The following is a 144,179-nucleotide window of genomic DNA, read 5'->3' as shown; positions in this document are numbered from 1 at the left end:
AAGTCCTGACCCCAACTGAAAGCAGTATTTTGGAAAAAGGACTTGGTTTTGTCCCTACTCCTACCCCAGACAGCTTTCAGGAGATGATCGAAATCAGACAACTCTTCAGAAAGATACGCTTGCGGGCTTTCTTTGATGACAAACCCGAACCAAAGAGCCAAGACACTGGACTACGGAAACCCTCCACCTTCACTCCAGCGGATGGGATGGTCCCCCCAGAGGTCCTGACGTTTGAGCGAGCAGTTCTTGCCAGCCTTAAAAACAAACCTCATATCAACCAATTCCATAACCCGACTAATGCGGAGAGACAAGCCTTCATCGCATTGGGAAATGACAATACCATCGTCATAAAACAGGCGGATAAAGTGGGAGCAACGGTGATCCAAGACTACGACGACTATGATCTAGAATGCTGACGACAGCTGTCCAACAGCACCCATTACAAACCTCTCACCGCGGACCCAACCAAACCCCTGACTACTACCATTATGAGTCTGGGGATTGAGGGTGAGACAAACGAATGGATAACCAAGAAGGAAGCCGATTTCCTCATTACCACTGAACCAGCAACACCCTATTTCTACACACTACCGAAAACCCACAAGGGGGTCACCCCGGTCCCGGGCAGGCCCATTGTCTCCGGAATAGGGTCTCTACTGGAACCACTTTTTCAATTTTGTGACGTGTTTCTACAACCTGTAGTTAAGAAAATCCCATCCTTTCTCCAGGACACCAGAGATGTCCTCTGCCTGATTAACGACGTGGATGGTAGGGAAGATGTCGACCTTCTACTGACATTGGATGTGGAAGCCCTATATACAAACATCCCCCAACAGGCAACTTTAGAGGCAGTTGAGTCCGCTTTGAGGTCGGAAGAATGGGCATCCCCCACCCCGATCTCTTTTATCATGGCATTGGCCAACATAGCCCTAACGGAGAATTTTTTTAAATATGAGTCACAGCTATACCACCAGATCCGTGGCACTTCAATGGGATCAACCTTCGCACCGAGCCTGGCATGCATATACATGGCCACTTTTGAGAAATACTTCATCTATTCACCCGACAACAACCCGGTTCTCGAACACCTTACCCTATGGCGACGCTATATTGACGATATTTTGATCTTTTGGAAAGGTGACCGGGCCAGTTGCGAGGCATTCTATACATGGACTAATCTCCAGAACCCATTCCTAAAGTTCACGGGTACCATATCTGAACACTCATTGCCCTTCCTGGATCTGACAATCATGCTGGGGCCCACAGAGATCACCACCACTCTCTACAGAAAAGAGACCAACAGAAATAGCCTCCTGCTCTACAATAGCCATCACACCAGGGCACTGAGGGAAAATCTGCTGTTCGGTCAATTTCTGAGGATCTGCAGAAATTGTACCTCGGTAACGGACTAAAACGGGAGGCAACCACCCTTCAACATAAACTCCAGGATAGGGGCTACCCTACGAGACTCCTGAAACAATCAGTGAAGAGAGCACTTAACAACAACAGAGAATCTCTACTGGAAACACACACGAAGGATACAAAGGATGTCATTACCTGTGTAACTTCCTACACAAAAAACTCTACATTCATCAAAAAAACAGTGAACACTCATTGGGGGATCCTTAATTCGGCTGGATTAGATATCCCACGCCCACGCTTTGCTTTTAAAAGAACAACGAACCTTAAGGACACACTCATCCACACTCGACCAAAGAAGACGAGCACACTCCCTCAGAACACTCTGTGGGGGTTACCACCAGTTGTAGGTCATTTTCGCTGTGGTAATTGTGTCGTCTGTCCCCAGTCTACACAAGGAAAAGACATTATACTGTCGGACACTATCACATGGCACCTTAACAAGCACACAAATTGCAATAGTAGCAAATGCATTTACATGTTGACCTGCCCCAGCGCTTTAAAGTACATTGGAATGACGATGCGCACTGTCAAAGTGCGCATTATGGAACACAATAGCAACATCCGCTGCGCTAAGACACATACACATATGTATGAACACAGTAAACAACATGGCCATGCTGCCGAAAGCATGCAATGGGTGGTTTTGGAATGGCACCCTTCCATCAGTCAGCAAGCACTACATAGAATCGAACAGAGATGGGTACATTGTTTACAATTAGACACCCGTGGACTAATGATTCTGTCCCCTGGAATTTGTTAACCAGATAACTCGAGTAACTGTCGCCTAAATCTGAGGGCAGTGTTGAGCGCATTACAGCATCGGGAGCCTAGTAGACATGATGAGGCCTTCTGTCTCTGTCAGTCCTGAGAACGTAACCCCTTTCCAACATGGCGCGCCCTTTTGGCGCTAATGCACATATACTCACTCTCTCTTGCCTATTCCACACACATTAGGCTGCGTCGCCTAGCGACGTCTCCTGGGACACGCCCCCCTAGGACAGGCTCGAGGGTCGGTGCCTTTCGTACTTCATGGCTGCAGTACATTTGGGGGCAGGGTTGAGCGCATTACAGCATCAGGAGCCTAGTAGACATGATGGGGTCTTCTGTCTCTGTCATTCCTGAGAACAGAACCCCTATCCAACATGGCGCGCCCTTATAGCGCTACTTCACATAGACTCTCTCTCTTGCCTATTCTCCACACACAGCAGGTGCCCGTCCTAAACGGGCACCTGCAGGTTGGTGGGACGAGACTTCAAACGGGTTGTTGGTCGGATCCAGACCTCCATCTGCCCCTTCACTGGGTTAACTAACCCGCCTTTTCCTCGCTCCACCTTGCAGGTAATCACCTAGAAGCACAGGTCCCACAAGAACAGTCTGCGGGGATTTTTCCCAGGGTTTTAGGGTAAGATCCTAGTTCTAAACATTCTACACTTGGGATTCTAACCCTTACCCCTTTTTCGGCTTTTATGGCCCCTCACTTTCGCAATACTAACTAACTGAGCTTGTCATATAAATAAGATGTAGACTATCAGTCCCAGTTAGCTACAGGATGTTGATACACCTGTTTTTATAACAATGCGATGGGCATCTTCAGTCTCTCTCTCACGTTCACATCACATGACCCCGCTGGGCGATAACCTACGCTCGGTTGATGTGTCTAGACTTTATATGGTGTTGTCATGCAACAACTAGCAAGTACTCTTCTGTATATAACACTTTCTTTTTACTCCTCTAGGTCTGATTTCCACGCAGGACCAACGGCCTGCTCTGGTTACTGACCCATCAGGTTGTATATTGCATACACTGTAGCCCACTCTGGGCCTCTTATAAGTTTATGAGCACAATTAGGTCCTGAAGAATTGCCTATAGGGCATGAAACATGTTGACCACAGGCGAGGGTTGAACGTGGCCAAACTACATTGACTTTGCGTCTCGGTACCCCTCCCTTCACTCTTTTAATAAGGCAGTTAGCCACGTGAATAAAGTTGTCTTATAGGACTAAACTAACCTTTTTTAAACACACTTTTCCACGCTCACTACTTCACCTTCCTAGACCCTCATACGCACTCAATAACGGCAAGGAACAAAAGAACTCCATAAAAGTGTAGCACTTTGTGCTACCCGTCAGGCATTGCAGCGCCGGCTTGACGCCGGAGCAGGAAGCCGTTGATGAGGCAAGACAACCATTGTGCGGGATGAAAACAAGTCATCCAGCTAATTAGTTGTGTGAGGCTTCCTAGTTCCGATAAGGGACCCCCTCGGTTCCCTGACTATTGATTACACATTCATCCGTAGAGAGAGAGACTACCTTGCCACACTAACATTACCTCTTGGGGAACTTTGTACATCACTTGGTTATATACAGCCCACTTGTGACCATCAGTTTAAATGAACTTGATTCATTCATAAATTCTATCAAAACACAATTATAAGAATAATTTGACATTTTATTGCAAATCTCTTAAACATACAAAATGTATCCTACAACCAGTCTATGAGGCAAGGAGCTAAGACGGCTGGATTCAATAATAAGTTAAACTATATATATCTTGGATTCTGTCATTTAAGTGAAAGATATAATGATGAGTGCACCGTTAAACACAAATTTCAACTACATGTCAATAAGTCATTTAGAATGTATTATTTTTTTGAAAATGTCTTTATTGGGATTTTGTATTCAGATCAAAAAGGATTCAGGTATCAAAGAATATTAAAAACCATGTGTAACAATCAACAAGTACATTGGTCTTGTGCGACATCATAATATCCCATAACCGTTTACAATACAGTAGAGTTCTCAGTCCTCCACAATATCGATGCCAAAATAGAATTTGGTCTCTATAGACAAAGTACATTACAACATACACATATATGGTGTACTTCATGTTCTTAATGGGCATACATTTGTAACAGTTGCTGGACTTGCAGGCGAAAGGCAGCATTCTATACAACAGTAGTAGGGCCATCTCAGGCATCAATGCTGTATATGAGATTTCAGAAAGTAGAGTGTATGGGGAAGTTCCAAATCCGTTAAATTAGGAGGTAGCCATCAGGAGTATCTGGTCCCCATATATATCCCTGGGTCTCGAGCTAGGGGTAACAATTCCGCGAAGGTAGTGAGCTGGTCTTTAAAATATATTAAGTAATGCAACCAGTAGTTACATTTCAGAGCTCTTTCTCTTCCCCACCTGCAAGCAATCCCCCTCTTAGCTAAACAGAGACAAAGTGAGACATATTTCCTCGATCTTGCTACAATGTCTGAAATCACTACCAGTGGCATGAGGTTGAATGTCTGATTGATCATAATCGACAGTCCCTCCTCGATCTCCCTCCAGTAGTACTGAATCTGGGAAAATGACCAAGACAGGTGGAGTAAGTCCACTCCTTCCCCTCCACACCAGCCACATCTGTCATTGGGGCAAAGTTGATATCTGTGTAGTCTTATAGGAGTATATAATATATTTGGCGTAGGAATTTAAAGTGGAAATTTAAAGTGGATAGTATGTAGCTTACAACTTGATGTGATGCGCATTGTTTGTTGGCAGCAGTAAAGCCACAGCACATCAGGGAGGGGAGTGTCCAGCTCTATATCCCATCCCTGCCAAGCTCCTCCACTAACGCGTGGCATATCCTGCTATTCTGTATGATATAGACAGGACACCAAGTGTTACTGCCCTTCGGATTTAAGAAGAGCGTGTAAAGTGTTGAGTGTGGGGGGTTCACTGGGAAAGTCAAAGGTAGCGGCTTTCACTTCATGTCATAAGTGGAGCTATATAAAAACCTCTAGGGGTTTCTGCTGGTCTTCAGCAAACATTACTACACAAGTAATGAATAGACCTTCGTTATAAAGGTCTCCCCAGGTGTTAACACCGGTCCGATGCAGCATGTTTCGGCATGCAGCACCCAGAGTGACTGCAAGCAATGTCTGAGAGGTGAGCACAGCATCGTCTTATCTCCTTTTCTTGACAGTTTGCCCCATGTTGCCTTGTACAGCCTACAGTGACCAGAAGCAATGTCTGCGAATGCTGCTGTATGAGAGGTGAGTATAGAATCAGTGCATCTAATTTTCTTGCCAGTATGCCCCACGCTGCATTGGTACAGCCTACTGTGGATGTTTAGGGGGCAGCATTAATTGCTCAAAGGCCCAAAGGGGTCATTTAACCGTGTTCAATGGCCAAGTGTGGCATGTGAGGGGCAGATTTGTACCAGTATATAGTGTGATGGGCCTGAGCACTTAGATAATAAAGCTTCATGTCTGGAGCTTCAAAATCTCCCTTCCCTAAGGGCTGAGCGAGCAGTTCACATTTTATACGAGGAGGTTTGCCAATCCATGCCATGCTAATTAATCACGTTATGAGGATGTTGAAAAAGTGAATCCTTGGGGTAGACAAAATATTAAGAACTTGATACAGAAATGTCTGCAGTATGATCATTTTCATAACGGAACTTCATTCCACTATTGACAAGGGCAGCAAGATCCAGTGGCTAATACTGTCTGTCACATTGTTTAGGACATTACCATAGTTGGCACACATAAGCTCATCTTTATCTCTGGCCACCTCGATGCCCAGATATGGAAGACTGGATTCACACAACCATAGCTGGATGTGGATGGAATTTATTGGTTGATTCAGTAAAAGGAACAATGCTGGATTTCTGCCAGTTTATTTGGATTCCAGAGAAACCCTCCAAAGTGAACAAACTTACATAGTACATCGTTCAAACTGTCTCAGGGGTTGTGTAGATGTTGTGTTATGTTGTCAGCCTAAAGCGACACTAGGATGTGCTGTGTGTTGTATCTGATTTCATATTGATGATGATGCTGTTGAAGCCTGATGGTGAGGGGTTCCACCGCCATGGCAAACAGCAGGGGTGACAGTGGATATCTCCGCTGCGTGACTCGAGTGATCAAGGACGGCACCAAATACTCTCGGTTAATATGGACCCTGGCCGCTGGATGGAGGCACTGGAGGTCAATCCATGATAGAAAAGCTGAGGGGAATCCCATGCGCTGAAGCACCCTCATCAGGGAGTCCTATTCCAGCAAATCAAAAGCCTTGATGGCGTCAAGAAAGACTGCCACTGCCGATAAATCTGAGTTAATATTTTGTAGCAATGCAAATGTGTTGCACAAGTTGTGAGAGGTGGACCGCCCAGGGATGAACCTCGATTGGTCTGGCCAGACCAGGGAAGTCATTAGGAGACTAAGACCATTCACCAAAATCTAGGCCAACATGTTTATGCCACAGTTAACGAGCAACAGGGGCCTGTAGGACTCACATGTCAGTGGGTTTGTCAGTTTTTAGTAAAGCAATTATCATGGCTTCCCTCATATATGGCAGCAATAAGCCACCCAGTTTTGCCTCTTATTAGGCTGTCTTCAATAGTGGAGTGAGGAGGTCAATATAAGTTATATAAAAATCTGCTGTCAGGCCATCAGGCCTGTGACTTTTCCCTCATATAACTGTGTTATAGCTTCCCATATCTCATCCCATTCTATATCGGCTGATAGGAATTTTCGTGTGTGTCATATAGCCATCCCAATGCAACAAACTCTAAACATTTGTCTACATCCTCACCCTGTATTCTATTTGAGGTGTTTAGTAACCCATAAAATGAGGCAATTATTTGTACTATCAAATTTCATATTTCACTATACTAAATTACCACTAATCCTTTATGAGTTCCAGAGTAGCATGCTAGTCGCCGAAAAAGCACTTCAACACCTCGTCAGCGGTAGTAAGCATTATATCTATGCAAATCTTTTTCCCTCTTCTATCCCTCCGCTACCCTTCTCAATCCAAATAAATGACTAACATATCCACCACTCAAATTACTTTCATATTTCACTATACTAATTCACCACTAATCCTTAATGGGTTCCGGAGTAGCGTGCTGCTTGCCAAAAAGTGCTTCAACACCCCATCAGGGGTAACAAGCGCTATCTAAATGCATATCTATTTCCCTCTTCTATCCCTCCGCTATCCTTCTCAATCCAAATAACTGACTAATATCCACCACTTAAATTACTTTCAAATTTCCCTACACTAATTCACCACTAATCCTGCTACTCACAAAAAAAGTGCTTCACACCCCATCAGGGGTAAAAAGTGTTACATAAATGCAAACCTTTTTCCCTCTTCTATCCCTCCGCTATCCCCCTTAATCCAAATAACTGACTAACCTATCTACCACTCAAATTACTTTCATATTTCACTATACTAATTCAAAACTAATCCTTTATGGGTAAAAGCGCATCAACACCTCTTCAGGGCTAGTAAGTGATATATAAATGAAATTACAATACAATACAATACAATGTTCGGAGTGTCTCGAACTAGCTTGACTATTCGTCTTTACCCCCTTGCATGCAAGGCAAATTTTCGCACTGTGCGGGTCATTTACATAGTGGGCAAGATTCGGACGGTCCCCGGTTGTCATGAGCACACACCCACCGTGACTCATGACAGCCGGGTGACATCATGAGCATGCAGGGGGTTAATCTCAAGGATCGTGTTTGTAAGACAGGGTTTACAAATGGTGGTCAATGCATTCTCAGGCCACTCATTTTTGCCATATTTTCTCGCCTGAGTGTACTTGCCTCTTTGTAAACATTCTCACTCTGCAGCTTCTTGAAACTCAGATTGGGCATTCTTAATCTTCCTGGCCACTTCAAGACCTCCAGAGTTTCTCATCTGGTTTTCTAGTTTCTTGATGTTTACTCCTATATTTTTAAGTGTAACTCTAAGGTACTGCAACACCCAACAACTTTTAGCCAGACATATCACCCAAACTGTCACTTTAAAAGTCTCCCAAATAATATTCAGAGTGGGAACCGTATCCCTGTTTCTATAAAATAAGTCTCAAATTTCCGGTCCTTGTTCCTCTCTAAAGGGAGCATCCACTAGCAACAATGTAGAGAGCGGCCATAATGCAGGTGGCATAGAAGTAGTCAATGAGCTCCACTCCAGAAAGACCTTGAATGCAATTAGTAGGTGTGTGCTAATTGTGCATCTCCCTGCATCCAGGACCCCAGGCCTTGTGAGATAAGACAGTAATCTAGGGGCCGATTATGATGGCGGACGGACCTGAGTCCGTCCGCCACCATAGAGTAGGAGGGAACCTCCGCATGGCCTGCAGAGTTCCCTCCTGTGCAATTAGGAGGTGACCGCCACCCTGGCGGTCACATCCTCTATTTTTACCATTGCGGTAGGTGCGGCTTCAAGCTGCTTCCGCCGCAATGGTAAAAATGCATACATTGCATTTGTATGCAGAAAGCGGCAGACACCGTGCGGTGCCTGCCGAGTTCTGCATACAAATGCAGGGGGGTACCATAGGTACCCCCCATGTGCACCCCCACCCCCTTCACCCAGGGGGCCCGCAACTGGCCCCCCGCAGTGAAGTTACACATGCTTTTCCACAGCAGAAAAGCCGCCGCGGAAAAGCATGTTTCACAGCCCATCCTAATCTGGCTGACTGTGTCTGAGAGACACTGTCACCATATTAGACCTTTTCCGCCGCGGTTGTAAGCCAACTGCGGCGGAAAAGCTGCGGACGGAAACCAGGACCCACCAGCCATCCTAATGTGGCGGTGGGTCTTTGGTGGGTCCGCAGTGGCTTCCTGCCGGCCCGGAGGATGCGTAAAATCCTCCATCGTAATAGACCCCCTAGTCTTGAGCAACTTGTGTTCACTCCCGAATAGAGTGTCCCTTCTTTCAGCTGTGGATGCGGTGCGTGCCAAGCATCCAATAGTCCATTTTTTACTATAATGTCACAGACATGTATTGCAGCCCACTGTCAGAGGTAGAGGAGGCAGGCAACCTATCCATTTCTGCCTTGAGGGCCAAGTTAAAATTCCCCCCATAGAATGTACGTGGATCCAATATCCGCTATCTAGCCCCATAGTTTTCATAGAATAAAGGGTCATCAGTGTTTGGCTCATAGCAATTTACAATAGTGAGCAAAAAAGATGCCCCAAATCAAATTATGTCGACCCTGTGGGTCACTACGAGATCCCTGTGGTCCCACAGGGTCCCATACGGTGTGCCCTTGTGCACTAATACTGCTGGACCATGCTCATAAGAGGAGTATGGAGCGAATTGTTTGTACGAGGCCCAGTGTGTAGCGAATGTGGTGTGTGTGGTGCCTACGAAGTGACTCTTGTAAAAGTGCAACGTGTATGTGCTGTCTGTCTAAGTACACAAGTATGTGCCTATGTTTACACAGATCTCCCAATCCTCTGGCATACCATGTGAGGCAGTTGAGACGAGTGTCACTATCTCGCTTGGTTGTGGTGTCCATCATCTCTGCCTATACATGCCAATATTTTGACTGTGTGTTCTATCATTTTACCAGCAGTGACATAGCTATGCATGCACAAGAAAACAAGCAAAACAGTCTCTTTCCCACCCTCCTCCTACACTGGCAGCCTAATCTGGCCGGGAATATCAAGCTCACCCATGTCCCAAGATCCAGAATGGAAACACTAAGTAACCATATCTTAAAAAAATATGATGGTGGGTTACCAACTATGGCATTATACATTACTGAAGCGTCCCTATACAAGAGAGAGGAAGAAGAAGAAGAAAAAAAGAATAGGCTTAAAGCGGGTAGACTATCTACTTTAAGCCTATTCTCTTTTTTGTAGCTTCAATAAGAAACAGAGGGAAGTTGACCCCAGAATAGCAAAGGACAGAGCGTCACCCAGTGGGAGAAAACTAGAGAGCCACGAGGAGCCACCTTGCCCATGCAAGGTTGTCCAGGTATCACCATCTTGTATCTCAGATACTTCTGACAACAGCATAGCAGGAATATCCATAACAGCGTGCATAAGCAGACCTGCTAAAATTTTGCATTTTGATGGTGCCAACTTTATTTTATTACAGTTAGATATTCATAATGAAACTCTCAGACTTTCTTCCATCCAGTCAAGATTGCTCAATCTTTCTAAGCGACAAGTCTGTCAGGCCAGTTGGGTTTTACCATTGATTAGCAGTTTAGCCTTGTTCCAATAGGGGAGAGGAGGATCTGAGTGGTGGGGATCCATGACCTGACAGAGATGCAACCATCCCCCCCGCTGCATGAAGTTCTCTGCCTGCCAAGGGGAGGCAAAGATGTGCTCTTTACCTATATAGGGGATGCGTAGTCAAGCCTAATACAGCATTAGATAAGGGATATAGGCTTGCTGGAGCTCATGTTTGATGGGAATACATTTCCCGAGGGCCCCCTCAACGGCAATGTTGAAATCTGAATAGAGAGACTCTGTTTTACTCTCAAATTGTACAGTGCATTTGTTCCTGGCTATATAAAGGGCAGTATCCTTGTCCCGACAGTTCAGCATTCTGGCAATTTTCAGTCGGGGTAGCTCCTGGGGTATACTTGGTGCGCTCTCTTGATAATCATAAGCTAAGAGAGTGCTTCAGTTCCAAATATCGTGGTGAGTAGACACTACACAAAGTCCTTCATCTGACCAGTGTTGGTGGATTCTGGAATCCCAGTGATACATAGATTATTTCTATGGGACCTTGCATCCAGGTCTCCGTTCATCGCTGATAGTATTTTGAGCTCCTTCTCCATGTTAAGTATCTGTTCCCCCTGGCAGACACAGTGTTCTCCACTGTGGAAATTCTGTTCTTCACCTCTGCAATGCGGCTATCTTGTTTCTCCAATTTGTGGGTTATTGTGTTCATTATGGGGCACATTCTGTACATTTTACTTTCAATAGATGTGAGGCTTTGTGGCATAGTGATGAGCAGGGATTTAATCTCTGTTACCTCAGCATCCCCTTCCGTATGCAAATCATCGAATCTCATATTGTCTGCTCAGCTCCCCAATGTTTGGATAAATCTGCACGGATCAAACTGCAGTTTAGTCTGTCTACCTTCCATTTTTCCCATTGTTGTTGGTTGTAGCACTTTCAGGGCTTAGTCCCTTTGGCGTCTCGTGCAGGTATTGTGTGCCTCTCGGTGATGTCGCTATAGCATCTCAGAGTCTTCCACTACCGTCGCGATCTTTCGTTGATCCAAGGGCTGCCACAGAGGGCTTCCCCGCCACACCTCTATAATAGCATAAGACTGGCAAGAGCAAACCCAAACAGAAGTTCAAGGTGGCACATGAGTCTCAATGTATCTGGACCACAACAGAACTGTCGTCCCCATGGCTTCAGAGCATTGTACAGGCCATCATCAGGGGCAGTACGACTGTAGCCAGAGACAAGTGTTCCCTTGGTCCCCAGGATCCCCTAGGAAGTGTAGGCACCCATCATATAGGCAGTCCCCGTAGATCTTCAGCAGGGGACTGAGCAAGGAGGGCCAGCACGCCAGTCCACTATCTCAAATGCAGTATCTCTAATCAAAATGCCTGATAGGCTATGAGTGTCTAGGGGAGTGGGCTTGGGCTGGCGAAATGTTCATGGGTCTCGCTATGCGCCTTACTCTCAGACACAGGAGATAGCATGCCAGTCCCTCCTCCATGATGCGGAGTGTCTGTTTGATGGCATGCTCATGTTCAATGATGAGGTCTCCAGCTGCAACAGCCCACCACTGACACCTGCTGGACATGGGCACATGCTGCCATCACGCAGCCCCCGGCACCTAACTAACAGAGCCTCCAGACAGGCACTTGCTCCACCTTTCCCTCAGATAACAAGGCCCACACAGTCAATCTCAGTGAGTCCTTAATTCACACGCTCTAGACCAGGGTCTTACTGAAGTGCGCTCCGCCCAGAGCGGCCTCTGAAGCGAACAAGGGAGAGGCATGTGGGCACTCCCCAGCATCAGCGGCCTCCACAAGCAAGCACACAATACCAAGCAGTATGAGCCCCTCTTTCTGTCACCAATCAGCCCAAATGCCACGGCCAGAAGAAGTCGCAGATTGCCACAGGTAGGCCACTTCAACCTCCTCTCACCTGGGCAGAGCGCAGACGATTTGCAGCCTTCCCTGCAGCTGAAAAGATGATGGGCAGCAGTCTGTATGCATCCCTGACTCATCGCTTGATCACTCCCCCTACATTCTCTGCAGTCAGGCTGTTATACCTTTCCAGCCTCCTGTGCCATCTCGTAGGCCCAAACAAAAAGATGTCAGCAGGCCTGTGCTCATGGAGAGGCTTAAATGTATCACTTTCTTACCGAAAAGGATGGTATTGCATCGTTCCACAGTGTGTACTGTTTGCAGATTGAGGTTTAAAGGCTCAGGATATTGATGGATGACAGCCTGAAACTGCAGGAGCCTCATGTACATGCACCCATCTTGCACGCAGGCTCTCCAGTGCCCCCATGTATGAGAAAATATTAAGTGCATGTTAGATTTGGGGGTCTCTAGTTGGCACAGGTAGGTACTTGTGACAAATAGGGACCTTTGCCTCTAGTCAGGATAAGGGAATTACACTCCTAAAATAACCCCTGCTCACCCCCTTGGTAGCTAGGCACGAGCAGACAAGCTTATCTCAGAGGCAGTGTGTAAAGCATATGTGACCACATACAGTAACCCAGTGACAACACTACAGATGGACACCACACAAGGTTTTATATGAAAAATAAGTATACTTTATATAGATTTACCACAAGACCATAAACGACAAATATACACAATACTGTTACTTTAAGATGGTAGTTTTAGCTTAGTTTAGTTCAGTTCTTAAGATGCAACACTTTGTGTCAATGTACCTTACGATGCATTGCGCTTCCACGACAAGCAATGTCGCAGCGAGGGAAATGCGGCAAAGTTCAGGTGCAAAGAAATAAAGACGTGAAGATCTTCCAAATGCGGCACGCTTCTCCGGGGATGTGAGAAGTTCTCGGTTTGATGCGTGGACTGCAGCAGAGACATCCTTGTTCAGAAATGCGACAGCTCCATCTGTGGTCCTCTTCTCCCACGATAGGTGAAGCTTCTGCGCAATGCGACAGGTACAGCGGCGACATCCTTGTTCAGAAATGCAACGGCAGCAGCTACGACGGTGGCGTGCTTCTTGGGGATGCGAGGCGCTTCCCTTGATGCAGTGCAGTGCGACAGCTCCAGTGGCGACACCCTTGCTCAGAAGTGTAACGGCAGGAACAGCGACAGCGACACGCTCCAACCTCATTGTGAGACTCTTCTCTCCATGCAGTGCAATGCGACAACTCCAGTGGCGACACCCTTGTTTAGAAGTATGACGGCAGCAGCAGCGATGGCAACTCGCTTCGATCTCGTTGCGTCGCGCTTCCAGCTCCTTGCGACACTCAGTTACTCAGAAAGACCAAAACAGCAGCAGGCACTTCCACAAGAACTCTGGGGAGCTGGGGGTTGACGTCTGTTGTCCCTGAGCCTTCAGCAGGAGGCAAGGTCTTTTCCAAGCCCTTGGAGATCCTTCACAAGTTGAAAGCAAAGTAAACAAAGTTCCTTTCTCCTTCATTTGGCAGTAAGGCAACTACTGCAGGCCAATCCCCCAAGCAGCACTTCACCTTGTGAATAGTCTCTCCTCAATTTCTTCAGGTTCCTCTCCTCAGTAAAGGTTTCTTCTTGTAGTCTAAAAGTGATCTAATTTCATGGGATCAGGGTCCCAATATTTATACCCCAAAAACCTTTGTTCTCTGAGGGGAGAGGGGCATTTGCCCAGTGCAAGCCAGTTCTGAAGCACTCTGTTTACAAGACTTCTCCTTTCCTTTCACAGTGCAGGGAGAAACATCAGACACCCCACAGGAGGTGGAGCCAGCATTGTGGAAGGCAAGTACAGTCCTGGAGCACTTTGTTGACAGGACTCCTTCTTTTCTTTCAGTGTGCAGGGCAGAGACATCAGCCGCTCCCCAGGAGGTGGAGCCAGCATTGTGGAAGGCAGGCACACCCCTATTCAAGGTTGAGGTGCAACTACTCCCTCCCATCTAGATGCAGATCTCTCTATTCACCACTGGGCTGATTCATCCTGTCTCTTGGAATCCCCCATCCATGTCACTCACAAAACCAGACAAAGGAATGCACAACCTAGCAGAGGCAGGTTTTAAAGGTTAGACAAACAATTACCTACTTTCTAAAATTGGTATTTGCAAACACAGAATGTTGAAACAAACTTCACTAAAAGATGCAATTCATCATTCTGAGTCCAGGCATACTAAACACCATGTTCTCTTATTCAGTTAGGATTATAAAATGTAATAATTCTAACAGCCCATTCTGGCCGATGGAGAACAGGTAGCCTTGCAATAGTGAAAAATGAAAATGGCTGTAATTCAATATTAGGACATGCCACATACATCAGGGCTTCTCCTACCTTATACTTACAAGGCACCCTGCCCTTGGGCCTACCATAGGGGTGACTGATATGAAGAAAAGGAAGGGTTTAGGGACTGGCAAGTGGGTGCACTTGCCCAGTCAGATTGACAGTACCAGACCTTACTCAGGCTCTGCAATAGCAGGCCTTAGACACATTTTACAAGGCCGCTTCTGTGGGTGGCACAACAAGTGCTGAAAGCCCACCAGCAGCATTTGGATGTACAGGCCCTGGGCACACTCAGTGCACTGTACTAGGGTCTGACAAGTAAACCAAGTAGCTAAACACGGAACCACTGATTAATATATCAATTTACAATAGGTAGAGCATATGCGCTTTAGCACTGATAAGAAGTGGCCAGAGTCATAAAATAGCCAACAACAGGTCAGAAAAAAACATAGGAGGAAGGCAAAAAGTTCAGGGATCACCCTGCAAAAAGGGCCAAGTCCAACATGCACATATGTTATAATAATACAAAGACCAAAAAGTGATCCTTACCTCAGCATATAAATTTAAAGAAGGCAAGTACCCAGCTAAATTCTACAAACATTATTGAAACAGAAGGAACTAATATAATGAAAAGTAGAACATTATTTGGAATTGGGTCTTCAACAACAAAATAAACAACTTGTGAGACCAAGACATTTTTTAAAGGATCAAATTATTACTCTTGAAATTAAAAGCACTTTTTTGGGGTCAAGAATCAGGAGGGGCTGACAGTGCACATGATTTGTTATCACCAATAGAATATGGATGGGTTGGAACTAGTGTGCTTAAATAACGTGTATTGTACACGAGTTGGGTAACATGGAAACTAACGTGCGCACAATGAGAGTAGCGCGCAGCAGGTTTACATCAGGTACGTGGGGGGCATCAAGAAGGTAGTGCATGTTATCTAGGGAGATTAGGATTGGGTGGTCTGTTTAAAAACTCGCATGACACGGGAATGGTGTAATGGATTAGGAGCTGTATTTGGGACACAGTTATTTCGTTTTTCTTTAGGCACAGGGATGAATGAGTATTTAGATCATCAGAACACAGGTAATTTTCTGTTGTAGATATCGTCTGTATTACGGGTTAAGTCATGATTTAAATCACTCGTCTTTAGGAGAACCGGTTATTTTTAAATGGAGGGGTTATTGGAGGGGTCATGAATGTAGAGGGAGTAGTGTGAGGGGACCATAGGCCAATATTATTTAGATAAACTGTATGTTATGTTGGATGAAAAAAAGTGTACCTGACACGCATTCTTTAAATCACAGATACTCCACATAGAAGTCGAGCAGTGGCATTTTGTGCCATCTGTAGTCTATGGACTACAGATTTATTTGAACCCACATAGAGCACATTGCCGTAGTCAAGTCTTGATGTTATCAAGGCATTGACTACAGTTTTTCTGGTCGCTTCAGGTAGCATCCAGGAAATTTTCCGTAGCCATTTGATAATGGTGAAGCAGGTTGCTGCGACTTTAACTGACTGAAGATGCATACTGAGTGCATCTTCTTTTATGATGCCTAAGTAGCGGACTTTTGGTGAGGGGGATGGAAGATCACCCATTTTGCATGGCCAGTTTTACTGGTTCCAAAGGTCTCTGTGTTTTCCCAGCACCGGTATCTCTGTTTTCTCTCCATTTAATTTCAAAAAAATGTTTTGCAACCATGATGCTATGTTGTTTAGGCCAGTTTTTAAAGTGAAGGGGGTGGTTGTGTTATGTGAGGATAGAGAAAAAATGATTTGAGAATCATCGGCATATGAAAACATGGATAGGCCAGATTTCTCAGCCATCTCAGCCAAGGGCCTTACATAAAGATTAAAAAGTAAGGGGCTGAAGATGAATCCCTGTCGTACCCCATAGGCAAACGAGTGAACTTCAGAGCAGGCAGTTTGGGAAAAAACTTGGAAGGTACAGTTGGAAAGGAAGGAAATAAGCCAATTTAAGGCGGCCCCTCCAATGCCCTGTGACTTGAGTGTATTTATAAGCACCGTATGGGATACCATGTCAAATATGGTGCTCAGATCCAATAAGATGAGCGCCAATGTGTCCCCGCTGTCCAGATGGTGACGTATGCCTTCAGTTACCCCTAGTAGGGTGGTTTCAGTTGAAAAACCCGCTCTGAAGCCTGATTGAGAGAGGTGGAGAAGGCCATGTGTTGTGACATATTGAGTTATGTGTAAATGAATATGTCTCTCCAGAATTTGAAACTTGTAATTCTATCCACTATACATAAAGGTCTACTGCACCAACTAAATTCTACTCAAGGTTACAACAAAATGAATTGGTTAAAAATAAATCAAACATAATGTTCCTTGGGCGCATCAAGGCAAGCTATAACTTAGCAACTGATGCTTGAACAGGTAACACATTACCTATATCTGGTTGCTGAAATGGATAACAAGTTAAATTGAAAACATCATCAAAAGCAACTGCCAAAGATTCATGTATTACTGGAGCCATAAAATGGTTCTTTAGCAAATGCAGAGGCAAGGCACTTTGTGCAACTCTAACCACAATCGTAACTAAGCTAACTCTTGTGTTATATGGCGCAGTTTCCTTGAACAAGCAAATAATACACAAGCTGGATAAACTATTTGTTAGCAGTATTTAGAAAATCTTAACAATCATCAACACCACTCTCTCAACAAGGACTAGAATGAGGTTTCTCATTACTTATGGTCAATTACAACATTATTTTTATTAATGTTGCTTGTGATTGTTTTTCAGCTAATAAGAATATACTTGAAAGTACAGGACCAGAAGGAATGGTATAATGTTAGTAAAAAATCACTCTTACTGGTAAGTCGAGAACTGAAAGAAATATTGATGGTTCACAAGTTAATAACACAATAGGTCTGATTCACAAAGGTAAACTTATACTTTTATGTTAGTTTACATTTTTGGGGTAATTCACAAACTCCGATTTAATAATAAGCTTACAAGTTTGGAGACCACAATTCGGACGGAGAACTCCTCACATAAAAAGGAATGAGATGCCAATCTTTTTATGGACAGAGTTTTCCACCCCGACTGCGGAGACTCCACAGTCATAAACTTACTATTACATTGGAGTTTGTGAATTCCAAAACAAACATGTAAGTGTACCTGTGTGAGTCTGGCCTTAAATGTGCCCTTTCCATGATGGAATATCAAGAGCACCAGTTATTAATAAAGAAGATAATTAAAGGGGCGTGGTTTGGACGCCGAGAGAAATGGCGGCTTAGGGCTTTCCTCCTCCCGTGACAAGGTTTCTATTAAGTGATTGGAACCTTGCTCGCCGACCCAAACGCAGACCCACCTCCAAATTGGTGGATCGGAAAGTGTGGGGCATATGATGTGCTGATTTTCGGGCGCGGAGGGGACCGAGGAGCACCATACCCTGCGAAGAACCTGAGCGCTCCCGCGCCTGACACCGGCGGGTGTGCGAGCTCACGGCGCCTGTGGCAGACATCAGACGGAGGCCGTCCGAGCTATCATGCACACATGATCACATGAGCCCAGGTCTATTAAAGGCTGTGCCGAACGTCTGGGCTTCCATGGCCCATGTGCGAGTACCCTCTACTGTTGTTTCTGCCACCATTAGACACCACTAGACCGACCTAACACTCGCTCGGAACTTATCCAAGATGGCAGGCGCGAGCATTTCAGTCCGTTAATCGGGCTTGGAGAAGTGATCGGACGCATGTAATCGCGCTACACCTGATTTGCTCGTGACTCTCACAAGAGGGGGACTGCTTTAACATACATACAAGCCTGGCACTGAGAATGTATTCACGGATGAATGGAGACGTGGGTTCAGAGGCTCCCGCTGTGATGTAGAGGCGATCTGCTTTGCCTGCGCTCCTAAGATCCACCGTTGCCAATGCCACACAACTAAAGACACTAAAAACATACGTCCTGTATCCTGAGTCCGGCAAGGGTATGTTTTTACAAAACCTGCGTACACTCTGCCCCGCCATTACTGCTAATCTGCCATATCTGGAAGGGTTCGCACACAAAATGGCGGACGCGATTTTTCATAGCCAGAGGAACGGACGAATTACATGGCTGCACGTACAGATTCTGCAATGTATAAGGTACCAGTCCAGTCAAGTCCTATCCAGATCACTCATACCCAGGGGAGCGAATGCATGGCGTGGTTGCTTCATCAGTTCTATGATATGTACGTGAACACCAGCCCAGCAGATTAAGAGCATCCACGGGCGGCCACCATTGATAAAGGTTCTGCATGCTTTCTACGCTGTTGTACTTGCGGAAGCTGTGGAGGGGAGATTTATATGAGCAACGTTGTCCCACGCAGTTGTAATCCGGTGGTACTGGCCACGAGTCTCCCTACTCGGCCACTCCTCCTCTGTCAATCAATGCGTGTAGGTCTCAGGGGGCCATACCATTGGTACGTGCATTTCTGGTGAGGATTCCACATACTATCTGCACTGCTATACTTGCCGATACTGTGGAGAGAAGACCTATATAACCTGAGTTGATCTAAGGGAAGGTAACCCGGTGTCACTGTTAATTACTGCACGCACTTACCTGAGGGCAACACCCTTTGTACCATCCATACGACACTCTGTCCTGCTATCATTTCATATGGCTGTGTCGAGCTAGCTTCCATTCTAGCAGTCAATTACAACCTGTGATCTTCCCTCTCAAACGTTGACGGCTAGTTACCCACGTCATAATATATCTGCACGCTGGCTAGGGAGAAACTCATAAGCCCTATGATCTTGCAGTTGCTGACCCCATAAGCGTTCCAAGACCCAGCGATTATGGTCCAGATCCGGGGCAATGGATAACAAGGAGCAGAAAACCCTGAAAATGGTCAAATCTGACCACTCAAACCCTAGCTCGCCTGTTAAAGGTAAGAAGGACACCAATGAAGCCATAGAAATGATCCTAAGCAGACTGGATGAGGTGAAAGAATTGGCCAAATCAACTAAGGAAGAGGTAGTGGCAATAAGACAGGACATACGAGATACCAATGCAAGGCTCACAGAGACGGAATCAAGGATTAGCCGGTTGGAGGATATTGAAGTCAAAACATGCGGAGCTATCAAGCGTCTGAACATAGCCTCGGATCAAACAACAAGGAAGCTTGCCGAATTGGAGGACAGGAACCGGAGGGGGAACCTCCGTATTTTTGGCGTACCAGAAGGATCCGAGGATTCACAGGGCTCCTGCGTGCAGTTTCTGGAATCATGGTTCACACAAGCCACCAATTTGACCTTCCACCATCCTCTAGAATTTGATAGGGCGCATAGAGTACCGGGCAGGATTACTAAAACCGAAAAAGGTCCCAGACCCATTGTGTGCAAGCCATTACGATACCAGCATGTGGAACAGATCTTTGCTTTTGTTCGGAAACATAACCACATCCTTTGGAAGAACGCCAAAATATACATCTCACAGGATTACAGTAAAGACACAGTGGATGTGAGAAAGGCATTTCTGGCACTTCGCCCACAGCTTAAATCAAAAGGATACCAGTATGGTTTCATGGGGCCTGCGAAATACAGAGTGATAATACAGGGATCTCCTCATATCTTTTCGGAGCCAATGAAACTCAAACAGATCCCCCCAGGATGCTTGCGACACTTAGCCTGCTGAACCGTGGCAGGGAGGTTATTGCCTTCCTTCATCTCCCACGCGCCTAGATCTGGCCCGGTGCCCTGAGTGCAGCCACTGCAATGGCCGTACTCGACCGATGTGGTCCTGGTGCTCCTGCCCCACCCCACCCCCCTATGCTGGCACTGCTCCCCCGCCTCACCCCGGCTCCCGGCCGCCGAACATCTCTTACGGTGACACCGTACTCTCCTCCCCCTCATGCAAACGTACGCCTGTACCCTTCAGGGCTCCCCCTCCCCACCCCCCCCCCCCATGTTATAGGTCATGTTTTAGTTCAAACGCTGGCCATGTTTCACGACCAGGACTGTTTTTTATGATGACACGGCACTGTACGCGCTACACAAATGGCATTAGTCATCACACCCCCACTATTGGTGTCTCATACCCCCTTTGCAAACACATACTGCACACTCCTATGCGAAAGAACAGAGAGGCATCACTGGGATAAACGCTGTCCGGAGAAGGACGGCTAAATCTAGGTTGTGATTCGTGGCCCCAAACCTTCACACCACCATCAACACAATTGGAGACCAACCCACATGCGGAGCCGACGGACACACCAGCCTCGGCTATGGCGGTCTCTGCCTGACACCGTCACTCGCACAAGACTACTCTCTTGACATGGTGAGCTGTACCTCCACATACCAGTTTGAGTTAAAGCGGCGTCTCATGAGACAGTTCTCTCGTTCAGCTGACTCCTGTCCTCACAGTCACTTCCTATCATGGCCATTCGCTATAATTTTTCGTGGACACGGACTGTTGATAGCATGGTAGAGACGCCAGGGTAAAATTGTAACACTACAAAATTAACAAAAATTGCAGACCTGTTTATTCCACGTGATGTTTGATGCATATTGTGTGCGTTTACGCCGCCGGACCCCAGGGTTGCCGGCTGAAAGGCTGTGTTATCTTGCTTACTATCCATGCGCTCTGCGCACTACGCGGCCGGCCCGACGGGTTGTAGGCCATGTGCTGTGTGAAATGCATACTATATAATAAAGGTCTTTAAACATAAAAATAAAAATGAAACTCAAACAGATGCTAGATGGCCCCGATGACCTGGATATGGACACCAACAGCCCAGGCGCGATGGCGGCCTCGACTTCCGGCTACAAATGAGTATCCTTTGTTTACAATCTATCTATGTGAAGATGCTCTTTCTGATATTTTCTTATGCTGTGAACAATGGTGAGACTTTTTGTAGATATGGCAGTGGCAGGATTATTGTCCTTTATGTGAGATAATGGTGCAATGGTGCTATTGACACTTGGATGAATAACTGCAGTACCTTACTGACTTTTCTTTACAATTCAAAATGGTGTAGGTTATGCTCAAGACCCCAAGACCAAAGGGATAGGGTTCCACAATTGACACAAGTCAAGAAATTAATTCCCTTTGGGCGAATTAACATCAATACAAGGGTACTTACAGACAGACAATGGACTCACCAATACCAAAAAGTAACAAGGAAGCAATGATAATAGTGGGAAATTCAATACACGTGAAAACACTATAGTAAAATTAAATCTCAGTACAATTTATTAACATACATTATATTGATTAAAAATTGGGAAACATACACAGGACGGAACAATAATAAATAAAAACAACATTCCAATAAAAAAGGAGCTACAGGAAAAAGGACTAAACTCAAATAAGACAATTATTTTGAATTTTCCTTAATTTCTTATTCCAAATTCACTCCTTGAGCATAGACGCGTTTCGGCGGTATAATCAGTATATGACCGCCTTCATCAGGGTATTTGTACACCTGTTTCCCAATATTTCTCGGGCATAAAACAAATTTTTCAGTACGTCATAAGGGGTGTACTTTAAAGATAAAGTTTAAAAATAGTATAGACCCGCACGCGGTAAAGCAGCAGTGCGCTCAATATCTAGTTCCAGGTAGGTCCAAGACGGTAAAACGTAAATCGGTATATGGTTCCGGTAAACGGATAAAAACCAAGAACCTGGGATTTATTATCTCCTTGCTTGTCCTCCTATATTGAATTTTCAAACGTCCCGCGTGAAGCAATCCGGTCCTTCTGGCGTCAGAAGGACCGGATTGCTTCACGCGTGCTGGGGCTATACTATTTTTAAACTTTATCTCCCAGCTATATTGCTGGACGTGCTACTTAATGCGAAAATAGGATTATGCTTCCGCCATTCTTCTAATTTAGAATACGATACATGCTAAGAAGATAATTCGCTGGACGAATATCTCATGTAAAGGATAAGGAGGAAGTACACCCCTTATGACCTACTGAAAAATTTGTTTTATGCCCGAGAAATATTGGGAAACAGGTGTACAAATACCCTGATGAAGGCGGTCATATACTGATTATACAGCCGAAACGCGTCGATGCTCAAGGAGTGAATTTGGAATAAGAAATTAAGGAAAATTCAAAATAATTGTCTTATTTGAGTTTAGTCCTTTTTCCTGTAGCTCCTTTTTTATTGGAATGTTGTTTTTATTTATTATTGTTCCGTCCTGTGTATGTTTCCCAATTTTTAATCAATATAATGTATGTTAATAAATTGTACTGGGATTTAATTTTACTATAGTGTTTTCACGTGTATTGAATTTCTCACTATTATCATTGCTTCCTTGTTACTTTTTGGTATTGGTGAGTCCATTGTCTGTCTGTAAGTACCCTTGTATTGATGTTAATTCGCCCAAAGGGAATTAATTTCTTGACTTGTGTCATATATAACAAGCCCAGCTAAGGGTCAAGCGGATTATGTAATGTCTGTAATATTTTCGGATGGTGAACTCTACAATTGATACACCGCTTGGCGTGGCAGCTATGGACAAATTGAAAATACTGTCCCTGAATGTGAAAGGTTTGAACCAACCTATCAAGAGACAAAAGATACTAGACTACTTGCGCAGACAGAGAGGGGATATTGTCCTGCTGCAGGAAACAAAAATTGACGCTAAACAATTCTACACGTTGAGGAAGAAATATTATTCAGAGGTTGTAGGGGCTGAAGCGGTGGAGAAGAAGAACGGAGTTCTGGTGTTGATAGCGAAAAAGTCAAAGGTTGAACTTCTTTCAACCACAGCAGATGAAAAAGGGAGGTGGGTTACAGCTAGGCTTAGCAGAGACAACGCAGAATTTTATGTCACAAACATTTATGCCCCTAACACTAGCGACCTAAAATTCTGGGAAGACCTAGCTAAACAACTTGAGACATCGCGGACTCGGCAGTACACATATTGGCTGAGGACTTTAATCTTCCCATGGACCCTACCCTAGATAGAGACTCACGGTGCACCTTTAGGCCGAATAAATCCCACAGGGCCTTTCTTAACATATGCAGCTGCTTCCACTTTGTTGATGCGTGGAGACTACAAAATCCTACGGACAGGGACTATACATTTTATTCCTCCCCGCATGACTCTTATTCTCGTATCGATTACATTCTTATAACACAGAATGGGGTCCCGAGGATAGAAGACACGTCAATAGAGCCAAGAGTTATGTCCGATCACTCATGCATTTCCCTATCCATCAGTAAGGTGAAAACCTCTTCCCGACAAACGTTGTGGCGTTTGAACGACGAAATACTGAACAAGGAGCAACACCGGATCACTATCCAGTCTGCCATTAAATCATATTTGGACCTTAATAAGAGGGGGGACACTTCAGATCTTGTCCGTTGGGAAGCCCTGAAAAGCACTATTAGGGGGGTGTGTATTAAAATTCGATCAGCAATGAACAAAGACCATAATATGAAACTAGAAACAATAGAACATGAAATATTAGACCTAGAAAATAAACACCAGACAAATAGGGGAGCACGTCATTGAATGCATTAGCCAACAAGAAATACGAATATAATAAAATAGTGAGCGAGAGGGCTGGAGTATGGTTGGACAGGAGAGGGAGGTTCCAACTATGTGAATCAAATAAAGCAGGTAAGAGCCTGGCTGCGTATTTGAAATTTAAAGTACAAAGGAACACAATTAATGTCATTAAGGACGCTTCAGGGAACGCCCACTCAGAACCAGACTAGATAGCAGAGGTATTTAAGGACTTTTATGAGGCTTTGTATGACAAAAATATATCTGTGGAAGAGAATAAAATTCAGGACTACTTAAATCAATGTGACCTCCCAATGCTCTCTTCTGAAGAGCAACTGCGCCTTAATGAACCGATCACGTCTACTGAAATAGAAAAAGCGATTAAATCATTGAAGTGCGGAAAGGCCACCGGCCCAGATGGCTTCACAGCTAAATATTATAAAACCTTTCCTTCTCTATTGGTGGAACCTCTTCTCCACCTCTTTCGGGAGATAAATGATACAGGCGAAGTTAAGGGTACATTGGCTGAGGCTATAATTGCAGTTCTCCCAAAGGAGGGGAAAGATCCCTCTCTCCTGAAAAATTATAGGCCCATTTCCCTAATTAATCTTGACTACAAACTTCTAGCCATTATCCTCTCTACTCGCCTCCAACGTGTACTGCCTCAACTAATCCACCCTTCTCAAGCAGGGTTTCTTAAAGACAGAATGTCCAGTAACAACACTAGGGTGCTAGCACACGTTCTAGAGAAAGCGAAACTCCTGGACACACCTACTGCGGCAATAACACTAGGTACTGAAAAGGACTTCGACAAGGTCAATTGGTCTTTCCTGGAAGCAGTTTTACATAAGTTCAACCTGGGGGTAACGTTCACGAAATTAGTAATGTCCCGCTACTCTTGCCCTTCGGCAAAGGTTAGGGCTGGCGGCTCCTTCTCCTCCTCCCTATGACTACAAAAGGGAACGAGACAAGGGTGCCCCCTATCTCCCTCTTTGTTCCTGTTGGTGATCGGGCCATTCCTTTACCACATAAGGAATAATGATGCGATTGCCGGTATTCCGTTTCAGGATTGACTATAAAACTCACCGCGTATGCGGATGATGTGCTGGTAATGTCGGAGAAAGCAGAGGAGGCCATCCCCGCACTTATGATAACCATCGATGAGTTTTCCTGGGTCTTGGGATACAAACTGAACAAGGACAAAACGGAGGTTAAACTCCTTAATAACATTGGTAATAGGGAAATCCTTGGAAGTTCTGCTCTTACTTGGCAGCCACATTGTTTTAAGTACCTAGGTCTTGATTTTAGTTAGGATCTAATCTCCACTCTAAAAGTTAATGAGGAACTAACGCTAAAGAAGATCTCCTCGTTACTTGACGGGTGGTCACCTAAGTTCCTCTCTTGATGGGGCAGGGCTGAAACCCTTAAAATTATGTCCACCCCGCTGGTGAATTACTTGGCCAGCATGCTCCCTATGTCATTCACTGATGACTTCATCAATAAGGTGGATAAACTGTTTGGCGGATTCCTGTGGCAGGGCAAGAAAACCAGGGTATCACTGAAAAAGCTGCAACTAGCGAAAGAAAAAGGCGGCCTGGGTCTTCCCTCGTTCAGAAATTACCAAACAGCATTTCTATGCCAGCAGGGGGCACAATGGCTAGTGGACTCCCCATCTTATGTTCCGATGTGGTTAAACATTGAGAAATCTATCATAGCTCGCGCACCTTTACCGTCCCTGCTTACCATGGATCTGTCCCACTTGCCTCACTCCAAATATATTATGCTGAATACTAGACGGGCTCTCTTAAGGCTCGACCAAACACACAAAACTAATTTAACAATAAAAAAATCCCAATTCGCGCCGAAGGTGCGCCAAAGGTAAGCCCGTCTACGCCCGTCCGCGCCTGGACCGCGCCCAGCGCCGGTCCCCCTGCCCCTCGCGCTGCCCATCCCCCCCGCGTTACCTACGATGCCGCCACCCTCCTAGCCCTCAACCCCGGTCGCGCCCCCAACTGCGTCCAAGCCGCTCCTGGACACACCCATGGACCATTCTCCTGCTACTCCTGCAAATTCAGCGGCACCGACAACATCTCCGCTACGACCACACCACAGATTCCTGACCCCAACCACCTACAATGCGTCCTTCTCAACACCCGCTCGATCCACAGACACGCCATTGACCTATGGAATCTACTAGACACCATCTCTCCAGACGTCGCCTTCCTAACGGAAACATGGATGAACGCTTCCTCCGCCCCAGACATCACCATCGCTATCCCTGATGACTATAAGATCACACGCAAGGACCGTACCGGCCACACAGGAGGAGGAATCGCTATCGTCCATAAGAAATCCATCCGCATCTCTACCAGCTCTGACGCCAACCTCGCTAACTCCGAACACCTTCACTTCCAGATCCACACCGACCCCAAGACAACTCTTAGAGGCACCCTCCTCTACAGACCACCAGGACCCCGCGCAAAATTCAGTGAAGACATCACGGACTTCATCACCCCACACGCGCTCCCCTCCAAAGACTACATCCTTCTGGGAGACCTCAACTTTCACCTCGAAAAGATCAACGACCGCAACTCCGCCACCCTCTTAGACAACCTCGCCAACCTTGGACTTAAACAACTGGTCACTTCTCCCACCCACATCGCAGGTCACACACTCGACCCCATCTTCACCTCCAGCAACCATATCTCCTTCAGCCACACTACGGATCTCCTCTGGACTGACCACAGCTGCGTTCACTTCACCTACAACAAGCCGAAACCCATCATCCACCTCCAACCAACCCTACAAAGAAACTGGAACAAAATCACCACGGATCAGATCTCCGCATCGCTCCTTCGAACCTCCCCAGCCCTCTCTTCTAACGCCAACGAAGCCGCCTCCAACCTCACCCTTTGGTTATCCAACACCGCCGACTCCTTAGCACCACTGAAAAAACGTCAACACAAACTTGGCAACAAGAAGGCCTCATGGTTCAACAATGATCTCAAGAAGTCCAAGAAACTATGCCGCTCCCTTGAAAAGGCCTGGAAAAAAGACCCATCCACCAGCAACAAGGACGCCTTCAAAAGCACCACTCGCACTCACCACCAACTGATCCGAAAAGCCAAGAAAACAGCATTCAAGGATCGACTTGACAACAACGCCCACAACAGCAAGGAACTTTTCAACATCGTCAAGGAATTCTCCAACCCATCGGCCAACTCCAACGACATCACCCCCTCTCAAACCCTTTGCGACTCCCTAGCTTCTTTTTTCCACAACAAGATTGCTGACATCCACAACAGCTTTGACAACCAACCCGGAAGCCAACCCACCCTACCATCTGCTGACCATCTTCCCCCCGTAAACACCCTTAACGCCTGGAACCCAATCTCCACTGAGGACACCATCCGCCTGATGAATTCCATCCACTCTGGATCCCCCACTGACCCATGCCCTCACCACATCTTCAACAAAGCTGACTCCGTCATAGCACCGCACCTCCGAGACGTCATCAACTGCTCCTTCAACTCCGCCACCTTCCCTGAAGACTGGAAACACGCTGAACTCACCGCCCTTCTGAAAAAACCAACAGCAGACCCCACTGAACTCAAAAACTACCGCCCCATCTCGCTTCTTCCATTCCCGGCCAAAGTCATCGAGAAAGCCGTCAACAACCAGCTCGCCGCCTTCCTCGAAGCCAACAAATCCCTCGACCCCTCACAATCTGGCTTCCGAGCCAAACACAGCACTGAGACCGCCCTCATCGCAGCAACAGACGACATTCGAACTCTACTGGACAATGGTGACACAGTCGCCCTCATCCTCCTCGACCTCTCTGCAGCATTCGACACAGTCTGCCACAGCACCCTTCTACAACGCCTCAATAACATCGGAATCCAAGGAAAAGCACTTGATTGGATCACCTCGTTCCTCACCGGAAGAACCCAGAGAGTCCGCCTCCCACCATTCAAGTCCGAGGCCTCTGAAGTCATATGCGGCGTACCTCAAGGATCCTCACTCAGCCCCACCCTCTTCAACGTATACATGAGCCCCCTCGCGGCCATCGCCCGCCAACACAACCTCAACATCATCTCTTACGCGGATGACACTCAACTGATCCTTTCTCTCACCAAGGACCCCAGCACCGCCAAAACTAACTTACACGAAGGAATGAAAGAAGTCGCCGAATGGATCAAACAAAGCCGTCTGAAACTGAACTCAGACAAAACAGAAGTCCTCATCTTAGGTACATCCCCCTCTGCATGGGACGACTCCTGGTGGCCGGAAGCCCTCGGAAAAGCACCCATCCCGACAGACCACGCACGGAACCTTGGCGTCATCCTGGATTCTTCACTCTCAATGAACAGACAAGTCAGCGCCGTATCCTCTTCCTGCTTTAACATTCTTCGCATGCTCAGAAAAACATTTTGCTGGATCCCCTCCGAAACAAGGAAAACAGTCACCCACGCTCTAGTCACGAGCCGACTGGACTACGGAAACACCCTCTACGCAGGTACCACCGCTAAACTCCAGAAGAAACTACAACGAATCCAAAACGCCTCAGCCAGGTTGATATTAGACATCCCACGCAACGAACACATCTCTGGTCACCTTAAAGACCTCCACTGGCTACCCGTCAATAAGAGGATCACTTTCCGACTGCTTACCCACGCACACAAATCACTCTACGACATCGGACCAGATTGCCTCAACTCTCAACTGTCCTTCTACACCCCCTCCCGCCAACTTCGCTCTTCCAGCCAAGCCTTCGCCACTGTACCTCGCATCAACAAGACCACCATGGGAGGCAGATCCTTTTCATACCTGGCTGCTAAAACATGGAACTCACTCCCCGCTTACCTTCGCCTCACCCAGAACCACCTAGCGTTCAGAAAGCAGCTTAAAACGTGGATTTTTGACAAATAATCCTCCTCCCCTTCCTAAGCGCCTTGAAACCCTCTGGGTATGTAGTGCGCTATACAAATTTTATGACTTGACTTGACTTGACTTAAATCTGATGGCAAAACTCTTTATTGGGAATCCTGGTCCAAGATCGGCATCAACATGGTGTCGGACCTCCATGAGGGGACTCAGCCCCTCCTTTCTCGACTTTACAGGCAACATATGACCTAACGCCCATGGACTTTTACGGGTTGTTGAAATTGAAAGCCATCATGTCAAACCGCGGCCTTGCCCCTCACACACCTTGGCTTGTGACCCATTTGCCTCATCTCATATATGCTGGCCACTTCGTTTCCAAAGTGTATAAGCTCCTACTCCCTCTCCCCAGGAAATCCCACAGACAGGTTGAAATTAAATGGGAATCGGAACCCAACTCTACTGGGGTGGGGTGTGACTGGGATATGATCCATAGAACCGCCTTATTCAGCAAGGTGTCCCCAATCCTTTCCCAGACTAAATACATGTTGTTGAATAGGATGTTCTGGACCCCGGATAGACTTTTTAAGTGCCGCTTGAGAGAAACCCCCACTTGTTGGAATTGTCAGTCAGGGGTCGGCGATCTCACCCATATGCTCTTTCACTGCCCCTTCCTGCAGACCTACTGGGGGAAGACTTTTGACTGCATACACCATGTTTTCAATATAAATCCTCTGAGGGAATTTGTCTATGTTATATTGGGAGCTCTTGATCCACAACTACCGAACACACAAGATCGCCAACTTTTGGATTTGATGCTGACACTGGCGTGTATTTGATTTTGTGTAAATGGAAAAACACAGAGGAAGTTAACTTTAAAATCTGACAGGACTGGCTTTCCTTTCTAAGAGGAGCATATAATCCGACGCTGCAATCTGCTACCTGGCGACCTTCCAACAAGAGACTCTGGAAATCACTTGATATGTCTTCCTTTCATTTTGATCCTCCGTGATGTAATACTTCATGCTGTATACTCTCATTATAGCCCTGGTCACAGCAAGAGTCCTATACCTGATCTCATTATTGATAGCTTGGATTGTCATGTAACTATACTTTTTGGATTGTCATGTAATTACATTTGTTTCTATTTCCTTATTTTGTTTATGTAATTATCCTCATGTAGACCTGTTTACAGGCAATGCCAGACAAGCGTGATTTCATTTCCTGTCAGTTTTGTGTATTGTTGTGGAGCAACGCATCTGATTCAATCTATGCACTTGAAGCCTTATTGTATTGTACTCTGTTTTTTTCCCTTTTTCTCTTCAATAAAAATGATTTGAATTAAAAAAAAAAGAAAAAAGAAGATAATTAAAATAAAATATTTTTTTCTTGGTCAACCAGCAGCAATTATTTAAATGCAATAGGACAAACTACTTGCAAAGCACTTATACTATGAAAAGACCACTCTACTTGGGTTCCATCATCAATTAAGGCATACAATATCTTTTTTGAGGGTTAGGTTGCTATACATTCTAGTTCTTCAATTTGAGGGTGCATGGCATTACACAGACAAGAAACAAACATTATACCAGCTCTGTGACCTTGATAAGGAAACAACTGAAAACGTGCCTTGCATATTTCCTCGGTTTCTTGAAGCTAGTTTTTATTTTTAAGGGGGAAATTATGATCAGATAGATAAACTAATTGGGTGTACAATGAAGGTATGTGATGAATGTTAAAAATTGAGTTTTATTTATTTCTGTTTATGTTTTTTTTAAGGTACTGTTCACGCTAATCAGAGATCAATTGTATACTATTTTAGGCTGCTTAAGAGGAAATTAGTTGTACAGCATTAAAGCACTTTTTGTGCAAAGTGTTTAAGTGAGCTAATGCAATAGCGAATAATTCATCTTCAAATTTTCAAACGACTTTTTCAAATATACTGATAAAGAGCATGGAGTCCTTTATTAATGCTAGCTAGCACAATATAGTCTCAACAAAGTGGCAGACACGTTATCTAGTCAAGGTAACATTTTACAGTACTGCAGAAATAGGAGTGATAGGTTGAAGGTAAATCCTTCTAAACGTAAGGGAGGGGGCCCCCAGGGTAATTAACATAACCTTCTCCTCCCAATGCTTCTGGGCTAGGCATGGTGTTGATCCACCTACTCCTGCCAAGCAGTTATCTCAGTGTCTGATGACAACTTTCCCTATATGCTGGGTGAAGTATTTTCTTTTTTTAACAGACTTGATTTTTATGGGCGGATGGATATGGTCTTTTATAATGATGTGCCAGATTGTTTTGAGGGTTTGGGAATGTGTTAGTCATGGGGTGATCGAAGAGTTGACTTCTCACTACCTCCTTAGTTCATGGTACCAGAATTTGAATTTAATTCAATGTTCTCGCTGTAGCTGTTGGGGATGGCATCAGTGGCGACTGATCAGTTGATTTGATATTTCACTTCAAAAATGTAATTCCTTTACCTTTCCTCTGAATTTGCCCAGTATATTTTTACCAGGAATTCTAGATGAGATGAAATAGCAGGCACCCCTTGCAAAACAGGTAGTCACTCTTTTTGCTCTATTACATAAGTGTAGTGTGTAATTCAGCCAAATCCTGGTTAGAATTGCAAGCTCTAAATGCAGCTGTACAGCAAGGTGATGCAATTTCATAGGGTGACTGGTTTGGGGAATAATCTATTCAATATACAACACTGCAGTTGGTGAGATTCTCTTTATCCTGCTGTGAGTTGTATTCTACATAATTAATCAGTTCTGAAAAAGGATTATATCATGAACTATGAACTCTGGAGATTATTCTTCTCCAGAGAGTGGAAAGGGAAGGGGTTAAACTCTAAATACGGTAATTAGCTTTGTTTGTCTGACGATCACCGTGAGAATTTTCACACAGAAACCAAATGGAGAGAAGGCAAACCTTTTGCACCAGCCACATCAAGTTATCTTTTAAACTGGAATGGAAAACAGACATGGGTGCATGGTCCTTAAATACACAGTGGGACATTTTCCAATATACCTTCAAATTGCCATTGAGTGTTGTCCTAGATTGCTGTTTAGACGAGCTGGGCAGCTCTTGAGCTGCTCGTAGGAAGTGCCAGTGAGCATTGAAAGGCCAAAGTGGCATATCTGGATTGGGATGGGACTCCCACCTGCTATAAATCTCCCCCTCCATTTTTAAATCTCTGTGCATGGCAGAACCTTTAAGAAGCAGTAGGGAATTAGAAGAATTTTAGAATCTTAGTGCTGATTAACCCCTTTCAGGGCAATCTGAACCTATACCTCTTGTAGTACTGTAACTTGTGTCCTCACCGTGCACTGTTTATGACCTCACATATTGCATCACTCATGACATGTTCTATGACATAATGTATGCCATCACTCAAGACATTCCAAATGACTTTATTGATGACACCACTGATGAGATCGTTCAAGGTTCAGGTTTCACTCTAACCCAGATTTCTCACAAAGCCCAAGAGCTAGAAAAATGCTTCAAAGATATTTCCTGCTTAGTTTTTAAAATATGACTTAGTGGTGAAATTATTTTGTTTTATAACTTAAACTGAATTGTAACTTTATAGAAATGTACTTTAGACTACTTCAGCCAGAATTGGCTTTAAATCAGTTCTGCAACTCATCACTTCCCCAGAGATGGAATACCTACCCTTGGCTAGGAGAGTTAACAACTTTTTCTCAGAGGTCAGTGGCTTGCCCCTGGGCCTAGTAAAGGCCAATGGGTGTTAACTGCTGACAACTTGCAAGGGATTAGTTACACGGGAGTGGACAGAAACAGATTACAGAACAAAGGGCAGCTTTAGTACTACCTCTTTTGATTTGGAGATGCTACGGATGGGTTCTCCTACACATTTGCTGCACCCTTGTAAACAGTTAGGCCCTGCCACAGTAGGAACTAAAACCAGGTTTGATCCTGTCAAGTAAGGATGTGGCCAATCATCTGAAACAGACCAGTCCGGTAGCACATATGTCCCGTCATCTTGAAACAAGGACTATTGGGTACTTCTATGGTAAGGAAAAGATTAAGTACTGCAAAAGGAGGTGGGGACTGCAAGAAAAATGTTTGGATTGGGTGGTATAATTTCTCTAATCATTATCTAGTGCACAGGATAAATCATGTACCTCCACCACCATCACTTCAGAACATCCCTGGGAAGACTCCAGGTGAAGGAGAAGGCCCTGCTGGAAGATAAATCCTGACTTCTGACTCCTGACTCATGGTTCCTACTTGAAGGAGAGGACTTACATGGTGATTCAAGGATTGCTGAATCCTGCCGGCACTCAAGGACTAGAACTGCTCTTAGGTTGCCTGCTTCAGAAATATAAAAAGCAGAAGGGCTTCTGACTCCAAGGGGGCCCAGATGACTATAGAGGACTAAACCTGCAGAGGACCTAGATGGACTTAGACCTGTTGCTCTGAAGCCTTCCCTGAGGAGCAAGGGGCTGCAGTACTGACCAGAAGAAGCATTTCTGGCATTTGGAGACTAGCTATGAAAAGAAATGAGGCAATCTGCTTGATGTATCTGACCTCTGTTCAATTGCAAAAAGTTCTTAGAAAAAGCCAAACACTATAGAACAACAACATATTGGGAAGGACTGGACCTGGGTGTAATTTCAGACCAGCCAGCAAAGAGTCAGATGCTAATTGGAATACTTCTTAGGCTAATACAACTTTCAAACTGTCAGTGCTGTTGCTAGAGGTGGTCCAGGTGTGGCCTGCACCCCAGCTCTATTTATCCTAGGGCCCCCTTCCCCCTTGTGTCCCACCACTGAAGCTGTTAAATGTGCCAAGAAGTAACACAGAAGAAACAGACACTTCACCTTGGCACTCACCGTTATATGCCCATCTACCTTTTCACTTCAAAGTAGTGTCTGTATTAGGCAGTACACAAGTCTACATATTTCCTTATAATTTTAAAATTTGACTTTTTATGTATGTGTGCATCTATATATACATACATAAAGGTATACACAGATCCCTAAAAATTCAGATTTAAGCATTTTAAGGATAGATAGATAGATAGATAGATAGATAGATAGATAGATAGATAGATAGATAGATAGATAGATAGATAGATAGATAGATAGATAGATAGATAGATAGATAGATAGATAGATAGATAGATAGATAGATAGATAGAGTTGGTGCCGATCCGTGCAGTGGGTGATAGTTTCAGTGTTGAACCTCATTAAGATGCAGGCGCTGCATCAATGTGGACTGCGCGGTCTCTCGGCGTTGAGCCACGCAGTCTATTGAGGCGATGTCGTCGATCAGCTCATGCGTCGAAGGGAAATGCATTGGTTCCGATCGGTACAATGTCATTTCTGCATTGAATTTGATGTAAAACTGCTGCAGAACCCACTTTTAAGGGCTAGGACTGGATTGACACTCAGGTAAGGAAGGACTCAGAAATGGCAGTTCAGCAGCAGCAACAGAGTTTGTAGGAAGCAAGAGTTCTTCAACTCTGTAGTTCAATAGGTTGTCAGTTAAAAAGTGTGGTCCAATGTCAGGCTTCTGTAAATTAGTTCTTAGAACTCCTACAACTAATTCTTCACACACATTTTTGTTAATTATAGTATACGCAGAGCTTGAATCAGCAATTAAATGTATTCTCACTCCTCCAGCCAGCGACTATATCACAAATGTTTCTTTTTCTTTTAGTACCATTCACTCCTAAAACCAGCACCTATGTTTTAGCAAAATGTCTTTCTGAGTAGTCATCATGAGTAATGCACAAAAAGGACACTCCCAGGTTCAGGCTTAATGTATACAAATTAATACTTACAGTGGCCACTTACTAACAAACAAAAGAACCCCCTCCCTCCGTTGTCTCACCACGGTTGTGCCTATAATCAGGTTTAAACAAAAATGTAAGGATCATATACTACTAAGATGGCCCCGCCATGGTCCCAATGGGATTCAGAAAAGGGGGTGGTGATGAACAATGGGGGCGGCCATTTTGTTTGATAGTACACGGTCTATGAGTTCAGCAGGATGACAAGGCACTTCTACACCGACTGCTTCAAATAGTAACCCGGCAGACACACTCATTAGTATGCGGTCTCCAGGGACAGAACTAGGTAACGAACCGAGAGGCGCGCTTTGATGAATTAAGTGCAAAGAGAAGGGGACCTTGCTGTACTCCGGTGAGGAATTGCCATTGTCTGTTTTTTATCTTTTTATCTTTAAATCAAAAGGGCTAAATAAGTGTCTTATCTTCATTCCTAGGGTGTGACAAAAAGCCCGTATACCCCCGTTGTTAACCATGAGGCAATAGTATTGCCTAAATAGAAGTATGTGTCATCGTAAGCGACATGTATTTTACATGTTGTTTGTCACGTGGTGTCTTTTCTCACTAGTTTTCATTAAGAGTGTTTTCACTGGCAACAAGTGTGATATATTCACTTCACACAAGATGAGCACACAACATAGACACTAAGTGCATCCACTATATTCGGGTGCATTGATCTAGGTAAGGAGCTACATCTATTTACAAGTCCTTATGGCCTGCCGGCTTGTCCGGTGTGCAGCATTTGTTTTTAATGTATCTCTTTTCTTCTTCTTTTACAGAAACAGAGTATGATTAAGTAACTGTATGTATTTTGTGTATACACATTAGGTTTGCACTTCACTGTATCCTCATTATAGGATTTATTAGGAGTGGTAGGCACGGTGCTGGACTCCTTGTAGTCCTGATGAAGAGCTTGTAGGGGACAGCTCGAACATGTTGACACAGATGCATTACTAAGGAACAAAACTCATTAAGGTCAGGTTTCTCCCTGGTATTAACCCCTGATTATAACCATACCAACTAGGGGCGGGAATAGAATAGTAGCTCATTAGTTTGGTATTTTTAAGACTTATCTTGCTTCCACTCCACATCCCTGCACCTCACATAGTCCATAACTAAGTGCTCCTACGTAGTTCGCAAGTTGCAGCACGCCTCAATCCATAGAGGATTGGGAGGAATCCTAAGGATGAAGCATGCCACCTAGGGGAAACCCTGGTGGGTGAGGGGGTCTCTGGAAAAAGAGTATTTTTGTTTAGTAAGGTGATTACAACAAACATTCCTGAATTGTCATCCACAACATCTAAGTCTTCTACAACCCTGGAACCTTTCTTCTTGTCACATACCCTGGCAAAGTGTCCCTTTAACCCACAATTCAAACACTTTTGATCGATTGCATGACACTTTTTATCATGTACAAAGTGATCTGTGCTTTCATGCCTTTAACATCTCCTTTTCAATCCCTCCATTCTTCATTTATAAACATTAGGAAATAGCAAGTCTTTCTTCTTTCTATCATCCACTTTGCCTGGGTCGTCTTTCTTATTCATAACTTTTCCAACCACATCTTTGTCTGAGTCACCATCTAAAACAATGTTGGCTCATCAGGAAGTTAATTCCACTTTGATTACAATTGCTGCCACCTCCTTTAGCTCTTCCTCCCTGTTGACCCACAATCAATCCCGTACATAAGCATTACTAGGGTGCATTATGATTTGGTCCTTGATAGGCTCATCATGTAAATTCCTAAATGTGCATATTAGTGCCAATTTCCTCAATGAGGAAACATAGTCTTCAATTTTTTCATTGAACCTTGTTTCCTCTGAAAACTATTGAAGTGATCTATAGCAACTCAAACTGTAAGTGAAAAGTATTTATCCAAGTCTTCCAAAGCATGGATGAAAGCATCACCTTAATCACCAGAAGGGTGTTTCATTTTCTAAGCAGATGAAAATTTTGAGACTCCCAGGCCCCAAACAATGCAGAAGAAGTGTGTTCTTCCTCATAGGTGAAACGCTATCATTCTCAAAAGTTGTCAAATAATTAACAAAGTACTCCTTCCATTCCTCCTATTTCATTGTAGATTCAAAGGTTGGAGCGATTGAAGGTGTATTTGGCTCAAGGTGGCAATAAAACAATTAAATGCCTAAATTAACTCTCCGGTTATGTCAAGGAATATTTTAGCTGATGAATTTAGCACATAATCTGTATGTTAAACCCCAACTATTTATATTGGTGACTTCAATGAAGGCTATAGACACACAGCAATTCCTGATTAGTATGCACCACTTAATATCTTCAGCAACTGTCTAATCCAAAATGGCTTGTCCAACGGGCCAATAGCTTGTGCACATGTAATAAATCGTAAATCATACGTTCTTATATAGCGCCTTTCACCGTAAGGTCTCAAGGCGCTTGCTTTTGGAACCCGTCCCGGCCTTTCCCTGCGAGATTACCCCTACTGGGCATCCCCAAGGTGAAGACCAGGCATCCCATCGCGGTGGGGCCGTAGTGGAGATTAAGCAAGCTATTGCCCAGAGTTGTAGAGTGTGAACCCACGATTCGAGTAGGCACCGAGGTGATAATTATCGAGTCCGTGGACATTTTGAGTTCAAGGCCCTGCCGCGTCGGGGATTGAACCCTGGTCCCGGGTCTGACCTCTGCATCAGGGACTGCCTCCTCTAACCGGTGAGCCACACTTCTCCACATGTCACTAGGGACTGTCACATGACAACACTGTCCAATAATGTGTGCCAGCAATTGCCCAAATCAAAAAAGCTCTCTGCATTGGCCAATATCGCAGACCCTTTCACTGTCTTCCGGATGGTCTCCATGGATGGTCTTCCTTAGTGCCCAAAACTGCTTCTCTGGTTGGCCAATAGAATGTGCTGCCTCACTGTGGCCAATTGCATGCGCTGACTTGAGTTGACTCCCTGACGGCTTCCCTGATGGCCAATAACATGTGCTGACATGCGCTGCCAAATAGCATTTGTTGAAGGGATGTCACTTGACGACGCGTGCTGCAGAAGCAAAATCAAAGGATAATAATACTGTGCAAGGGAAAAAGCATTAGACACAACCAAGTTCCTTTGAAAAGATAGAAGTACGAGAACTATGTAAACAAATTAAGGACTCTGATGAGGTTAGTATGTCACTATGCAGAGTTCCAGTAGGTATGTCACTGGTACCTGAAGTCGTTAAAATAACTATTCCGGGGTGCCAGGACTGCGTGGATACCGCACTAGAGGGACAGCTCATCGCCAGTTGTAAGATCCAATCATGAGGTGAGACAGGATACGTTTTTCCAAAAGTTTATTCCTTCTTCTCACATCCATCCCTGCTGAGACTGCCAGTGCAACCGCCGCCAGAATTTTAAGGTCCCCATGAGAAATATGAGAATGTCAGCAGGTGCTGCCAGGCAACACACTCCACGCCTGCATGTTTCACAAATAATTTATCTTCATGCGCACAACTGTATAATTTATTGCTCTCATTTGCTTCCGGGTTGTTGTGATACTTTCCCCCCAAAGACTGGGCCTTGTGCCTCAGGTCTAGGATTTAGCAGTTACTGCAGCACTGGTGCAGCGTTCCCCCGCGTCTACTTCATGGGAGTGGTTCAGGCAAGGAATGCAGCCTGAAAAATGAATATATGACATCAAAGGCACATGAAAAACATCTTGACATTTAAATCCAATTACCCTTTTATTTCCTGATGAGAATATGTGAACCCATGGAGATTTCACTTGAAAAATGCACACTATTTCTAAAAGTATGGAGGGACAAATGATTTCACGGATTTGTAAGTTTCTCTTTCTTTGCTTATTTATAAGAAGAAAGGTAGATAGCTTTGTAACACCAGGTATGCCGAGCAAGGTTACGTATATTTACAAAATGTATTTTAAAAGTGCTTAATGCTCAAACGTGTTTTCGTCTCCTTTAATAATTAATTGGATGCTTGGAATAATAATGTTATACTGGTTGTTGTACTTTCCAATAAATCAGCCTGCCAATTTCTGCGTGCAACCTTTAATGTCACACTACAAGCTCTTAAATTGCAGGCTGAATGTCATTCTCCGGTGTCCTTTATGTGGATCAGAATTAATTAAATCTTTTTAACTATTGTTATATGGACGCTCGATTTTCTCAACACGAGGAAAAAATTACTTCGAATGAATCGATGAGTAGGTAAATAATTGTACAATCATAATTATTATTCTGAGGTAAGTGTTAGTACCGGTCAATCTTAGTACAGCTCTGGCAACTTGAAAATTTGACTGGATGCCCTTCAGTTGTGTTGTCTGCCATTGCTCTGAGCTGAAGTAGATTCTTTGCAGCGCCCAAGGAAGTGCCTCATAACAGATATTGTGGTGCCTGCAGGTTCTGGGGTGATTTGCTTCTCTACTATTGCCTCTGCACTGACAATATTTTTGTGTTGCTTGTGGCGTATTACATTCCCATATTTTCATCACTGCTGCTTCCGTTTTAGGTCAACTGGAAATATGTTTTCACAACATTTTGTTCCCAGGCCAGTTTTAGAATCATTATCAGACAAGACACATCAAGTGGTTTCTCTAAAATAAATTATGTTGCAGATATGACAATAAGGTAAAACGATATATATATATATATATATATATATATATATATATATATATATATATATATATATATATATATATATATATATATATATATATATATATATATATATATATTGGCTGGCCTTTAAATGACCTGATATTTCAACAAACTATCAATTGTTGAAGAAAATCTGCCTTTTCTGCAGGGTTACCCCTGATTTGTCTCCTGCTCCTGGACTCTAAAAACCCTTTTACAAGTTTTGCGGTCTTTTAATGGGACCACCACGGCGGCAGTCCAAGGAAGACTGCCAAGCCTGTGGTGAGCCTGCCTGCTGGATTATGGTTTTGAGTCCAGGGAGAGAAGGCAGTGCAGCGGCAGCAGTTTCATGTCGGCAGTTTTTTAGGCCTATAGGAGAGCTTAACAAGCAGACAGACGCCAAGAGAGTACCTACTGCACGTTTCTGGTGGGGAGTGGCATTCGCCATGTTGTGCATGCCACACCATGCAGGAACGAGGGTGCAATTCTAGAGAAGGCTCAATATATGTAGGCGCATGAACCCCAATGCCCATATTTGGTCAGGAGCCCTGTTATGTCCCCCATACCTGCATTTCCACTGTCCTTTTCATTGTGGTATCCCCGTCATGAAAAGGGCGGTGGATATCAAGGTTGTAATATGATTGGCGGTGCCGGCATCAGCACTGCCAGCAAATTCAGGCCATTTGCAGGCATTAACGGGATCCTTGGATGACAGTGGAGTCGGCTGTCTTGTGACAGTTCCACCATCACACTCATAATATGATGGCCAGGCCCGCCATGGTGGTAGAAATCAGACCGTCACCACAAGTACGGTGGTCCCAGGACAGTTGTACTCATGATAAGCACCTATATGTTTCCTGACTTTAAAACTGCACTTCATCCCTGCTAACCAGGATTTTTGTTCTCATCCTTGAATTGGCTTATTCCTAATTTGCATAATTGAACTTGTTTATCAGTCCCTAATATATAATAGAACAAGCAACAGGCCTGGAAGTTACATGCCACTTGGGGACTGCAGCACTTATTATTTGGCTATCCACTATAGTGGTAGTTCAAATATGTCTTCAGGACTAGCCTGTGTAGCCTAATGACTGCAGTTGTAACTCAACAGTGCCACCAGCCAGCATAACTGTTTTTGACAGGAAAAACCCTTACTTTTGAATATTAGTAACTCCATCTTTGTAAACCCTTTAGCACAGTATAGTGTGAATGGTATTTAGAAATTAATATCACAATGCCCCTACAGTGAAAAGGTTGAAAAAGCAAATTTCACTGTGGCAGGCCTAGCTGTCAAATGGTGAAGACGGACTTTTATTAACCATTAAGGGAAAGGAACTTTTAGAAAGTTAAACTTTACCTGCCTGAGCTGCTAGAAGACTAACTAGCATAAGTCTCTGTCAGCTCTCAAGGCTGTGCTCAGCCTCGAATTGGTGTAAATAGGTGTAAATAGTTGTGAAATGATTCCGAGGACCAAACAATAGGATGGCCTGAATGTGCCGTGATGACTTCTCTGAACTCCACAAAATATGCAGGGCCTCCTTTTGAGAGCACAGTTTCAAATCCTGCTTGACAGGTCTGTTGAGCCAATTGCAACTCTTCGGCTGCACTTGAAATAGAGGGAATAGGATGCCAAGATAATTCTTGTGGATCCCCTGTCTGATTGCTGAAGGACCCTGCTGACTCTGGGTTTGTTGTGGATAGAGTACCTGTTTCAAACTGGATTTTAGTGTTAGATGTGGAAGACACAAAGATTACCATAGCACATGCCTCACATAAGCACCCATTGTCACAATGGTCTTGCTCCTCAGGATCAGACTGATGCTCGAAGGGGTCCACCTCAAGACGTCACCACTCTCTGGTATATATATTACAGAGCGTGAAGCAATCAAGCCAGGGAAAAAGGGTTAGGAAGGGAACAGCAGTGGAAAAGGGACACCTGTGAAAACATAAGCGAAAAACATGAACAGGACCTGCAATCCTCGCTACTCTCATATAATTCTCGCTACAGGGTAAATGCATACCATTTTTTTGCCAGCAATATTCGCAAACCCCTTTCCTCTCTTTCAAGGGCCAGATGCTTCTCTCACCCCAGAGATCACTCGAACCTGTAAACCAGAACAGATCAATTATTCATTCAGTTAACACCACCAATGCTCATAATGTTCGTGGTCGTTAATCTGCAGACCTACCCTTATTTAAATCACCCCAAACAAGAAAAAAACAGCCATGCCCAGGACCAACTAGACAACCCCCATCTTGGTGGATTCCAGGAGGAAACAAGGCTGAGTCAAAAGAACTTAAGGAATGCAATCCGGAAACAATAATTCTGAAAGGAGAGCAGGGTCTCTGATAATGAAAACAATATCCAGGATAGTCTTTACCATAGAACAAAAGTCTCGGACTAAATATTCTCTGGAAACCTTACCAGGTTAATCTGGAAACAAAATGATCTTCCACTCAGCCGAGCGGAAACTAATTAGCTGGCCGATACCATCCGGAGCCCCGGAATACTAGCCGAAGTTCTTCCACTCGCAGCCGTAAGGAAAGGGGAAAACAGCATCAAACGTTCGAGCTCAGCTGAGCAGAACGCTAATCACTTTGTCTTCGCGTCTCATCGAAGACGCTATTTCCAAGTATGAGTTTCTGCCGCATCCGCAGGCAGAGAAAAGAACAGAGCTCCGGCGTTACCTGCTCGTCTGAGCAGAACGCCGACCACAATCTTTGCGCCTCCCTATTGGGCGCCAATCCAAACACCAACGAGTCACCTGGACCGCGGGGACAAGATGTCTGCTCCCACAGGTACTCCGAACTATCAAGAATCACGTATGTCGCACTCTGCGAGTCACGTGATTAAGTACACATGGTTCCACCCAGAAAGCCTTCTGGGTAATGTAGTTTGTTGCTGTATAACATAATTTTGTAGGCACAACTACGTCAGATCTTAACAGTACGTCCTCCTCCCAAGTGCCTCCTAGCCCCTGGCTTGCCAGGAAAACAGGTATAGAACAGTCTCACCGCTCAAGGGGCATGGACACTGGAGCAGGGCTCCCAAGAGTCATCTTCCGATTGATAACCCTTCCATGAAATCAGAAACCAAAGTCGTCCCTGACAGTATTTGGAATCCAAGATACGTCGTACCTCATATTCCAATTGTCCGTCTCTCAACACCGGAGGAACAGCCTTGCGCCGAGCGCAGATAGCGGGTTTCAATAGGCTGCAGTGGAACACCCGATGGATTCTCAGAGAGATGGGCAATTTCAATTTATAGGCCACAGGATTGATGACGCGAAGAATGATATAAGGACCAATGTATCGGGGATGGAATATGCTACGATATCGAAACGTAAGTTCCGGGTGGACAACCATAACTTGTCGCCTACCTAATCAGCCCTTTTCTTGTAAGCAGTCTTCGCTTTATCCAAAGAGCCCTGAATCCGGCGATGTGCTTTCAATAAGGCTTTTACATGGGCTGATACTGTAGGCCGATTTTGTACATCTCTTGGGATCACCAATGGTAGAGTGTTGGCATGATATCCGGTATTTGCTCGAAACGGTGTCTCGCCAATTGAACTGTGCCAAGCATTGTTGTATGGCAGTTCTGCCAGCCACAGTATTGACACCCATGATTGCTCCGCTTCCTCTGCGTAACATCTCAGGTTTTTTTTCAAGGTCTGGTTCAGTCGTTCGGTTTGTCCATCCGTCTGAGGATGGAAGCTTGTGGATAAAGCACTCTCCACATGAAGCGCCTTGCACCACATACGCCAGAAACGTGCGAAAAACTGAGGACCTCTGTCCGAAATGATAACTCCAGGGATTCCATGTAAGCGAACCACATGGGTTAATAGCATCTGAGCTGTTTGGCTTGCAGTTGGTAGGTTTTTACAGGGAATAAAATGGCCCATTTTTGTCAGACTGTCAATGACCACTAATATCACATTGTATCCTTGATCAAGAGGCAGCCCCACTATGAAATCCATACTGATTGTTTGCAAGGGTTGAGATGGTGTGGGCAACGGTATCAGTTTTCCTCTGCTCTTGGTCTGATCCCCCTTTGCATGAGCACAGGTCTCACATTGGCCCACCCATTTTTCGACATCCTTTGACATTCCCTCCCACCAGAACTACCGTTGAACAAGATCCAACAATTTCTTATATCCGGGATGTCCTGCTAGAATCGAGTCATGGCACCAATTGAAAGCCTTCAAACGGAGTGAGTGAGTAGGTAGATATATCTTGTTGTTATACATCGGTATGCCATGTTTGAGGGTTCGAAGAGTATTCTGTTCTGACCATGTCTGCCACTGAGCCTGAGATTGATGTCTGGCAACTTGTTCAATGAACTGATCTGCTGTGACAGCACAGACGACTCTATCTGGCTTAATGATGGCTCTCTGAATCTCTTGTAGGGAGGAAGCGTTTTCACATTGTCTGGATAACGTATCCGCTTTTCTGTTATCAGATCCCGGGCGGAAGGTGATAATGAAGTCATACTCCGCAAAAAACAAAGTCCACCACATCTGACGCTGTGAAAGATGTCGGGCAGCTCTCATATACTGTAGGTTCCTATGATCGGAATAGACTGTTATGGGATGTTGTGCCCCCCACAAGTAGTGCCTCCACTCCTGGAAAGCTTTTTTGATGGCCAAAAGTTTTTTTCAGCCACTGTTTAGTTGCCCTCGGACGAGTTCAGTTTTTGCAATACCAAGGCCACCGGATGTAGTTGTCCAGTGTGCTTATCTCTTTGGGACAAAACAGCCCCGACAGCCACATCCGAGGCATCCGCTTCCACTACAAAAGGCAGGTCGGTGTGGGGGTGCCTGAGGATCGGAGCATAACATAAGGCCCTCTTCAGCTGTTCGAAAGCCCCCATGGCTTCCGGAGGCCACACAAAAGGAATACCCTTCCTTAACAACCTTGTTATAGGTGAAGCCAACTGGGAGAAATGTGAAATGAATCTCCTGTAGTAATTGGAGAACCCCAAGAAACACTGCACATCTCTCACACTCATGGGAACAGGCCAATTCTGTACCGCCTCTACCTTCCTCTCTGCCATATAAAAACCCCTAGGTTTCAACATGACCCCTAAGAGCTCTACTTCAGTGAGACTAAACTCGCATTTGCTCAGCTTGCAATACCGGCTGTTGGCTAGTAGTCTCTGAAGGATTAGGATGGCATGACTCACAGGTTAAGTTAAGGAAACCGAGTAGACTAGAATGTCGTCTATGTAAACTATGACAAACTGATCTATATAGTCTTTTTGTACGTCGTTGAGAAAATATTGGAATGCCACCGGGGCGTTGCACAACCCGAACGGCATAACCAAATATTCAAACAACCCATATCTGGTCTTGAATGCCATCTTCCACTCATCCCCTGCACGGATCCTCACTAAGTGGTAAGCCCCTCTGAGGTCCAACCGGGTGTAAATGTTGGCCTCTCGTACTTGATCCAGAAAGACCGGAATGAGTGGCAACAGGTATCGATTTCTCACTGTGTTTTTATTTAATAGGTGGTAATCGATACACGTTCGTAACTCACCATTGGCTTTCGCAGTAAAAAAAGAGTGGAGGCTGCAGGTGAACGGGAACGTCGGATAAATCCTATAGCTCTGAAATGCTCCAAATACTCTTGTAGATGTCTGGTCTCGGGTTCTGATAAAGCGTATACCCTACAGGATGGAATAGTCGCCCCTTTCACAAGATCTATGCGACAATCATAATCGCGATGGGGAGGTAGGGTCTCAGCCTTAACTTCACTGAATACATCCTGATACTCCCGGTATTCAGGGGGCAACTCAACTTCTTTTTCGGCCGCAGTGGCCAACTTAAAGATCTGAGCTAAGGCAAGGGTGTGTGACTCCCGTCCTGTCAGGCAATTGGAGATACATGCCGTTGAAAGGAAACCTATGGTCTTTAACCGCCAATCTATGGTTGGGTTATGTTGCCACAGCCATGGCATCCCCAAAATAACCTCATATTGAGACGCCTAAATTATTTTCAGGGTGATCGTCTCAACATGATCCTTAGGATTACCCCTTAGAACAAGTTCCACCCCTTCAGTATGTTCCAAAATAGGGCCAGAATTCAGGGGTGTGCCATCCACTGCCAACACCGTCTCGGGAGACGCTTTAGGCACTCTCACGAGTCCCAACCGATGAACTAATCCATGATCAATGAAGTTTCCAGTGGCCCCGGAGTCGATCATAATCCATACCTCAAACTGTTGTTGTCTCGTTCGGAGAATCCTGGACAGTAAGATGTGTGACTCAGTACTTTTAATGTCAGTGACTGCTAAGGACGGAATCTTCCATTCCTGCTCGTTTACGCTCTTGTCGCCTGCAGTCAATGTATGGGACTCACTGGGAGTGCTCTTTCCTCCCGATATACCTGCCAGCTTTTTGCTAGAATAAAAAGTGTTCTTATTCTTAGGTTTCAGAGTGCAATCCCTTACGTAGTGCCCCTTCTTCCCACAATACATACGAAGGCCTTGTGCTCTGCTGGTCTCTCTCTCAGTTCTGGATAAAGGTGCCCTGATATCTCCCACATCCATAGGTTCCGGACCCACTTCCCTAGAAGACGGTGGAATGCGATGTTCAGCCTCCAGACCCACCATGGTTCTTTCACTTCTCTTATGATCCCCACCCCTTTCTGCGATTCGGTGATCTAACCTTAACATAAGATTTATTAAATCAGTACACGTAGTGGGCTGTGGATCGATTTGAGCCAGCACATCCTTGATCTCGTCCCTAGACCCTGATAATAGAGTGCCATCCTTTTTTCTTCCGGCCATGCGGTTTCGACCACCAACCAGTTGAAAGTAGTCATATAGGTGACCAGATCTTTCTTACCCTGACGTAACTCAAGCAGTTCACGATCAGCGCTAAGTGTGGTGGCCCTACGATCAAAGACCCTCTCAAATTCCTTCCTAAAAGACACCCAATCGGACAGAAGGGGATCATCATTTCTCACCAGAGGAACCGCCCAATTTGCGTCATCCCCGGTCAAGTAAGAGATGGCAAAAGCGACTCTGGATAAATTGGTGGGGAATGAAGCAGGTCTACAAGAGAAATGCAGGGTTATTTGTGTAAGAAAGGTTTTAATTTTATACGGATCACCTGAATAACGTTCAGGGCTAGCCAGCGGAATGGGTGGGGGCACTGTCACCTGAATCTGCTGGGTCCGTACTGAGGCATCAAAGGGATTTCTGGTTTGTCGATCTACTCTCTCCTTCAAACAGGCTGTCTCTGCTCGAGATGTAGCTAATTCCTGTAGTACCAGGGCCAAGGCCTGCAGTACATCATCCAAGGTAGCCATCTTCAAGAAAGAGTCTGATCGGGGGGAGACTGTATTCGTGGGTACGTGATTCTGTCACGATGGTCTTGCTCCTCAGGATCAGACTGATGCTCAAAGGGGTCCACCTCAAGACGTCACCATATATATATATATATATATATATATATATATATATATATATATATATATATATATATATATATATATATATATATATATATATATATATATATATATATATATATATACTGATCACATCACTGATGATATCATTCATGTGATAATACGATGAACCTCTTCAGACTCTAATATAACCTTAGATACAATCAGTGTAAACAGACACTCACAGACTGTCACTCATCCATGGAGTTACTCACACACCTAGTCAGTCATGCAAAGAATAAATCACACCTCCATTTCCTCAACTATACAGTTATACAAACTTTACTTATTCAAACATATACTAACACATATTTACTCTCTTATACAATCCCTGATACAAGTTCACAATGATCCATACAGTCACTCACACATTCACTGGCTCTTATGCACAGTTTATTATATATGTCAACTCTCACATGTACTGTGTTTTACATATGTACTTACTTTGACATGTAGCACTGAGATATCCATTCACTCATCAATACACTCATGCACACAGTCAACCGCCCATACAGCTGTTTCCACATGCACTTTTGAAACCATACATCTAGTGAATCAACTGCTCACACATCTATGCTCATACACCTCCCAGCCACCCACACACACACTCAGTCTCCCATACAAATACTTGGGCAACCAATCAATAACCCATATAGTTACTCATATAGCTACTTATCAACACATGCAACAGTTTACAGAACAACAGACATAATGATGCACAAATTAAGACAGTTTAGTCACTAACCCATGCACTCAGTGAGACACATTTAATCACTCACTCATACAGTCAGTCATGCACCTACTAAATCCTTCATCCAGACACTTATACATCCACTCATTCTTCAATATGTAAGACATATTTTAACTTTACAGAAACATACAGTCACTGGATGTTGTCATCAGTGATGTCATCAGTGATGTCATTTGAGATGTCATCAGTGATGTCATCAGTGATGTCACTGACCATGTCATGAATGATGTAATATGTGGCATCATCAGCAGTGGATTGCGGGTGCGCGATATATAGTTAGTGCAACTAACTATATATGGAATTTCAATGGTTTTGTGTGAGTAAAATAAGGTTTTGTAAATGCGAATTCCTAACTATATATGGTCTATAACCTATGGTTTTTTCAGTGAATTTTCAAGGTTTTGTAAATGCTAATTCCTAACTATATATGGTCTATAACCTATGGTTTTTTCAGTGAATTTTCAAGGTTTTGTAAATGCTAATTCCTAACTATATATGGTCTATAACATATGGGTTTTTTCAGTGAATATATATATATATACATACATATATAAACATATATCATCTGTATATATATATAAATACAAACATAAATGCATGCATACATATACTTATATGCATACAGATGCATGTTATTTACATGAAAGTTGAAAAAACACTAATAAAAGCAAAGCTAAAAAGCCACCTCATTACAAACAGAATGGCTTTAACTTAAACGAGGGCGAGATCTATTGCATTTTCAATGCTTGTTTACTTTGAGTCCATCAAGAAGGCATTCAGATGTGTCACACATTTGCCATAAATTCTGAATGTTAGCACTCTAGTTGCACATTAGATCACTGTAGTAAAGCTACTGCTCACCAGGGACGTCTGCTGCTGGTATTCAAAGTGCATGTTTCAGTCTGCATGTCAGAATTATTTTAATGAAATAGAAGAGGATTTGAGAAGTCACTCAAAATGATCCCTAATTTTTCTTTCTGAAGCACTAATCATACTTTCTATGGCAAAATTAACCCCCTCATGTTGTTCCTTTTTAAATTGAGTGTTTTCAGACTTACCACTTCATTCCAATAAAGATGGCTTCTGGTGTGCCATACTTTTGTCATAAGTAAGACTGTTAGCGCTCTAGTTGTTCTTTAGAACACTCTGGGACATTCTGTCATTGGGCTATACTTGGGGTACATCTGGGTGATATTTGGGCTACATTTAGGCTCTTTTGTCTCTGGTGGCCATCTTGGGAGACTGTATGTCAGAATTTTTTAATGAAATTGAAGAGGGTTTGAGAAGTCACTCAAAATGTGCCCTAATTTTTCTTTCTGCAGCACTAATCATAATTCATATGGCAAAATATACCCCCTCATTTTGTTCCTTTTTAAATTAAATGTTTTAAGAGTTACCACTTTATTCCAATCAAGATGGCTTCAGGTGTGCCATACCTTTGTAATAAGTAGGACTGTTAGCGCTCTAGTTGTTCTTTAGAACACTCTGGGACATTCTGTCATTGGGCTATACTTGGGCTACATCTGGGTGATATTTGGGCTACATTTGGGCTCTTTTGTCTCTGGTGGCCATTTTGGGAGACTGCATGTCAGAATTTTTTAATGAAATAGAAGAGGATTTGAAAAGTCACTCAAAATGTGCCCTAATTTTTCTTTCTGCAGCACTAATAATACCTTCTATTGCATAATATACCCCCTCATTTTGTTCCTTTTTAAATTAAATGTTTTAAGAGTTACCACTTTATTCCCATCACGATGGCTCCAGGTGTGCTATACCTTCGTAATAAGTAAGACTGTTAGCGCTCTAGTTGTTCTTTAGAACACTCTGGGACATTCTGTCTTTGGGCTATACTTGGGCTACATCTGGGTGATATTTGGGCTACATTTGGGCTCTTTTGTCTCTGGTGGCCATTTTGGGAGACTGCATGTCAGAATGTTTTAATGAAATAGAAAAGGATTTGAGAAGTCACTCAAAATGTTCCCTAATTTTTCATTCTGCAGCACTAATCATACTTTCTATGGCAAAATATACCCCCTCATGTTGTTTCTTTTTAAATTAAATGTTTTAAGAGTTACCACTTTATTCCAATCAAGATGGCTTCAGGTGTGCCATACCTTTGTAATAAGTAGGACTGTTAGCGCTCTAGTTGTTCTTTAGAACACTCTGGGACATTCTGTCATTGGGCTATACTTGGGCTACATCTGGGTGATATTTGGGCTACATTTGGGCTCTTTTGTCTCTGGTGGCCATTTTGGGAGACTGCATGTCAGAATGTTTTAATGAAATAGAAAAGGATTTGAGAAGTCACTCAAAATGTGCCCTAATTTTTCATTCTGCAGCACTAATCATACTTCTATGGCAAAATATACCCCCTCATGTTGTTTTTTTTTTAATTAAATGTTTTAAGAGTTACCACTTTATTCCAATCAAGATGGCTTCAGGTGTGCCATACCTTTGTAATAAGTAGGACTGTTAGCGCTCTAGTTGTTCTTTAGAACACTCTAGGAGGCTGCAGTAGAACACAAAGGAATCAACTGACAGTCTCTGTCCTTGTTGGATGTACATGTTTTACTGAGAATGTCAGACTTCATGTGCACATGACTGAGAAAGATAATGTGAATTTACAGAAAATATGCTTTCAGTTTAGCTTATAGATCCCCTTCCAAACCACTGTGGGAAAATCATGAGATATTAGTTTTCTTTCAAACAATATTCATGATATCACAGCAGAAGGTTTTTTCACATGGTAAAATCACCTTAGAACCCACCACAATTCCTAAAACGAGTATGGTACCATCAACAAATGATTTATAATGTAACTAAAGTCCTAAAACCCTCTATTAACTACAATGCTTTTAATGAGGTGCTATAATTGTTCCCAAGATGGCTGCCAACACTTCTTGGATGAAGTGCTGACAGCCAATCAGATCAGATGTGTGGTTAGGCTCCGCCCAGATATATATCTTTTTTTGAACCTAAATTACTCAAAATCCACTGGAGCACATATATTGAGACCTAGCAAAGGCACATCTGGCTAACAGTCCCTACAATTTTGCCAAGTTTCGTGCAAATCCATTCAGCCGTTCGAGCTAAAAGTGAGGCCAACCGCCCTATGGAAATTAACATGGGAAAAACGCGTTTTGGGACCCCCCTTTTTTCTCGGCCCCCCCTTGATGAAACCCCCCCAAATTGTCAGGGGCTGCTCAGAAACAAAATGTTCCATTTTCCTGAAAATTTCAGCCAATTCCGTCCACAAACGCCAAAGTTATTAGACATAGAATTTTCAAAAATCCCATAGAGAAAAAATCCTAACTATATATACCTACTGGCGACCGCCAGTAGGTAATATATATATATATATATATATATATTACAGTATTACAGAGCGTGGAGCAATCAAGCCAGGGAAAAAAGGGTTAGGAAGGGAACAGCAGTGGAAAAGGGACACCTGTGAAAACATAAGCAAAAAACATGAACAGGACCTGCAATCCTCGCTACTCTCATATAATTCTCGCTACAGGGTAAATGCATACCATTTTTTTGCCAGCAATACTCGCAAACCTCTTTCCTCTCTATCAAGGGCCAGAGGCTTCTTCCACCCCAGAGATCACTCGAACCTGTAAACCAGAACAGATCAATTATTCATTCAGTTAACACCACCAATGCTCATAATGTTCGTGGTTGTTAATCTGCAGACCTACCCTTATTCAAATCACCCCAAACGAGGAAAAAACAGCCATGCCCAGGGCCAACTAGACAAACCCCATCTTGGTGGATTCCTGGAGGAAACAAGGCTGAGTCAAAAGAACTTAAGGAATGCAATCGGGAAACAAAACCCTGAAAGGAGATCAGGGTCTATGATAATGAAAACAATATCCAGGATAGTCTTTACCATAGTACAAAAGTCTTGAACTAAATATTCTCTGGAAACCTTACCAGGTTAATCTGGAAACAAAATGATCTTCCACTCAGCCGAGCGGATACTAATTAGCTGGCCGATACCATCTGGAACCCCGGAATACTAGCTGAAGTTCTTCCACTCGCAGCCGCGAGAAAAGGGGAAAAAAGCATCAAGCGTTCGAGCTCAGCCGAGCAGAACGCTAATCACTTTGTCTTCGCGTCTTATCGAAGATGCTATTTCCAAGTATGAATTTCTGCTGCATCTGCAGGCAGAGAAAAGAACAGAGCTCCAGCGTTACCTGCTTGTCCGAGCAGAACGCTGACCACAATCTTCGTGCCTCTCTATTGAGCGCCAATCCAAACACCAACGAGTCACCCGGACTGCGGGGACAAGACGTCCGCTCCCACAGGTACTCCGAACTAGCAAGAATCACGTACGTTGCACTCTGCGAGTTACGTGATTAAGTACACATGGTTCCACCCAGAAAGCCTTCTGGGTAATGTAGTTTGTTGCTGTATAACATAGTTTTGTAGGCACAACTACGTCAGATCCTGACACACATCCATCAAAGGCCAAATGTCATCTCACTAAAATCTTTTGCAATCTTGGAAATGCCCCAACACATATCATGTTTAGCCTGTATGCAGTAAGGCAAACAGAAACTGCTGAAAAAGTGTGTAGAGTTCGGCTCTGGAAACTTTCATCCCATTGGAAATGGCATGTTCTGGAGTCACCCCCGCCCACTAGCTCATGCCAGGAACAATACAGCAGCTCGAGACATCCACTGCTGATTACTTTCTGGACAAGTGGAAGATCAAAAGAGAACTGGACTTGCAATCTGTCATCTGGGAGGAGACCTGAAGCATGGGACCTGCTTCCTCTTGTACCCAAGTCTAAGTATTGGTACGCAAGGGTCAGTTGGTTGATCTGGGGGCTTTGAAAGAGTACGCCTTTCATTGAGTGGGACTCAAAAACTGAGCACAAAAGTTAATTTTTTGATCGGGTCAAACCTGTTTGATGTATCAGACCCATGCTCCTTCACAGCTGGTCTCAAATTGCGCATAGGTCCGGGTCTAATTCAATCATAGACTATCATTTTTGCCAAACACTTCCTTGATCGATTTCTATTTAAAACTTAAAAACATCATATCTCTGGCCCCCATAATAGAGTTTTGTTATACTGTTGTCATTTCTTATTAATCTTTACATTTTTTTCAAATTTGGTTTAATTAGTTTGCATTTTGTCTTTATTACTTTTTTGGTACTGCATACATACTTTACACATTATCTTAATTTAAGCCTGTCTGCTGTGTCATAGCAACCAGAGGGTTGAGGTCAGGTTAATTTAGTGGCTTTTCAGGTTCACCATGACAAGGGTTTTGATTATTTCAAATTTCTTACTATTGCTAAAGACACAGGATATATCTAGGAATAAAAATGTATGTATCATCTGAGAATTTACCTTCAAAATGTTTCTGGCCGGTTCATAAAACTCTTAGCACGAAAGTCAGGGAAATTGGCAAAAAAAAGAAATATTTTAAATTTACTTTCCAGCATGAATTGTTTTTGCACTGGAAAGTTGCCTAAAAGTAAGGCAAAGCAGCACTTTGCCCGACTTTGCCATACTTTGTATCAAGGGGGCATTCCATGGATGGTATGCACATGGGTGTAACCATGCAACCCCCCCGCCCCCATAGTAGTTTTTGATGCAAAACCCTATCTACTAACAGTAGTAGACAAGGTTTTGCAGCACAAATTATTGTCTCTTAGAGGAATGTATAAAAAAGAGTAATGCTTTTATTTCTCTAAACCTCTCTTACTTTGCATGATTACTGCAGTGTACAATAAACATTGAAAGTGGGGAAATAGTTTTAGGGTTTGTCTATGCATAGTATTTTGTACTAGATGGGTACCCTTGCAGTAGAAAATATATGCTAGACATCACCAAGACACCTTTGCACTATGGTGCAATGTTGTGCGCGTAGTGAATTGCAGCCTGATTGTGCGCATGGCCAGGGAGAGGACAGGACAATGCCCTATCTTAGTAGAAATGGCACTTTCCTGCTCTCTCCCTCTCTACTTCAAATGGTGGTGCTCCACAGCATTTGTGACAACTTTGTAAGTATGTGCACTTGTCTTTCTTTGGGGCAACATTTGCTGCCATTCTCTGCTAGGAAATTGCATTCCACTCCACTGCCCATACTTTCAGTTCCTTCTAGACTGAATGAATTAATTATCAAGATGTTTTTCATTAAGATGTCTTTTTTACAATTTAGAGCAATCAACATAGTGATGAAAATTACAGCAGGGTGTTCAGATTGCTAGTTTAGGCTGTCGATATTCAGGAGTCTAGAACCTTGCATGCACCTGATCAGCTTCTGAGGCTTATTTCCTTGAAAAGTTTCTGATTGATCTGATGGGAGGAAATCAAGCAAAGGGTTTAATTTGGAGTGTGGAAATGTGTCACTTTCAGCAAGTATGGATCACTTTGCCCAACCGTACTTTACGAATGGTGCACAAAACTTAAATTGGGCTCTGTTGTATTAGGAATTTTCTTTAATACATGGACATTGATTATTGAATTAGGTGTGTAGATCATTGCAAAACACTATTCAGAAATGATTTTCACCAAAACCCAAGGAAGAGCAAGAAATCATTTTACTTTTTATTTCTTGATTTTCAAATGAAGTAGTGGCAGTATCCAAAGATTACAACAGTGAAACAATTATCATTTGCAATAGTTAAAGCGGTGTGAAAAATTGAAATAATTTAAAGCTCACAGAGTTTAAATCATACGGGGTAGTCACAGTACAGCCTACATAGGTGGGCTGTGCTGAGATATGAACAATTTGTGATTAACTAGATGATGTTTGGAACTCAAAGTAGAATGAAAAGGATCTTCTTCAGAACAAATAGCAGAGTCAACAGCCAATAGTAAGGTCAATTATGAAGCAACTCTTCCAGTCAAGGAGATGCAGGCCTACCAATAGGAATTAATTAAACAACCCAATGGGCAGGTAAATTATAAGAATCTAAAAAAAGGGATGGATGGAATGATTGAATTATTGTGAGCCCCTGGTAATTATTTAGGATGCATCCCAATCCACCCTTTTCCCACAATGCAACCTCAGATAATACTACACCATATGTAAATCAGCCTTGGTCCTGCTCCAAAAGAAACAGTTCAGCCTGAATTGCCAAGCGGGGTCCTCTCCGAACTGGAAAATTAGCAACCAAAACAGGTTTTGTCTTATATGGCCGGGATGCCCGTCACCCCCTCCCAACACAATCCCCAAGGATGGGAAGTCGGACGCAGTTTTGAACTTTTGGAAGGCGGGAGGGAGTAACCCTCCCGGCCGTATTTATTAAAATATGAAACAAAATTTAAAACATTAAATAAAAGTTTCATAATCATGTACAATTTTACATTTATTACATTTCGATGAAGACATGTTCTTTGGCTACCTTAACAAATCTCTAATACAAAGGTTTTCCTAGCCGAGTCTAACATCCTGCAAATGCATACATTCTAAATTTAAATTGTACATCCTAGCATTAAGGGCCAACGGCAAGGTCTTAACCGGTGTCAGATCCCTACTACCAAAACTGTCGCCCTCACGGTGTGAATGACGCATGCGCAGAGGACTGTACCCTCATTGCCAACTGCAATTTCCCTTGTCTTGTTGGGGGCCCCCCTTTCCGCTCGACGCCATCTTAAAGGTCGTCCGAGCTCCCATGTGAGGTATCAGTAGGAAGGACAGCGTGGACTCCCCCCCCCATCCCCACACTCTCTATCCGCCGTCGCGGATATCCGGGCCCCGGGAAATTCGTAGGAGGGGCATATAGCCGCCTCCTCCCCTGGAAGGGGCCTATGGCCGTCTCCCCTTAGGCGACCCATCCTTAGTGGGTTCCGCCTCTCAGTGGAAGGGGCCAATGGCCGCCTCCCCCCCGGGCGCTCCCATCCATAGTGGGTGGCGCCCCCCTCTAGGGACCTTGAAATTACTGCTCACCGATCATGACCTTACCGCCCGACCAAAAAATAAATTTGACAGTTGTTCACCTACTAAGGAAGCAAATATCAGCATGCTAATTGTATCAAACCTGTTTTAGTCCTAAAAGAAAAAACAGAATCCTACAGACAGAAGGCACATCCTCAATCTAGACATTCCTTTACTTTTATACGGAGGAAAAAGTGTGGCCTATCACAGAAAAACTTTATTGCAAGACAAACATTGCCATAAGGGACTGGTGGGTGGGTCAAAATCGCTCCTTGTTCCGTCGAGGGCTCACGAGCAACGAGTGGGTGCAGCCTTCAGAGCACAGGAACAAGAGGACGCTTCTCCGGATTCCCGCTCTATTTATTCTTCTTCGGGAGGGCGTGTACCCTCCTCCGGTACGCCTACTGGGCATGGTCATCGGTGTAGGTGTCTAGGACAACCCCTCTTGGGCGGGAAAAGGCGCGCCCCTGCTACTCCGCTTCGGGCATACCAGCCGAGACACGCCCCCCGCCCAAAATGGTTTCCCGGGAGGATCGAGGCACCCAACCATACGTTCGGGGGGACCGAGTGGTCGCCCCTTTCCATATGGCCGGGATGCCCGTCACCCCCTCCCAACACAATCCCCAAGGATGGGAAGTCGGATGCAGTTTTGAACTTTTGGAAGGCGGAAGGGAGTAACCCTCCCGGCCGTATTTATTAAAATATGAAACAAAATTTAAAACATTAAATAAAAGTTTCATAATCATGTACAATTTTACATTTATTACATTTCGATGAAGACATGTTCTTTGGCTAACCTTAACAAATCTCTAATACAAAGGTTTTCCTAGCCGAGTCTAACATCCTGCAATTGCATACATTCTAAATTAAAATTGTACATCCTAGCATTAAGGGCCAACGGCAAGGTCTTAACCGGTGTCAGATCCCTACTACCAAAACTGTCGCCCTCACGGTGTGAATGACGCATGCGCAGAGGACTGTACCCTCATTGCCAACTGCAATTTCCCTTGTCTTGTTGGGGGCCCCCCTTTCCGCTCGACGCCATCTTAAAGGTTGTCCGAGCTCCCGTGTGAGGTATCTGTAGGAAGGACAGCGTGGACTCCCCCCCATCCCCACACTCTCTATCCGCCGTCGCGGATATCCGGGCCCCAGGAAATTCGTAGGAGGGGCATATAGCCGCCTCCTCCCCTGGAAGGGGCCTATGGCCGTCTCCCCTTAGGCGACCCATCCTTAGTGGGTTCTGCCTCTCAGTGGGAGGGCCCAATGGCCGCCTCCCCCCCGGTTGCTCCCATCCATAGTGGGTGGCGCCCCCCTCTAGGGACCTTGAAATTACTGCTCACCGATCATGACCTTACCGCCACAGGCCGGATAGTTGACCAGCTATCCGGCCCCCCCACAGACTCCTCCTAAAGGTCATGCTTCCTCAAACCCCTTAGCCATGCTATGAAGTCTCCTATGAGTAAAACATTCCCCTCCCGGGACAAGTGAACCCCATCATTCAGATACATGTGATCACCCCGAATACACCCATGAGGAATACTATGCAACTGAGCAGAGCGAAACAATCTACCAATTTTATTGTTAACCTTTTTTACCGAATGGTTCAGTGCTGACACCGAAAGGCCCCCCGCCATACTTTCCTGGGAATCATGTGGGACCAGGCAATTGTGCACCCCGGGATTCTTTTTGCCAACCAGCTAACGGCAGACAAAACTTGCTCGAACAATACTCGTCTACCCAGAGTCACCAAGTCATTGCCCCCCAGGTGTACTATGACTACAGATGGCGGTGACCTCTGCCGCCCTAAGGGACCCTCAACAAAAGATTCGAATTGGTCAATACAGAGCCCGCCCCTTCCGTGGAAGGCCACTCTGTACCCGTATTCCCCAGCTGCGCGAGTCGCGTCACCTGCTTTGAATACGTCCCCGGCCCGCCTCACGTATGAGTGGCCCACGACCCACACCACTCTCTCCTCAGTCGGTGATCCATGACCGCTGGTCTCCTGGTACTGGGTCGACTGCAAATTCCGCCCCGCATGATATGCTCGCGAAACTGTAATTCAAACAAAAGACAAGAAGCGTGAGTGCATGTCAATTGACTTACAACATGTGCAATCGCACATACCTTTTGAAGCAATTCCAGGACCATCGTCCCAACTGTTTTACTTCCTCCGCACTCCGACCCCTGGCTGTAGCCTCAGTAGCAGCCCCTATCCTAAAGGAGTGGTCCCGAAATCGCTCGGGTCCATGCCTGCGGCAGCGATTGTCAGCGCCAGCACCCTCTGAAACTGAAACCTCGTCAGTGGGGTGCCATCCCTGTGCCTCAGCAAACTTCCCCCCCACGTAGCAGTCCTCAGTGCCAAGTATTCCTCTATACACAGTATCGGGCACGTGGGGGACCCTCGGATGCGCTGCACAATAACACTGTTTCCCGTAGCCCCCTGGTCGGTTTTGGACCTGGCTATCGTCATTACCATCGAATCACCCCTAATTAGGACGTGATTCCTGCACAGGCCTCCCTCAACATCTTTTTTATTCCTAGCGACCAGTTCGCTCACCCGCATCGCCCCATGGAACGCTAATGCGAAAGCTGCCCGGAACAAAACCGCCTCAAATTGGGAGGAGCATGTCTCGACTAGTTTCGCCATAAGTAGGGACAACCTTTCTAAGCCAATCGGGCGCCTCTCGTCCTGTTTGCGGCCTTCAAGGCGCTGCCAGCCGCGAAGGGCTTTTCTCGCCAAAAAGGGACTGGTTGGGTCTTTTACGCCATGCACCTGCGCCATGAATGAAATGGCCGCCCTGTGCCTATTGGCCGTTGCCGCTGATCGGCCTTCTCGGTGTAGAGCTACCAAGAACCCCAGGAAGGAATCCTCCTGACCCCAGTTCTGACTCCCTGTCGGACCCAAAAATGCGCAATAGGAACGAAACGCTCCTTCGTATGCTTTCCTTGTCCTGGGGGCTAAACTTGCTGCTACGAGGTCTTGTAATCCGGGGCACCGATTAGCCAAAGCGCCTCGGGGAATGGTGCCGCCGCTAGGTCCGCTGTAGGTAGATAACTCCTGAACGCCTGCATATGTGAATGAGAGAGTGCATCAGCTGCATGATTCAGTACGCCTGGCACATGTTTCGCCCTGAACTGTACATTCAGTCTCATGCAAAGCAGCACAACTTCCTTCAACAATCTCAAGATCCATTTGCAGCGTGCTGCCTGATTGTTAATGCATTCGACAACAGTCATATTATCAGACCAAAATACCACAGAGCGGTCTCTGAACTCGTCCGGCCATGCCGTCAGAGCAACAAAAATAGGGAATAGCTCAAGGAACCCTATGTTACTTGTGAGACCGCAGGAATGCCACCACGCCGGCCATGTTTGCGCCGACCATCGGTTACCAAAGATGGCGCCAAATCCCACGCTCCCCGCCGAGTCAGTCCACAAACCCAGCTCGTCCGAAAACGCTGGCGGCTTGTTCCACACTACTCGACCGTTGAAGTCCGCCAGAAATGCCAACCAAATGCGCATATCCTGGCGAACCTCTGCAGACAGTCTTGTGCGGTGGTGTCCTTCTTTGAGACCAACCATAGCTTGTGCAATAGAGAGGGAAAAGGGGCGGGCCATTGGTATCACCCTTAAGGCAAAATTAAGCTGACCCACTGTTTGCTGTAACTGGTGCAGGGTCACTCTCTCCTTACTAAGGCAAAGCTCCAGGAAAGCCCTAAATTTAGCTACCTTTCCCGCTGGCAAACGGAAACATCCCTCCACAGAATCGAGCTCAATTCCCAGAAACTCCAGTGAAGTAGATGGTCCAACCGTCTTACCTGGTGCCAATGGCACTCCAAAATCCCTCATGAGGATGCAAAAGTCCTGTAGCGCCTGCGCACATTTCGTGTCGCCGGCTGCTCCCAAGAACAGAAAGTCATCTAGATAATGCATAACATGCCTATGCCCTGTGGCCTCGGTAAATGCCCACGCTAAAAAACAGCGGAATTTTTCAAAATAAGCACAAGAAATGGAGCAACCCATCGGCATGCATTTATCCATGTAATAACTCCCTTGGAATGCAAAACCTAGCAAACGCTGATCCTTTGGATGTACCGGGAGCAACCGGAACGCTGATTCGATATCTGATTTTGCCATCAGCGCCCTGGGGCCCAGGCGATTTAATATGGTGACGGCATCATTGAATGATGCGTACCGCACCGAACAAACTTCTGGGTCAATAGCATCGTTCACCGAGAGACCCCTTGGAGCAGATAGATTATGGATCAGCATAAACTCCCCCGGGTCCTTCTTGGGGACCACCCCTAATGGGGAACAGATGAAACCCGTCACTGGCGGGTGCTGAAAAGGCCCAGCCACTCGGCCTAGGCTCACTTCTTTAGCAATTTTTCTCTCCACCACACCTGGATTTTGCTGTGCTGAAAGCTGGTTTTTACAAAAAGGTTCCCCACGAAAATCCCCCGCCGGGATGTGGAAGCCATATAAGAATCCCTTCCTCAACACCACAGCAGAGACATGATCAGAGTATTTGTTTAACCAAGGAGTCATAGCCATGAGATCAACGGGAGTAGGCAATTGTTCACAACGATCCGCCTCAGTCTTGCTTGGACCATCCTTTACCTCCCGACCCGCTATTTTTCGATCTGCATGAACTCTCCGGGTGTGAGGAATTCCCACAACCCGCACACACATGCTTGAACCTACATGTACCCTGCGGTCTGTTCTAGTTGCCTCGATTGAAGCCCCAACAGACCCCCAGCTTTCCACCATTCCCGCCGGTTTTCGGCTGGTGATCACCACCGGCGCTGCTCGAAAGGGCACCGCAGGCTTTTGGCGGGAAACCCCCGACCCACTCCCCGCTGGCGAGGATGTCCCTGCCGTCCCAGGCAGGAGCTGCTTATGCCAAGAAATTGAGTCGAGGCAGTCCCATGTCAGGGATGAATCATACTCTTTTGCTTTACGGAATTTCATGTCGTAACCTTTCCATTCTTCCCCCTCATACATTTCATAAAAATCCATTATACGGGCTTGATAACAAGACAGTTCAGTCAATACCTCGGGCTTACGTTCACCAATAATCGCAGTAAACATTGCAAAGGCCTTCGCCCAATTCGTTATTGTCTCCTCCACCCTGAACTCCGCCATCTTGGCGCGTCAGACGCTCGGGTGCCACAAATCTTTCTGTGTTTTAGCATATTCCATCTCGCGCTGGTCAGTTAATAACGAAAACATATTGACATACTTGTCTGCCCAAATCAATTCTTTCGTGGCAATAGGGATATGTTGTACCACCCTCTCCCGCCTTGAGGGTAATGAGCCCTCCCCCGCCAATGGCAAAGCGAGCTTACCGGGTTCGGTCGTTGTTCCCGCCGTTTTCTCAAGACCAGCTGCCGGTCCTTCCGGTGTCACCTGTGGGGAAACAAGAGGAAGATTCGCCTTCGCGGCATCTCGCGACTGACGCAACTGCTGGATTAGTAATTTGGCCTCTTCGGCCGTGTCTCCGGGCGCCGTAGCACCCCCTGCCTTCTTATTGAGCCATGCGGCCAACTGGGTGGCCAATTCAGGAGGCATATCCTCATCGTTAGCGGGCGTAATCACAACCGGAATCGGTTGACCCGCGTCTGGGGTTGGTACCGGGTCATTAGCTGGTATGGCAGGGGTGACCGGGGGTACCTCAGGAACCGGAACCTCCCCTGCAACCGCCCTCCTCTTGACCCGCTTCCCTCTACCCTCGGGGACGATTCCCGTCGAGGCCGGGCCTATTACCTTCTTCGGGTTACCAGGTTCGTTCATTGCGGCCAGTTGCTTCTTGACGACCGCCAAATCTCGACCCAGCGCTGGGACTTGTCCAACCTTTCGTTCCATGCCCGCTATTCTGTTCACCAACATGCGTAGCACCTTGTCTGACTCGGAACCCTTTCCTGCCTTCTTGCCAGACATGGTTTCAATTATCCGCTCCAAGTTGATCAACACGGTCCTGGATCCTTCGCTTTAAGTCACTGAAAGAGAAACACAAGAATTACAAGTTTTCAAAATCGCTCCTTGTTCCGTCGAGGGCTCACGAGCAACGAGTGGGTGCAGCCTTCAGAGCACAGGAACAAGAGGACGCTTCTCCGGATTCCCGCTCTGTTTATTCTTCTTCGGGAGGGCGTGTACCCTCCTCCGGTACGCCTACTGGGCGTGGTCATCGGTGTAGGTTTCTAGGACAACCCCTCTTGGGCGGGAAAAGGCGCGCCCCGGCTACGCCGCTTCGGGCTTACCAGCCGAGACACGCCCCCGCCCAAAATGGTTTCCCGGGAGGATCAAGGCACCCAACCATACGTTCGGGGGGACCGAGTGGTCGCCCCTTTCCAATTGGGCATTTTCAATTGGATGTAGCTTGGTGTCGGATATGAGGACCAGACTGGTTCGGATCCAAAAGTTCCCTTTACATTTAAAAAAACCCTCAAGAAGGCAGAATCCTCAATGGGGGAAACTTGCAGGCTGGATCCAAAGACAGGCTGCCCACAATTGTTTGATGAAGGGCGATGCCTCTGTGAAGCTAATGATTAGGACAGGAAAAGCTTTGAGCATGAACAGTCCAGAGTTTGCGGACAGGAACTAATCAACGTTGATTAGATGCTGCTCAGCTTTGGGCCCACTGAAGATTTCTACCTTTGGACTTTAACTCTTTTCTGGCAGTCACAGGATAGAGGCTCTGGCCAGGGAAGATTCGGTGTGGCCGGATGCTGGTTGACCTTGGGCCCCCTGAATCATATTTGCTGCCACAGAGAAGAATGTAGCAGGAGTTAGGCTGAAGTCAGACCCACCGGCGATGCATCCTAAGCAGATCGGTTTGGAAAATTGGTACTGATCTTCTGTTCATTCACCAGGCAAGAAGTCTTGAAAAGGTTTCAAAACCCCTGGTTTGGGGTTTAGACAGGAGAAGTGTACTCAGACACAAGCCAAAGGGCTCCAGGACCTCAGGAAGAGCACTTGGGGTTCAAGACTAACTCCAACTAACAGAAGCCACCAACAGGGTCTAAGGCAGGTCCAGTTAAAACTGGTTGGCTGAGCTCTTCCAGGAAATGGGCTTTTGTGTCCCTGTGGCTTAACAGAAGGTCAGACAACTTGCCCTTGGAGTTCACTTGCTTGTTCTGGGTACAAGTGGGAGCCAATCCAGCTGCCCGTAGGGTCTTCTTGCTGGTCTCAGAAACAGGTACTTTTCTGTCTTCCACTGGTCCAGTAGTGATCTAATGTGGGTACCCAGGATTGCCACATGATGCCTGGCCCTAGCCTTTAGGTGGGGTGAGTCTTGGCCCCTCCTGAACCAATAGGGAAATAGTTTCCAAATGTAAACCAACCCAGTTTTTCAGTAATTCCTATGTGCAAACAATCACACAATGTCCCTATATACCTTAAACTAAGATGGCAGACCTTTCCTAGCCTTGTTCAGAGTTCAGATGCCAACCTTGGAGATGTGGATGGGGAAATTAGCAACCCCTCCTCTCGGGTCACTCAAAACCAGTTCTGGTGGCAGCTTCTATCCCACTGGGATTGCCTCCTGACTGGCTAACAGGACAAAAGAGGTGGACAATATAGTTAGGTGAAACTGCCTCCAGGTCAGGTGGTCTTGGTTTCCCTGTGTAATATCCTGTCATCCAGCATTCCAGTGGTTTTGTTAGTTTAAAACACTATGGGCCAGATGTACAACCCTAAATTGCAGTTTGCGACCTGTTTGCACATGCAAAATATCCCTGTGCCCCGTACAATTCCAAAATAGCGAGCCTCAATTTATTTGCGACTCACTATATAGGAATTATGAGTTGCTATTAGGAAGGGGCATTCCCTTCCTAATAGCATCTGCAATCCAATGTATGAATGTTTCCTGACCGCAAGAGGGTAGTAATGCAGTCGCAATTAGGAAGAGGTCCCTAGGGGACCCCTTCCATTTATTGACTGTCTCAGAAAAGGTTTTTTAAGAGCAGGCAGTGGTCCCAAGGACCACTACCGGCCCTTAAAAAAATGAAACAAAAACATTTCATTTTTTCTTTTTAAATGCAGCCGTTTTCCTTTAAGGAAAACGGGCTACAAAAAAAAATGATTTATTTAAAAGCAGACACAGACATGGTAGTCTGATGAGACCACCAGGCCGCCATACCTAGGAGGGTCTGGCATTCGCAATGGGCTCGCAAATTGAGAGAGTCTCGTTAATTTGAATGAGCCTTGCAATTTGCGACCCCATTGGGAATTGCAAACAGTGTGTTCCACACTGGTGTGCATGGCATATTGAGCCTCACAAATGACTCTAAAACTTGAGGCACATTTTTGCGCATTGTAAATCTGGTCCTGAATTTTAAGTGATATTTTCACCTAAATTTAGAGTTCCCTTTAACCTTTGTTTTTTCCAGTTAATTTTTAAGGATTTCTTTTGTGTAAAGAAGCATATTCTTACAAGTCCTAACTCTAACGTCACCTAAACCCTTGTCTTGTTTCAGTAAATTGCTATGTATTTTTTTATGCAAAATAAGATGTCCATGACCAGAGTGAGGTCTGCCCTATGCCCAATCCCCTTGCTGGCTCTCATCCTCCCCACAGTGCGCCATCTTTAGCAAGGCATGGTATGGGTTTTGGTGTAGAGCAGGTCCTTTGCCCAACCCCTTGGGCACAACCCCCTGTAAGTGAACGGCCTTTGCCCATGCCCGGCGTGTTATTGGATATTGGGTGCAGGAATGGTGTTCTACATCAATCCTTGATACATTGAATCAGGAAATGGGCTCTCTGAGGAACTGCCTGAATAACAATTGGCGTTTTACACATTTGGAACAATGAGTGATAATAATACATCTCAGGTCTATTACCAACCCCTCCCCCAAATCATGACTGGATACAGTCCGTTCAAATACTGCTAGTATTGCAAACGTTTCTATGTCTGATTTCGGGTTCCCGGAACGAGCCCGAGTCGACCTTTCACTTGTGTCTATTTTCCACAACACTCCCTGGCCTGGCAGACAAAAAGAGCTTGAACTCAGAATTATATTCAATTTTCAGATTGTGTTATGCTCTTGTAGAATTCCGTCTATCCCCTTTTAACCTCGATGAAAGCTATTCCGTTATTAGATCTCTTTACATTTCAGCTTCTGGTAATGGTTCTGCTTTTAAATTTAGGTTAGCGATGCAGACTGAGAGAGACACTCATTTTAAATTCTGACCTCAGTGGTTCAAGGTTGTGAAAGTGAATAGGAAATGACATTTTCTGAGGATGAAAAGGCATTTCGGAGGATTCTCTGGGGATTCAGCGTATTCCGTCTTGGTAATAAAATGGATCACAACATTTGACAACAACATGTTTTTCGGAATTTCAAAAATACGGGTATGAACGATTCACAGCCATTTAATTATTAGTTGTTTCACCCAATATCCTCTTAAAGACACACGGAGTATTAAGGTTGATTTGAATGTGTGTTCAATGGCTCGTTCTGCACATTATTCCTCAGCACACATCTCGCTCGTGGTCCGATGGAATCAGTCTATAGAAGAGTTTTTTTAACATAAATTGGAGATCAGTGGAAAGTATTGCCAGTGTAATTCACTAAATACAATGTGCTTAATTTGAGCTGGTGGTATCCGGTGCTCAGCACCGGCACTTTATTGTCAACAATTGCTCTTATCACAGCCTGCTACATGTTGGCACTGTTTGGCTTATTTTTGAGGAGCGCAACAGCTGTATTTTTATCATTAAATACACATTAAAATCACAAGCACCTGACACCCAATGCTATAGACAATAGCTAGGGCGGCATGTATTAGTAAATTCAATGTATATTTAAAGTCTGAATTGTCACACATGTATGAGTGTGAGGGCTAGTAGCGATAGTACTCTCATTGGCAGCGCTAGTGGGAGCAGTGGGTGGTGCCAGCTGCAGACAAGGGTTCTGGCAATTCTTTTTTTACAAATTAAGTACAACAACATTTCAGTATAAGGAGCCTCGAAGCCTTGAACACAAAGGTGAAAATAATTAACACACTCAGTTCTATCTAATAAAGGCCCAGGACTTGCTATATATAAAGTTCGCAGATCAACATATACTCATAATAAAAGATGTCACCCGTAAGAATGTCAGCATTATATGCCCAAGAGTAGCAGAACTGCTTATGAACCAGCAGAGCCTACTGTTATTTATACCTGCAGAGAAAGAAATACAGTTCATGTTACACACACATCTCTTCACGAAAATCATGTATTTATTTTTATTTATGTGATGTATTAATAAAAAATAACAGGCTCTATTTTAGGAGTATGTGTGGATGATCACAAATCTTACACTTTATTTCCATTTTAGGCAAACTTTATGAATATTTTGGTTTTATTTCAAATACCTGTTTTTTATTGAATTAGGGCAGAGAATTCTTAAGGTCTTTATTCATTTGCATCCACCCTATAAAAGGTTGAAAACAAATAATGGAGTGAGGAGTTGGGTAATAATCAGGATTCCTTCCTCATTGCAATGTATTGGTCAATATGTTTCGGCCCAAGTACTGTACCCAACAACTAGCAGGGGCTTCCTTCAGGACCTTTCAGAACCCTCCTATCTTACCTAAATTCTGCCTACTTAGGGCTTGGTTACGATGTTGGTAATAAAGCATTCTGAAAGAAAAGGTCTCGGAATGGTTTCGGGGAATCCGACCGACTGATTACGAGGGTTACAAATACCATTTGGTCGGACTCCCATTGACTTCAATGGGATCCTGTGTCTCGACCAAATAAACAGGCTCCCATTCTACATGGGGTTGGTGGAGAAAATCATGCACCCTGTGGCGGGCACCCCAAGGTTCCTGTTACACTGTGCATGATTAGAAAGAGGGGTCCCTTAGGTACCCCCAAGGGCCCTCTAGTGGAAGGCTCGGAGTAAATGGGGGCCTGTTATAGCCTGTAAAATTCTGATTTCAACAGCCTATCCGTGCGAGAACAACCAATTCAGAAAGGCTGTCTGAATCCAACATTGTAATATGTCGGTCAGAAACACAGTCAGTAGACCCGTACATGTTAGCTCAGGTTGGATTTAGACAGAGAAGGGGGACAGTATATCAGTGTTTAAATGTAGGCTTAATTACAGCTAAATATGCTTGCACAAAAAAGTTCACTTACACTTGGCCTTAATGAATCTGTCTGTGGCCTTTGACTGCGAGATCCACCACAAATTATGGGATGTCATGGAGCTGATGGGTATGGATAGCTCCATAGTTCTGTTTATTAGGGAGCTTTATAGAGACCCAGGGGTCGTAATCAGATACGGGATACAGGGAGAATATACTAACTCTTTTAGAATTGAAAAGGGCGTTCGCCAATGTTGTATTATGTCCCTATTCCTTTTCTCGTTTTACACCAATAATTTAAGCATAGTAATTAATACTGAATGTAGAAATGTTCCAACTGTTGATGGCGTAGCCGTGCCAGCACTTTCATACACTGATGATATGGTCCTCATGGCCAGAACTCCTAGGGTCCTCCAGCGATCCATTAGTATTTATTTAGAATTGACAGAATTGGGACTTTCGATAAATAAATCTAAAAGTTTTGTGATGGTAGTTGTTACTGGTAAGACAACATTAATGGCCTTACTCATAGAAACAAGAACGCTGGATCATTGGGAGATCTTATGTACCTAGGTATACATTTTGATGCTAAATTAAATTGGTCAGCAATGGTTTAAAATAGGTTGAGCCGCATGAAAAAAAGTTTAGCAGCTCTGCAGAGATTTGCATCCAAATTAGGAAAGAAACCATGTAAGGAAATTCTGGACATCTATTGGGCAAAATCAGTATCAATAGTTTTATATGGTGCTGCAATTTAGGGTTCAGCTCAACCTGCTGAGGATAAATTCCTAAAAACATTGTTGTCACTCCCATCCTTTTGCCCAAACATCATTGCACATAAAGAGTTAGGCCTTTCATTTATGTCTGACCATGGCTCTGCTTTTACTATAGCTAACAATTTGGAAAAGGGATTCAGTCAAATTAAATCAAATGGTACTTAAGGATTTACTTACTCTCGCTTCAGTGGCCAGTATCCCTAGGCTAGCCTACGTAAAACGGACTTTTGAAGATCTGGGTCTACTATTCCTATTTGAATCTCCATCCCATTTCTTTGAGGTCCCCCTAACAAATATTAAAAGATCTTTTTATAGCTAAATGCGATTATGATAGGTGGCAACAAAATCAATGCAAACTCATGGTACAAACCTACCAAGGTCTACCCGCAGTAGCCGTGGGTCGTGCCGCCTATCTTTCCTTCGTTACTAATAATTTCTATAGAATTTTACTGAATAGGGTGATAATTTATATTTTTCCCTTAATGGTTGGTTACCCTTCTCAGGTCTATTCATTTTATCAAGTATTTCGCTCTCCTTGCAATGAGAGGTCCACTCAATCGATTTCTCACATTTTATAGATAGAAAGGAAAAAATGTATTCTCAGGCTCTTGCGGTAATTAAGTCTTTAGAAACCACATTTATATGTTTCATGTTAGCGCATTGTTATAGCCGACCTTGTGCCCTTTGATACTGATTTTAATTTCCTGTAGGTGGTATGCTGTAATGTCATAGAAATCACACTCTCAGTAAGTGCATTGCTTTTTAAGAGACTGTTTAAGTCACAGAGGCCCATTCTATCACACTCAATATTCTTGTAAATATTTTTTAGGTTTCGGCTACGGTCCCACTGCGTAAGCAGTGGGTAGGCGGAGCCGAAATCTTTTGTTAGTAATATGGGGGCCTGAACACGCCCCTCTTCTCCTTTGGCTGGCCTCGTAAATGCTGGCCAGCCATTGGAGGAGAGGAGCGTCACTGAGTTCAGGGCCCGCCTTGACGCGATTCGGGGGCGTTTCCGTGTCTTTTTTTAAGTCACGCCTTCTCCTCTTCCCATTGGCTGGAATTTTACCTTCCAGCCAATGGGAAGGGGAGAGGGCAAAAAACACGCCCCCGAATCTCAAATTGACCTTGTTTATCTCGTTTCTTTCTTTTGTTTTATATAGCGCGAACTCGCCCAAAGCTATCCGGGTGCTTTACATGAGCACCGGTTGTGTTTCAGACGCTGCGCACTGAGGCCGCTGGCCGATGTGAAACCCTAGGACATTGTGATGTGCGAGCCCGAATCTCATGGTGAACCGTTTAAGAATATTTTTTCTGAGAAATAGAGTGGGGTTCTGACTGTGCTATGAGTGTGTGTGTTGGGGGGAGGAGGGTTGATTTATTCGTATCCCCCTGCTTCGTCGCAGCTGAGATTTAAGGCTTGTTGGGCAAAGTCATGCAAAGACCTTTACTTAGAAACTGCGTCACAACAAGAACTTAATGAGCTTCGCCGATATCGTTTGATGATTCCATGTATCCCCTTGTTTATTTTGTGTCTCGGGCAAAGAGAAGAAATGCCGGGCATTGAATAGCCTGTGTTTACGGGAATGCAGAGAGATGGCGGGATGGGTGAATTGTTCCATCAGACACGCGCCTGCTGCTTAAGAGTACTGACACCAAGATGGACGCCGGTACCAGGGAGGCGGCGTGGGGGAGGGGTAATGACGGAAAGGTCTCTTTCAGCCCAGCTCCTTAATTAGATGCAAGGAACAAGTCTGGGGAGCACATCTGGATCCAATCCGGAGCCCCTTTGATAGCATTTCCCTTCCCCGGATCAGGGCTGGAGGTTCAGCTCGAGACCTGCGCTCGCTTCCATCATGGGTTCTGCATCCCTCCTGTGGTGGCCCTTCGATGCCGTTCATCATACTCTCCACCTTAATGGCGTTAAAGACAGCGCAAAAAACACACCAACGAGCACAACTTGACGTTTTAAGCAGCTTTAGATTGTGATCCAAAATACTCTTCAAAGTGCACAGTTTATAATAAAATATTTGGAGCAAAAAGGGTGCACTTTTAATTAAACCTTCCCTCAATCGCGTTGGATAACGACTCTGTAATAGATAACAAATAAAATAAACACAAGTGTGATTGTTACACAAATTGTAATATAGGCAGGATTTATCTACTTGAGTTAAAAAGGCAAACCCTTTTGTCATTCAAAAAATAATAATGTTGTCTCGAAGCACAGCCTTAAATATTTACATAGCTAAGCACTAACGGAACTGCGTCTTTGCGCCTTAACGATTCTTGCTTTTGTCACCCAACGTAAAAGTACTCGTAATATCTGCTATGGGTGAAAGCTGAGTAAACGTATTCGCAGATATCCCAAGCAGGCCCTACACCCACCAATCTATCAAAGTCCATTTTATTTCGGTCTTTTAAAATGCACTTTTCTCCTCTGTTAAAAAGCAGGATCTTTTTGCTTCCCGGGGTTCAGTTCAATTACGTGTTTTCCTTTATTGTTTTGCAACTTAACAGGCTTTGGTTACCTTCCCAAGAAACAGACCCGTGTTTGCTTTATTTCTCCAGTTTCTCTGCTTGTGGCCTGGAGCAAACGGTGCAGAAACAGAGTAAAAATGTATCGAGGATGGGTCATTTTTTTCTAAAATATGTCTCTGCCTCTCCAATTTAAACATACAAATGATGTCGGGAACATGGGGGTAAGAAAATGGCCCTGAGTCACCAGATCACCTCATTGCCACGCATCTTGTGGAATTTGGGGGTATTGCAAAGAGGTGAAATTAGACCACTCAAGAAAAGCTAGCTGGGCTCAATCAAATTCTGGCCGATAGTTTCTTAATCAGAGTGTCTAGTCGTAGTGCTGTCGGCGGGTGGAGTGGGTAAAGGGGCCTGCGAACCGCCAGGCCCAGTACAAACGCGTTGCCTCGTAATTACAGCCCTTTAATAAGCTAGCCGGTCTCTCAGGGGGCTGCAGATTTCATTTCTTTCTGCACCTCCCTCCCACCTCCCCGTACATGCCAGGCTGTGTCTTTGAAGTGCCAGAGAGCTACTTCGTCCAACTGAGAAAGGGAGAAGTCGTACGGGAGGTGAAAAAAAAAGCTGAACTCCGTAAAAATTATTTTTTCCCCAGGAAGGGCAAGCTGAGAATGCAGCTTTTCCGTACATCTGAAAAACATCAGGCTCTGTGAAACCTCAGTCACTCCCGAAAAGCCGTACGGAGGAGGGGACGAGCAGTCCAACGGAAGATAGTTTGAGAAAGTTTTTTCTGTCGGCCCCACTGCTGCCTGGGAATATATTTTTTAAAGAGAAACTCACTTAATCGACTCTTTGATGTCGCTGAAACTTTGATCATTGCGCGGAGCTTTTCGCCAAGTGAATAGTTGGGTTCATTGGCCGATAGCTGGGCTCTTGGGCAGCTGTGCTTTCCAGTGACACCTGGATTGGGCAGCGGAAATCTAGTCTCCGGTGAGCAGTCATGGTGTTCAACTGGCTGCTGTGATCTACAGCGGCGAGCCCTATTCTCCGGTTTGCAGAAGCTCTCGTCAGTGGGGAGCTGTGTTCGCCATTGGGCGACTGTATCAGGCAACAGACTAATCCATTATCCTACAGCGGGCTGAGTGCTTCAAGTGGCGGATGTTGTTTCCAGGAGCCAGCCGTGTGCTGCAGCCCAGGTCTTGTTCCCCAGTAAGCATCGTCATTCTCCAGCCCAGAGACTCATCCTCATGTTGACAGTCCCATCATCCGAACGGCAGATTAGCTTTCCTGCTGACAGTTTTGTATTTGCGCCCAGAGCCTGTTATTTCGAGGGCGGGTGTGTGCTTCATTCAGCAGCAGTAGACAGCTGGGTTTCTTTGCGTTGGCCCTGGTATTCTCAAGTTGGAAGTCACCTCCGACAATGGGAAGCTGCATTATTTAGTGTCAATTCCATTCTCCGATGACTGGTATATCAGGGAAGTGGCTCTGCCATGTGCAGCTGTAGTCGGAGGTTGTGTTGTATTCCTCTTCCAAGAAGCATCTGTATTTTGCCGTGAGCAACTCCTTTCGACCCAGAGCAGCTGTGCTTAGAAGTGGGTTTGGCGGTGGCTTGCTGTGGAATGCAGTGGGCACGGACAGTCCCCGACTAACAGTTGCACGATTGGCAGCAGTAGTGTCCATAGCAGTTGCATTTCACTATTACCACGGATTTTTGTTCTTTCGCTCTGCTTAGCGGGCCTGAGAGAAGCCAAGGCTGGTTACTTGTGGACTCTTCTCGCACAGGTGTGTGCTCCACCCCATCCCCGAAGCTGGAGCGCTGGACCATGAATTCCAGCTACCCCCAAGTTCCGGATAGGCCGGCCCCACCAGAGCGTCAGCAGCTATTTTGACTATTGTGTACTGCACTGGAATCATTTTGGGCTAAAAATAAAGCATTAAATGGCGGGTCCCTATTTTATGTAATTAAGTGTAACATTATATCATTTTCTTGAAAATCAGTGTAGTTACTCAAAAGCAACAACTTCGTCATGGCCCTGCCCCATTTGCAAGAGATTAAGCTATTGGCATTGTAAATGACAATGCAATTTATTTATTTATTTTCAAAACCAACACATAAATACAAATGTTGTCATTTACAATGCCAATAGCTCAAAATTTTCAAAAGGCGAAACCATTGCATTGTAAATGCTTGTTTACTACTGTCTTATACATTTTATCTGCTGTGATTTTAATATCTGTACTTTTATGCATTTTTTTTTGCAAATGCGAATAAATTTGATTTGACTGATTGATTTATTGACTCGGTTAATCCGAATGCCATTCACAACCAAGATGGACCTGAGTCGGAAAGTCTGAACGCCTTCTGACTATCGTAATCGGTCGGAAAGATGGGTTCCGAATACCAATCAGAGCCTTTCTGACTGGCATCGTAATCAACCCCTTAGTGTGAAAATAGGGAAATATTTGTAAACAAATCTGTCTGTTAGCAATAAGTATCCTGTTATGGTGGCCTATTTATATCATTATAAGTAACTACTGGGGATGGGAATACAAAAACCCAGGGCCTGCCCCATGCTATATAGTGGGTCTATTTGGGCATTTGAGCAGGCTGAATGACCTAACCCAGGCTAAATCACCTAAGACATTCAAGTGGAGCAACTAAGCAGGAACACAAAATGTTTGTCAAAACTTTGCATGCTTTTTAGAGAAAGTTGATAATTCCCTTCCTGCTCAGGGCTGACTCTTCTCTTTAACAAGTTTGTTCTCCCAATAGTCTTTGTTTCCCAATGTGGCAATTTCTGGGACCCAAAGATAGGCTCCACGGTGAGAGCGGTTAATAGGGTTTAGGTGATAGCACATTGAGTAGAACGATGTAAAAAGTATTTCGTCTCTGAAACCTGACAACTGAAGCAGCAGACCAATGGATAAAAATCACAAATACGGAGACATTCATGTATCCTTGACTGGACATCTTTTGTGCACGCTGTTTTGCTGCATAAAAGAACTACTGCAGACTATCTATGCACACACGACCTCTCGGCTTGCGCCTCTTCTCTCAGAGACTGGCTTGTAGTGTGGGTGACAACAGCATGAATAAGTTGCTGCCACAAGCAATCATCATCCCATCAAATAATCTGTCTATCCCACACATCATTTTCAATTTGGCACACAGGGAAAGAAAGATCTTGCTCTGCCTACACCGAATCCTCTGTGACTGCATGCTCTTCATACTTGATCTGCTGTTCACATTTCCCTCACTGCTCATAATCAGGGACAGAGTGAACTGAGACACCAAGGGGCATATTTACAAGAAAATGGCGGAGCACAGCACTGCGGAAAATTTCACAGTGCCACGCTCTGCCATTTCCAAAATGCAAGGATGCGCAGGGTTTACATAGAAAAAGTAAAAACAAGGAGAAATGAAACTATTTCTCTTTGTTGCACCATTCTAACACCTGCTATTACATGGCCTTAGTTTTTGCCGCTGCCTCAGATTTACAGATCCTTGAAAATCTAGTGCAGCAACAAAAGGCAATGAGTGTTGCGGTGGAAGACCCACAGCAACACCCATAGCACACCCCTTTCATGCAGATACCGTATGAATGGGCACCATATTTAAAAAGAGGCGTTAAGCCTCAATGAGTAGCTTAATGCCACTTTGTAAATATCTGCAGGGAATTGCGCTACTGGAAAGTCAGTACGCTGAAAACTAGTGAGTTCCGCTACAAGGAGCTGAAATCAGCTAATTTCTGCCAGATAGCTCCTCGTTCAGTGTTTTTATTTACAAAAATGTAAATTACTTATGTTTTTTTTGTTATGAGCTGAGTAGGATATGCATAATGAGCCAGACATGTTCTTGTCTCTACACCTGCTTTTTGGCATTTCCAGTGCTATGGCTCAGTAGGATGTTATGATGTGGAATGAAGACAAATACAAACTCACTGTATTTAAATAAGTTTAATATAGCACATTACAAGCTTATTCCTTCCTAGACTGCCAGGATACAACAGACTATCCTGCTATTCTCAACCCCCACTATTCTTGCATTAAAACTGTAATGACATAGAACACAAATATAATGACATCATACATCTTAACACATCCCTTTCCCCCCATACATTATCATCAGTACAATAACAATTTCAAAATAAAACAGTTTCCAAAATACAATGAATATAACGTAAGAAAAAAAAATACCTAAAGTAAAGTAAGATACTGTTGGCCTTATTTAAGAAGGCCAGCATCCCTTTTGCGCCTCCGTTGCATCACTTTTAGTGATGCAGCGGCGGCTAAATAATGGGCCATGTCGCGCCATATTTATGAAGTGACGCATCTAGGCTGTTGCTTCACTTCGTAAACCCCTGCATTAGATTATACTTACATCAGGTATAATGTAGGTAGGGAGGGTGAAAGGTTCATAGGAGTGATGCAGCAAAATCTATGAGATCTTGATTCTCCTCTTCTAGGACGTCAATGCGTCAAAACCTTATGGCTGCATAATGGCAGGTGTAAGGGTGATGCAGGCCAATGTGTTCCAAACATTCTTCCAAAATAATGGTGTACATAGACCCTGAGTCTACCATTAATTTTGTTTTACTTCTACAAATTTCAAAGGATGCTGTAGGTCTACTCTTGTTACCCTCAACTTCCCTTTTCCCATTTATCTGATCTTTGCTCAGTATCCTGTCACCATCATCTAATTTGCTGGCCTCTGCAATTGCACCTACCCTAGTCTTGCTGCTCTCCTTGTACATGCGTGCAAAGTTACCCTTGCAACCACATTTTCTGAAGTGTTTATTGAACACAAAGCATCATTTGGAATCTGTTGCATGGTGTAAACTTCTGCATCGGGTACATACTTTTGCTTTGTTCTCATTAGTACTCCAGACGGTCACCCTATCACCACATCAACATCCCTCTCCAGACTATCTCTGTCCAAATTTACAGTTGCCACATCCCCACCATTTTTCTTTCTTTTACGTAATTCCTTCATAGAGTATTCTGACTCCTCTTTTCATGTTTGAAAACTTAAATTAGCAATTTATTAATACAAAAAGATACCAGCAATATATAGAAAGATTCAAATACAGAAATATAACAAAGGATTTGGCTGATACCTGGAAGAAAAGAGTAAAAGCAATTTGTGGAATTTTATATAAGGTAGGAGGAAGGAGAAGAGGGAAGGGGAGCAGCGGAGGGGTAAGAAGGGGAGAAGAGGAAATACTAACACTGTGATATAAAGAAATCAAACCCAGAAAGGCACACTAGATTAAATACTGTAAATGAATAAATATACATTTTCTAGTGAGTAAATACATATATTAGCTTAAAAGGGTAAATAATGAAGAACAGAGATAATATCCTTCAAGGGGGTTTGACATTTTTAGAGGTTATATGCAAAGTATTTTCTAAAAACATTCGGTCCAAATAAGTGGTAAGGGGCAACCAGAATCACCTATTCATGATTGGATCACAAGAGGAGGTGAAAGCAACATTGAGTCTATGAAAATGACAGAGAGCATTCCACCAATGTTGTATGGAAAGTTTTGTGAGAGTTTTCCAGTTAAAGGAGATGTGTTGAAAGGCTAAAGCAAGCATGAGGTCAAAAAGACCATGTGAATATATTAGCTTGCGCACAACCTTAAGTTCCTGCTTAGAATATGTGTATCCTACTTAGAATTTTTAAAACTTTTTAGGGTGCTACCAGGGGTGACGTGTCCATCCTTTGTGTCCGTCTTTTCTTATTGCTTTAATTAGTGCTTCCAAGAAATATTGGTTGCATCCCCCTATGTGCACTGTCCATTTAAACCTCCTAGGAGGGTATAGGTAAATAAATACATTCAACTTGAAGCAATTTTTATCCTTTAAAGATTTTTTATTATTGGGGTTTCCATTTATATCCAAGCTTTTGTAATAGTTTCACATTTTCTTTCTTGAGACGTTATTAATTCTCATAACGTTCAATATTCCCTGCTCCAATGCATTTCGAGCCTTATGTGCTCTTCATCAGGGAGCCATTTTCTAAACCAGGAATCAATACACTCTGTTATAATATATACATCCAAATATATCATGATACATCTACATTGCATGCATGTCCAATTAAGTACTTAATCAAATGTAATTTCATTATGTGTGTCTCCTATCTGTGGGTTGTATAGCCAGTGAATGTGATTGGGTGACTGTGTTTAATGTGACCACATGATGAAACTATATTCAAGTGTTTCTGATTCCCAAGAAAGTTCCAATTTAGATTGAGCGCAATCTGGATTGGGAGCTAAAAATAATTTGTACATAACAGATTATTGGGGAGGATAAGTGAATTAGGCCTAATAGGGGAGTCTAAGAAAGATTCACGGGAAATAGTAGTAGGGTGGACCAAAGGTCTCAAGAGGAAACAAGTATGTCTAAATAAGGGAAGTATGAGAAGTTTTGGCAGAAAAACGTATAACTTCCCGGAAGGAAAAGGGTAATAATAAGGTTTGTTCAATGTAGAGCCAAAGAGGAGTAGAGGGAGAGGGATTTGATATAAACCATCTTGAGGCATGGCGCAGTAAGAAGGATTTATGATAAAGATGAAAATCCGGGAAATTCACTCCACCGTTTGGTTTCGGAAGAAAAGATAATGCGATTCTGGATTTTGAATTTTTCCAGAGAAATCTAGAAAGACACAAACAATATGTTTAAAGTAGATGGGGGAATCTAAACTGCGACCATGGAGTGTATATAAATAAAAATTGGGGCAATCATCATTTTAATCGAATCCAGCCGACCCCACCAAGAGAGAAAAAGAGGGTTCCAAGAGGAGAATGATTTCTCAATTCGAGATAGGGCTGCAGAAATATTCAATTTAATTGAAGAGGCGATGGAATTGGAAAACCATATGCCTAAGTATTTACTTTTGGAACTATTTCAAGCAAGCCCAGTGGAAATAAAAAAAAAGGGGGAAGACAGAATTTTGTGAGAGAGTCAATTTCAGTCTTGTCTGAATTAATTTTGTAACCGGAAACCTGCGAAAAGGAATTAAATTCAAGTAATAAAGGAGAAATAGATGTTTCAGGAGCAGAGATGAATAAAAGAATATCATCTGCATACACAGAAAGTTTCAACTGGTGAACACCATAAGGAAATCCAGATATGGAATCATTGTTACGGATAGAAGTAAAAAAGGCTCAAGGGCTAGAACGAAAATAAGATGGGATAAAGGACAGCCTTTACGAACGCCACGTTGGAGAGGAAAATAAGATGAGATGAGACCATTAACTAGGACCGAGGCTTTAGGAGCATCAAGTATTTCCTGATCTTTATGTAGAAGGGAGTTATCAGAAGAGTAAATCAAATCTATAAGAGTGCGCTCTTTACGTGTTTTGAGGTGATTCGCTAAAAGTTTTCCTGCCTTATTACGACCGCCATAATAACGAGTGCTACTATGAAGGAGTATTGATGATGCATTGTCAGTAGTGGCTTTTTTAAATTCAAGTTTAGCTCATATCAATTCTGGTGAGATGGAATCTTTTGAAGATATGTAAAATTCATGCTCCAAAAGCTTAATATGTGCTAATGTAGTTTTCTGTCTCTGAAGAAAGCGTTTCTTTTTCTTTGAGACAAAGTCTATAATAAAACCTCTTGCAGTAGCTTTAAAAGAATCCCAGATAGTACGGGGGGAGGTGCTGGAGTCGCAGTTAAGTAGAAAGAATTCATTAGTGAAGAAGCGAAAGGAGGAGGAGAAGAGAGGATCAGTAAGAAGGGAGTTATTAAAAGGCCATCAGCAAGATTTTGGATGCAGAGAGGGTAAATCAAGGTCCGTTACAATTGGGGAGTGGTCAGAGATAACTATGGGTTCAATGGAGGAAGACAGTAAATTTTGACCCAAAGATTGAGAAAGAAAGATATAGTCTAGACGAGAGAGAGAAGCATGAGGAGGAGAGAAAAAAGAATATTCATGAGTATGAGGGTGAGTAAGTCTCCAAGCGTCAATGAGATGCGTTTGAAAAATAGTATCAAGGAATTGTTTGTGAGTCTTATGGGGAATAAAACGGACTGTAAACTTGCGATCAAGAAACGGGTCTACAATTTGGTTGCAGTCACCACCTAGAAGAAATAAATCATCCCGAAATTGAATACATTTTTGTGTAATCAAAGGCCAAAAAGAACAATCAGGTTGTGTAGGACCATAAATATTAAAAACAGTTAAAGGCACTGAATTAACTGACAACTTGGCTAATATCCATCTACCTTCCGTGTCATTTTCTTGTGAAAAGACTTTACATGTCAATTTCTTATGACATAGAATGACAACACCATTTTTTCATTAGTAGATGGCGAGAATAAAACCGTACCCACCCAGCTTCTTTTTAACTTAAGTGACTCAGCTTCTGTAAGGTGGGTCTCCTGTAAAAGAACTATGTTAGGTTTATACGAAGCGAGGTGGGAAACGATTCACTGTCATTTAATAGGGTTGATAAAACCCTTTACATTCCAGAAGATGACTTTAAATGTAAAAAAAATAAAAATGTAAAAGAAACAGAGTCTACAATGATAAAGAGATAAAAGAGAATGCCAATGATTAAAAGATCAAAAGGATAATGGAGGGGGGGGGGGGGGGGGGGGAGAGAGAAGGAGAAAAAGAGGCATGCAGAGAAACAGGATAAAAAATTATTTGTAGAATAAAAGGGTCTGACATGAGAAGAACAGGGAAGAGTAAATCCATTATTAAAAAAAGGAAGAAAGAAGGAAAAGAGGGAAAGGGAAAGATAAGAAAAATACAAGAAGAGACAGTACATATCCAAAAAGGAGGACTGAGAATAACATACCTGAGGGGAACAAAGAAAAGACACCCGAAACTGGGAGTCCGGAACGCATCAGGACAAGAAGGAAATAGGGAGGGAACCATATGGATTGAAGGAACATAAACAGATCTGTATGAAATAAACAAAAGAGACAATTAACATTAGAATAATACATAGAGAAAAATACGGCCAGCTAACGTGCAACAAGAAATATGATAAACATGACGAACATATGCTGCTAAAATGAGCAATTACAAGAAGAAGTGAACAATAAAAACTATAGAAGAAACATCAAAAGGCAAAACTGCTGTATAACAAACAGAAAGGAAAAAATTAGAAGCTAACAACAGAAACGCTGTAAAGAAAAGAGGTTAAATGTCAACCACTTGGAGAATTAGTAGTATCCATGCGATTGGAAGAATGGATGTGAATAAAGTTTTTAAGTTCAGCAGGGTCTTGAAAAGTCCATGTTTGGTTTTGGTCTGTTACTTTGAAGATACATTGGTGAAATAAACCATCTCTAGCACCAAGAGCCCGGAGAGGAGCACGACGATTCAGGAACTCTTTCCTTCTGGGCGCATTAGCATTAGAAACATCTTGAGCCAAAAATACCTTCTGACCGAGCCGGGATATTTGTCGTTTAGATCTAGCTGCCGAGTGAACTGAGAGCATATCCGTACACTTCAAAAAGAGAATGATGACGCCTGGTGGTTTAGCCGGAGCTGTTGAAAGAGATGAACGAGGACCATGTCTGTGGGTTCTTTGAATGCTGAGGGAGGTGGTGGATGGCATATCTAGGAGCTTCACAAGAAAGGGGAGAAGAATGATACAGGGTCATCTTCCTCCAAAGACTCCGGTAATCCATATATACACAGGTTATTCCTCCTATTTCTATATTCTAAATCCTCAGTATGTTGTTGAAGGCTGAGGACCGTTTTTTCTAAAGATTTAATTCGTTGAGAATTAACCTGTACCTCTGAAACTTGCTGTTCCATTAAGGTGGAGAAGTGTGGCTCAGGGGTTAGAGGCGGCAGACCCGGAAGCTGAGATCGGCCCTGGACCAGGGTTCAATTCCCCGCCTCGGCGGGTCTTGGGCTAAAAAATTCCATCGACTCGATAATTCTCGCTCCGGTGCCTTCTCGACTAACGGTTTCACACTCTGCGACTCTGGGCAATAGCTTGCTTAATCTCCACAACGGCCCCTCGCGGCGGGATGCCTTGCTTTCACCTTGTGGATACCCTGCCGGGGTTATCTCACAGGGGAATACCAGGATGGGTTTCCTAAGCAAGCGCTTAGATACTGACCTCGGTCAGTGATTTGCGCTATATAAATACATGTACAAGGTCACTCTATTATTCATTGTAGACCATTTTTCATCTAGAAATTGCATTTTGCTGTTGGTTTCCTCCACAAACAGATGCAAAGCATGTATCTCCTCTAAAAGCAACTCCATAGACATGGGAGATGGCGTTTTGTCAGGAGAAGGAGGATCATGTGTCAAGCGTTTAGATGTGGAGGTAGGTGGAGAAGATATGTTTGAAGTTGATTTTGTTGAGGAATTGCGGTTAGAAGCTACTCCAGCCATTTGACCTGTTTTAGAGGAAGAGTCTGATATTGAGGAAGATGGAGGTGTTACCAATGGAATATGTTGCGATGGTACAAAAATTAAAATTTCGGTTTGCGCAGCTTGCCCATAAATATCTGTCAATCAGTGAGCACAATAAACGTTGCACGAACTTATTGGAAGGCGTGGATTATAAACTCACAAAGAGAACTACCAATTGACGTGACTGACAGAGTCCTGAGAAGAAAATAGTCGCAAAAATGTATGTAGCACCAGCAGATTATAAGATAACAGCCAATAGAAGAGTGAATGTGTTGACCTTGTGGCAAAAAAACAGAAATGCAGCTGTATTATTGGAAGAGGACAATGAAGGCTCAAATTATGTCAAAAGCAAGAATTCAGACAAGTGAAGAGATGTGCTGGCCATAAACAATGACAGGCATCCTAAGAAGCATATTGAAGCATCGATTCAGAGCCAAGCGAGGCGCTGCATATAACAAATACAATCCTCACTTGAAGAAGATGATGCACATAATTAAATAGTCTGACTGGTTGATGTGGGTCGTATTCAGCATTCCTGCCGGTGCGTGGAAAATAATTCTGCCGAGGCTCGCGTCTAAAATGGCGGGTAAAGAAGGCAGCAGTAAAATGAAGAGTAAGAGCGATGCGCTTAAATCCAAAAATTGGCTCACCGGATTCCCCAAACATTCCAGTTAATGATGTGGGCAGATTCAATTTGAGGGCTGTACGGGAAGCGCTGGTTCAGAATAAGTCCCATTGTGGCTGAGCGGATCCTTTAGGCGGCCATCTCGTCCGGCGCCTTAGCCACGCCCCTCTGACTCCTCTTTTACTTTGGTAATATCTACCACATATTTGATGGTCAGGTCTTAAGCTGACCACAGTCTTTCCTGCATTGTTTTGCTCTTGCATGGAACTATATCTAATCCTGATTCAATTAATTTGTCATCCCCCAAAATGACATTTGACAGATAGTTCTCTGAGTCTAGCTACAAACTCCTCAATAGATTTTTATTCATCTTGCGGTTGGGTATAACATTTGTACCACCATGACCAGATTAACTTCTTTGGTGCACCAAATCTTCAGGCTTTTAAGTGCTTCCTCATACTCATCATCCATGGGTTGACCACGGGGCCCTAGAGCTACAGGTAAGTAGTTAAATAACATTGACCCTCATTCCCAAATCCCCTTGTTGCAGAGGCAGATTTTTTTTTGCTTTCTCATTTCTGAGCCCAAAAATTACTTTACAATTTAGCCACTTTACTCAGATACTGTACTTCAGCCACAGAGGCATTGGTCCTTCGGTGGACCTTGCTTTGTTGCAGTGAGGAGTGAGAAATCTGTGTGTCGATCTTTTGGCCACCTAATGAGGACCAATAATTGGTAGCCAACTGACGATTAGTGAACACATTTAAATAGACTTATACTATAGTCATAGAATATTGTAATTAAGAAATTCAATCTAACAAGAATCAAACCTACCAGAAACTCTGCTGTGGTTGCACGGAACAAGAGCAAAAGAAACTAATGTTCTGAAACTGATCTATGACTTTCTCGATCATGCTTTAGAAATCAAATAACTGTAAGCATAGTTTCTATGGAAGGAACATTAAGACACATAAAATAAAAGACTCAGCCAAATTTTAGATTAATTTGTTATTGTGTTAACGATCCAAAATCAATGCATATAAGTAAAATTTTAAGCAGTTCAGTCATGAGTCTTGCAGCACGTACTATAAAACCACACATTTAGCCAAAGTAAATCTATTGCTGAATATGCCAAATTGAACCTAATAATAGATACGTACACAGTCGTTAAGCATGTGCCCCTATACATGCCAGTTATGGATTTAAGCGCCGCTTTTGACTGTGTGAACCACGTTGATACGTAAGGGCCTGGAAGTCTCACTTGTTCTCTTTCTCGCATTTCTTCACATGGGCATGAGAGCGAAAGTCAGAAAAAATTATAATAGGATTTTATCCAAGGGTATTGAGATTGGTAGGGGAGTTCGACAGGGGTGTGTATTAGCCCCACTCCTGTTCATACTATGCATTAACAATCTTCACCCATCCCTATCTCCTATCACCTGTGATGTCCCACTTGTTAAAGGGAAACCCCTTCCTACACTTGTATATGCGGAAGACACATTTTTAATGGCTTGGACCGCCAGGGTGATGTATGTCGTTACTACGCATGCTTTTACAATGCATGCCTTTACCACGCAACTTTTACAACGCAAGTCGTTACAACGACTTGCGTTGGGGGGCACTGGATAGTGAATAGTTTAATTTACTATTCCAACTCCAGTCCCCGTGGATAGTAGGGAAGGTTTTGGATCGTAAATTAAACCATTCCCTATCCTACAGCGCCCCCCAGCGCAAGTCGTTGTAACGACTTGCGTTGTAAATGTTGCGTGGTAAAGGTAGTGCGTGGTAAAAGTTGCGTTGTAAACGCTGCCCCCCCCCGCCAGGCCATTACCTCTTCTAGTGTCAGCATTTATTAATTTTATGTCAAATCTACATCTCCAAGCAAATTTTACTAAATGTCATATAATGGTGTGTGGGCCACATTGTATTCAATTGTCTCCTATGCAAGTAGGAAACAACTCATTAGCAAGTGTGAAGAGCTTCCCTTACCTATGAGTTATGTTGTTGTCCTCTGGAGCTTGGTCACCTTATATCACAAACTGTAGAATGTTATTTGCAAAAGCAATTTGATTATTGTTTTCCCTTCCTCAACCTGGTGGTGGAAGGCAGTTGAAAATAAATACTACAAATATATAAGTCTCAATGTGTCCCAATTGCCACATATGGTGCTGCCATTTTGAGGGGGAGGGGTGAATTGCGCAATCATGCAATTTGAGGAAAATAGGTTTTGCTGGCGGCTGCTGGGTGTACCATTTTCTTCCCCCCATGTCATGTGCCATAAAGAGTTACATTTACTAGACATATCCGATTTTATTAGAGTGAGACCATTTTACTTTGGTTATTCATTTGGGGTAATGACCGGGCATCGCTCACAAGAGATATATTAAATGATGGTATCTCTTGCGACAACGGATTTCAAATCCAGTGGCTGGCATATATTAAATCGGAACTTGGGAAAATCAGTATGAAGCAAGCTTTTACTGCAAGAGATTTATGCCCTACCTTTAACAAAAGGGAAGTAGCCTCAGCTTTTTATAATCTAGCTTGTGAAAATCATCCTAATAGTGTAGTAGGGAAACCATTGATAACTGCATATTTGTCCTAGAGCGTTTCGGTGTTACCACCTGTTTATTTACATCAGTCTTGTGGGAGATGGGAGCGTTCACTGCTACTTAGGTTTTATGCTGATTCGGTAAATTATTTATTGTGTTTTCCCTCAGGGTACCAATTCAATCTTGCTGCTATCCCCTGCCTGTGCATTAATAAGTCAGGCCAAACCATGATACATTTTTTACTGTTTTGTAAATTTGATGAACTGTATTCAAGGTTATTTTTGCTTCCACTTTATAAAAGGAGATATTTCGACATTAGACAGAGCGGAGCAATATTTTTATCAATTTTCCTACCGTCCGATAGTCAAACATGTTTGCATGTAAGCTCATTTTTAAGACTTGCAGTGAGGGCACGTGGCACTTTACCATTATAACAATCCGCTAGTATTTCGTGTTTTTAATCCTTGTTTTTAATACATAGTGTTATGTATAGATATCATTTTATTTGATTTATATTAAACCGACAATGTACCTAAGTTGATGTAATGATGAGTGTTTTATATGCATGTACTTTTATGTAAGGGTGAACTTTACGAATAAAGAAATTGAGCTGAACTGAACTATTGCTGAATAAAAGGATCCATAAAGAGGATGATTCAGATTAAAGTTTCCTATCACCAGCAAAGGTAAGAAGTTGGTTGAAAAGATTTCAGCGTGGGAAAATGGATCACAATAGAGTTCACCAAGGAAAAGTCCATGGAAATGGGCAAGGATAATGGAGCTATAATCAGGAAACTCCAAGTATGATATCTCACTAGAAAGCTCAAAATAGTACAGCAGGCAAGCTCATCAGCAAAGTGGAAAAGATAGTTTGGGAGGCAAGTTGGATGAGTAGGAAATTAAGAGAGAGATTTAATTCCTCTACCTTGGTCAGTCACTTTTTATACTCCAAATATTCCATCTGTGAAATAAAAGGGAGGGAAATACAATACAAACATACAAATAGAAATGGGATAAAAAATGATAAATGTGCAGTTAGTGATCATTAAAACTAGCTTGGGTATATCTGCTGCTATGCTCTATTCCTAGATTACCCAACATGGGTTAAAAGAGAATAGGATGGTGATGAAAAAGATTGTTAGTAACTGTTCACCCCTCCTTACTGCATGTTTGTCAACATTTGTCAGCCGGGTTCCAATAGCCCTCAATAGAAGGACTGTACAGCTTTTATCAGTACCTCTTGATCCCTTTTTAAGACCCCTCCTGTCCTACCTTAATTCACTAGGTTAATTTGGGAATTTCCCTTTTCATTCAGGGGATATGTAAAACATTCTCCAGTGGTATCTGTGAATATAAGTATTGCCAGAATCACTTATATAGTAGACCAAACAGCAGATAAATAAAATTAATGGACACATGCAATATATCCCCTAGTGTCTACTCGTGTTAAGTACCACGCTATGCCTCATGTATTATGCCCCCTTAAAGGGTCTACAGGACATAAATATGGGTGTGTCCGTACTCACAGTCAGCGCAAATCAACCCAACAACCCTAAAAATCATTTTCATTTTATCATTCTCGTTTGCTTTGTTGTAAAATGACGTCCTCTCGTCATGCTGGACTAGTATTGAAATGTGCAGCCACCCCTTCTGATGGGTTACTAATGCCTTAAAGCGGCCTCCCTTTCTCTACAAGGGCTGTTTTGACCATGGTACTCAATTTTAAAATGGCCCATATGTCAGTCTGACGGTGAGGGTATTAATGGACCCCCAACCCCGACTTCTTACTTCTTGAAACTGAGACCGCTGCCTTCGCACTGGTCTCCTTGTACCACATAGCTAGCGGTCTAAAGTTGCCACCCCTTCTTGTGAACGGGACTCTTCTGATTACGTTGGGAGGCACTGTCATGAAGAGGGAAATTTCCAAATTAACTTAGAGAATTAAGGTAGGACAGGAGGGGTCTTAAAAAGCTATCCATTTTGATTCTGTGGTTGTGTGAGTGGTCCATAGAGATGGGCGGGCTTCGAAGGACTGGGGGCCACCAGGTGTCATTCCAGGCATCAGATCATGATGAGTACTTCTGTTTTATTGGTTTTAGTTGTAGGCAGCTGTTTTTCATCCGTTTGGTGATGACTTCCATGCCTTCTAGAAAGTTGTGTCTGGCGGTGTTGGTTCATTGGATAGGGAGAGGATGAGTTGGGTGTTGTCTGCGTATGACATAATGTTGAGTCCGTAGGTTCTGACGATGGAGTCGAACGGAGCCATGTATACGTTGAAGAGCGTAGGGCTGAGTGAGGACCCCTGTGGGACTCCGCAAGTGTTAGGTGTAGGGTCCGAGAGGAAAGGGGGGAGTCTGACCCGCTGCGTTCTGCCGGGGAGAAAGGAGTGGATCCAGTTGAGGGCCTTGTCTCGGATCCCTGCGTCGTGGAGTCTGCATATTAGGGTGCGGTCAGAGACTGTCTTGAATGCCGCTGAGAGGTTGACGAGGAAAAGGGCTGCTGTTTGTCCTTTGTCCAGTAGGGTACAGATATCATCTGTTGAGGCGAGGAGGGTGGTTTCCATACTGCGGTTTTTTCTGAAACCGGATTGGGAAGAGTCTAGGGTGTTGCGCTCTTCGATGAATGTGGCGAGTTGGCTGTTGATGGCTTTCTCGATGACTTTCGCTGGGAACGGGAGCAGGGAGCTGGGTCTGTAGTTTTTGAGGTCGGTGGGGTCCGCTGAGGGTTTCTTTAGGAGGGGGTTGATCTCAGCGTGTTTCCAGTCATCAGGGAATGAGGCGGTTGCCAGGGAGCAATTGGTGGTGTGGCAGAGCATGGGTGCAATGGTGTGGGCTCTTTTGAAAATGGGGTGGGGGCAGGGGTCCGTCGGTGCCCTGGAGTGGATTGACTTCATGGCCTTTAGTGTATCTTCGGTGGTGAGGGCTGTCCAGTTGTCGATCGCTGGCTTCAGGGTGTCGAGAGTAGTTGGTGAGGGTTCAGTGGCTGGTTTTCTTTGTCAAAGTTGTCGTAGATGCTCTTGATTTCGTGGCGGGAAAAGGTGCAGAGTCACAGAGGGCTTGTGAGGGAGGGATGTCGTTGGACTCGCTGGTGGGTTGGGCGAACTCCTTGTTGATGTTGAAGAGTTCTTTGCTGTTGTGTTCATGAGTAGAGATTCTGTCTTCAATCACTTTTTCCTCATTTTTCTGATGAGTTGGTGGTGAGCGTTGGTGGCGGCTCTGAAGTTGTTGTGGGCTTCTGTGGATTTAGTGTTCCTCCAGGCCTTTTCGAGTTGGCACAAGTGCGTCTGGACTCTCGACGTTCTGTGGTGAACCATCTAGCTTTCTTGGAATGGGTGTTGTTCTTTTTCTTGAGGGGGGCTATGGTGTTGACGCTGTCGGTGATCCATCTGCGCTGGGTTCAGGCTGCGGTGTTGGGGTTGCTGTTTTCCGTGATTGTTAGGGTGGAGTTGCTGAGTGATGAGGTTAGCTGGTCGTCAGTGATTCTGGTCCAGTTTCTTCATAGGAGCAGGTGCTGTTGTCTGTGGATGGTGGGTGATCTGAAGGTGAAGTGGATGCATCAATGGTCAGTCCATGGGAGTTCGTTGGTGTGACTGAAGTTGATGGACTTTCCTGTTGTGAAGAGGGGTCGAGGGTGTGTCCTGCTGAGTGTGTTGGTTCAGTCACGATCTGGCGGAGTCCAATGTTGTGGAGGTTGTCCAGGAGGAATGTGGTGCTGGGGTCTAGTTGGTTGTCGAGGCGGAAGTTGAGCTCTCCCAGTAGGGTATAGTTGGTGGCCGCAATGGCATGCGGGGAGATGATGTCCGTGATGGAGGTTGGCGAAAAGTCTGCGGGATCCAGGGGGTCAGTTGATGATTACTCTGCCCATGATGACTTCATGGGGAGATAATCCTGTCCTCCTGATTGGTGTTCTTCTGAGACGCATCAACACAAGAGGCAATGCATCACACCACTTCTAAGATGTTGAAGCACACTCCTTCACCAATCTGCTCCACAAGACCAAAAGCTTCTGGATGGTAAGTGCAATGAAGCTTCTGCTCAACTTGAATAATAAATCAGGATTTCATTATTAAAATGAGTACCTCGGTCTAACTCAAGAGAAGTCAGAAAGCCAAACCTTGGAATCAACTCCCTCAACAATAAGTTAGCTACTTTGAGACTGTCATTTCTTTGTTTTGAATAAACTTCCACCCATTTTGAGTAAATGTAAACAATGTCCAAAACATATCTCAAACCATTGCAGGGGGATATTTCTATAAAGTTCACTTGCATTTGGTTAAAGAGACCACTGGATATTCCTACATGGCTCATTGTAACTTGTGTTTTCCTTCCAGCGTTTTGTTGTTGACACACTACACATCAACAGCACATATTCTCAGCAAATACTGTACCTATCAAAAGAAGCGCATCACTACATCTCTTCCTACATGTGCAGGACCATAATAATGTTTCGCCATAGGTGGTTACTAACTATCAGGCAATACAGGTCTGCCATCAGTGTAAACCCAAACTTTGTTCTCTCTCTTGGAGCATCCCGCACGCTCCCAACTTTGCTGTTCAGCTTCTGTCACTTATTCCTGGAATTTCTTAACCTCATCCCAGGTGTCTATAGCAGTTAACAACAGGTTTCAATTTGTGACGTCTTATGTTTCATTGATCAAATCCCCATTAAAAGTATGGGCATTTAATACACAATATTTTCCAATTTTGTCAGTGTATCTATTGCCAATGGTCATATAGTCAGTGACTTGCCTATGAGCTATGCACTTAAGTATTGAAATTTGGGGAGGCAATTGTAGGGACCACAAAAAGTTCCTCAAATTTTCTTCGTTTTGTATAGGTGATCCGGAGGAAGTCATGAACACATGCTGTGATCACAATTGCCCAAAGTCATGAACGACAGCAAAGCCATACTGTCTATTGCTGAAGATTGACAGCCTGAGTTGTTCTAAAATGCTGCAGCCTTGTGCCAAGGTAATAAATTCATCAACCTGTTCTGAACACATTCCTTGCAACCACGATGCTTCCTAAACACCCAGGGGAAAGGGCCTAGTTATCTTCAAAAGCTCTTAACGATCCATCGTCCAAGATGTAATTTGAGATCATCAGGAAGCATGCAGTTTCAGGTCCCTCGTATTTTTAAAGCGCGAATGGGAGGCCGCTCGTTCAGGTACCTAGCTTGCAAAAAATGGAACAAGCTCCCGATTGAACTCCGTATGGAACCGTCGGAGGTAAGATTCCGACTTAAACTGAAAACTTACCTATTCCCTCGTACTCGGGGCACTTATTAGTTACCTCTTTCCCCTCTGGGATGCTAAGTACAGAAGGCCTTGCTTCCATAAGCACGGGGACACACTGTTATAGTGTAACCATGCGCTCTACAAATGTTTTTTTATTTATTTATTATTAAATGTGCAAACGCTATAAGCAGCTTTAAAGTTTCCTTCATTGTCTCACCAATAGGAACGATCAACAAACAAAACATTATCGGATCCAGGCAAAGATTCATCATGTATATCAGGTCTCAGTTTTGTGCATATCTCAGTCACATCCAAGCAATCATGTTCAACTTCATCGGTCACAGTTTCATTTCCAGGCAGTGGCAATAGAATGGATGGATTCGGAATTGTGCACCTTTTAAGGGTTACATGCTCAGCACCCGAGTATTTTTCATACTATGTCAATCAAATATTAGTCAGGTACTGTGTCCATTTATGGGTTAACAGTATTTCCACTGACTATAGCACAAATAAAGTCAGTGGATGTTCCTGACTATGTTTTTACACTCTTCAACACTGAACACTCACACATGCAGATTCCACCGTTTTCAAACATCCAAGCAAATCTGCAGCAACAGGACCAAAAGTCGTAGAAAAATAGGCAATCGGCCTGCGACTACTTCCATGCATTTGTGTCTTTACTGAAAGATTGTAGACTTCCCTTTCACTATAGAACAACGCAGAGCACTTGTTATAATCAGGCATTCCCAGAGCTGGTACCCTACAAACTCATTCTCGCAGCTCAGTGAATTCAGTCATTCAAACTGCCATCCTAAGGTACCGAATCATACATGTCTTTGTGTGTCAATCTCTGGAGAGGTTTTATTGTTAAGTAAACATTTTTAATCCATTGTTAACAGTAGCCTACCATTTCTAGGAACATGCAGACTTCTTTTTAGGTAGTTGGCAGACACATATTAAGAATCATAGAGATTCTTTCTTGTAACAATTTCTCTCCTCCTTTTTCAATGTGGTGCCCCACGTAAAGGACTTCAGTTTGGCAAAATTGTATAGAAGTTGGGTATACATTATGTCCATTTTCAACCAGATAATTTAAAAGTGTAATTGTTTCAATTTTACAAGCTTTCTTAATATTTGATGTTACCAGCAGGTCAATAATATACTGTGCTGTCACTGAATGATTTGGCAGGACTCAAGATTCTTTTTGAGAATCTGATTGAACATTGAGGGGCTTTCCGTATACCCTTGTGGGACTCAGCACCATGTCAAAACAAAATTTCTGAAATGGAAAGTAAAAAGGAATTGGTTATACTCTTAAAAAGGAATATAGAAAATGGCTTGGCACAAATCAATGACTGAAAATCATTCAGGCTTGCATGGAATCTGAAATAGTATCACAGCTGGATTTAGTACCACAGACCAAAAAGGGACAACAGTGGCATTCACTTTTCATAAGTCCTCCACAATCCAATACTTGTCATTCAGCTTCTGCGAGCCCATAATGGGAGAGTTACATAGACTCCCTATTATCTCATTTAGGATCCCTTGGTCAATCATTGAGTCGATCACAGGAGAAATACTGGTAATAGTATCTGGAATCAAATTGATCTGTGGGATTCTTTTAAATTCTGCATTTGGTTTGACAGTGTTATAACTGGGTTCAGCACCTTTGATTAACCAAATATCTTAATCCGTACAGTTCCAGATTTTAGCTAAAAGTTTCTCTTATTCAAATCATCTATCAAGAAAGGCTACATTCCCATGACACATCTCTATTGGGCTAGTTTAAAAACAACATCCTCATCATTGGTGTGAAATTCAAAAACTTTTTTAGTGCAATAGATGGAACAATTAAGAATGCATAATAGGTCTCGTACAAGTAGATTAACCAGACTTGATTCACACCACAAATAAATGCTAATCTTCAAAACACCCTATTTTAACAGGAACTGCTTCAAAAATTGGGGTGGATAACTTTTTATTTGAAACTCCTCTGTCTTTGTGCCTATTGTGTCTGGATCATGTTATAGCCCATAGACTGTGCATACCCTCCATTTTATATCTAATGTATAGCATTATTCACATTACACCTACACTCACATTTCCAATGTCCAAATGTTCTGCACAGGTGATATGGATTTGTCTTCATCAAAGCTGACACATCAACACCCATTCTAGAATCTGGTAAAACATCATGACTCCTACCCTGTGGCTGACATTCTGCTGTGGAAAAAATGTAACACCTTGAAACATAGTAGCCTGATTATATCCTTCCTGTACTGGAACAGTGTTTTCAAACTCTGGGTGATTCTGACCTTTCTACACAGCTTTCATTTGTGCACTTTCAACTGTAGTTTCATCTCCGCAAAATTTGGCATAACACAAGATCTCATCAAGTGAACTATTTTGCCAACAGATTAAATGCTGATAAATCATAGAAGAAATCTTGGGTCTCAAACCATTCACAAATTTGTAAACAAAATGTCACATATATTTCTCAGCCACATTTCCATTTCACTGTACTCTCTGAAAACCTCTATCAATCCCTTCTAATCAACATGAACTGATTCTTTAAGTTCTCGGGTCATCCTGTCAATCTGTAACCAATCAATCTATTTAGGATAAAGCTTGGTTTTCAGGGGATCTATTACCTGTTGGTATTACTTTAATTTCACTGGAGGTGCTGCTCCTGTTTTGGGATCCTTATCTGGTTCTGCATCAGGCCACTCCACAGACATTTTAAACTCAGTCCATAAGTCTCCTGGAACTACAATGTCAAACAAGGTATTCTAATAAATACAAACTATCAATATTTTCACAAACCTTTCAAACTGTCTGTACCATTTCACTGGATTTTCTCTCAATTTTGGGAATCTGTTAGCGAATGAGAAAATATCAGACCTAGTCAAAAGTATATGTACATATGCTCCACCAGGTATTTCATTCATAGGAAACATCTGTATTTCTCCATCTCCTCCATTGATTACCAGTGGAGGCGTCAGCATCCTTACTTTCCTTGTTCCTTCTTTTTTGACTATCTACCTTCCCATTTGTCATAAGTTCCTTAAGCTGTAATTTGATTCCAGATAGCCTCATGTTAGCAAAATCTCTTTCACTAAAGTCTAATATGTATGCCCTTTGGAAAACCTTTGGTCTCTGAACATCAATTTCATATTTCTGAACCAATTCAATCAGCTTCTCGTGTGTCTGTCTAGCTTGTCGGGTTATATCTTTTCAGAGAAACAATAGTTCCTCCTAACAGTAGGTATGTAACTGAGATGGACTGAGATTTCACCAAACCATTTCTTCTATTGTGCAGTTCCTACTAATTCGTAGGATCTGCACATTGTTTGGACAACATAAACAAGGGGCTTGGTGCAGAGACTGATTCCAAACACCTGCAGATACGTTGGCCATTAGACCAGCTGCTAGCTCACAGTGCCACTGCAAGCCCACCTAACCTACCAAGGAAGATAATGGTTTCTGGCAACCACTAAACACTGAGCCCTCAGGCATTGATGAAACAGTACAGACTTTCCACGCATTCACTCATGCTCACTTATTCTCAGAGAGGTATACAGGGAATACACAGTGGGTCATTTTCAATAGTTTTGAATCATTATTCCTGCAAAAAATACACGTGCTGCAATGATTATTAGACAGAAGCAGATAAAAGTGATTACGAGCACCAAAAGCGTAAATAGCAGATATTGTTTTGCCATGGTGCTAAAATAGTGTATTTATGCTGGCATATAAAAAAGAATTTGCTCCTCTCAGAGGTGGAACGCGCACATAAGTAGAATGCATTCCTCTTAGATGCCGGAGAAACAAAGGACGCGCTAGTTGTTCCTTGTTTATATATGGCTATTTGAAGCCTACTTGGGAGGCCAAGAGAATCCCCCCAGTGGCTTGCATATCAGATTGATTTCTGTTTCATCCACTCCGAGCTTTAAGGAAGCTCAGGTTACTTCATACTTAAAGATGCTTAGCTCAATGAAAGGAGAGTGACTGCCAGGATTACCAGACAGTGACATATGTATTGGATTGACTCCGTCATATAAGACTCCTTGCTCAAAGGCTTAATATCATTAGAAAAAGCACTATTCACCTGCATCGATAATCCTACTGTGATATTTCTCAGGCCGGCTATACACCTCCTTGGTTCACAGTCTTGATGTAGACCCCATAGTGATGTTGTTCTCACACACTCTTTTTTAGGGGGTTGAAACATCGACATTAATTTTATAAGTCCTTTCCCTGAGTAGACAAAGCTGTATAAGGAATAGAATTTGCATGTCTATCCAGGGTTATTCTGATAGATTTTGGACACTACAACAAGTTTATGTGTTGTAATTTGTGTGTAAATATATATTTTCTTTGTCCTAAACTACACTTTTAGGTCACAAATTTGTATCGTTATTGTTCTGTATCTGTCCTGTTTATTATCATTATTGATGTATCTTTTATCACATATGATATATAAATTTCAACTCACATAAACTTTTTTCAAATTGAATCCTTGAAATTTGTGATAAGTTTGTATGCTTAAGGTCAGTATGATTTGTAGCATTAATTGAGGATCCTACCTCTGAGAGGATCAAACTATTGATTATTTAGTTTTCCTACGTGGCAGAACCATTGTCTGTTTATTGATATGTATTCCACAGGTTCTGCATGATACTGGGACCACCTATTATTATTATTGGCATATAAAACAAGGCAGTAATAGAGCGCTTTCCTACTATGCTAACCCCCTATTCTAAGTGTACCTAGAGTGTGTATAGGTATAGAGCCAAGAATCCCCCCAAGGAATGATCCAACCCCATTACCTGGTGGGAGAGGATGAAGGACCACATCTTGGTCATGTAGTGGACAACCCTCACGAGATGTCAGACCACTGCATGGTGAATTCCAAGCATGCATGGACCTCTGGTGTCAGCTGGAGTGCCTTCTCTGCTAATCTAGTGGGATGCACATCTTTTAGAATAGAAAGCAGCCTTGCAATGTGCATATAGATTAGTGATGTTATGGATATGGATATGTAGATAGCCCAGTTGCCTGTGGACAAAGATAGAGATTGCATTTGTAGATAGTGTAAAAATAGACCTTGTATATGATGTTCAGGGCATTGTGATAATGTTGTGTGAAGATAGATGTGTAAACAATTTTAGTTTCTAGAAAACTAATCCAACATTGTTGTACACACAAATATGTACAAAAGGTTACTGTTGAAAAAACTGGACAATGTAAAAAATGATTTGCTTTGCTACATGTGCCTAACTCAGGAATATAACATCCACTCTTCATACTAAGGGTTGAAACATAAATATATCGTTAAAGCCAGCAGAACATTTAAAATGCTAACAAAAACTACTCTATATAACAGCTAAAATCTCTCTAGAATCATTCTAAAATTTATTCTGCAAGCCTTGATAATATGTAAGGTAAAAAGCCTTAAGAGTCAAAGTACTGTTCGAAATTCCAAGCACTCAGAAGGCCATGGTGCGTAGAAGAGAGAAAGCAGACCAAAAGCTGTTTTGGTTTATGAACAGAAGAGCCTTCAAAGGTTTCTTTAAAGTTGGTTTATTCTTCAAAGCATCTCCAGGATAGAGCACACCATAACCTCCGGTGCTCATCTTCAACTGCTCTCTCTTAGAATTCCCAAAAAGAGAATTCTACACTAGCTAGGTAACAATCGGCAACTCATGACATCTCTACATGCCTCCCCCCTTATGGAACATTAACAAAAATTAATAATATGAACAATGACAAAAATGTAACTGAATATTAAATACAGAAAAAATCTCTAGAATACAAGAATAAATTCAATGCGAACACAAGGTGAGGACAGATGATACTTCAAGGTTCACAAACCTTGCAAATGTTTCCCAAACTTGAAGTAGATCCATCATCCAACTTCACTACATTGGATTTCACTTCTCTGCCTTGAAAAAATCCCCAGTATTTACTCACACCCTTACAAACCCACTCATTCTTAGACACATCAACCCAATCACCATCTTGAACCCACAGCTTTTTTACACCTTTCCTTAACATGTACGTACAAACCATCTTTTCTTGTCCCTTCTCGACTTTCTCTCTTACCTCATCCCGATCAATACAATCCTTATCTTTTTTACATAACCATACTGGACAATCCTTCTTTCCTGGCTCCCTTCCTTTAAGTGAGACAAAAGGAACCACACCAGTAAAAGAATGTAAAGTGACCCTATGTGCCGACATCCTTTTTCACAACTCTTGTGTCCAAGGACAATCAATTGGCAAGTGATAATTGAATGCTATCCTTCACCAAACGATTGATTCTTTCTACTAAACCATTCACCTGCGGTCTAAAAAGAGCCACCTTTTGATGAGAAATTCCCATTTTCCATAGTTAATCTTCCATTTCTTTAGAAATAAACTGTGCACTGTTGTCAGACACTATGGAAGCTGAAATACCTTCTTCTAAAAATACTTTCCCAAAATCTTTATGACATTTGAAGTGTTCACTTCAGCCATACTTTCAACCACAAACCACTTGGAATGATAATCAACTAATACACGAATAACTCTGTCCTTACATCTCAACTTCCCCACAGGGCCAATGAAATCAATAGCCAACCTCTCCCAAGATCTTGACGTAAATTCAGTGCAAAGTGAAGGAGGTTGCCGTACAACTTTGGATCATCACTATTGGCACAAATGTGACAAATCTTTACTAGAGCTTCAACATCACTGTCAATTCCAAACGATTCTCTGACTCTCCTTTTAGACATACCACTTCCAAGGTGTCTGCACAAAGAAGGACCAAGTTATCCAAGGCTGTTGGCTATCTGCTAAGTCTTCCTTAGCCCAAGGGAGAGAGGGATCTTACACCTCTTTTGCGAAAATATTCAGCCCAATGTGTTCCTATAGCAACTTACGGCAGACATACAGGGCTTGGGTAACTTGACCACTCTTCAAAGGGAAGAAAATTGTTTCTGTCAGAGAGTATTGTCAGCCACTGTGTCAACCTCTAGCTTTATTTGCCACAATGAACTAACTAGGATTAGACTTTCTGAGCAATTCTATTTATAGCTGGACAATTCTCTTGTGGCTATCTATCTGGAGCTTAGAAGAAGAAAATTAACTAGAGAGATAGTTTTAGACAGTTTGGCTTGTGACAAAGGTCTTTTGAACCCCTGGATAGCGTACGTCAAGAAATCCCTGGAAGCCACTGTATTAGCTGATATGTTTTTAGACATAATGCCACTGGCAGCACCTGCCACATAGCAAATGCAAGCCTTATTGCTAGAGCGAGCTAAAGAAGTGAGGTTGACCGCTGAAAGACAAAAATCAAGTATTAAGCATTCTTTATATCTTAATCCGGGGGCCATTTCTACCAACTATTTGCAGAATACTAATAAGAATTTGGAAAGTCGTTTACTGCTTATCTTCCAGGTGTGTATATTGAAATATTTTCTCTGTTTTCCAGCAAGACACCAACCCCCATCTCGACTCTAGAGGATGCCAATATATTAACTTACACAAACAAACTATGGTACACTTTCTCATTTTTTGTGAACTTATATCAAAAAATTATTTTGTGAATGTATATCAAAAAATTCCTCATACCATTTTTAAGGCTTAGGAATCTATGGCTCTGTATGCAAGCATATACTTTTTTACTAGCATTACCAGATGACAAAACATGTGGACATGTGATTCTGTTTCTTTGCACTGCAGTCAGCCCCAGGAGGTCGATGTTTTTAGATTAATGTCAGTAGAGTGATGAATTAGTACCAGTTAATTTCGGTTTTGTTCAGCCCAGACTGTTTTATTTAGATTTTTGGGTATTAATTTCCCAAACCTGATGATTTTATACATTTTATTCACAGGTTTTTAATAATTTGTATATGTTTAATTGCTGTTTTGCACATATCCTGCATGGTTTTATGGCTGTTTACAGCTGAATAAAGAGAATTCAGATTCTGATTCTGTGTGGTGAACCTGTTTGTGATAGGAAAAGTGGTGGAACAATTATATGACTGTGGCCATTCCTTTCTCTAAACCTTACACTGCAAATAATGAATTTGTCAGCCAGTGCAGTGAAAATGTCACAATAACCTTTGTCACTATGTGTAGATATCACAAGGTCTGGATACAGAGTACCAAAGAAGAGTCTGCCATATGCCTCCTCATTAACTCTTAGAGGTGAGTGTATCACTGCGTGTACACTCTCACTTGCTTTCATCTAATTGCCAAGTACCTCAATGGCCACAGAGTTGAGCATATCATCACGTATTCTCTTGTTCAATTGGTGAAAACACCCTCATTAATGAGTTCATCATTATGTATACTCTTAATGCAATGGTAAAATCCCTAGTGTGATCCTTTAAGGTAAGCATCACTGCATCCACTCGTGAGAAACTAATGAGTGACTTGTAGTGCACACTTCTGTCAAAGTAACCAACAGAATGCTGCAAACACTTTACCTCACCATGGAGATCACTTTGGTTGGATGAGTGTATCACCACTTATGATCATGATGCACCGAGGTACGCATCATCGCATGCGCTCCTGTTGCAGCACCAACACCACAACGGAGCCTCCATTAATCTTGTTACATATACAGCAGCACAATTGAAGATAGCGCTGACGTGTTTCGAACGCGATCATCAATGTGTTTTCGTGAAACTTTGTTAATAACAGTGGGAACTCTACTCCATACCACCACCTCTACCCTTTATTTTCAAAGCTGACCTCAAATCTCTTCTCTTCCAAAGACACTTCCAGAATGAATGCATCCCTTTTCATGCCCCTCACTTGTACAGCGTGGATGCGTAAACCCTTTCACTGTTCTGACCAGCGTGCCGGATCGCTTGCGGTATGGCCGACGTTCCACTTTCACAGCGCACCACAGCTCGAATGCCATAAAGGTTTCTGTCGTGATGAGGTGAAAAATGCACACAGTACCCTGACAGTGAAGATATCTAAAACAATTTGCCACTCTGTTTCTCTTGTTCTGCATGCCTCTCTCTCCTTGCTCTATGTGATCGCAACGTCCTGCCTCTCTTATCAAGTTTTCAAGTTTAAATACTTTATTCGACAACATTGTCATAAAAGCATGTATCCCTAAACTAGACAAAATAAATACTAATCTAATAATAAAATCGTATTAAATACCATACAATTTGTACTTTGTTGGCGAATAACAATTTTTAAAAATTACAAATTTTTGAAGAATATCATCACAGCACAAAGGATGCTCAAATAGTTCATAGGAGTTTTAAAGTGCGTGTGCGTATTATCCAAGCCCACCCCAAGAATTTGGCCACAGCAATTGCAAGATTAGGGGCACAGTTTGATTTCAAGATCCTTAAAGCCTCTAGACATCTCCTTGTGCCCAAATTTCTGCATGCGGGCTTCAACCATCTACTCCTTGGGGCAGCATATAAGGGGCATACAAATAGAAAATGCAAAGTGTCTTCTACATGGGATTTACAATAAAAGCATGTATTTACATTATCAGAAGACCATTTGACAGTAAAAGCATTTAAGGGTAAGGTGCCAATTCTGAACTGGAAATACAATTTCCTATCTAGAGACTTGGAGATCAAATCCCAATACTGTTCAAACTTTGGGGAAGTTTTAACTTCTAGGAACTGGGATGTCAGGGCAGGAGATTGACTAGAGGTCAGTGCAGCATTGTTTATCATGTCCCAGTATAACTTTTTTAGTGTAGTCTTTGAAGGAAAATCATCTGGGTCTACTACGGACCACAAGTGTTCAAGGTGCAGTTTTTGAAGTAATTTCCTCACTTCTTTTAGCCAAAGAACTTTATGGAAAATATCAGAGTTATCAACATCCAATAGGGCAGCTGCGTAGTGACTCAACTCCGGAGTAGTTTTTATACGCCTCCAATATAGGAGGGGACGCAGTCTGATCATGTCCTCAATCCTTTTCCTCCCAAGGTCGTAATGGAGAGGAGTTGAGGGGGTGCTCTGTGGAACACCAATTAGACCCCGCAGGAATTTGTTTTCTGCCACTGTTAAAGTGTTCAAATTGGTGAAACCCCAAAGTTCTGATCCATAAAGACATGCACCCAGCACTTTCATGCCATAGATCTCCATTATTGGCTGCATTGGTTTTGTGAATGAAGATTTGTGCTTTTTGGCTATTGCCCCTGCCAACTGGTTAAATTTTAACACTACATAGTCCATGTGAGATCTCCAATTCATACTAGCATTCAAAGAGATACCTAGGTAGGTGAAGGCATCCACTTCTTCCAAAGAAGCCCCATTGTAAACCATTTTCCCCTTGAATTTCTTAGAGGGATTCAGATTCATACATTTTGTCTTAGTTGTGTTTGTTTCTAAGCCCCGGATCCGGCAGACATCACCAAAAGCGTTTATTGTCTTTTGTAGACCACTAGGGGTCCACAAGACCAGCAGGGTGTCATCTGCGAACATTAGTACTGGAACTCGCTTCCCGTCTAATAATGGAGCATCCGTCGGAAATTGCTTCAGAAAGTCCACTATGCCATTAATGGAAAGGGAAAATAAGGTGGGGGCCAAGACACAGCCCTGTCTCACGCCTCTCTCAACAGGGAAGGATTCCGTGACCTCTCCCTGGGCTCCCCACCTAATCCGGGCATAGTTATTCTCATGGAGCCTTACAAGCAAAGTTAATAGTTCAGGACTTATTCCTAAATGCCTTAAAACATCCCAGAGTTTTTGCCGGGGAACTAAATCAAACGCTGACTTCAGGTCAACGAAAACAGCAAACAGAGGACCATTTAGCAGGGTTACATTTTTCCAATATATAGTTAGGAAGCGGAATACCTGGTCGACTGAGCTGGTTAAAGGGCGAAATCCCGCTTGATATGAGGAAAGGATGTCCTTATCAACTATCCAGGCTTGTATCTTGTTTTTAACCATCCTGCCCATCAATTTTTGGGCACAATAGGTGAGGCTGATGGGCCTATAGTTGCTTGGTAGAGCCTTGTCCCCTTTTTTGTAGACTGGGATTATTTCTGCTCCTTTCCATGTTGCTGGTATCTTTGCCCCCTGTGCAATGGCATTCCCAAGCCATACAAAGTATTTACACCAGCTATCCCTGTCCGATAAGAAGACATCTGCCGGTATACTATCAATTCCTGGTGCCCTGCCTCTGGTCACTCCATCCATTGCCTTGTGTACATCTTTTAATGAGAATAATTCATTAGTAAAAAATACCCTTTCTGGGAGAGAAACAGCCTGTGGACCTGAATTGTCAGCATATTGGGGTTTGAAAAAATCCACCCAGGACTCTTTAGCTACATGATTTTTCGGGCAGTCAGCTACACCCCCTGAGCCCCACTTTAATATGGCCCAGAACTCGTTCTGGTGTTTATCAACACATGCTTTCTTCAAATCTAGCCAAAGGTTCTCATCCCATTGCTTTTTTGCCTTAGTCTGAGTTTTTCTATATTCATCCCTAGCGTTTAGAACTCCCGTTCTAGATCTTAATGCGATACTAAGATTTTGTCTTGCTATTCTACATGATTGGTCGTACCAGCCCTTCTTTATGGGTGGTCCAATACCCTTCCTCTTCTTGTTTGTTTTATAGAATAGCTTCTGGATACTAGCAAAGAACTTTGGCTGTGACTCTTCAATCCTTACTTTAAAATTTTCATCGTTCATTAAAACCTGTAGTCTGGCGACTTCATCAATAACTAACCCCTCAAGGACCTGCATATCCTCTGGGTTGCCTACTAGAGTTGCCCATCTGATGTGTCGGAGATTATTAGATGGAACAACATCTAAAGTCGTAAAGTTCCTAGCTAAATTTTCTATCGTTGTTTTTTGTTCTAAGTTGAATAGCAAAGACAAAGGATTGTGATCGCTCTCCAACCTAGATATGACCTGCATGTCAACCACTTTGCTCCAACCTCTAACATCTATCAGAATATAATCTATCCTACTAGTTGATCTTAGGTTATCAAAGGTATGCCTGCCCTGTAAGTCAGAAGGGGTCCGGCCATTGGCTGCCCTCAATCCTCTGGATAGGCATAAACTTTTAACCTGTATAGCTACTTCTGTCCATTTTTTAACCAACGGAAGGTCTAACTGGGGAATTCCCCATTTGGTGTCTTCCTCATGAGTCAGATTGTTATCCTCGCAACCTAGAGGTTCAAATGTTGTGTTTAGGTCTCCACCCACCATAATAGTGTACTGAGTGGGTAGCATCTCTAGGTCATTGTCTAAAGCTCCTACTATGTCAGAGGACCTACCCCCTTGGGTTCCCCTTGCATAGATGTTATATATTGCCAACTTGTAACTGTCATTACAAGTGAGCAGTATAGAAAGTAGGTCGCTATTAGTGGTATGACTCTGCTTGATAGTGCATTGCAGAGCTTGCCGTATCCAAATAATTAGACCCCCTGAAGGGCGTCCCTTAGTATTCTTCTTCGCGGGCACATGAAAGTTTAAAAAGGCCAGGCGAAAAACTGGTGACACTGACCATGTTTCTTGTAGTAGCACAATGTCATAAGAATCTATAAAGTCACACCATTCAGGAGTCTCTATTTTATGTTGGATACCCGCAATATTCCATGAGATGATCTTGATGCTACCTTCCCTTTCCATATTCCTCTTATTTAAGGGAATAGTCAGGTTAGGGAAAGGCGCACAAGGTGGAGACCTTACTTCATCTACATTGATACCAGTGTGAACAGGTAGTGAGCTGTTCTCTACTGAATTAAAAATGTAGTCTCTAGGGTCAGATATCTTGCACTCACAACAATCTGTTCCTGTTGTCATGAGAATACTAGTATTCCCGTGTTTGACCTTTGCAATCTTTAATTGCCCTAAGCTTGTTGATTTTTCCAGTCAGTCACATTGACTTAGCCCTGATAGGGCAGAGAACCTATTTTCTATCACAATTCCCCAATTGTTTTTATTTACAGGAAGTTTGGCTTTTCTTATTACAGGGTTCCATTTGGTTTTTAACAGTGTTGGATTTATATTGTTTCTTTTTTTTATATAGAAGAAGTCCAACGTTAATGGCACTATTTCAGTAGATCTACGCTGAGGGGGATATATATTAGCTAGTATGTTTGGTAGGACTTTGGGATCTGAGAAGTGCAGCACCACGCAATCCCCCTTAAACTTTTTGATGCCACCCCCGATCCATTCAACCCTTCTAGCTTTTACTACTTCCTGTGCCAACTGATCCCTGCCTCCTGGTTTAAAAGCCATATTCTTTGATAACCAATGAAGTGATTTATTTATCAAAGAAGGGATGTTCTCTACTTGCCCTGGTTCTAATTGAGGGACATTTGCTAAAACCAATATTAGTGGAGAGGCTTCCACTATTAATTCTACAGGCCCTTTATCTATGTTCTCTATCTCATTTGTACTTCTAGAGGCGGGCCTTGCAGAAACCTCATCAATGGTGGCTGGGTTTGGAATTCCCCTCCCCTCTCCCCCTTGGCCAGGCCTCCACATGATGTTTTGGGAAGTATTTGCTGTAAAATCTGGCCCGACTGTGGCTTTGATAGTTTCCGGATCAGCCATACCCAAATTTGTTAGAATAGTCTTTGGTCTTTCTTCTGTAGTTTTTTGCAAAAGTACCCCCAGTCTGGTAACCTCTGCTGTGAGCTGGTCAATTTTGCTTAGGAGTGGTTTGGTAATAGTTTTAATTTTGTTGTCTATGGCGTTCAGTAGCTTTTTAAATTGGTCTTCATCCAGGTGAACCTTTCCTCCCCCGTTACTCCCAGTATCAACTCCAGTTTTCTCCTGAGGCGAAGTCTCAAGGCGCTTTTTTTCCTGAACGAAGACCACCCCTTTTTGGTATATTCTTTCCCCCACCCTTTGTTGCTCTAGGGGCTGGGACCGGTGTAGGGGTTTCCTCTTCTAAAGTAATAATGTCAGTATCAGTTGTACATTCAGGAAGTGGTTCATTGATTGCAACTAGTAATTGGGTCAGAGGGTTATTATCTGGGGTTTGGAAGACCTCATTACTAATATCAAGAACTGAGGGTGGTAGAGGCGTGTTGTCGATAAGCAAGTCCGGTGAATAGCTAAGTCCCAAGGATGATCTCCTGTCCTGGTTAATTTTGGCAACTTTTTGTACCATATAATTGTCTATTGTATTAAGTGGAGCAGAAGATGCTTTAGCTTTAGACATTTTACTAAGTAGCAACAGTGCTGGTCCTTAGGGTTAAAGTCAATATGATGTCCCAGGCAAATACAGGAATGAGGAGATTACTTCACTTACTTGGATGTTTTTTGGGCAGCGGTCTTGGCCCTGCTCCTGCCTCCTCCTGCCGATGAGGGCCGTAGAGGGCCCGCCCTTTGTCCGGGATTCGCCCCGGGCGTCCCGCTCGCGTCCCGCGAAGCGGGTTGCTGCGGCGCTTTTGTGCGCCTCCTGGCGCCTAACGTACTTGCAAAGCGCGCCGCCGCGTAGGCTGCCAGGAATTGAAGTCCCGGAGCGGCGGCGCGTGTAGTCAGATTGTAAATGACTCTTGGCGGTGGCGGCGTGCTTCTGGGTGCCTGGGTGCCCTGGCAATGACTCCTGGCGGTGGCGGTGTGGCAGCGTTTCACAGGTAAATTCCTTTGCCTTCTCCCCCGCTCCGCCGGTTGCTGCGGCGCTTTTGTGCGCCTCCTGGCGCCTAACGTACTTGCAAAGCGCGCCGCCGCGTAGGCTGCCAGGAATTGAAGTCCCGGAGCGGCGGCGCGTGTAGTCAGATTGTAAATGACTCTTGGCGGTGGCGGCGTGCTTCTGGGTGCCTGGGTGCCCTGGCAATGACTCCTGGCGGTGGCGGCGTGGCAGCGTTTCACAGGTAAGTTCCTTTGCCTCTCCTATCTGTATGCATATGGATGGCCGCTTCACTTCCCTTAGGTCCCTGGGATGTGTGCGGTCCTGACCACTAAATTTGATATCCCCTACTCATCTCCAATTCATGTAATGGGGAATAAAGACTAATACAACATCACTGCATTTAAATAAATGTAATGCACAAAGTGTTATCCTTCCTAGACTGTCAGCATGTAACTGACAATCCTAGAATTCTCAAAACCCACTATTCTTCCTTTAGAACTGTAATGACATAGAACAGACCTATAACAACATGATACATCATAACACTGGACTGGTCACATTAAATGACCGCTCCTTTCCCTATGCTCGGACGGTCAGACTCTACCATAACTATATTAACATATAGTACAGTACATAAATACTGCTGTTTCATCAACATATCGTCTTACTACCACAAACAACATGAGACTGAAAGATAGTCAAGATCTGAAAGCGTGCACACATATAGCCCAAAACGGAATGACTATGAATTATGAAAGACTGAGTGCCATAGATTAATTAAAGGGAGATGGCGTGTGACACCTAAATGATTTGGCAAGTCTGTCGCAAATGCAGATACATTATTATCGGATGATAATAACATTCACATGTTGCAGCTGCTAAAAGCAGGTCTGCCATACATCTCCTTATTAGTAATAATATTTCATAAAATACTTTGACTGAAGATGATGAGGCCGCTTGGGGGAGAAATACCCATCTGTATTGCAAACACAAAATTAATTAGGAGATCGGTACTTTGGCTATTACTCTGTGAATGTAGATGATGCGATCATTTGGGAAAAAAAGACTTTCTTGCAGAGCAGATTTAATGAGGAGGGGGTGAATTACAGAAGGGGAGATGAAAGAAGCAAAAAGTATGTGTGAATCGCATACAATTAGAGATTGAGCAGCAAACCATGAGGCTGCATGCAGAATCAGACAGCTGAGGTTATGGGTCAAACCTGTAGATGCACATGAGAAGTAGTTGCCGTGAATAATAAAAGTTAGAATGAACAAATCTACATTAAAGAAAGAAGACGTACACTTGAGTAAAACGGCAAAATATACAATAAATAGAACGAGAGCATAATGCAGAAATATAATAGGAATAGAACGTGCTAAATTTCAAAGTTTAATAAATAGGTTAGGGGGTTCTCTGCAGAGAACTTTGAATAGAAGCCTTGGCATTTAGGCTTTCATCCATTTAAAGATAATACAGTACAAAAGGCAACACAATGAGTGTAATAGTTTCGTACTAGTGAAAACTGGTATTTGTGGTACTATAAAACTGGTGAAATCTGTAGTAGCAAGTTCTAAATAAAACACTGAAATTTTGTTTTACTATTTCCCAGTCCTCCAAAAGTACTGTTTTTGTGACTATGGGCAACAGAAGTCATAATGATGATGTAAACTGTGACTACAATCTAATCCTGCCTCACCACAAGGATGCAGAAAGGCAAACTGGGGTCCTCAAATGGCAACTTTGACTCACCTTTGACAATTTCATCCAAACAGTGACACAATTCCCAAAGAAATCTGCGTGAGACTGTTGTTGTAACAATCTAAACAAACAATTAATATGTAACCCCTTATGTGCTCAAGTTTTCCCTGCAGTGGTGAATCCTGTTTTCAAATTTGTTTTTTTACCAGCCTTTCCTAAGCGTTGGTATGAGATGGATTAAATATATTTTCTAAGCTTGTATTTTTGCAAAGATTACAGTGAAGAACATGTCATGTTTTTGTGGTACACCATTCTGCTTGCTTGTAATTTCTGGTAACAATTTATGACGAAACTTAAGTGTGAAAATTTCTGAAAAATAGACAACATTGAAAAGGTTAATCTCTGTAGATTTGACAAGGGTTTTTCATCAGATTATCGAATGAAATAAACAGTGAAAGAGAGCATTGTGACAATATTAAAATATGCATAATTTCCTATTGAAGAGTAATCAAAAATATATATTTCATATCTTGTTAGACACGATCACTTCAAATATTTAATGTTAGCAAAACAATCCGCGTTGTTGTAGTTTGAATATATCCATATTTATTGACATAGCATCTCAGACTTTATCCGTTCTTCAGATTTTACATGCACACACCTCTCAAGCCAACACGTTTAGATTGCTTTTCAGGGCCAAGATGAAAGAATGACATGTTGTATGTAGAGGTACATGTCCTTCTGTAAATCCAATATTATCCTCCTGCATTAAGCTTTGAAGACATTCAGTATCCACCTTTTTAGGTTTCCTAATAATGACACTTGCACCTTTCATGAATGTCTGCCATGACATCCCTTCAGATCCACAGTAAGACATGCAAACAAAATGCAATGCAACTCCACCACAGGCACTCGCTTGGCACAGATTTCACCACAAAACCAGCCTACACAATCAGAACAAGCTGCCCTTAAATACACTGCGAAGTATTGCCCTCATCATTAAAATGATGCTCCTCCCATGATTCTTGTATGTGCTGCAAAACTTCCCACTACACATTCCTCATTTTTGGGTTACTTGGTTAACAGCACTGCTTAGCTCCTTTATCTGAATGTGCTGACCTCCTCTCAGTGCCTTTGCCAAATTATGCAGGTCAGTCTACGATGGGGGGTTAGGTGCAGTAGACATTAAGATATACTACTGGGCATTCCAATTCATTGGTATGAACGAATGGCTGACTGAGGTCTGGTACGACCCTTCATATCAAGTGGGGCTGGCCCATCTGGGCCTGGATAACATCATGCACCTCCTGAGTGGTCGACCCATCCCCTCTAGTACTGACGAGCTCACTAAAATTGTCTTTCTTGTTTGGTCGGCATCTAACAGAATCACTGGATGGGATAAACACACATCCCTACAAATCGCCCTCTAGAGAGGCCGCTGGATCAGCCACGCGATGCAGCTGTGGAAGATGGGACTTGTTTGGGATCACCACATTGGCAAACTACTGGATCGGATTGCATATGCATTCATTCAAGGACCTACAGGCCACTTTCTTACACTCACACGCTCAAATACCTGCAACTAAGACATGCACTAGCAATGCACCACACAGAACTCAGTCTTGCCCAAATTTAGTCCAATGGAGGCTGAGTTAATGATGGGACATCTGGGTTGTGGTTGCATCTCTAAGTTTTATCGCCCCTTATACTGCAACACCCAAGAAGTGATCAAAACGCTTTAACACAATGGGGAGCAGTGGGTGGGCAGCCTAGATGACACTGAATCCCTCGAGTCATTTATGACCTCCGTGAAATTGCCACCCCTACACGTCTGCACATGATAAAACTACAGTACTTACACATGACATACGTCATGCCCCAAAGGCTTTGGCATACAGGACAACTCCCTGAGCCTCACTGGCCAAGCTTCTGCCTTCCAATCCCTGATTTCTTTCAAATGATGTGGCAGTGCTCATCTGTGGCACTCTACTGGCAGCTGATCACCCAGTCTGTCTCTTGAATACTGGACCGATCGATTAAACTGACCCCCATATTTGCCCTATTGGGAATAACTACAATGGTGACCAAGAGAGACATAGCATGCAAATGAAACCACCAACAAACCCCAACATTACCTGAATGGAGGGCTGGCATGGACTGATGTGCCAAACAGGAAGAACTGTTTTATATTGCCTGGGGATGCCCAAGTAAATTCGAGAAGATAAGTGGGAAATGGGGCAATCACTTTGGACAATGGTGGTGAATTCTCTGTAGGTCTGGGTGCGGGGAAGTTCTATGGATCATTGTTGTTTGGCACTAATGCACTCAGTGTGATGTTGTACCTACATCTAACACCAATAAAAGCTGTTCATAAAAGAAGCAGCAGAGTCAGTCTTCTAGTTGCAGGGCAAGTTTTGTTAGGCTGCTGTGTTAGACCTGACATCATTGGCTTGAGTCTCTCCTCCATTTTTTTCTGTTTGCCTCTACTGTTTTTCGATGTTTTGCTGGTATATGCTTTGGGCGCTGTTCCACTGCTGATCAGTGCCATAGCACAAGTGCTCCCTATGTTAAATTGATGTATCTATTGTATCCATGTTTGGCTTATTTGGTTTACTGTCAGTCCCTAGTCTAGTGCACCAGGAGTGCCGGGGCTTGTAAATACAAATGCCGCTCGTGGGCTTGCAGCACGTGTTGTGCCACCCACAGGAGCGGCCTCGTAAAAGAATGTCTACGGGTCGGTCATTGCGAGACCCACGTGCAGCCTAGTGCTGTCACGCAGGCTGCGCAAGTATACCTACTTGCCAGCCCCTCAAACCTTCCCTTAACTTCATGTTAGTCACCCATATGGTAGGCCCACGGGCCGGGTGCATTGTAAGTATAAGGTAGGACATGCCTGACCAAGTTGGCATGTCCTAATAGTGAATTACAGCCATCTTCGTTCTTCAATATTGCGAGGTAGCCTGCTCTCCATTAGTTAGAATGGGCCGCCGGGATTATTAATGCTATGATCCTAGCTGGCTCGGGGAGCATGGTGCAATGTCGAGTTTGGTATCCCTGAACTCGGGGTTTAATTACGCATCCGTTGGTGTGGATGGTTTTTGGACTCTGGGTTTGAAAATAGCACTTTTAGAAAGTGTCTATTTTCTTGTCTAACCATTTCTGGTTTCTGCTGGTCTTGCGTGTGTGTGACAGGAGCTGGGTGGCTCCACAGGTTTGGATGAGTCAGTGTGGGATGAGTGGGACATTTACGTTGAGAGTAGGGGGAGAGTAGTTGCTGATAGCCTGCCCTGCCTGATACAATGCTGGCTCCACCTCCTGCCAAGCGGCTGATGGCTCTGTGCCTGCCATGGACGATCCTAGCTCCACCTCCTGCCAGGAGGCCGATAGCTCTGCTCCTGCCAGTGTCAATGCTGTCTCCACCTCCTGCTGGGCGTCTGAGGACCCAGCCCTGCGCGATGAATAGGCCAGGTGCTTCTGCCTGGCTCCACCCACAACAGACCCAGGATGTTGGGAAATTCCCCTGCATGGACAAAGGGATCAAAGCCAGAAAGGGGTATAAGAGAAGGACCCCTGAACCAAGAATTTAGATCACTTCTGACAAGGAACCCTGTAACCAAGGACAAGAGGCCTGCTGATCTGAGGACTTGCCTACCCCTTCTGCCAGTGTGCTGTTTGCTGGGGGGAATCCTGCAGTGCTTCTTTATTTTTGCCAAGGAACCAGGAGAGAGGAACTGTGTGTGTACTCTCACGCTTGCTAAGAAAATCTCCAAGGACTGGAAGAGTGTCAGTCTCCTGCTGAAGTCACAGGGCTAAAGGACTTCATCTGCTTAAAGTGCTATTTGCTGGAACCTGTGAATCCAGCCCCTCTGAAAGAACCAGCACTCTTGACGCCGACGGACGTCGCCGAATCCAGCTCGACATAGTGAGTAACGGCTCCAGTGTCCTGCTTCATCGACGCCGGCCGCCGGGCCCGATCGACGCCAGCAGCAACGCCAGTGAGTAGTGAGTTCGGCTCCAGCTCCAAGGGACCTCGTGTCTGCACCGGTGCTGATCGCATCGCCCTCGTGCCCTCTAGACGCCGTGCGCGCTGCTCACTCTTTGCAACCTCATCATCGACGACGCCTGCTGAGGCCTGATCGACACCGAAGACGCGACGCCGGATTGCTCGACGCCGCTGATCATCGTGTGCTTCCTTTTCCAAGGTACTGTGTTGGTGGGAGTGCGTATGACTCCGGGCTCGACGTAGCGCTCCTCGCGGTCGACGCCGAACCTTTGGATTAACTTTGCCTCAACGTTGTGTAGCCCCCGTGTGGGTTACCTTGTTGCTAAGAACTGTGTTTCCAAGAAGAAGATTTGCTTTTGATACGAAAGACTTTGCCCTAAAAAAGAAACTACCTTTGAACTATCATTTTTCCCTTCCCAGAGTATTTATTACGATTGTGTACATTTTTGTTGTTATTTGGTCTTGTGCTAAGCCTTATATAAAAATACTTATTTTTATAATACTACTGTGTCGTGTCCATTCGTAGTGTATTCACTTTATTACTGTATGTGGTCATAAATGCTTAACACACAGCCTCTGAGATAAGCCTGTCTGCTCTGCCAAGCTACCAAGGGGGTGAACAGGGGTTATCGAAGGGTGTGATCCCCTTGCCCTGACTAGAAAAGGTGTGTCCCTATTTGTCAGAAGTGCATACCTCTGCCAACTAGAGACAGCCGGTTCTAACATTGGATGCAGCGGTGAGGATTTGGACCTTGCATTTATGACCCATGTGCAGTGATTAGTGTGCGCTATATAGTGAAAGCAGACCATAGCGCATTCACAATCTAATTGGGAAGGATCCTATTTTTGGTTCTCCGCTTTTCTGAAGCTTGATTTTTTGAACACTGCCAGTTTTGACCATGAGTGACGCCGGAGTCACTACCCCTGTTGTTGTCGTGGAGGAATTCGACAGAGCGAAGATAAACGTCTACAAACTGGAGGAGCTGAAATCCTTTTGCAAGAAATTTAAAGTTCCTACCAAAGGCCTCAAGATTAAGGAGGAATATCTCAAAGCATTGCAGGCCTGGTTGGAAGCCAGAGATCCCACTGATCCGGTGGTGGTACCGCCAGTGGAAGGGGATGAGGAGGCGCCAGTGAATGGGCCTGAGTCCTCTCCCGGAAGCAGTGTTTCCGCCAAAGGTCTTTCCCCTGAAGAACGAGAAGAAAGGGCGAAGGAGCGTGCATACAACATGGAAATGGCAAGGCTAAAGATAAATGGGCAGTTGGAGTTAGAAAATGCAAGAGGTAGAAGAGAAGCTGATTTGGAGACCAAAAGGTTAGATTTTGAAAGAGAGAAGTTAGCTATGGAGAGTGATACCAAGTTGAGGGAGTTGGACATCCAAGCTAAGAAGTTAGAATTGAATCCCTCTGGTGGCAGCATCCCATCTGAGCCTGCAGAAAGTAGGTTTTATTTCCCCAAAGATGTGATAAAAGATTATCATAGGAACGAAGATATTGGTCAGTGGTTTAAAGCATATGAGCTAGCATTGTTGGCCCACCAGGTCCCTGAGAAGAATTGGGGAGCGGGGTTGTGGGGTCGCTTTGTGAATGAGGGGAGAGATACCCTGTTAGACATGCCTGTTGCGGATAGGATGTCGTATGCTCATATGAAGGATGCTTTAATGTTGCGGTATGGCCTAACCCCCGAGAAGTACAGACAAGCTTTTAGAGAATGTAAGAAGTTGCCTGGTACGACGTGGGTTGAATATGTGTCTTATTTTTGCAGAGCCATGGATGGTTGGGTAAAGGGCAGCAAAGTGGAAAGTTATGAAGCTCTTTATGATTTGTTTGCTTGGGAGCATTTGTCTAATAACTGTTTTCCAGAGCTGCGCCAGCACCTTATTGATAGCAAGATATCTAACCCTAGAAAACTTGCTGAGGAGGCGGACCGCTGGGTCAGTACCAGGGTCCACAAGGGTCCAGTGGGAGACTCATCCAAAGGTGGGCAGGGTCCCCAGCAGAAGAGTAGGGGGGACAAGGGTAAACAGAAGGAGTCTCAGAAAGGGCCCCAAAGTAATCCCCAAGGGAACCAAGGGAAAGGTTCCCAGCCTCCCCCTGAGAAGAAGCCAGGGGCCCCGACGGGTAAACCTGTTCATAGGGGCCCCCTAACCTGCTACGGTTGTGGGCAGGTGGGACACCGGTTTTATGACCCCCAGTGTCCCAAAAAGGATTCAAATGCACCGCCGCGTGCACCCCCCGTCAGTTGGCGAGTGTAGCCCTGGGAGGGGAGGAGATGGTTGTCCATGGTGGGAGGGGTCCCGCAGAAATGTCCCTGGTCTCGCTAGGAGACATGCAAATGGTCCCTCCACCCCCTCTGCCTAGTAACATTAGTAAATATAGGCAGTGGGTGACCATTAATGGCCATAGAGTGGAAGCTCTCAGAGACACCGGAGCGAGTGTGACAGCTGTCAAGTGTCACTTGGTGTCCAGAGAGCAGGTGGTTCCCCACGCATTCTACCCTGTGATAGCTGCTACCAACTCCCAGAAAGAGTGTGAGGTAGCTCAGGTTTCCTTTGAATGGGGGGAAGTTTCAGGTACTCTTCAAGTTGCTGTGAGGCCCGCCATGCCTGTCGATTGTCTCCTGGGCAATGATTTGGAAGACTCCCCTTGGGCTAAGGTGGAGAGGGAGACGCATTTGAGAATGTTGGGCGTGCCAGAGTGGGTGTGTGCAACCACTCGATCGATGACAGCGAGTAAGGGTGTTGATGGTGTCCCGGAGCCTGAAAGTACGGCCCAGGACCCAGCTGTGAAGAGAAGAGGCAGGGGGCACGGGAAACCGTCCCCCATAGTTCCCGTGGTCCAGGAGGAGGTAGACCCTGAGGGGGATGCCCTGGAGCCCACAGGGGAACAAATTGACGAACTGGGAGACCTGCCCGAGCTGACCCATTGGCAGCAGGATGGTGGTCCCTCCAGGGAGGAATTCTGTGCGGAACAGAAAGTATGCCCTTCTCTTGTGGGTATGAGGCAGCAGGCCTCAGCCCAATCCTCAGGTGATCAGTCAGGGTCACATTTTGTGTACTGGGAGAACGACCTCCTGTATAGCGAGCCTAAGGCTGCTGAGCCTGGGTCAGCCCGTGTGCTGGTGGTACGCCAGCGCTTCAGAGCCTTCCTACTGGGTTTGGCTCATGACGTACCGTTAGCTGGACATCTGGGGCAGGACAAGACCTATGACAGGCTTGTCACCCATTTTTATTGGCCTCAGATGCGAAGGGATGTAGACATCCATTGTAAGACTTGTCACACTTGCAGGCAAGTGGGAAAAGCGGAAGGAAGCAGAAGGCTCCCCTCCAACCTTTTCCGGTGGTCAGTACCCCCTTTGACCGGGTGGGTATTGACATTGTTGGGCCCCTGGACCCCAAGACAGCCCTGGGCAACAGGTTCATCCTGGTCTTGGTGGACCATGCCACACGGTACCCGGAAGCCATCCCTCTCAGAACAGTGACGGCCCCCGTGGTGGGACGGGCACTGATGGGTGTTTTCTCCCGGATGGGGTTCCCCAGAGAGGTGGTGTCAGACCGGGGCACCAACTTCATTTCGAACTATATGAAGTCTCTGTGGAAGGAGTGTGGGGTAACCTACAAGTTCACCACTCCTTACCACCCTCAAGGGAATGGGCTGGTTGAGAGATTCAACCGGACACTTAAAGGCATGATCATGGGTCTTGAAGAACCAATGAGGCGGAAATGGGACGTCCTCTTGCCATGCCTGTTGTTTGCTTACCGAGAGGTGCCGCAGAAGTCTCTAGGGTTCAGCCCCTTTGAGCTTTTGTACGGTCACCCGGTAAGAGGGCCTTTGAGTCTGGTCAAGGAAGGCTGGGAGCAATCTCCCAGGAAACCTCCCCAGGATGTATACAGTTACATGCTGGCCTTTCGGAACCAGACTCGGCGCTTCAGAGAACTTGCTCAGGCAAATCTGGAGGCCAGCCAGGAGGAGATGAAGCGTTGGTACGACCGGAATGCCACTCTGGTAGAGCTTCAGCCTGGTCAAGAAGTTTGGGTCATGTCCCCTGTGGAACCTTGTGCGCTCAAGGACAGGTGGACGGGACCGTTTAAGGTTGTGGAGAAGAAGAGCGATGTCACCTACTTGGTGGACTTGAAATCTCCCAGGAACCCCTTGCGGGTCCTGCATGTCAACCGTTTGAAGCCCCACTTAGAAAGGTCCGAAGTGGGCATGCTCCTAGCTACAGATGCTGGAATGGAGGAGGAGAGTGAGCCTCTTCCTGACCTCCTGTGTGCTAAAGAGCAAGACGGGTCAGTGGATGGTGTGGTCTTCTCTGACACACTGACCCTTGAGCAGAAACAGGATTGTCGCCACCTGTTTGGACAATTCCCAGATCTGTTTTCCTTGGTTCCGGGTGTCACTCATTGGTGTGTCCATGACGTTGACACCGGAGACAGCCCTCCTGTGAAGCACAAGGCTTACAGGGTGACTGACAAGGTTCGAGCATACATTAAGGAGGAGGTCTCCAAGATGTTTGCGTTAGGGGTGGTTGAGTCCTCTAGCAGTCCTTGGGCCAGCCCAGTGGTCTTGGTCCCGAAGGCTGCAGCGCCTGGTGCTTCACCGGAACTCCGGTTCTGCGTGGATTACCGAGGACTCAATTCGGTCACGAAGACTGACGCGCACCCCATCCCCAGAGCTGATGAGCTCATAGATCGGTTGGGGGCTGCCCGGTACCTTAGCACGTTTGATCTGACGTCTGGGTACTGGCAGATCGCCTTGACCGATGGGGCAAAGGAGAGGTCCGCATTCTCCACACCAGATGGGCTATACCAGTTCCGGGTGATGCCCTTTGGGATGAAGAATTCCCCTGCCACCTTCCAGAGGTTGGTCAACCAGGTCTTGGCTGGACTGGAGGATTCCAGTGCCGCCTACCTGGACGACATCGCAGTGTTCAGCGCCAGCTGGGAGGAACACTTGCGCCACCTCCAGGAAGTGTTGTTGGCCCTGCGCAGAGCAGGCCTCACAATCAAAGCCAGTAAGTGCCAGATTGGGCAGGGTTCGGTGGTGTACTTGGGGCACCAAGTAGGGAGCGGCAAGGTTGCCCCCCTGCAACCCAAGATTGATACCATCCTGGCTTGGGCGCCGCCAAAAAACCCAAACTCAGGTGAGAGCCTTTTTAGGACTCACGGGTTATTACAGGAGGTTCGTCAAGGATTACGGTAACATTGTGCACCCCTTGACTTTGCTGACTTCCAGGAAGCAGCCACGAAACGTGATCTGGACTGATGCCTGTCAAACGGCCTTCGACACCCTGAAAACTGCAATGTGCACAGCACCTATACTCCAGGCACCCGACTTCTCGAAATAATTTATTGTCCAGACGGATGCTTCAGAGCATGGCGTGGGGGCTGTTCTAGCTCAGGTGAATGAAGAGGGCCGAGACTTGCCTGTAGCCTTCATCAGTAGGAGGTTACTTCCCAGGGAAACGAGGTGGAGTGCGATAGAGTGAGAAGCATTTGCTGTGGTATGGGCGCTGAAGAAGCTAGGACCCTACGTGTTTGGGACTCACTTCCGGGTTCAGACAGACCACAGGCCCCTCAGATGGTTGATGCAGATGAGGGGTGAGAATCCGAAACTGTTGAGGTGGTCCATTTCCCTACAGGGGATGGACTTTACGGTGGAACACCGCCCTGGTACCGATCACGCCAATGCTGATGGTCTGTCCAGATTTTTCCGCCTTAGTGAAGAGGACTCCCTAGGTCAAGGGTAGTTCTCCCCACATTTCAGCTGGAGGGGACACGTGTTAGACCTGACATCATTGGCTTGAGTCTCTCCTCCATTTTTTTCTGTTTGCCTCTACTGTTTTTCGATGTTTTGCTGGTATATGCTTTGGGCGCTGTGCCACTGCTGATCAGTGCCATAGCGCAAGTGCTCCCTATGTTAAATTGATGTATCTATTGTATCCATGTTTGGCTTATTTGGTTTACTGTCAGTCCCTAGTCTAGTGCACCAGGAGTGCCGGGGCTTGTAAATACAAATGCCGCTCGTGGGCTTGCAGCACGTGTTGTGCCACCCACAGGAGCGGCCTCGTAAAAGAATGTCTACGGGTCGGTCCTTGCGAGACCCACGTGCAGCCTACTGCTGTAACGCAGGCTGCGCAAGAATACCTACTTGCCAGCCCCTCAAACCTTCCCTTAACTTCATGTTAGTCACCCTTATGGTAGGCCCACGGGCTGGGTGCATTGTAAGTATAAGGTAGGACATGCCTGACCAAGTTGGCATGTCCTAATAGTGTATTACAGCCATCTTCGTTCTTCACTATTGCGAGGTAGCCTGCTCTCCATTAGTTAGAATGGGCCGCCGGGATTATTAATGCTATGATCCTAGCTGGCTCGGGGAGCATGGTGCAATGTCGAGTTTGGTATCCCTGAACTCGGGGTTTAATTACGCATCCGTTGGTGTGGATGGTTTTTGGACTCTGGGTTTGAAAATAGCACTTTTAGAAAGTGTCTATTTTCTTGTCTAACCATTTCTGGTTTCTGCTGGTCTTGCGTGTGTGTGACAGGAGCTGGGTGGCTCCACAGGTCTGGATGAGTCAGTGTGGGATGAGTGGGACATTTACGTTGAGAGTAGGAGGAGAGTAGTTGCTGATAGCCTGCCCTGCCTGATACAATGCTGGCTCCACCTCCTGCCAAGCGGCTGATGGCTCTGTGCCTGCCATGGACGATCCTAGCCCCACCTCCTGCCAGGAGGCCGATAGCTCTGCTCCTGCCAGTGTCAATGCTGGCTCCACCTCCTGCTGCGCGTCTGAGGACCCAGCCCTGCGCGATGAATAGGCCAGGTGCTTCTGCCTGGCTCCACCCACAACAGACCCAGGATGTTGGGAAATTCCCCTGCATGGACAAAGGGATCAAAGCCAGAAAGGGGTATAAGAGAAGGACCCCTGAACCAAGAATTTAGATCACTTCTGGCAAGGAACCCTGTAACCAAGGACAAGAGGCCTGCTGATCTGAGGACTTGCCTACCCCTTCTGCCAGTGTGCTGTTTGCTGGGGGGAATCCTGCAGTGCTTCTTTATTTTTGCCAAGGAACCAGAAGAGAGGAACTGTGTGTGTACTCTCACGCTTGCTAAGAAAATTTCCAAGGACTGGAAGAGTGCCAGTCTCCTGCTGAAGTCACAGGGCTAAAGGACTTCATCTGCTTAAAGTGCTATTTGCTGGAACCTGTGAATCCAGCCCCTCTGAAAGAACCAGCACTCTCGACGCCGACGGACGTCGCCGAATCCAGCTCGACATAGTGAATAACGGCTCCAGTGTCCCGCTTCCTCGACGCCGGCCGCCGGGCCCGACCGACGCCAGCAGCAACGCCAGTGAGTAGTGAGTCCGGCTCCAAGGGACCTCGTGTCTGCACTGCTGCTGATCGCATCGCCCTCGTGCCCTCTTGACGCCGTGAGCGCTGCTCACTCTTTGCAACCTCATCATCGACGACGCCTGCTGAGGCCTGATCGACACCGAAGACGCAACGCCGGATTGCTCGACGCCGCTGATCATCGTGTGCTTCCTTTTCCAAGGTACTGTGTTGTTGGGAGTCCGTATGACTCCGGGCTCGACGTAGCGCTCCTCGCGGTCGACGCCGAACCTTTGGATTAATTTTGCCTCGACGTCGTGTAGCCCCCGTGTGGGTTACCTTGTTGCTAAGAACTGTGTTTCCAAGAAGAAGATTTGCTTTTGATACAAAAGACTTTGCCCTAAAAAAGAAACTACCTTTGAACTATCATTTTTCCCTTCCCAGAGTATTTATTACGATTGTGTACATTTTTGTCGTTATTTGGTCTTGTGCTAAGCCTTATATAAAAATACTTATTTTTATAATACTACTGTGTCGTGTCCATTCGTAGTGTATTCACTTTATTACTGTATGTGGTCATAAATGCTTAACACACAGCCTCTGAGATAAGCCTGTCTGCTCTGCCAAGCTACCAAGGGGGTGAGCAGGGGTTATCGAAGGGTGTGATCCCCTTGCCCTGACTAGAAAAGGTGTGTCCCTATTTGTCAGAAGTGCATACCTCTGCCAACTAGAGACAGCCGGTTCTAACATTGGATGCAGCTGTGAGGATTTGGACCTTGCATTTATGACCCATGTGCAGTGATTAGTGTGCGCTACATAGTGAAAGCAGACCATAGCGCATTCACAATCTAATTGGGAAGGATCCTATTTTTGGTTCTCCGCTTTTCTGAAGCTTGATTTTTTGAACACTGCCAGTTTTGACCATGAGTGACACCGGAGTCACTACCCCTGTTGTTGTCGTGGAGGAATTCGACAGAGCGAAGATAAACGTCTACAAACTGGAGGAGCTGAAATCCTTTTGCAAGAAATGTAAAGTTCCTACCAAAGGCCTCAAGATTAAGGAGGAATATCTCAAAGCATTGCAGGCCTGGTTGGAAGCCAGAGATCCCACTGATCCGGTGGTGGTACCGCCAGTGGAAGGGGATGAGGAGGCGCCAGTGAATGGGCCTGAGTCCTCTCCCGGAAGCAGTGTTTCCTCCAAAGGTCTTTCCCCTGAAGAACGAGAAGAAAGGGCGAAGGAGCGTGCATACAACATGGAAATGGCAAGGCTAAAGATAAATGGGCAGTTGGAGTTAGAAAATGCAAGAGGTAGAAGAGAAGCTGATTTGGAGACCAAAAGGTTAGATTTTGAAAGAGAGAAGTTAGCTTTGGAGCGTGATACCAAGTTGAGGGAGTTGGACATCCAAGCTAAGAAGTTAGAATTGAATCCCTCTGGTGGCAGCATCCCATCTGAGCCTGCAGAAAGAAGGTTTTATTTCCCCAAAGATGTGATAAAAGGTTATCATAGGAACAAAGATATTGGTCAGTGGTTTAAAGCATATGAGCTAGCATTGTTGGCCCACCAGGTCCCTGAGAAGAATTGGGGAGCGGGTTGTGGGGTCGCTTTGTGAATGAGGGGAGAGATACCCTGTTAGACATGCCTGTTGCGGATAGGATGTCGTATGCTCATATGAAGGATGCTTTAATGTTGCTGTATGGCCTAACCCCGGAGAAGTACAGACAAGCTTTTAGAGAATGTAAGAAGTTGCCTGGTACGACGTGGGTTGAATATGTGTCTTATTTTTGCAGAGCCATGGATGGTTGGGTAAAGGGCAGCAAAGTGGAAAGTTATGAAGCTCTTTATGATTTGTTTGCTTGGGAGCATTTGTCTAATAACTGTTTTCCAGAGCTGCGCCAGCACCTTATTGAGAGCAAGATATCTAACCCTAGAAAACTTGCTGAGGAGGCGGACCGCTGGGTCAGTACCAGGGTCCACAAGGGTCCAGTGGGAGACTCAGCCAAAGGTGGGCAGGGTCCCCAGCAGAAGAGTGGGGGGGACAAGGGTAAAAAGAAGGAGTCTCAGAAAGGGCCCCAAAGTAATCCCCAAGGGAACCAAGGGAAAGGTTCCCAGCCTCCCCCTGAGAAGAAGCCAGGGGCCCCGACGGGTAAACCTGTTCATAGGGGCCCCCTAACCAGCTACGGTTGTGGGCAGGTGGGACACCGGTTTTATGACCCCCAGTGTCCCAAAAAGGATTCAAATGCACCGCCGCGTGCACCCCCGTCAGTTGGCGAGTGAAGCCCTGGGAGTGGAGGAGAAGGTTGTCCATGGTGGGAGGGGTCCCGCAGAAATGTCCCTGGTCTCGCTAGGAGACATGCAAATGGTCCCTCCACCCCCTCTGCCTAGTAACATTAGTAAATATAGGCAGTGGGTGACCATTAATGGCCATAGAGTGGAAGCTCTCAGAGACACCGGAGCGAGTGTGACAGCTGTCAAGTGTCACTTGGTGTCCAGAGAGCAGGTGGTTCCCCACGCATTCTACCCTGTGATAGCTGCTGACAACTCCCAGAAAGAGTGTGAGGTAAGCATAGGCGGAAAATCCGTTTCGCATGCGGATTTTGCGGATTTTTGGTAAATTCGCAATCCGCGAGATTCGCGAATCTCCCGCAAAATCCGCAAATCCGCGAGCAGTGGATTTTGCTCGCACTGTTCGCGTGAGTTCGCGGCTTCCCAGTACAACTTCGCGCCCCGCGAATAGGTGCAAAATTGCAGAAATACGATCTTAGCAAAACTGAAACTACTTACCAGGTTCAAAAGTTCAGGCTCATCATTAGTAGCCATTTCCTGTAGTGCTTCCTGAGGGGCCCCTCCAGAGTTCAGTTGCCAGTTGCAACTATTATGTGACCCTGCTCTGAACCTCAGAATAGTTACACATATGCCACAAAGGTCCTGAATTACAGCTAAGGGAGACAAGCAGGAGCCAGGCTGGAAGTTCAAATCCATTAATCAGCCCCTAATTCATTATTGTCAGTTGGGGCAGGGCAGGTGTTGTAACTAATTTTGCAACAATGAAAGCACTTAGCAAGTGGAAAAGATCACTAATCAGGAAGCACTAAGGAAGCAGGTGCCAGCTAAAAAAATATTCTGTGACACATTCATCAGCCCCAAATTAATTCAGGTCACTTGAGGCAGGGAAGGTGTGCTTGCGTTGCCACAATAATGTACACTGACTGGACAACCAGAGGGTGCTGTGATGAAACAGAGGGTGGCATGGGTGGGCCAGAGGGTGGCATGAGTAGTCAGAGAGTGGCAGTGGTGACAGAGAGTGGCAGTGATGAAGAAGAGTGTCCCAAACAGGCTGGACACGTAGAAACAACAAGTTCGCGAAACTTGCGACCCGACAGGTAAGTTCGCAATTTGCGACATTGTACAAAACCCTCGCGAACTGGCAGAAACCCGCGCAAACACAAAAAAAAAAAAAATCGCGAGAATTCGCGGATTTTGCGGATTGCGAGTTCGCAAATCCGCAAAATTCGCCCATGCTTAGTGTGAGGTAGCTCAGGTTTCCTTTGAATGGGGGGAGTTTCAGGTACTCTTCAAGTTGCTGTGAGGCCCACCATGCCTGTCGATTGTCTCCTGGGCAATGATTTGGAAGACTCCCCTTGGGCTACGGTGGAGAGGGAGACGCATTTGAGAATGTTGGGCGTGCCAGAGTGGGTGTGGGCAACCACTCGATCGATGACAGCGAGTAAGGGTGTTGATGGGGTCCCGGAGCCTGAAAGTACGGCCCAGGACCCAGCTGTGAAGAGAAGAGGCAGGGGGCGCGGGAAACCGTCCCCCATAGTTCCCGTGGTCCAGGAGGAGGTAGACCCTGAGGGGGATGCCCTGGAGCCCACAGGGGAACAAATTGCCGAACTGGGAGACCTGCCCGAGCTGACCCATTGGCAGCAGGATGGTGGTCCCTCCAGGGAGGAATTCTGTGCGGAACAGAAAGTATGCCCTTCTCTTGTGGGTATGAGGCAGCAGGCCTCAGCCCAATCCTCAGGTGATCAGTCAGGGTCACATTTTGTGTACTGGGAGAACGACCTCCTGTATAGCGAGCCTAAGGCTGCTGAGCCTGGGTCAGCCCGTGTGCTGGTGGTACCCCAGCGCTTCAAAGCCTTCCTACTGTGTTTGGCTCATGACGTACCGTTAGCTGGACATCTGGGGCAGGACAAGACCTATGACAGGCTTGTCACCCATTTTTATTGGCCTCAGATGCGAAGGGATGTAGACATCCATTGTAAGACTTGTCACACTTGCCAGGCAAGTGGGAAAAGCGGAAGGAAGCAGAAGGCTCCCCTCCAACCTTTTCCGGTGGTCAGTACCCCCTTTGACCGGGTGGGTATTGACATTGTTGGGCCCCTGGACCCCAAGACAGCCCTGGGCAACAGGTTCATCCTGGTCTTGGTGGACCATGCCACACGGTACCCGGAAGCCATCCCTCTCAGAACAGTGACGGCCCCCGTGGTGGGGCGGGCACTGATGGGTGTTTTCTCCCGGATGGGGTTCCCCAGAGAGGTGGTGTCAGACCGGGGCACCAACTTCATTTCGAACTATATGAAGTCTCTGTAGAAGGAGTGTGGGGTAACCTACAAGTTCACCACTCCTTACCACCCACAAGGGAATGGGCTGGTTGAGAGATTCAACCGGACACTTAAAGGCATGATCATGGGTCTTGAAGAACCAATGAGGCGGAAATGGGACGTCCTCTTGCCATGCCTGTTGTTTGCTTACCGAGAGGTGCCGCAGAAGTCTCTAGGGTTCAGCCCCTTTGAGCTTTTGTACGGTCACCCGGTAAGAGGGCCTTTGAGTCTGGTCAAGGAAGGCTGGGAGCAATCTCCCAGGAAACCTCCCCAGGATGTATACAGTTACATGCTGGCCTTTCTGAACCAGACTCGGCGCTTCAGAGAACTTGCTCAGGCAAATCTGGAGGCCAGCCAGGAGGAGATGAAGCGTTGGTACGACCGGAATGCCACTCTGGTAGAGCTTCAGCCTGGTCAAGAAGTTTGGGTCATATCCCCTGTGGAACCTTGTGCGCTCAAGGACAGGTGGACGGGACCGTTTAAGGTTGTGGAGAAGAAGAGCGATGTCACCTACTTGGTGGACTTGAAATCTCCCAGGAACTCCTTGCGGGTCCTGCATGTCAACCGTTTGAAGCCCCACTTAGAAAGGTCCGAAGTGGGCATGCTCCTAGCTACAGATGCTGGAATGGAGGAGGAGAGTGAGCCTCTTCCTGACCTCCTGTGTGCTAAAGAGCAAGACGGGTCAGTGGATGGTGTGGTCCTCTCTGACACACTGACCCTTGAGCAGAAACAGGATTGTCGCCACCTGTTGGGACAATTCCCAGATCTGTTTTCCTTGGTTCCGGGTGTCACTCATTGGTGTGTCCATGACGTTGACACCGGAGACAGCCCTCCTGTGAAGCACAAGGCTTACAGGGTGACTGACAAGGTTCGAGCATACATTAAGGAGGAGGTCTCCAAGATGTTTGCGTTAGGGGTGGTTGAGTCCTCTAGCAGTCCTTGGGCCAGCCCAGTGGTCTTGGTCCCGAAGGCTGCAGCGCCTGGTGCTTCACCGGAACTCCGGTTCTGCGTGGATTACCGAGGACTCAATTCGGTCACGAAGACTGACGCGCACCCCATCCCCAGAGCTGATGAGCTCATAGATCGGTTGGGGGCTGCCCGGTACCTTAGCACGTTTGATCTGACGTCTGGGTACTGGCAGATCGCCTTGACCGATGGGGCAAAGGAGAGGTCCGCATTCTCCACACCAGATGGGCTATACCAGTTCCGGGTGATGCCCTTTGGGATGAAGAATGCCCCTGCCACCTTCCAGAGGTTGGTCAACCAGGTCTTGGCTGGACTGGAGGATTTCAGTGCCGCCTACCTGGATGACATCGCAGTGTTCAGCGCCAGCTGGGAGGAACACTTGCGCCACCTCCAGGAAGTGTTGTTGGCCCTGCGCAGAGCAGGCCTCACAATCAAAGCCAGTAAGTGCCAGATTGGGCAGGGTTCGGTGGTGTACTTGGGGCACCAAGTAGGGAGCGGCAAGGTTGCCCCCCTGCAACCCAAGATTGATACCATCTTGGCTTGGGCGCCGCCCAAAACCCAAACTCAGGTGAGAGCCTTCTTAGGACTCACGGGTTATTACAGGAGGTTCGTCAAGGATTACGGTAACATTGTGCACCCCTTGACTTCGCTGACTTCCAGGAAGCAGCCACGAAACGTGATCTGGACTGATGCCTGTCAAACGGCCTTCGACACCCTGAAAACTGCAATGTGCACAGCACCTATACTCCAGGCACCCGACTTCTCGAAATAATTTATTGTCCAGACGGATGCTTCAGAGCATGGCTTGGGGGCTGTTCTAGCTCAGGTGAATGAAGAGGGCCGAGACTTGCCTGTAGCCTTCATCATTAGGAGGTTACTTCCCAGGGAAACGAGGTGGAGTGCGATAGAGTGAGAAGCATTTGCTGTGGTCTGGGCGCTGAAGAAGCTAAGACCCTACCTGTTTGGGACTCACTTCCGGGTTCAGACAGACCACAGGCCCCTCAGATGGTTGATGCAGATGAGGGGTGAGAATCCGAAACTGTTGAGGTGGTCCATTTCCCTACAGGGGATGGACTTTACGGTGGAACACCGCCCTGGTACCGATCACGCCAATGCTGATGGTCTGTCCAGATTTTTCCGCCTTAGTGAAGAGGACTCCCTAGGTCAAGGGTAGTTCTCCCCACATTTCAGCTGGAGGGGACACGTGTTAGACCTGACATCATTGGATTGAGTCTCTCCTCCATTTTTTTCTGTTTGCCTCTACTGTTTTTTGATGTTTTGCTGGTATATGCTTTGGGCGCTGTGCCACTGCTGATCAGTGCCATAGTGCAAGTGCTCCCTATGTTAAATTGATGTATCTATTGTATCCATGTTTGGCTTATTTGGTTTACTGTCAGTCCCTAGTCTAGTGCACCAGGAGTGCCGGGGCTTGTAAATACAAATGCCGCTCGTGGGCTTGCAGCACGTGTTGTGCCACCCACAGGAGCGGCCTCGTAAAAGAATGTCTACGGGTCGGTCATTGCGAGACCCACGTGCAGCCTAGTGCTGTCACGCAGGCTGCGCAAGTATACCTACTTGCCAGCCCCTCAAACCTTCCCTTAACTTCATGTTAGTCACCCTTATGGTAGGCCCACGGGCCGGGTGCATTGTAAGTATAAGGTAGGACATGCCTGACCAAGTTGGCATGTCCTAATAGTGAATTACAGCCATCTTCGTTCTTCACTACTGCGAGGTAGCCTGCTCTCCATTAGTTAGAATGGGCCGCCGGGATTATTAATGCTATGATCCTAGCTGGCTCGGGGAGCATGGTGCAATGTCGAGTTTGGTATCCCTGAACTCGGGGTTTAATTACGCATCCGTTGGTGTGGATGGTTTTTGGACTCTGGGTTTGAAAATAGCACTTTTAGAAAGTGTCTATTTTCTTGTCTAACCATTTCTGGTTTCTGCTTTGTGTGACAGGAGCTGGGTGGCTCCACAGGTCTGGATGAGTCAGTGTGGGATGAGTGGGACATTTACGTTGAGAGTAGGGGGAGAGTAGTTGCTGATAGCCTGCCCTGCCTGATACAATGCTGGCTCCACCTCCTGCCAAGCGGCTGATGGCTCTGTGCCTGCCATGGACGATCCTAGCCCCACCTCCTGCCAGGAGGCCGATAGCTCTGCTCCTGCCAGTGTCAATGCTGGCTCCACCTCCTGCTGGGCGTCTGAGGACCCAGCCCTGCGCGATGAATAGGCCAGGTGCTTCTGCCTGGCTCCACCCACAACAGACCCAGGATGTTGGAAAATTCCCCTGCATGGACAAAGGGATCAAAGCCAGAAAGGGGTATAAGAGAAGGACCCCTGAACCAAGAATTTAGATCACTTCTGACAAGGAACCCTGTAACCAAGGACAAGAGGCCTGCTGATCTTAGGACTTGCCTACCCCTTCTGCCAGTGTGCTGTTTGCTGGGGGGAATCCTGCAGTGCTTCTTTATTTTTGCCAAGGAACCAGAAGAGAGGAACTGTGTGGTACTCTCACGCTTGCTAAGAAAATCTCCAAGGACTGGAAGAGTGCCAGTCTCCTGCTGAAGTCACAGGGTTAAAGGACTTAATCTGCTTAAAGTGCTATTTGCTGGAACCTGTGAATCCAGCCCCTCTGAAAGAACCAGCACTCTCGACGCCGACGGACGTCGCCGAATCCAGCTCGACATAGTGAATAACGGCTCCAGTGTCCCGCTTCCTCGACGCCGGCCGCCGGGCCCGATCGACGCCAGCAGCAACGCCAGTGAGTAGTGAGTTCGGCTCCAGCTCCAAGGGACCTCGTGTCTGCACTGCTGCTGATCGCATCGCCCTCGTGCCCTCTCGACGCCGTGAGCGCTGCTCACTCTTTGCAACCTCATCATCGACGACGCCTGCTGAGGCCTGATCGACACCGAAGACGCAACGCCGGATTGCTCGACGCCGCTGATCATCGTTTTCTTCCTTTTCCAAGGTACTGTGCTGTTGGGAGTCCGTATGACTCCGGGCTCGACGTAGCGCTCCTCGCGGTCGACGCCGAACCTTTGGATTAACTTTGCCTCGATGTCGTTTAGCCCCCGTGTGGGTTACCTTGTTGCTAAGAACTGTGTTTCCAAGAAGAAGATTTGCTTTTGATACGAAAGACTTTGCCCTAAAAAAGAAACTACCTTTGAACTATCATTTTTCCCTTCCCAGAGTATTTATTACGATTGTGTACATTTTTGTCGTTATTTGGTCTTGTGCTAAGCCTTATATAAAAATACTTATTTTTATAATACTACTGTGTCGTGTCCATTCGTAGTATATTCACTTTATTACTGTATGTGGTCATAAATGCTTAACACACAGCCTCTGAGATAAGCCTGTCTGCTCTGCCAAGCTACCAAGGGGGTGAGCAGGGGTTATCGAAGGGTGTGATCCCCTTGCCCTGACTAGAAAAGGTGTGTCCCTATTTGTCAGAAGTGCATACCTCTGCCAACTAGAGACAGCCCGTTCTAACATGCTGTAATTATGCTTATTAATTTAATGAAAGTTATAAACAATGACTGTCTAACATCTCACATACTATTTTCTTGTATGAAGATTATATTGTGAATCACAATTTCTTCTGTTATTGTCTCCACAGAGACTACAGCTCTAGGCTCTGGAACCTTGTCCAGCAAGGTGAGGTGATGCAGAGGGGTGTTTTAATTCTATTTGGGCCAGAAGGAATCCCTATAACAAACGTTCCTATGGATAAGCACATCACATTGTTCTATCTGTCCTGGAAGCATTTGTTTGATACAAATCAAATTCTGAGCAGGAGTTTATTCTTATGCATTTCTAAGAACTTGTTTCAAAGGTATCTGAAGCAGCTATCTGTGAGTCTCAACATTAACACAGAATAGTATTGCAGCATTGTTTGTGCTGTATGAAATCTAGCCATCAAGAGTACCTTGTCTGGAGACGTTTGTGGTGTGATTCGGTTACCTGGACCTCAGTGGTTTTTGAAGTATTTTCAGTGGTGCAGTGGTGTTGTCCTAAGCTTCAGTTGTGAGCACCCTTTTATCATCTCCTGTATGAAATGGCACTGGGAAGCAGTATACGAGAGTTAATGCCCTGGCATGGCTGGCCCATTTGATGCATAGCATGGCTGATCCATTTGATGCATACCAATGTTCCTGTCACTGCTGGTGGTCCCTTTGTCACATATTTGTTTGCTTTCATTACCTCTAACTTGAGCTCTTGGATGAAGTAACACTGCTAATTTCTTTCATAGGCCATTTTGTAGTAAGCACAACTAACATGGTGAATACTTTTATCTTGCCAGCTATCAGACGTTAGTCCTATTGGCTGGGTCAAGCTAGTTGTTTGATATGGAACGTCCTTGAGTGGGTATTTATGTGCAGCAAGTGTCTTGACTGTTTGATCAGCATGACCCTTCAAATAGATTAGTAGCTAGCAGACATGGGTTGTATTATGATGCAATAGCACAAGAAGAAGCTGAGTTTGGTGTTTGGCTTATTGGCAGATGTGTTGCCAACGTCAGCAACATATATGAACAGTCTCATATATTGAAGGGAAAAGGTTGAGTAAATAATTTCAAAAACAGAGCACAACACAATAGGGTTTTATAAAGTAGTGGACAGTGAGCCCTAGAAGCTTATATGCACTACAGCAAATGAGGCATAGAGGCAGAATGAAAATACCTTCATTGGAAGTAATCATGTCTGACAGGCTAAGAGCCAGAGAGTTCCACATTTTAATTGCATAGTTGATGTTGTTCAACATCGGTAGACACTTAACCTGACATGGTGTTTCATCTTGGGCAGTGTTACTGGGGTGTAATGCTCGAGATATTCTGGTGCAACAACAGCAAAGCAATGGACGGGATGCTTGAATTATGGTTAGCCACTGGAAATTGTTAGGGCCACATTCCAGTCCATATTTTTTCACTCAGTAGGCCACTCTAGACAAAGGTCCGCATTGTGCAAATCCGTGTCCACCCTGCTCCTCATGGGAACAGTGCATCCTTGGCTGCCAAGCAAGGCCCTCTCCAGAATGGACCACAATCAACTCAGACTGGTGTTGACCTACCTGGGACACATAAATGGTGCACTCGGAGTTCTTGGCATACTGGGAACAGGCCCCATGTCTATGCACACCTGTCACACCTCGGGCATCAAGTGCAACAATAACAAGGTGATGGATGGAATTCTTCAATTAAACTGGCACTCGGGTATAGACTCATATTTGGACTCTAAGAAAAAGTAATTAACATGTTGAACTTTGAAGGGGTCATATTAACTTTGATATTTCACCCTAAGCATCGGTAGACAAAATGGTTGACTTTGGAGAGGTCAGATTTGCTATTATCACTTCAAACTGAACAACAGTAGAGAAAGTATTGGACTTGGGAGGGTCAGATTTAGTATTCCCACTCCAATTTAAGCAACAGTGGGGAGTGGCGGACTTTAGACGTAGCAGGTTTACCATTCCCACTCAAAGAAAGGGATTATGTTGGAATATGGAATTTGGAAGTGTCATTTGTATTATTGCTACTCCACACTTAACAAAATTGTGCAAAGTGTTGAACTTTGAAGAGGTCATATTTACTGTTTCCATTCCAACCTTAGAAACGGTTGGGAAAGTGTGCAACTTTGGAGGGGAAACATTTAATACTCCCATTCTAACATAGGAAATAGTATTAGGAGTGTTAGAGGGGGTCAGGTTTACTACTCCCACTCCAACCTAAGTAAAAGTAGGAAAAGCATTGAACTTTGGTAGAGTCAGAATTACTATTGTCATTCCAACCTAAGCATCAAGACGAGAAAGCGTTGGACGTTTGAGATGTCACATCTAATATTTCCACTCCAAATTAACCAACATTAGAAAAAATGCAAACACTGGGATATAAAATATACATTACTGTTAGAAATGGGGGTCTCTAGTTGGCAGAGGTAGGTACCTTTGTCCATGTAGGGACCCTTCTTCCTAGTCAGGGTAAGGGGGATACATATATAAAATAACCCCTGCTCACCCCCTTGGTAGCTTGACACGAGCAGACAGGCTTATCTCAGAGGCAGCAAGTAAAGCATTTGTGAGCACATACAGTCATACAGTGAAAACACTACAAATGGACGCCACACCAGATTAGAAGAATAAGTAATCTTTATCTAAACAAAACAAAACAAAAACAACACAAATCCACGATTCAGTAATAAACATATGACTTTCAAATGGCAGAAATAGTTCATTCAAAGAAAGTAGCAGATGCAACACTTTTCACACAAAGTACCTTGGATGCGTTGTGCACACAAACAAAAAGGTTTGCAGGGAAGGTGATGCGTTGGTTCCTTACACTCAGGGAAGCTAATGCGTCAGTTCCTTGCTCCAGGGGAGGGGATGCACTGGTTACTTACTGCTGCACAGGTGAGGTGATGTGTCGCTTCCTTACCGGGATGAGGTGATGTGTCAGTTTCTTACTGCATGGGGAGTGGGCATGACGGTTTCTTACTGCATCCCCCAGCAATGCGACATGCCTGGCACCTCAATGCGATGTGATGATCCGGGACGATGCATGGGTTCTTGCAGCCACACAACAGGGCTTGTGTCAGAATCTGTGCGGTGATCTCAGACTTTGGAGATCGGTGCACTCGATGCGGCGTGCAGCAATTTCTCAAGCCATGGGCAGGCACTGCGATGATTTCTTCGACGATGCATCAGAAACAGGTGCGGATGCATCATCCTTCTCGTTGGTACGTTGCTTTTCCAGCTCCCAACACCCAAAACTACCTCCAGAGGCCCAGAACAGCTCAAGGCACCTCTTGGCAGGTCACATATCCCAGCAAGGAAGTTCAGGGACCAGGGTGTGAAGTCTTTGTGTCCTTGAGACTTCAAAAGAGGAGGCAATCTCTCCTTTAAGCCCTTGGAAATCTTTCTCAAGCAGAGGACACAACAAACAGCAAAGTCCTTTTCCCTTTCCTTGGCAGAAAGACACCACTGCAGCCCAACCCCAGACCGCAAACAGCACAGGGGCAGTACACCTCCTCAGTTTCTCCAGCTCTTCTCCTTGGCAAATGTTCCTCTTGATTCCCAGAAGTGATCTAAAGTCTGGGGTCTGGGCCCCTCTTTTTATACAGTAAAATCCTTTGTTCTCTGTAGCAGAGAAGCTCTGTGCCCAGCCAAAACCAGTTCTGTCCTATGTGGTGCAGTGTCCAGGCAGGAGATGGAGACAGGATTATCCTTGGCAGACCAGGCTCATTCAGGTATGAAATACATCTCCCCCCTACACTCTGAATGCAGCCCAGGTCTATCCAGCCCAGCCGTGACACACCATGGAAAGGCAGGACACACCTCAAACCCCCAAGTGTCTGTCTGAACAGAATGCACATCCCCAGCCCCTGTCACTCTAAAGCAAGTGGCTGTCTGAACAAAATGCACATTGCCAGCCCCTTTCACTCCAAAGCAAGAGAGTCAATATACAACCCAGCAGAGGTACATTGGATGGTTAGGCAAGAAAATACCTACTTTCTAAAAGTGGTATTTTCAAACCCAGAATGTAAAAATGACCCTCACTAAAAGATACATCGTAACATTTTGAGCTCAGGCATATCAAGCTTCATTTTCCTATCTTGTTCCCATGGGCAATTGTGCTTATAAGTTGTTATGAGCAAACTGCCCATTCAATCCTATGGTGACAGATAACCTTACAACAGTGAAAAACGAAATTCGAAGTATTTCACTATCAGGACATGTCACACACATAAGGGCACGTCCTACCTTTCACATACACTGCACCCTGCCCAAAGGGGTACCTTGGGCCTACCTTAGTGGTAACTAACATGTAAGAAAAGGGAAGGTTAGGGCCTGGCAAGTGGGTGCACTTGCCAGGTCAACAACGTAGTAATAGACTGCACACAGGCACCACAATGGTAGGCCTGAGACCTTGTTGCAAGGCTGCTTGTGTAGGTGGCACAATCAATGCTGCAAGCTACTAGCAGCATTTAGTTTACAAGCCCTGGGCACACACAGTGCACTGTACTAGGGACTTAACAGCAAACTAAATAAACCCATAATGGAAACACCCATCCATAACACCGGGAGCACTTGCACTTTGGCATTGAACAGCAGTGGCAAAGTGCCCAAAGCATCGAGACTAGCAAAACAAAGTCCAACACATAGCAAAATAACAGGAGGCAAAGGTAAAAATACAGGAGAAACCTACGCCAATGATGCCAGGTCTAACAATTTCCGGCCAAAATATTAGAAAAAATCATTAACTAAATAACAGTTAAAATAATCTTTCATTTTAAGGCAAATATTGTAAAAAGCCAAAATATATGAGCTAATGTAAAATAAAAACAAAATATGAATAAAATATATTTTACATATCATATATGAACAATCATCTTTATGCTATTAATAAAATTTGGATTTCAGTAATAAATTACAAACATTTAGAAACTTTACACAAGTTTCATAATGTAATTATAATAGTTTAAAAATGCAGCTATTTTTTCAAATAATATAGAAATTACCCACAAATACTGTATATAAATATAAAGTATTAAATAGAAAATGTAAAAACAATTGTAAGTATTTATATATGAAGACTATGAAATGAAATGAAATGAAAAGGTTTTGTAGAGCACGTTGCTACCCTGAGGCCTCGTAGCGCTTTATGATCACATAAAGGAAACGAAAAATTAGACCGGGTGCCGAAGAGGTGAGTTTTGAGAAGCCTGTGGAAGGCCAAAATATTTGGCTCAGCGCGAAGCGCAAGAGGGAGTTGATTCCACAGGTTGGAGGCATTCAAGGAGAAGGTGCGTCCTCCCCATTTGACCCGACGGACCTTCCTGGTGGTGGCAAGGAAGGCTGAGCTTGAGCGGAGATTTCTAGAAGGCTGGTGGGAGGTGATCAGAGAGTGAACAATGGCCGGACCCGTTTTCCATATGGCTTTGTGTGCATGGCACATGGACTTGAATTGGATTCTGGCTCTAATGGGGGGCCAGTGAAGCAACTTGAGAGCGGGTTTCGCAGATTGTCTTCGGGGGATTTGAAGGAGTAGGCGGGCTGCGCTGTTCTGGATGACCTGAAGTCTTTGCAAAGTTGCCTGTGGTGCACACAGATAAAGCGCATTCCCGTAGTCCAGTCGGGAAAGTATTAGGGCCTGCACCATGATTCTCCTCGCATTGAAGGGGAGTAGCGGAAGGACCTTTCTCAGCATCCTCAGCAAGCCGAAACAAGTGGCTGCTAGTTTATTTGCCTGATAGCTGAAACTCAAAGAGTTGTCAAGCCATATACCGAGGCTTTTTATCTGCTGTTTCGGGACCGGCATAGGGTTGAGACAGGTGGGCCAGAAGTTAATGGACAGGGAAGATGGAAGTTTGCCTAAAAACATCAGTTCGGATTTGTCACAGTTTAGTTTGAGGTGGGACGATTTCATCCAATCCGCTACCGCTGTCAGACAGTTAGCGAGGGGGCTAGAAGAGCCCTCTAGGTTGTTCAGGGAGCCCACCAGCTGAGTGTCGTCGGCATATGTTATAATCTGAATGCCGAACTGAAGGACTACCTCGGCAAAGGGAGCCATATAGGCATTAAAAAGTGTGGGGCTCAGGGAGGAGCCCTGGGGGACCCCACAGCTGAGCGGCCAGGGTTTGGAGGAGGCCTTCCCCTCGAAGACCTGAAAAAACATGTCTCTCAGGAATGACTGCAGCCAGGAGAGAGCCGAGCAGGCAATACCCATGTTTGAGATACGAGTTAGCAGGATGTTGTGATCAACAGTGTCAAAGGCAGCGCTGAGGTCAAGAAGGATAATAAGTACAGCGCCGCCTTGGTCCAGAAGTTGCAGAGCACCTTCTGTTACAGCCAACAGAGCTGTCTCTGTCCCCATGCACGGGCGGAAACCAGTTTGTGAGTCGTGCAGCAACTTGTTGGACTCTAGGTGCACTAACTTAGAATTTATGTGACGCTCAGTTAGTTTGCTAATCCACGGTAGGAGAGATTTGGGTCGATAATTAGCCATATTGGAGGGGTATAGATTGGGTTTTTTAAGGAGAGCTCTGACCTGGGACATTTCCAAGCGAGGGGGACTGTGCCCCAAGAGATGGAGGCATTAGCAATGTCCATGATGACTGAGCGTATGGTGTCAGAGACGAGAGAAAGGTGTCGGGGGCGGGGTCCAAAGGGGAGCCGGAGGTGACTTTGTTCATAAGAGTTTTTAGAATGATCTCATCTAGCAAGGGGAATTCATTTAGGGGGAGTATGAGATTGGAAGGAGGGCTTCCTAGGTGAGGCTCTGTGAGGGTGACCTGTGAAGGGGAAAAGGATTGGGCGATCAATTCAACTTTTTGATAAAAATATTCTTCTAGCTTATTACAACGAGCTGGGGCTTTCTCAGAGTTGGGAATGGGATGAGGGGTGGTGATTAAGGATTTCGCGATACGAAACACTTCCTTTGGGGAGTTTTCTGAGGTGCGTATCTTCTCTTCATAGAAGGAGGATTGGGCGTTTTTTATTTCTAGCTTATAATTCCTAATGGCTTTTTTATAGATCAGTTTTGTCTCACGATAAGGGGTCGATCTCCAACTCCTTTCGAGTTTCCTGCATTATTGCTTCAGCTCCCTTAGTTTAGTAGAAAACTAGGGTGCTGTTTTAGGTGCAGGTTTTTTTTTGAAGAATCTGACTGGGGCGAGTGAGTCCAGGGAATTGGAAATCCAGAGGTTGAAATTTTCGTTTGCCTTTTCTGGGTTTGGGCTAGGAGGTGGGGCCATGTTCTCCAATAAGTTGGACCAGGAAGCGGCAGATAGATTGGACCATTTCCTTACTTGTACTTTAGAGGAGGGCTTGGGGAAGATATTGGAGGGCGAATGCCAGGTGAAGGGAATTAGGAGGTGATCGGTCCATGGGAGGGGGATGGGGGAGTCAACCATAAGGTTCTGAGCGTTGCTCAGGACGGGGTCCAGGAGATGCCCTTTAATATGGGTAGGTGCAAAGCCTCTCTGAGTGATTTGCAAAGCTGAGAGGCTTGAGAGGAGCTCTTTAGTCATGTTATCCGAGGAGTCATCTAGATGGATGTTTATGTCTCCTAGAATTGTGTAGTTAGCGGGAGTGAGTGTGAAGTTTGATACAACGGTGGGGAGGACCTTGAGAAATTGTCCTGGGGGACCTGGGGGACCTTTGGGACCTGGGGGGCGGTAGATCAGAAGGCCGGAGAAAGTGCAAGTAGAAGAGAATTCTAGGGAGAAGTTTAAGTTTTCACAATCAAGAATATCCTCGATGGAGGAGCGACAGTGAAGATGGTCTCTGTAGATAATTGCTAACCCTCCCCCTCTGCCGGTTATCTGGTCGGCTCTTAAGATCCTGTAGCCAGGTGGCAGGCTCTGCTGGACGGAAGGATCTACTTCATCATAAAGCCATGTTTCCGTTGTCGTAATTGGCCCGTCCGTGTTAGCGATTAGCTGAACCTACACGTTGTCCTCCTTAACTTGGCTGTATACGATAAACGCCATTTTGAATACTGCGGCGGCCATCTTAAACTCATGAGCGGCCTCGTGGCCGACGTGCCCTTTAGTCCTTTGTCCGTTCCACTGACCACTCTCATCTGCCCAGCAACAGGCTATTTTTAGTATTGGTCAAGCCACACATGCGCAGTTCTCACTGACCCGTAAACCTTCAGGAATGTGCCGAAAACTGACCAGTAGGTTTGAAACCCTCCAATGAGTTGGCGGTGTTCCAAAACATGACCATATATGTCTCTAAAACTGTGTTTTAACTTGTGCCGCCTGTCTTTTATTGCCCCAAATGTGTATATAAACGGGGTCACACCGGTGTTCGGGGTGATACCTCTTGCAATACCGAAGGGTGCTGTTTGAGTGTACCACCACCCCATGGGGTTTTAATAAACTTGTTCTTCGCCTTTTACAGCTTCCGTGCCAACAGTTCTTTTGTGTATGTGGGTAATCTCTGGAGCGTGTAGGCCTTGGGAACCCCGAAATACTTCAATTGGCGACCACGAAGGGACTCATCGGCGACTCGGATGCCCGAAGGAGAGGTCGTGACGAAGGCTTGGAAACTCGCCATGGACGCGCACTGCCACGAGTGACCCGAGTCTTGGCTGCCAAGGTGTCTTTTCCTTTCCTTCCGATCTGACCTTCCAGGTGGCGCCGGTCTCCGACTGAGTTTTTGAGTGTCCGCTTCACTGAGAAAGTGCCGTTTGGCTGATTTGGCTTACAAGACCTTGGCAGTTGGAATCTGGACTTTTGAGAATTGGTAAGCTTTGTGTTCGGTAAGGTAGTCTTCGGACGCTTACTGAAGTCCTGAGATTTGTGATCGGTGAGGTAGTCTTCGGACGCTCACCGAATTTTGTGAACTTTGATCTGAGTTAGCTAACATTTTGAATTTGTGACCTTTGAACTTATATGTGTAGTGCACTTCACATAGGCAGGCATGTAGAGATGTTTCTCTAACCTTGTTTTTCCTTTGAGCGGCACAATCGTGTGAAGAATTGTAAGTGCCATTTGGTCTGGTGTCACGCTTTCGTGATACTTTTTGAACATGCCTGTTTTCAGCAAACTCCGGGGAATGTGTTGCCTAGGAGATGATGCATCGATTAGGTTAGCGGAATCACAGCCAGCTCCCCCAGAGGGGACACCAAATAGGGAAATGTATATCAAGCACGGCCTTCCACCTATTATGTACAGTAAATTATGGCATAAGTACACTAAGGCCGATCCCGAATTGCAATGGCCCCTACACGGGTCATACGATTTGAGTAAAATCCAATTTGTCGAGCAATGTATGTTTCAACGTAGGTCTAGACAAAATATGTTTGATTGTGTACGAATGTGGGAGAAAGCGGCGCGTGAACGAATGAAGCGTGAGGTTGCCTTGGCGGACAAAGAGCAGCGCAAGGCTGCTCGGGATAAGGCTTTACAGCTTGAGGAGAAGGAGGCTCAGGAGAAGAAAGAGAGGGAGGAACGGGAACGTAAATTGCAAACGACTGGTCAGTTTCCTATTCGCCGACCGCTTTATCCTGTCCTTAATAATGAAATTGATGATTTTTCTTTGTTAGATCGGTCACCGCCTCCGTACGTTCCACCGACGGCTCCGGCTGCGGATTCCGAGGATGATGGGCAGATTCAAGTGAGCCAGAAAGGGGTATCGGCTCTCAGGTTTACTGCGGAGAGGTCCGCTCATTTGCGCAGTTGGGCTCGTAAAGTGAATAAGCATTGTGTTACTCAGAAACAGTTGGTAACGGAGAAACAGGGGTGGTCGGATCTTGAATTAATGTATTTCTTGTCCACTTTAGCGGATGAAGTTGTAAATGCATATCGTGAAGTTTCTGAAACGTTAGAGCCTAAAGCTTTGTCGGTATATCGTGAGAATTTAGCTAAAGGTGATTTTGATCTTACAGATGTGGACGACCTGTTCAAGCAGTTGATCGCGCTGCGGGATGAGACAATTTATTTACGACAGGAACTGAAACGGAGGAAAAAGGAGTCCGAGCCGGGAAACGACGGGGCGGTTAAGGAGTGTTCTCTTCGTGGTTCAGATAAGAGCTCTGCGTTGCATGTTATGCCTATGCGTGAAGCCGCGCCTTTGTATGTTCCACCAAAAGGGGAAGGTACGGATGATGATAAATTGTCAAAGGATGCGAAGGGATACTTTGTGTATAATTGGGTGTATACACCATGGAATAGAGCAGATGTCATGGCACTTAAAAATTCTTTACCTGATCTCCGAAAGAATCCAGCGGCATTTTATGAGGGGGTGGAGGGGGCTATATCGTCTTGTGTGATGACTCTTGTAGATATAGATTTGTTTTTTGGGTTGATATTACCACCTGACATGTGGCGGCAGATTCGTAAAAATAATGATGAGACAATATTGGGAGGGACATGGAAAGAAATAAATGCTGCAGATTTAGACAGGGCACCAGCATGCAAGCCTTGTCAGCTAATCCTAGAACTCCCGGCAGCTATTTTGCGTAAATTGAAAACGCTTGTTCCCGCCAAAAAGATTGATTGGACCATGTTAACGTCGTGCAAGCAGAAACATGATGAAACGGTTTCAGATTTCTTTACGCGCTTCGAGGAGGCCTTTCATGACTACAGTGGTCAATCTTTAACAGACGATACGGGTCGGCATCTGTTTGTAGATAAGTACGTAGCTAATCTCCTACCGGAGATTGCTAAGCGATTGAAATCGAGCGAAAGTTCCTGGGCCACGGCGACCCCTGCGTCTTTGTTAACTATGGCTCAGTACTATGAGCGGCAGGAGGTGGAAGCTAAAGAAAGTGTGGAGAAAAAGGCGAAGGAATTGAAAACGAAGGTGATGTTGGCGCAGGTTCGGGGAACACAGAGCAGAGGGAATGATAGAGGTAGGCGAGGTGGAGGAAATGCGTCGTATGGTCGTACGGACATTGCGGAGGATCAGTGTGCTTATTGTAAGGAGTTTGGGCATTGGGCCGACGATTGTCCGGTACTTCGTGAACAGCGTAGTCAGCGTGGTCGAGGCAGTGGAAGGTCAAGAGGAGGTTATACGGGAGCGAGAGGTGGCGGAGGTGATCGTAGACAGGTTGAGGAGAGGGGCCGTGGCCAGGGCGAACGAAACACGTTTGATAGACGGAATCAATATCAGATTTCGGAAGGAGAGAATGTGGAACATCAGGATTATGTGCATGCATAGGATGGGGTAAGGAATCAGTTGAAGTGCGGGTAGATCAGCAGGGTCCATACGTAACAGCGGGTATTTTGGGCGCTACTGATAAATTTCTAGTCGACACAGGAGCTACTCGTAGCGCGCTGTCGAAAAACTTGGTTCCGAGGGCTCCCCTGTCTGGCGAAACGATTACGTGTGTAGGGTTTGATGGCACACCCTCCCCCAGCCCATTGTCCAAGCCCCTTGCACTATGCATTGACAAATATTTTAGTTTTGGTCAATTTTTGTTATCACCTCATACCCCAGACAATATCCTGGGCATTGATTTGCTTAAGTATTTCCGAGCAACAATACGTTGCGCTCCAGAGGGAGTGCGGGTTATCCTGAATGACAACTATCCTGACCCCGATGATTGTATTGAGCCCGATAGATTTTATGCTATATTAGATATCCCCGCTTTGGCCTCCTTGCCGCACACGTTGTGGGCGACATCAGATACGGACGTGGGAGAGATGCGCATTCCACCAATACGCATTACTGTTAAGGAGGGGGCCCCTCTACCACGAGTGCCACAATATAAGATTTCAAAGGAAGGTGAAATTGCATTGACACATATTGTACACGACTTGATTTCTGCAGGGGTGGTGGAGGAGGTCCCTTATAATGTTTGTAATAGCCCTATTCTACCGATCCTCAAAAGAGATTCCGATGGAAAGATCTATCGATTTATTATTGATTTGCGTGAAGTCAACAAAATTGCCCTCCCCCAATACCCAGTGGTGTCCGATATCACGACCTTGCTTACATTGGTTCCACCGACGGCCACCACTTTTACTGTTATTGACCTAAAAAATGCGTTCTTTTCTATCCCTGTTCATCCAGATAGTAGATATCTGTTTGGCTTTACGCTCAATAATAAATCATATAGATTTTGTCGAGTTCCTCAAGGATATACTGAGAGTCCTAGCATTTATAGCCAGGCTTTGAAACGACAACTAGACTCCTTCGAATTGCAGTCTGGCGTTGCGCTCATCCAGTACGTGGATGACCTTTTGCTTGCCGCCGACACCTATGTGCAATGCGAACAGAGTACACTTGCATTACTTTCCTTTTTGGCACAGAACAATCATAAGGTTTCCAAGAAAAAGCTTCAATATTGTAGACCCCAGGTGACCTACCTCGGTCATCTGTTGTCTAAGGAGGGGCGGGCATTAACATCTGATCGAATTCAGGCGATTTTAGATACACCAGTCCCCCGCACGCAGAGAGATGTGCGTGCCTTTATAGGGTTGACATCCTTTTGTAGGCAATGGATCATGGGTTTCTCACGCATCATAAAACCTTTGCTAGCATTATTGTCAAAGACCACACCAATGCCTCTTGAGTGGACAGATGAATGTCAGAAAGCCTTCGAACAGTTAAGACAGGCCCTTTGTTCCGCACCTGTGTTGGGAACACCAGACTACACAAAACTTTTCACATTATATGTACATGAGAATGATGGGTGTGCATTGTCAGTATTAGTGCAGTTACACGGGGATAAGCAGAGACCGTGTGCATACTTCTCTGCCATTTTGGACCCTGTAGCACGAGGGCTGCCTGGGTGTTTTCGAGCAGTAGCGGCAACAGCAGTAGCCATACGACAGAGTGAGGGCATAGTGTTATCACATAAATTGCTGGTGTTAGTCCCCCACGCAGTAGATGCCCTGCTAAACCAAACTAAGACCCAATATCTCACGAGTGCACGACTTACAGGATATGAGCTGACACTCTTAGCGCCGCATATAACGTTAAAAAGATGCGCTACTTTGAACCCTGCCACCTTGTTGCCTGATCCGGCCGAGGAGGGTCAGGAAGAAAAACATCATGATTGTGTTTTCCTGACTGAGGAACAGACAAAGGGTCGTGTTGACTTACAGGATGTGCCACTTCCCGATGTGGATGGGGAACTGTGGGTTGATGGATTGTGCATACGGCTGCCAGATGGTACGACTTCCGCAGCATATGCGATCACGACTCTTAAAACGGTGGTAGAAACAGCTAGGATACCACAAAAATCGGCTCAGGCAGCAGAGCTGATAGCTTTAACAAGAGCCTGCGAATTGAGTGCTGGCCTATGTGTGAACATATACACAGACAGCCGGTACGCCTTTGGAGTGGCCCATGACTTCGGGCTTCTTTGGAGGGAACGTGGGTTTCTGACATCACATGGAGAGCACATTATGCACGGAGATTTAGTGCGTGATCTTCTAAATGCGTTGCTCGGCCCTAAAAAAGTAGCGATAGTGAAGTGTAGTGCCCACAAGAAAGTCACAGATAAGGTGGGCCAAGGAAATGCCTTTGCAGACAGCATAGCAAGGCAAACGGCTATGTCCCGAACTAGCTCCCCCATGTATGTGGTACAATCACAGGCTGAGCGATGGAGTGATGCTAGGGCAGAGATACAGGATATACAAAATTCAGCTACAGAATCTGAGCTTGCGGCTTGGGCAGCAGATGGGGTACTAGACGACGAGGGATGTTGGAGAAGCAAAGACATGGAGAAGTGGAAATTGCCTGCGGCTTACTTACAAGCGATGGTCCAGATGACACATGGACTGGCTCATGTCGGAGCTCTTGCAATCACTCGGCTTTTAGCACGAGTTTGGGAACATCCCGAGATTGCGAATACTGCGAAGAGAGTAGTGCAGACCTGCCTGGTATGTTTGCAACACAATCCTGGAAAGGGGGCCTATACTCCGAAAGGAGGGTTCGTTCCACCTTCTGCACCGTTTGAAGTCCTTCAAATGGATTACATCCAACTCGAGCGCTGCAATAACCTGAAGTACGTCTTAGTGGTGGTGTGTGCTTTTAGCAAATGGGTTGAGGCCTACCCCACGAAAGACAATACGGCTTTGACAACAGCTAAGGTGTTGCTTAAGGAATTCTTTCCTCGCTTTGGAGTTTGCAAATTTTTGTGGAGCGATAATGGGCCCCATTTTGTCGGAAAGATTGTGGAGTATGTACTGAAGGGGTTAGGGATTCAGCAAAAGTTCCACGCTGTATTCCACCCTCAATCAGCAGGTTTGGTCGAGCGGTACAATGCAACATTGAAGCTTAAGCTGGCCAAAATTGTGGCGTCTACATCATTGAAGTGGCCAGATGCGTTGCCGCTAGCACTACTGTCTCTTAGATCAGTGCCCCATTCACGAACTGGCCTTACGCCTTATGAGGTGGTGTTTGGCCGCCCCATGAATATCTGGGGAGTGCCCAAGCCGCGATTAATACATGATGTGCCTTGTGTTATGATGAATGATTATTTGGCACGATTAACAAATGATTTGCTCTCCATTCATCAACAGGTTCGAGAAGCGCTCCCTGACAACTCTACTGGAGAAGGCCACGATCTCCGTCCTGGGGATCATGTGATGATCCGTTCGTTTGAAAGAGCAAGCAGTCTGGAGCCCAGGTGGAAGGGCCCCGAGCAGGTCCTTCTGGCAACCCGCACCGCCGTACGAGTGACCAACAGGAAGCGGTGGGTACATTCGACTCACTGTCGTCGAGTCTCTCCGGATCTGGTGACTCCTGCTGTGCTTACTGATTATAAAGAGATCTTGGAGAAAGAAAAGAGCCCAGCTGTGACGTTGGCCGAAGTAGAGGGAGCCTTCCCGGACCAATCTGCTACTGGAAGAGAGCGCTACAATCTACGACCGCGATAAAAGAAGATTTTTGTTCCTTTTTGAACTGGTTGGTAACCGCTCCAGGTTTGTGAAACGGAAACCGGGAATTCCAAGGGGGGGGGATCAGTTCTGCCAGAGTAGCGACACCCGTCTTGGCCCGGAGAAGAAAACAACGGCTACCTCGGAGTTCAGCACCGCATTTTTTCTTTTTTTTAGGTATACACGTACGTGTATCAGAGACCACTTGTGAGAAACTGTGAACAATTTGTGTCATTTGAGACTTTGCACAGACCTTTCTTGAACTATGGTATCAATGGCATCGCGTGATAAGAAAATACTAGGTGCCTTTCTTTTTGTTTTCACGATTGTGGTGATAGCTGTTATTGCCTGGGTAGTCGAACTTGTGGTGCCTGTACGTGAACATTTGCTGCCGACTACCCCGGCACCGTCTGAACATTTTCATTTTACATTGCCTTTTCATGAAGAACGTCACCGCCAAACGTACTTAAATAACAGCTTCATTCAGATTCTTCACCACACACATAATATGACCAATACCTCTAATTGCTGGGTGTGTGGAATGTTGCCTGGGCACCAGAAGAGAGGGGGCACCCCACTTATTCCACTCCCGTTTTCGCATAATGGGTCTTGTAACGCTTGGTACACCCTCCTCTTTACCCTGAGATGGCCAACCAAAGGGGGGGTGCTTTTCCGCCTAAATAAAGAATGTCCCCACGACAAGGATGGGTTTCCACGGGCTGAGGGTACACGTTTTGAATGGGAAGAGTATAAGCCCGACAATGTATCTGCCCCACGAATATACAGCAATCAGAGAAATGTGAATGTATCAAGTGCTCATGTTATAAATGCCATTGCTACCAAAGCCGATTTGTGTATCCGAAATAAGGGCACGATTGCAGTGGGGAAAAGTGAATGTAACGTTACTCTTACGTTTGATAGCCCGAATGGTATTTCATTTGTTGCATCCAGAAACACCTACTTCATCTGTGGAACGAAGGGGTACCATCAGCTTCCGGTGGGGTGGTTGGGCACCTGTTATGTATCGTTTGTGCTACCTCCTGTATTCATTGCCCCACCGATGTATCACAACGACTATACTCTGTACCATGATTTTGTTTTGAACAGAGTTAAGCGAACTGTTGCTTTAGAGGACATTGATCAAACGGACACTGCGTTGCAACAGTATGTGGACTTCAATTTGGGACTATTCTCCTTTGTGGGGGCTGCCTTGAACAGTCGGAAAATCAGACGGCTGACTCGCGTTGTCGAGGCTGTTGCGAATGACACTGCTATTGCCCTGGGAAATATCACCGAAGAACTGCAGATTTCTAGAATTGTCACCCTCCAAAACCGGATGGTGCTGGATGTTGTTTTGGCTGATCGTGGGGGGGCATGCAGAATTATCGGAAGCAGCTGTTGTGTTTACGTGCCTGATAACTCTCCATCTGTGTATGATGCGATTTCCAAGCTTCACAAGATAGCTGCCGAAATACATCCGGACAATGGAACTTGGACACTTTCTGGATGGTTCTGGTCCATGATTGCAACGTGGGGCTGGAAACTGTTGACAATTCTCTGTATACTTGTGGGAGCAATGTTTTTTATCTGCTTATGTATCCAATGTGGTCCTGCATTGTGTTCAATGTGCCTATCGGCCTGTTTGCCATCGAGACGAGCTCTTGCTTACGACAAAATGATGCTACATAAGGAGGTGACGCAAATTATGTTAATTGACATCGAGGACGAACATCCAGATTATGTTCACTATGAGGTAGATTCAGCTAAACGCTAAAAGGGTCGTCTGTCGTAATTGGCCCGTCCGTGTTAGCGATTAGCTGAACCTACACGTTGTCCTCCTTAACTTGGCTGTATACGATAAACGCCATTTTGAATACTGCGGCGGCCATCTTAAACTCATGAGCGGCCTCGTGGCCGACGTGCCCTTTAGTCCTTTGTCCGTTCCACTGACCACTCTCATCTGCCCAGCAACAGGCTATTTTTAGTATTGGTCAAGCCACACATGCGCAGTTCTCACTGACCCGTAAACCTTCAGGAATGTGCCGAAAACTGACCAGTAGGTTTGAAACCCTCCAATGAGTTGGCGGTGTTCCAAAACATGACCATATATGTCTCTAAAACTGTGTTTTAACTTGTGCCGCCTGTCTTTTATTGCCCCAAATGTGTATATAAACGGGGTCACACCGGTGTTCGGGGTGATACCTCTTGCAATACCGAAGGGTGCTGTTTGAGTGTACCACCACCCCATGGGGTTTTAATAAACAGTTCTTTTGTGTATGTGGGTAATCTCTGGAGCGTGTAGGCCTTGGGAACCCCGAAATACTTCACCGTGAGAAACATAGCGTCGGGTTTAAGATCTTCTATTATCAGAGCAAGTTCCACCGAGTGTTTAGGTAGGGACCGGCAATTTAATAGCAGAAATTTAGGTGGGGGGCTAGGAAGGGGATCCTTCTTTACAAAAGGGGTAAATGCGAAGTTGCAAAGCGTGCAGCTACGGAAGTTGGTGGCCACCTTCATAGAGTGAAGGCAGCATGGGCCCACGGGTGCTTTCAGTTGATGCAGTCTAGAGCGCTGTAAGAGTGGAAGCCTGCCGGTGAGCTATCAGGGTTACTGGCCCAGGGTCCCGGTCGGACAAGGACGGGCGCAGAAGGGCGTGCCTGCGGCGCGCTCGCTGAGCGCGTCCGCTGCGCGTCTTATAAGGCATCTGCCTTTGAGGTGTGTTGGCCAGGGGCAGCGCGATCTGATTGGCTGGTTAGGGCTGGAGAGTCTTGAGTCACTTCCGGGGCCCGACTACACCCCTAAACAAACTTGAAAGGGGCATTACAAATATTCATCCGATTGTATTGAATTTAAATCTTATTAATACGTTTATACCGTTTAACCCTTTCGATGCTCATGACGAGCTCAGCTCGTCATGAGGCACGGTGCTCGTGTGCTCATGAAGAGCTGAGCTCGTCATGACCACACCCAGTTCTATTATGGCCCAGCACAGGAGAAGAATATCTCAAGCATCGATGAGGCTAAATATCATCATAATTCATTTAGAACACTAGCAGCCAAAACACCTATAAAGATATGTTAAATTAAAATATATAATTTTTAAACACTAAAGTATGTTTCAATATTTTAAACGTGATATATCTACAAACAATATGTGCAAAATTACTTTAAAACACTAGCATCCAAACCCCCATAAAACAGATCACCCAAAAAAATATGAAAATAGCAACATTTAGAATATAAATTTAGCATGTTAACGATTAATAAACATTTTAGCTAACAATATTTTTTAAATCAACGCAACAAAACACAACACACAGATAAAATTGAAATGAAACAAAACTGAAAAACAAACAAACAAACAAGAGCAAAAACTTAGCATAAAACATCTTCAACTATATTAAAGACAGCATTACATTTACCAGGATTTTAATCCCTGAATATCAACAATACAGCAAAATCTATATACTTATCATCAATATATTCAGCCTCAACACACTGGTAGCTAAAATATTATGCCTCAGATATTTAGAACCATTGACTTTCTGCCATTAATGCTAAGGTTTCACTCCCTATGGCGTGTTAATGTTGCACCCTGCCTCTGTTGTTTTCTATGAGTACCAGGGATTGGCTAAGTGTGGTGCTTGACGGAGAATTAGAAGTGTTTTTTGTGAATGACAATTGTCTTACTATTATTTGGGTGTGTATTTTGCATTACCATGTCCCTACATAAAGTCCTACATACAATTTAATAAACCCCTTCCATTTTTTTTTAATTTGCCTTCATTTTCCCGCCACTCCACCTTGCCCCTCCCACATTTACTACTAAAACCTACATGTACTAATTCAGAGAGCTCCGTGAAGTAGCGTGACTGACTACTACTTTTCGTGCTTCAAAATGCCCCTTGTGATCGAGTCCATAGATTTTAGGTCCTAACCTCTTCATGGAAACTCACTCCAAATATTACTTTAATGGGTTTTGCAGACAAACTGAAAAATAAAGGAAAATATAGTTTTCTGATCAACAGTACTAGGGTGTG

The sequence above is a fragment of the Lissotriton vulgaris genome, chromosome 12 (assembly GCF_964263255.1).
Source record: "Lissotriton vulgaris chromosome 12, aLisVul1.2, whole genome shotgun sequence".
In the NCBI taxonomy this organism is placed as follows: domain Eukaryota; kingdom Metazoa; phylum Chordata; class Amphibia; order Caudata; family Salamandridae; genus Lissotriton; species Lissotriton vulgaris.
The sequence above is the reverse complement of the archived record's forward strand: the minus strand, read 5'-3'. Positions refer to the sequence as shown.